This window comes from Haliotis rubra, unplaced genomic scaffold, assembly GCF_003918875.1.
Source record: "Haliotis rubra isolate DU_JTF1 unplaced genomic scaffold, ASM391887v1 Scf47, whole genome shotgun sequence".
Taxonomy (NCBI): Eukaryota; Metazoa; Mollusca; class Gastropoda; order Lepetellida; family Haliotidae; genus Haliotis; species Haliotis rubra.
In genome coordinates this window covers 2,586,921-2,698,042 of record NW_025767157.1, presented here as the reverse complement: position 1 = coordinate 2,698,042, position 111,122 = coordinate 2,586,921, and the positions used below count along the sequence as shown (strand labels likewise).

At 39.0% G+C, this 111,122-nt stretch overlaps 3 protein-coding genes across 12 annotated transcripts; 1 reads left to right on the top strand and 2 right to left on the bottom strand.

Moving 5' to 3' along the window:
* Nucleotides 1-2,329: 2,329 nt before the first annotated feature.
* On the bottom strand, nt 2,330-31,280 carry LOC124290544 (coiled-coil domain-containing protein 81-like). Its single transcript, XM_046727292.1, is given in 17 exon segments — nt 2,330-3,527; nt 4,270-4,316; nt 4,318-4,491; nt 5,064-5,255; nt 6,616-6,694; nt 7,118-7,203; nt 7,950-8,033; nt 8,452-8,559; nt 8,967-9,258; nt 9,739-9,910; nt 21,078-21,457; nt 22,156-22,173; nt 22,822-22,901; nt 28,821-29,077; nt 30,441-30,597; nt 30,885-30,946; nt 31,079-31,280. Coding segments are annotated over 17 exon segments (2,535 nt in total). The 5' UTR covers nt 31,161-31,280; the 3' UTR covers nt 2,330-3,262.
* LOC124290545 (probable C-mannosyltransferase DPY19L3) lies at nt 13,923-70,666 on the top strand. Of its 5 annotated transcripts, none has more exons than XM_046727296.1 (18): nt 13,923-14,042; nt 52,013-52,249; nt 53,875-53,965; nt 54,245-54,366; nt 56,116-56,255; nt 56,682-56,808; nt 57,013-57,147; nt 57,895-58,026; nt 58,589-58,693; nt 62,771-62,844; nt 64,902-65,060; nt 65,760-65,896; nt 66,174-66,325; nt 66,735-66,791; nt 67,062-67,144; nt 68,605-68,737; nt 69,447-69,599; nt 70,270-70,666. In XM_046727296.1, exons 2-18 carry the CDS (start codon nt 52,019-52,021, stop codon nt 70,417-70,419), a joined length of 2,181 nt encoding a protein of 726 aa, XP_046583252.1. In that variant the 5' UTR covers nt 13,923-14,042; nt 52,013-52,018; the 3' UTR covers nt 70,420-70,666. The 5 variants fall into 5 exon arrangements, with proteins under 5 accessions (XP_046583252.1, XP_046583249.1, XP_046583250.1 ...); XM_046727293.1 differs by lacking the exon at nt 13,923-14,042 and adding an exon at nt 33,034-33,140; XM_046727294.1 differs by lacking the exon at nt 13,923-14,042 and adding an exon at nt 48,886-48,963.
* Nucleotides 70,667-75,408: 4,742 nt separating this feature from the next.
* On the bottom strand, nt 75,409-104,135 carry LOC124290662. 6 transcript variants are annotated; one of them, XM_046727448.1, is made up of 10 exons: nt 104,052-104,135; nt 96,472-96,699; nt 93,086-93,149; nt 91,567-91,728; nt 89,849-89,958; nt 88,784-89,118; nt 86,815-86,892; nt 84,295-84,503; nt 77,965-83,174; nt 75,409-77,873 (listed from the first exon to the last, which is right to left on the bottom strand). In XM_046727448.1, exons 1-9 carry the CDS (start codon nt 104,084-104,086, stop codon nt 82,695-82,697), a joined length of 1,701 nt encoding a protein of 566 aa, XP_046583404.1. In that variant the 5' UTR covers nt 104,087-104,135; the 3' UTR covers nt 75,409-77,873; nt 77,965-82,694. The 6 variants fall into 6 exon arrangements, with proteins under 6 accessions (XP_046583404.1, XP_046583407.1, XP_046583410.1 ...); XM_046727451.1 differs by lacking the exon at nt 104,052-104,135 and adding an exon at nt 101,308-101,423; XM_046727454.1 differs by lacking the exon at nt 104,052-104,135 and adding an exon at nt 101,404-101,421.
* Nucleotides 104,136-111,122: the final 6,987 nt, after the last annotated feature.

Genomic DNA, 111,122 nt, shown 5'->3' with positions numbered 1-111,122 from the left:
AATGTGCGTTTCATTTAGGCTGACTAATGCTTAGTCTCTGAATATATATAAGTTCAATAGTAACAAACAAGCCCATTTAAATTGAAAAGGAGCCCCGGGGAGACCAGAGATTCAGAGACTAAGAACATCTGCATTCAGGCTACACGTGCTGGGGTCATTATCAGTTCCAAGTCACATCATACAACCATCAGATAACGGTATAAGTGACAGGCATATTTATTGGCCCTGGTGTTAAGCCCTGTCCTATCTCCATGATGTCATCAACTCATGTGGGGCCCATCAAGATCCCCTACTGCCTAACAGTTTACAGTTGGGAAACTTGCAGCCCACAATGTCACTTGGAGAATAGATGACCAAGGTGCAAGATCTATCAGGAACACCCAACAAAATTATTTTTGAATTTGAACTTATCTCCAAATTCAAATGTTTCCATTTGTATAATATGCGAAGAGGATATAGACAAACCCCTTTTTTATCCCCCCGGCATGTAATGCGGGGGATTTAGTCGACGCCTAGTCCGTCCGCCCGTCCGTCCGTCATCATTTTGTTTCCAGAGCATAACTCAAAAACCGTTCACTATTTTTCAACAAAAATTGGTAGATATATCAAACAGAACCAAGGTGGTGCCTTTTGCTATTTACAGCGGTGGGGTAGCCTAGTGGTTAAAGTCAGTCAGTATATTTACGGGGCAGTGGGGTAGCCTAGTGGTTAAAGTCAGTCAGTATATTTACAGGGCGGTGGGGTAGCCTAGTGGTTAAAGTCAGTCAGTATATTTACAGGGCGGTGGGGTAGCCTAGTGGTTAAAGTCAGTCAGGGTGTATATTTAAAGTCAGTCAGGCGGTGGGGTAGCCTAGTGGTTAAAGTCAGTCAGTATATTTACAGGGCGGTGGGGTAGCCTAGTGGTTAAAGTCAGTCAGTATATTTACAGGGCGGTGGGGTAGCCTAGTGGTTAAAGTCAGTCAGTATATTTACAGGGCGGTGGGGTAGCCTAGTGGTTAACGTCAGTCAGTATATTTATAGGGTGGGTAGCCTAGGGTTAAAGTCCTAGTGGTTAAAGTCAGTCAGTATATTTACAGGGTGGTGGGGTAGCCTAGTGGTTAAAGTCAGTCAGTATATTTACAGGGTGGTGGGGTAGCCTAGTGGTTAAAGTCAGTCAGTATATTTACAGGGCGGGGTAGCCCAGTGGGGTAGCCTAGTGGTTAAAGTCAGTCAGTATATTTACAGGGCGGTGGGGTAGCCTAGTGGTTAAAGTCAGTCAGTATATTTATAGGGCGGTGGGGTAGCCTAGTGGTTAAAGTCAGTCAGTATATTTACAGGGCGGTGGGGTAGCCTAGTGGTTAAAGTCAGTCAGTATATTTACAGGGTGGTGGGGTAGCCTAGTGGTTAAAGTCAGTCAGTATATTTACAGGGCGGTGGGGTAGCCTAGTGGTTAAAGTCAGTCAGTATATTTACAGGGTGGTGGGGTAGCCTAGTGGTTAAAGTCAGTCAGTATATTTACAGGGCGTGGGCAGGGGTAGCCTAGTGGTTAAAGGGCGGTGGGTAGCCTAGTCAGTCAGTATATTTACAGGGCGGTGGGGTAGCCTAGTGGTTAACGTCAGTCAGTATATTTACAGGGTGGTGGGGTAGCCTAGTGGTTAACGTCAGTCAGTATATTTATAGGGCGGTGGGGTAGCCTAGTGGTTAAAGTCAGTCAGTATATTTATAGGGCGATGGGGTAGCCTAGTGGTTAAAGTCAGTCAGTATATTTACAGGGCAGTGGGGTAGCCTAGTGGTTAAAGTCAGTCAGTATATTTACAGGGCATTGGGGTAGCCTAGTGGTTAAAGTCAGTCAGTATATTTACAGGGCGGTGGGGTAGCCTAGTGGTTAAAGTCAGTCAGTATATTTATACAGGGCGGTGGGGTAGCCTAGTGGTTAAAGTCAGTCAGTATATTTACAGGGCGGTGGGGTAGCCTAGTGGTTAAAGTCAGTCAGTATATTTATAGGCCACTGTCAAACAGCTGGAATACCGACTAGTGCCTCATGTTCAATCTAAGCACCACAGATTCCCTGGCTCCACCCTCCTGCCCATGTTAACACACAGTAATATGAAATGCCCTTTGTACATAAGCAGGCAGTTCTCTGATTCAATCTGAAGGTGAAATTACTGTGTTTTCTATTTGAAAACTCCTCTTTCATCTCAGGAGGCTGGAACACAAACACTCCATTTGTGCCAATTTTACAATTTAACATTAACCACGAAAGATAACCAGCTTGCAATATCATAGTTTACTTGTTTCAACAGTAGATTAGAGTTTGAAGTCTTTTTGAACAGAAAACCCACACATATTCAAGTACATATACATGATTTATTGTTGGCAGCAATGTTTAATGAAGAAACCCTCCAACAATACAGAAATCATGCCAGACATTGACAATCTGATTAACCATGATGTTAACTCAAGCCTTCACAGGTAACACAGTGAGAAATTCACATACCGAAACAAGTGTTTATGGTCAACAAACTAAAAGGGCATGAAAGATGCATACCAAGATCAGCAGTATCATGATTGGAGTACCAATGTTTGTCTCAGCCTCTTTTATGAGGGGTTATTAAGGACAATTAAGCTTGGACTGGACAAGAATCCATCCATCACTTAAAAACTTATAAAAAAATGAAAATACATCATACAAACCAATAGATATCCAGTGTACTTAGAAGTGTAACTGATCATGTATGTACATAAAATGTATCACAGCAAATAAATGTAGAAGTATTACAACATGTACAAAATGTTAAAACGTTATCTAAAATAGCTACATAGAACACAGGACAGGTTCATGAATGCAATATGATTATAAATAATACTGTTATCACAGATGGTTTGTTTTATAGCAGGCAGGTAAAATGGTTTCTGCCCTTTTACAAACAACAACATCAAGGCATCACAAACTAGTATATGTATCACAACCTGTTGACAGGCCTTGAACAATGAAAACATCTAACAATTAACACCACTGGACAAGGCATCAAAAATAATTATCCATACCAAATGATCAAATATATCAAACATCATTGCAGCAAATTGTATACCATTCCATGTCATTTACAAATCACTTCTTGTAAATACCAGTATAAAATTTTTTTCGTTCAGACCTAAAACAAAGCCGATGGATATAAGACAAAATATTCTTAAGACCTTCAGAAGTGGTGTAATCGCTAGATGGTACGAAACTTATCAAGACCTAGGCAAAGACTAGGGATAATCATTCCATCGGCCATGTTTAAACCATGAGTCTTGATCCAGGAATGTATCGTGACTCGCTCCAGATGTTTGACTCGCCACAGTTGCGAAGTTGGCGCAGACACTGACGACAGCGGTGGTACTTGTCACACTGCTCGTGCACCAGTATCCCAGGACTGAGAGATCGAAGCCGATCCTCCAACTCCCTTCCTCGTTTCATGTCAGCAGATTTAGACCAATCGTCTTCCAGTCGGCGACGAGACAAAAAGCGCATGTGGTGACGGTTGGCCCTGTCATCGAGCAATCTGGTAAAAGGGGGAAAAGAGAATTATACCTGTAGCTACAATACAACTGCAGGAAAAGTTTTCAACACATAGGGAATCTTGGGGACAATGAAAAAGATTTATGATGATTTTTCATGACAAAGGTTTTGCTAATAATTGACACCAGACAGTTAAGAAGGATGTTTTTCAGGACCATGAAGTAACATCATCTTAGGGACCAACCATTTGACATTCTTGGGGGATTGGGTTTTGTATGGAGATTTTATAGATTTTCAGCTCTACATACAAAACCACACATTGTGGACCAGACAATCCAGTGATCAACAGCATGAGCATCAATCTCCGCAACTGGGATACAATTGTAGTCAGCCACCCTGATGACCCAATCCCGCTAATCCCTTCTTACAACAAGCATCGGTTACTGAAGATCAATTCTAACCCAGATCTTCACTGGTCTTATGTCCTTTGAATGGCTGGCAGTTATTTCTTAATCAACAGTACAAAGCATGATTATTTTATTCAAGCATTTTCTGAAACAGTTTATAATTTCACCCACCCCCCACCCCTCTTTAGAACATCACATGGCCAGTCTCTAAAATGATATACTGTATTGAGAACAGGAACAATGGTAGTAAAACAATCAATAGTTCAGTCCAAAGGGGAAATGATTATTTTGCAGGTAAGCTTATATTTTTTCCTAGGATTACAAACACCAAGCCAGGACAAGCTAAATTTGTTTCACATAATAATATGAATCACTCACTCCTTCCTGGTCCGACTGAGAGTCTCCTCCTCTTCCTTCTGCTCTCGACAGACGTTTCAAGATGATGTCTCGCTTCTTCTGTGACACAAAATCCTGCTGTTCTCGGAACAGGTTATGTGCCCGTTGTCGTCTCTCTGCCATCTTCTCATTGTTCATGTCATTCTTGCCGAACACCTCCGAGTCTGGCTCACAGCTGGGCATTGGGACAGGCTTGAAACGAAGCTGCAATATGAAGCCATGTTGGTATGTGAAACACACAGAGGTACTTCAGGTGCAATATTTTTGACAACAAGCAAAAAGCAATGGTTGAGAAACAGATCAGAGTAGAGATAGGTTGACTAGAAAGATTATATCACAAAGAAAAGGCAAGAAACAGTACAAGAAAATGACGTTGAAGTTAGAAGTTAAATGCACATAGAACATCCAAAGATTAGAATTAGTGTTAAAGAGAAACTGCTTCAGGGCTAGTATACTTAACTTCAAACACCTTAATGTTATCAAAACCAGCCAAATTTGAACTAAACAAAACTCTTTCTTATGTTTGAAACAAATTAGCCAACTAACTTTAAATCTCATACCTCAGTTTTGATATCAAGGAAAATTCACTTACATATAAAGATGTAAGACACAAAAAGTTCTGTTGAAGAATGAGCTAGAATAAGGAATACTGAGAGAAAATCATTAATTAAGAATACCAGGTATGTGACAGCCATAAGATACTGGGAAGATAACAAGTGATGGTTGAAGTTAAGTATACGCAAGTAGGATTAACATCCTGTTCCCAGTGAGAGTACCCTAGGCAGTGTGAATGGAGAGGCACAATCAATGGCTGTATTTTTCTCTGCAAATGGGCGCAGCACATAAGGCCGGGGAACAGTGAGGTGAGAGTAAGTGAGATCAGGAGTGAAGAGTGGACAGCGTGATGTAGGATACTCTGGTGAGCGGAGAAGACCATCAGGTTTGCGGAATCTGTCCCGAAGGTGTATCTAGCAGCACACAAACAGGCAAATAGATATAAGCAAAGCACAACAACAATCAGGCCATCTTCCCCAGACAAGGAAAGGAAGTGACAATAAAAGCTCAGTTTCTACACTTGCTAAACTAGGCTGGAACGTCTGAGTGATGTTTTGGCCTAATGAGCCTCAGCATAGTCCAATGAAAAATCACAATAAAACTGACATTCGGTTGGTTACCAAACCTGCCGTACAGATTTTGGTAGATTACAGGATTTGCAAAGCAAAGTTTTTAACCAAGGGGATCTGATGCACTTCATGAAGTAAAACCTGTTTTATTACAATATAGTTCTTGATTACTGATCAGATCTTGACAGGGTGCCACAATATTGTTTCAAGCAAATGCAAGTTATGTGAGAGCGGGAATCCGATGTCCGTAGGAGGGACATAGAAGCTACACAACTTGTAATAACAACTGGTGTCGCTATAATAGAGCCTTGAAATTCTAGCTTAGTTCCTAAAGTTTAATCAGGCTGAAGCAACAGGAAGGTTAAGGTATGTGACAGTTGCAAAGCTATCCTGGTATTAATACAGTTGGAGTCTCGAGGCAATGAATGATATGTTTATGTGATGATATAGGCCAAAGCATCCATCACTTCTATTGACACATCAAGGTCAAAATTAATTGGTGGTCCAATATTTCACAAAGTGACCATAGTGCAATAACAATATGTTAAAGTATTGGAGCACTGCGACAGTTTTGTGTAACAAACCCTTGGACATACATCAATAGAGGTGGTAAACTAGAGATGACACTGCTACATTGATGCCTGCATTGTGTTCAACATATTGGATGGTACTTGTTATACTGTCAATATTCCAGCTGTATGGGGGCAGCTTGGAGCACTAGAGAGGACAATATACATTGATGCCTGCAAACATATTGGATGGTACCGTGATTATAGCTAATATTGCTAAAAGCACGTAAAACTAAAACTCACTCACTCACTCAACATATTGTCAGTATTCCAGCTGTATGGGGGCAGCTTGGAAATAATCAAACCTGAACAATACAAACCAATGATATTCTGATAAACATCTTCAACTAGCGATGACATATCAATAAGATCCATGACTATAACAGATCGATGACATCCTTAAAACCAAACTCTCCAATTTACAATGTTAATATGTCATCAAGTGATCCGATCCAGACAATGGTTTTAAACAGATGAAAGCTTGGGGTCTCACACAAATCTGGTTTACAATCATCACACGATATTTTGTCATGGATTCCCCACAAGTGCAAAGTAGACATTTTGGACAACAGATGCCATTTGTCAGGAGACTGACATATAGAATGATGGTGAACAGATGTGACATGTCATGGTACCTGTGACTCAAGAGCCTTCTTGTAGACATCGGTCTGATCATATTTGTCTTTCAAGTACTGCTCCCTTTGTGCTGCCAGACTGCAACATAGAAGGTATACATGAAAACTTTATACACTTCACCTTGCACACTACAACATAGCAGTGTTATAAACATAAACACTGCATTGACTTCTACCTTCACATTACAACACAGCATGTACACTGTACACACTGTACACAATTCTAAATACACATTACAATGGTCTTACAGGCAGACCAAGGATTATTTTCACGTTCTTCAAGACATTGTATCCAGGAAATCCTGTAGTGTTAACTACATATATGTGCTCTTGAATGAGGCCTTGAAAACCTTTCATGTTTTGGTATTTAATATATATCAGTATGGCCATAATGTCTCTATCTCCGCACCCAAATATATTGTTGAAATGGTGGCAGTAACTTTGAATTGTGGAAGTACTGTTAAAATGATTGAAGCATTACTGAAAAATTCATGGTACTCACTCCTCCGCCAGCTGCACCTGTTCCAGTCTCTCAAAGAAGGCCTCATCTGCATTACGCTTCTGTTTGGTCTGTTCCTTCATATCAACCTGGAAAAAGTTGGTTCCCTTGTCACTTTGATTCTTATGACAGCATACTATTGAATCTAGAATCTATCAGAACAGCTCAACCTCCCTTACTATGATGGGCTGATCTAATAGAATATTTCCACAGTACAACACAGGCAACCACAGTACATCTGTAAGGGGGGCATTATTTACACAAGGGCAACCCAACAACAGAATGGCACTTAAAAGAATCAACCACAGAACAGTGACCTATGGTATTAGTGTTTCTTTACCTACACAATGACTTCTCCATAGGCCTCTATCCAAGATGGTAATGATCTACCATTGATGCTTATCCTTGTACATGCATGCTTACTCCTCTGTTCTGTTTCATAACAAAATGTACGTGGATACTTGTAAATATGTATCCCTTCTACCTCGATGTACAATCATGCCAAAATTTCAGCCGTTTAGCAACTTCATCCCAGGAATACAAGACTGTAGCAGACTGTATCAACATTTGACCATTCCTACTGCCTTTTGTGATTGCAAATCAAAAATATAATTTGTTAATTACTCATTGACCGTGTGTCATCATTCACTCATTTCACAAGTTACTTCTACAAAAAGCCATTTCTGTGTTAACCTTTGCATTTCAACATGGAAAACATCCTCTAACATCACAGAAACCTAGGTAGAACTCAGCTGAACCTGTGCAGAAAACCAGTAGTTGACTCCTTTTGAATGTAGTACTGGCCATGAGGCCTGTGAACAATAAGTGTTGTTACCTGCGAGGCCAAATCTTTGAAGTACCCCTGCTGCTTGGGGAACCGTGGTGGCGTCAGAGGTCTTCGTTGGAATATGTAGGATCTCTGTGGAGGGAATTAATTGTTTAACTGACAGGAAAATAACACACAGGTAACATAAGTTTTGTTCTGTTTTTCTTTTTTGTTTTAATGCTGTACTCAGCATTACTCCAGCTTAGTGACTCTAAATAATCAAGTCAGTCTGTACATTTTCGATGACGATGAGCAAAAATTAATCCAGTCAGGGTACAATTACACACAGTGAACCACATTGCTAAGCCTGACCACCTGATATGTTCAGTTCCTTCTTACAATCAGTTCTAATGTGGAATACTGACAGTAGAACACTGACATTACCTTGTGGTGCATATAACACTGTGTCTGACCTTACTCACACCAGACACGCTTTCTGGAAGAGGTTTTCTCGAAGTTTCATTTCAATCATTTCTTTTGTTCCACACACTAGCAGATGAGGGACACTCACCTGGAAATCTGTGTCTCTGGCCTTCTTCTTTTGAATAGTAGCATCTGCTACTCCAAGATTGAAGGCGGCCATTTTCTGAAGGTCCTGTCTCTTAGACAAGTTGTTCTCCTGGAATAGGATTCCAAACATGAAAAGAAACAGTTTCAGTGCACTCAGCAGCCATTATGCATCTGAGCCAGAAAATGTACAAAGAGAATAGAAGCCAAAACTGGCCCAAAACATCCCTAGATTTTTTATTTTTAACATTGGGTTATGACAAAGATGCCTTGACCTCTTTTCTTATCTTGTTTGTTTTGGGGAGTTTTAATGCCTGAACCAGACAATCTAGTGACTGATACCTATGAGGAATGATCCCTAACTGTCGTGGTGTGATGACGCACGATCAACTAAATCACAGAGCCCGACCACCCAATCCACACAGTCGCCATTTATGACCAACATAGGTAAGTGGGAACCAGTTCTATAACCCTGGATTCCTACTGGGGGTCCTAGCACTGAACTTTAGTTATACTGACATGTTCTGTGATGGTTTGTTCTGCATCCTTCATGGCCTGGTACTGCTGCAGCAATCTGTCCTCCTCCACCTCCCGACGCCGACGCTCCTCCACAAACGACACAGGGACGTTGCGTCGAGCCCGCTGATGACACAAATAACACAGCTCCTGGCCAGCATGCGGATGGCCACAACTTGCACTGTGTTGGCGTGCACGGTCCATGGCGGTCTGGTCAAAAGTGACCCCTCTCTCCAGGGGAGCTAAGTGACCAGCAGACATTGGCTTGTCCATCACTGGAGGCTGAGGTGAAAACCTGCAGTGTTGGGGAAAGAATGAGTGAGTGAATTCACTTTCAGTGCACTTTGAACAGTATTTCAACTTAATGTCCAATGTAACAGACATCAGATCAGGATATTGCAATGCTAGTGATATACATCATGCAAAATTCATTTGTGGGGAATTCTTTAAAACAATTAAGATGTCATAATCAAAATTAACACTGCACCTCTTCTTTAGACAAATGTGGTCTCCAAACTGGAAAACAATCCAACCAAAGGTTTTCAAGTAATTGGTTAAACCAAAATGTCCTCGGATGGACAAACAGAATTCCTTGGTACAACTATATACCCCCGATATTTACCTGCTAGGTTTAAGATGAGAAACATTTCTTTTTCTTTCTGTTTTTTTCACTACTCGAAAACCATTTTTCTTGATCACCACAATGTAACAGAAGAGATCTACAGAGATCTTATTACTAAGATATTGTGTCATGGATTGTTCAAGTTCTACTTACACATCCTGTAGTGGAGCAGGCGAGAACTTGGTGAGGTTTGGTGGTGTTGGCGGTTGAGAGGGCCTAGCTGACCCTATTTGTAGATCATCCAGTAGACACACTCCACTAGCCTTGGGCAGCGGCATTGTCATCCGTGACATCGATCGTACAGGACCTATAGGCTTCTGGGGTGCTAGATTAAAACAGAGTGTTAAAGATGATACTTTAGCACTCCATGCATTTTAAACACAATATCATGACAAGTTGAAATTGTGATTATAACTAACATGGAAAGTCTGGCTGAGCAATATTGCATAAAGTTCCAATGAGGCACACACCGTGATTAAGAGATAATTTAATTCATTCGAACGTGCTGATCCACATCAGACAGTGAAGGGTGGGTTATGTTCTCTTTTCATTGTTCATAAAACATTTGCATATTCAATTTTCTACCTAAACAGTTGCATTTCAACCACACAAAGGAGTACACTTGTTGTAGAAATCCATATCCTAAACACAATGGGTTCCTGGTCCATTGAGAAGATACAGCCTAATGACAAACTCAAAATGATTTTCCATTTCCAAATCAAGACAAGTTTTTGCATACAAGTTTTGAATCGGAAATGGATTTCATCTAGCATTCATATGGAAAACTGGAAGTCGTCCATTGTCACGCAATCACAATTCATAATGACATCATATTGATGTATTTCCAAACTCCGTAACAGTTAAAGGTGCAAGCTCAGTTAAACGGAGATAAATATCTTACATGGTTCTTGGTCAGTTTAGTGTATTCTGATAATGAAAGAGTTTGAACACACCCATCATCACCCACCTAAACACTTATACAACAGAATAGCACATTTACCCGGTGTTCTTTTTTCTCTTTGTAGTGAAACTTTGACAGTTCTTTCCTGAGAAGCTATTTTTAGCTAACCACTGTGTTTAGAGTGCCCTTGAGAATAAAATCCAATATTTTTACACTACTTGTGCAGGAAAACTTGTTATATACTGACATTTCTTTCCTACATAAAATTATCATTGTAAAACAATATATATCTAAACTTGCCAAACAATTTGAGGTCTTTAATGATTGCAAGTACAGTGTACATACTGATTACTTATGTATGTCCTGACTCTCAAAGAAGAATATGAAGCATCACATATTCAGGATATTTCAACAATGTGTATATGACAACTGTGTCCCAGTACACAGACTGGGCCATTGAAGGCACCATTGATTTGTTGCCATCAGGTTCTGGCACCCAAGAGAGATGTGAAGAGAGTTGACGAAGCATGTCATGCCAGGCCATTATGTCAACACTCCCACACGGCAGGTAACTGTCTTCAGTTACAACTAACATCAGCTAGGTTGCCAGGGAAAGCTGCATGATAAGATCAAAGCAGCAACAAGCTATAGCCGTGGTTGTTTACCAATATCCATCAAATGGGGAAAATCAATTACTGTGTTTTAACAATAAACAACTTAAATAGATGGCATTTTCAAATCAGCTCTGAAATGTAGTTAATACAAGAAGTTGTCATCCATAAATACTTGTCATACATTTATGTCCTTCAAACTGTTAACTTCCTATCAAAGACTTTAATAACAATATATTTTGATTCCTAGGTATTGATATTTAATAATATTCCAGGAGCACAAGAAGATTTGTAGTTATTCAACTTTTGTAAGTAGCTAATAGGACTAATATAATACAAAACACAGGTTGTCCCTGAGATTTACTCAAACAAAACATGGTGCATTAATTAATTAGAATTTCCTCATTTTCCAAAGCATTTATTTACCACACAAATATGTTGCCAGTATAGGCCCTTAATTTCTGTTCCACCCTTTTCCACCTACCAATCTGGCTACCCAGCTTTAAAAACATCTCTGTCTCTTCATGATCCTTTACTGCAAGGACACAGCTTTCAGAACAATACACTAGCAAAATCTTATTGAACTAAAAATTAATAGACTGTATGGAACCAGTATCTGTAATGAGTCCAGTTTTTATTGTAGCTACATCAAAATCAATATAAACTCAACATTGCTTAGAAACAGCACATGCAACACATTGATCCTGCCAAGCCTTACCTACATGTCAATGATACTGGAATATCGAAGATGAGCAAATGTTGGATCTTGTTATCTCAACCCTGACCCAACTGGGTTACCAGGGTGTTCACAAACACTTAACAGTTCTCGGGGTGTCCACCAACACTTAACTATTACACTGAGTTCTCAGGGTCTGGGTTTAGAATGTACCTTCAGTAACCCATACTTGTCGTAAAAGGCGACTTAACGGGATCGGGTGGTCATGATCGATGCTCATGCTGTTGATCACTGGATTGTGTGGTCCAGACTCGATTATTTACAGACTGCCGCTGGAATATTGCTGAGTGCGGCTTAAATCTAAACTCACTCACTCACTCTCAGGGTGTCCACCAACACTTAAATTGTTAATCATGGTTTTCAGGGTGTCCACCAACACTTTACTTTTACATTGGGTTCTCAGGGTGTCCAACAACACTTAACTGTTAATCTAAATTCTGTTATCAGGGTGTCCAACAACACTTAACTGTTACACTGGCTTCTCAGGGTGTTCACCAACACTTAACTGTTTATCTTGGTTCTCAGGGTGTCCACCAACACTTAACTGTTACATTGGGTTCTCAGGGTGTCCACCAACACTTAACTGTTAAACTGGGTTCTCAGGGTGTCCACCAACACTTAACTGTTTATCTTGGTTCTCAGGGTGTCCACCAACACTTAACTGTTACACTGGGTTCTCAGGGTGTCCACCAACACTTAACTGTTACATTGGGTTCTCAGGGTGTCCACCAACACTTAACTGTTACATTGGGTTCTCAGGGTGTCCAACAACACTTAACTGTTACATTGGCTTCTCAGGGTGTCCACCAACACTTAACTGTTTATCTTGGTTCTCAGGGTGTCCACCAACACTTAACTGTTACATTGGGTTCTCAGGGTGTCAACCAACACTTAACTGTTACATTGGGTTCTCAGGGTGTCCACCAACACTTAACTGTTACACTGGCTTCTCAAGGTGTCCACCAACACTTAACTGTTTATCTTGGTTCTCAGAGCGTCCACCAACACTTAACTGTTTATCTTGGTTCTAAGGGTGTCCACCAACACTTAAACTGTCAATCTTAGTTCTCAGGGTGTCCAACTAAACTTAAAACTTAGGGTCAGCTCCTTTCCTCTTGGAAAGAGAAAACAATTTGTGGGTCAAATTCATAACAGAACTTGCAGTTTGTTATTATTAATTCAAAAACATTTCACTATGTGAAAGGACATATGGACTTAAGTGACTCTGGTATTAGTAACCGAATAAAGTCAGTAAACATTGTCAGTAATCAGTAACAAAATGTCAAGAGTGTATCCATGGTTTTAGTGGGCTTTATGGCATGAAGGTTTGTAACACCAAACTATGACCTTGATAAAAGGTGGCATCATGAAAACAGTTCAACACTAAGCATGAATACCAAAAGATCTTTGTCAAACCTGTCATGTGAAAAATAGAGACTGTGTGGATCCTAAGATTCAGAAGCTGTAGAATCAAACAAATGATCCCTGGTAAATCATATTTTGGAACTCTGTACAGTCACTAACCTATCAATCTGGAATAGGGGTAAAACATTACCCAAAATAGATAAAAGTTAAATCATCTCGTTTTAAAATCAGCTCATAACAGACATCATTCATGACTGTCATCTACAAAATGTTGAATGACACTCTTTATTTACCTGTTTCAATAATGTGTGGCTCTCTTAATGTAAAACCATAACACTAAGAACATTTGACACAAGTCATAAATCATCGCTTCATATCCAAAAAATAATGGAAGGAATTTAAACATTCTAACATGACATTAGACCCTCTCATCTTACACACAACAGACATCTAACTGGTACTTACTTGTTATATTGAAAGCCATAGTTATCTAACATTAACAAGACAGAAAGTTACTGGTCGCTTCCTTTCCCTCAGCTAGCTATCATCAGTCACCCACGATGCCAACAAACATAGCAGATACTATGACAACAGCAGTAATCTCGTTATGTTCTCGTACAAAATTCATTAATATTTAATTAGCAGTATGTTCTCATTGAATCCCGAGGAAGACATGCATGAATCATTGATCACAAAAAAACACCAATACCTGAACTGGTTAGTGATGGCTGATGCTCTACTTCACTGTTTCCTACTGTCCTGCGAGTCTGAGACAGGTAGTGCCACAGTCGTTAATCGATCGATGTAAAGTGGCAGTCGTGTAGTGATGGAGGATAACATATAGGTAACAGGCTTCTATTGTATTTATTATGTCATATTTTCTTAACAATATGTTCTCATTCTGAATACAGCAATCAGTTATTCATGAGATGGTAACAACAGCATGACGCAATACAGTCTCCTCATTACTGTTGTCCATTACGTAATGTATAGAACTCTGATCGGGTGGAAATACCTGCTGTTGCTGTATCTGAGGTGTGAATATATGGACTGATTTACATAATACTAATAATCATGTTATCAGATCAATGAAATCGTGTGAAAAAATATCAGAGAGATAATGTACAAGTAACCAAGGTTATATTTGTGAATACACTTTCTATGTAAAGTACAAATTCTAGTACTTTCTTTTTGTTGAGCCCCATCCCATGTTCGAACCCACACTTTCAGAGTAAGGAAAAATTCCCCTGCACAAATTCAGTGATTGACCCATTCAACCAACAAGGTTTTCACAAATATGGAAGTCTGACAACTGTAACTTGGTAGTCTAAATCATGTTCTTTGTTTGCCCCACTGACAAGAGTAATTTGTGAAAGTTCCCATGGCTGAAAGGCATTGTGTATTGCATATTGATACATGCATTTGCAGCTAGGGTGGCATTTCCAGCATATTGTATTGATCAGAGAGATGGGTAATGGCTGATGTGTCTTGTGATCTAAACATTATCAACAAGCCTCCTGCCACTGACAACACAAGAACAAAATGCAGCACTATCAGTTCTTTGTAATCTCACAGGGCTGTTTTGTTATATACCTTGGAAGTCAAACATCATTTGTTCAGAACATGCTTAGTACCAGTTTTGCAAAAACATTTAGTACTTCAAAATATATTTCAAGATTATTTTTCAAATAAATCTGATCAACCTCATCCTAAAAGATTTGGACCACTAGAAATGTAATTTTTATGATAAAATTATTATTTTTATACTTATGCTGACTCATGATTATTGCTTATCTCCCTTCTCCTTCAATGGTCAAGTGGAAACCTTGAATCCTATTCAAATTCACTGAAGCATCTGTACAATCACTCACCCCGAGTTACCTCCCTTATTCCCGCCCAAAACCAGTCCCACGTGACCTAAGCCTAGCTCTTATCACTCTCTCCGTAATATGCCCGCATTGCAACTTACAGTGAAGAACCGTAATGCTGAGAGTGGGGACAGTCGGGAGGGTTTACCTCATGAGTCAGGATAAGTATAAAAATAATAATTTTATCATAAAAATTACATATTTTTCCTAATCCTGACTCATGATTATTGCTTATCAAATCCGACGGAATAGGTGGTGGGTCAGCCACCTAACAGGATTCACTGTGGCTGTCTATATATAGTCCGAACGCTACCCTGTAACATCCTGTTGCCTGTTGCCTTCCCTTGTGAATTTATCATATTGGGGGACCACCTACTCTTAATTGATTAAGAGAAGTAAATCTTATAGATTTCCGATGAAATTGACGATCTGGTTGACCAGGAAGTTGATTCTTTGCTATGAAATCCCATCTCAATCCTAAATGGACTGCTGCATGTTCTCCTGTGTCGAACCTCGTTCGTGCGAAGTCAAGAGCATGTATTTCCAAGATTCTAGCTGCTGTAGCTAAGGCAAGGAGAAATATCGTTTTTTGAGTAAGTAACTCAAAAGTTGCGTCTTGTAAAGGCTCATAATCCTCACTTGTGAGATGTTGTAGCACTATATTGAGGTCCCATGCTGGAGCTCTAAATTTCCAGTGTTGATCCTCTAGTTTAAACAATCTCAATAATGCTACTAGTTCGGGAACTTTGGTGAGTTTAACTCCCGAGTTCATGGTAATCACCGAACTGATTGCTGCTGAAGTATGTTGAAAGTGTTGATCCTTTCAAATGTTTGGTTGATCTGAGATGGCAAAGATATTCTGCTACTTGCGGATGTGTTGCTTCCGCTGCCGTGAATCGTTTGCTTGTAGCAATTGCAAATTGATCAAAATTCCTCCATTTATCATCATACAGATTACATGTTGAACGTCTTAAGGCCATTGTAACTGCCTTAGCAGCTCTCATGGAATAACCTCTTTTCTTCAAACAGTGCGATACACTCCATACGTGTAGTCTGAGATTTGTTGGATTGCTGTGCAGTTGTTTTGTGTGAGGATGAATCAGTAGGTTTGGCCAATCTGGAAGTTTTAGTATTGGCTCCCCATAAGCTTTTTAGGTCTGGAAACCATGTTCTCGCTGGCCAGTAAGGCTCGACCAAAATCATTTGTAGGATTTTGGTCTGAGCAATCTTGTGTAGAACTTGTGGTAGTAGTATCGGTGGAGGAAATGCGTATGCATTTAGACCTTCCCATGATATGGCGAGGGCTGTCGCCCATGCTTGTGGATCTGGTACTGGCGAGACAAACGTTACAATCTGATGATTGAATTGTGTTGCAAAGAGGTCTATGAAAGGGCAACCATGTTCTCTCGTTATCAGTAGAAATGCTTCCGGGTGTAATTTCCATTCCGTAGGTGATGGTCTCATCGGTCTGGATAGGCGTCTGCTAGGACGTTTTTCGCTCCCGAATGTGACAAACTCTTATCCACAGATTGAGGTTGTCTACTACCTTGAATAGTTGAAATGTTAGTCTTAGTAGAGGCGCTGACTTTGTTGATCCTTGTAGGTTTATATAAAACGCTACTGTTAAGTTGTCTGTGTGTATCATGAGAACTTGATCCCTGAGTACATGCGCTCAATGTTGACTCGCCTCTATAACTGCCTTGAGTTCTAGTTGATTTATGTGTTATTTCTTTTCGATTGGTGACCAAACTCCTGAGGAGACTTTGTAGTTGAAGTTGGCTCCCCATCCTTGTAGGGATGCGTCTACATACAGATGTAGTCTGTATACCGGTTCTTTCAAATAAGTTAATTGCAAACATTCAACTTGTTTGTCCACCACATTAGGTATTCCTTCAAGTGTTGAGGAATGCTTATGGGTTGTAGATTTTCCAGATGTGGTATTAAGAACCGCTGAATTGGACGTAGTTGTAACCTTCCTCTGCGAGTTAGGATTGAGCTGACATTAGGAGGCCCAATAATCTCTGCCACTCTCTTATCAGAAGAGGTTCGTTCAAGGCAGTGTGTAGACATTTCTGTATGTTCTCCCATCGTACCTGTGGGAGTACAATTCGAGTTTCACTGGTGAGAAACTTGATTCCCAGGAATTGTAATTCCTCTGACGGACATAGTTCTGATTTCCTCCTGTTGACTAACCATCCTAGTTGAGTTAGTAGTTGAATTGTCAATTCTAACTGATGTTTGAGTTGATTTGCTGACTGATGTGCCTGAATGCCGTCGTCCAGATAAAAGGTATTGCGAACCTCTCTCTGATGTAGAAATGCCACAATTGGTTTGGTGACACGTGTAAATAGCCACGGCCGACGAAATTCCAAAGAGGAGTACTTTCCATTGATAGTGCTTCCCTTGATATAGGAATCGTAGATATTTCCTTGATTCTGGATGTATGGGGATGTGTAGGTACGCATCCTGTAAATCTATGCTGGCTAGATACTCATTGGGTCTTATTAAGTGTCTCAGTTGAGGTAGATGAAGCATCTTGAACTTCTGTGGTTTCAGTAGAAAGTCTAGGTTGAATCGTTTCATATTGTATATGAGACGGAACTTCTCTATGGAGTTCTTTTTGGGTACTAGAAATATCGGGGAATAAAATCCTGGTGTGAGACTGTTTTCTTCTATAATCTCTACTGCATTCTTTGTCAGTAGTGAGTTGATGGCGTCTGATAGCTTGATTCATTGTTGGTCTGAATAATGATGTATTTGTGGAATAATGGTAAGAGGTGGTCTCGCCTTGAGTTGATGGTGTATGTTGACCATGATGTCTGGTAGCATTCGCGAATGCTAACTTGAGGTTCGATGAAACCTGTGAGATAGGTTTAATAGGTGGTATAGTTAATGTCTCAAGATCCTCATCTATAATACGATAAGTCTCCGATGAATTCTCCTTGTGTGTTGGTGAAGCAATTGGTAACCCATCTGTTATCCAAGATAATATTTCTGCATCATATTGTAGATTCCTCCGATTCTTGTAAACTCGTTTCTGAAGTGGGTGTCTCCTCCTGAGTACTTTCATTTGTAGCCTGTGTAATCGTCTGTTGATTATCTGATGATGAACGTTGTTGCATAGCCAAAACTACTTGGCATGTAATACTGGCTACAAAATCCTGATCTACCGGTGTATTCGTTGAACCAGTCGGGTTCGCGAAAGGTTGATTTATATCTCTCTGCTGATGCGTTGAAACTCTCTGTTGTTGAGGGTTCGCGACACACACACACACACACACACACACACACACACACACCCATCAGGTGAAAAATCTCTTTCTGTTTGTAGTGCAACAGTTGTCTGATTTGACGTAGTTTTCATGGTTAAATGATCAGTAGACGTAGTCTGTGATGTTTGAGATGATCTATTCTGATTGTCTGTAGAAGGGTTTCCGAACCCTGATGTCGTAGAAGGGTTTGTAACCCCTGATGATGTGCTGGGAGGGTTCGCAAACCCTGTAGTATTCGATGATCTACGCTGGGATGAATGTTTCTCCCTCGACGACGATGATGATTTTGACGTATGTTGTTGCGAACCTGAGTTCGCTAACTCTCTTGGAGTACTAGTAGATGTAGTCTGAGATGAAGTCAAGATGATCTGCAGTTCTGAAACTGGTGGTGATCTGTCGAGTCGAGATATGGCATTCTCAAATGTCATAGGTGTATCTGATGATCTAGTAGATATAGACGATGTAGATCTCGTAGTTGTAGATTTTGCAGACAATCTAGACGATCGTTTCTTCCTCGCTAGGCATTGTAGTTCAGTCTCCTCTGTCGGAGGTGATTTTCTCTTGGAAGTAGACTGCGCGACAGAAACGGAAGAAATCCCTGGGAAATTCTCCTTATTGTGTTGTGACATTTTAGTACCAGTTGTAAGAGAACTACCCCTTCCCGCTGATTTGTTTACACGATGTTGTTTATCTATAGTCCTGCATAAGCAGGCTGATAAATATTTAGTAAATGGTTGTGTTGATAAATTAATGCAATATTGGCACCGTGAATCAAAAAAACAAGTCTGAAGGCAACAAGAGGAGCAAACAGGATGGCCTCAATCTGCATTGCTGACATGCCACCATTGAACAATACCTCACCTGCAACGAAGTGAAAATACCTCACTTTAGTAGAATTTTACATAATAATATACATATGGATACAACTAATATGGATCTAAATACAATCTGCGGACAAAATTTAAGTTATAAGGTCGAAATGAAAGGATATCTGCCGCAAATAGGACCCGTAAGGACCGCCTGACCGTCGGCGAGGGCGATGAAGGAGAGAGTGATAAGAGCTAGTCTCGGGTCACGTGGGACCGGTTTTGGCGGGAATAAGGGAGTAGGTAACTTCGATTGTATGGAGTGATTTGAACAGGATTCAAGGTTTCCACTTGACCGTCGAAGGAGAAGGGAGATAAGAATTTGAATAAGGGTTCAAACTTGAATGGAACTTGGGCGTGTGACAATCTGCTCCACCTTGCCCTTTTATGCTTAACACTGTTCCCACGGCAAAACATAGTGTGCCGTGGGATATTTGCAATTTTTTTGTAAGGTCCTACTAATTTTTCTCATGGTCTATCACGGTATCCGCGATGGGCGGAAAACGGGCTGCTGAGTCCTGGCAGCTCAAAGGTGCACTACAGTTCAGCCCGCAGTCCACTACAGATGCCATTACGATTCCTCCTGGCCTGTCGCGTTCTGATGGGTTCCCCCCACGTTTTGAACAAGGTTTTGACACGTTTTGCACCTTCTGTCAAGACTTTCTATGGATAAAACGTGGACGCTGGCCAGCTTTGGAGCACATTTGTGCCCACTGTATAAAAATAAAGCCTCCCAAGCAACAGCAGCCATTGTATCCTGAGGGGGCAAGAACACCATGAACCCCAAAGATAAAGAAGGTTTGCTGGGGCAATACATCAAGTCCTGCCTGGCCTGCTGTTTGTACTCTCTCCCAGATCAGTTGCACCAAATCAGACCGTAGCTGAACGCAAGGTGCTGTATCTTGTTGGCCCTGTAAACTGTCACACACCTGGATGTGTCGTGACAGAACAGGAAGAATCAGCTACCATACACCCTAGCTTGCTGTGAGAACTGGGACAAAACGGGCAGCAAGGATGAAACAACCATGACAAAATGACAAACAAATGTGGCCGAATGTGTCAAAAGGACCATGAGATGCCGGGGAATACACATGCCTCCCGTCCCACTACGGGCCGTCTACAGGTGCTGTCACATTTGGTTGTGTTACTCCCATTTTACTACGGCCTACTAGGTTTCTCATTAGTACTGTGACTGCCATGGCAAATATTTTAAAAGCTTAAAACAGTGGCACAGCATCCACGGCAATCACGGACTGTCACGTTTGCTCATTCAGTCCCCCCACGTTGTCTCATGTCCATCCCGTTTTGTCCCCTTTTCACTACGTTTTGGCGAAACGGGGCTGCCATGGCCATCGGGGATAGTGTAACCCTAGCATTAGACAAGCAAAGCCAACTTCTTTCTCTAACTACCCATAATACAGTTTTACGCAAAATTAAGACTTCAGATTATTTCACTTACACAAGAGATGTAGTACCACATATAATGCCAAAAACTTTAATTTATGGGTATAGACAAAATCTTACAAAGATCGGAGTGATTGAGTTTGGTCTTCTGCAGCCTAGGCCTTTTTCCAGTTACATTAAGGGCATGTCAGCTTAAGATGTGGGAGACAAACCTGAGGTCATAAAATCCTTAGTCCAGTAGCATTTGGAGAAACACATCAGCATGGTGCAGACAAATCAAGAATCCTGATTAGGGGAACTGGGATTCAAACATTCAAACCTACATAGGATTCTGGCATGGGTAAGGGACCAAACTCTGCACATCAAATTACAGCATCATAGACAACCCTGCCAACCCATCCCCCAACTAAGTCTGAAAGACAATAAGGTCTGATGTCTATGAAACATCTGACAGTGTCACAACACTCACCATCAGAAGTCTCTGGTCCTAGTTCAGCAAGAGTCATTGTGTTGACAGCAGGTTGTTCATCACCCTCGTTAAGGATGTTGTCGATGGCGGCAGCAGTGTGGATGTCTCCAACAGTGGGTTCTTCCATGGCTACAGGGTGAAACAAGGCCTGGTTCTCTGCAGCTTGGATCTCCATGGCCTGGTCCTCTGCTACAGCTGCTGCCAAGACATCAGCAGGAATATCCCCACCCTCCACAGCAGAAAATGGGTCAGGGGCCTGGTCTAGAGGGTCCCCAATCAGTCCAGGGCCATCTCCAAGAGTATCTGCCCCACCCTCTTCGGTCTCCGCTACTGGTTCAAGACATCCTGCTATCAAGGCATTGCTGTTCGATGCTGTGATTCTATAGAAAATGTTTTAGAAATACCTTATTGCGTTATTCACCATATCACATTGTTTCTCATGGTTTTCACATTTATGCACTTATGTCCTTATGAATTGACAGTACAGAATTTTGCAATTTCCCGAAAAATATCACCTATATAATGTCAATGGGTTGTGGAATAAAAAAACAGAAATGAAGCAAACATCACTGTTTCATGAAAAATACACATCTAACAAAACATGAAAAAAAGATAAAATTACATCACACAAAATAGAGAGATAGGAATAGAATAAAATCTTTAATAAAAAATACCATTGCCTCAGTCTCAAAAACATATGATAAATTATTCAGATTTTAACTGAAATAAACTAAAATAACATGTTACAATCAGTTTAATTCATATACATATATTCAAACACCATATGGCCCATATATAGAAACAATAGCAAGAGTTGAGAAATGGTGTATATATGTGCTGTAATGTAAGATGCACAGGAACATGTAGCTGTACAAATATTTTAAAAATACATTCAAAAATGTATCCCAGACTTATATGATACATGGGAGAAAAAAGATCATTTTGTTTTAGTGTACAGCTATGTATTCTTGTGGTTAGAAGTGTGACCACCACGCCCACAGTGGGACAGACAGACAGAGAGACAGCACACTGAAGCCAGGCTAGTAGTGAAGGCAGTGCATGCCACATTCAATAGTACCTGTGATTACCAGCTCCACTGAAACCAGAGGATCACACATTCACCACACGGTGCTTGCATACATATACAGTATAAGCATATATACAATAGCCCAGTATATACTGCCAGTGTCAGCCTGTATATGTTTGTCACAAGGGTTATTATAGGGAATCCAGTATTATACTCCATTCCTGTCAGTATTAGACATTCCACACACAGTCAGACATATTTTCAGGTATCTTGTACCCCAAAACTGATGAGAAACTTAAAAATTCCATTGTTACCCTAAGCCAGATAAGACATGCAGTTAAATACTAAGGCCTGTGTACCTAATGCAATCACTGCTGAATGTATCCTTTGGACATTGGACAACAGATTATTAATTTGTTATAATTTTTTATCATGAAGAAAAAATACTTTTAGCCCAAAGTTGTTATTTTTACACAGGCATTTCCTTAGAAACATTTATCATTTCCCTGGATGAAATAGTTATTCTTTAATTTATTTAAAACATTAAGATTCAAATTTGAAAAGTATTCAGTCAATTCAAAGTATAACATTATTTTCGGCAAAAGTTTTGGAATTTCTTTTCAGTTTGCTATGTCCAGTGTTGACTTTGTTGGGAATATCATGTTGATTAGTGTCAAAAGTCCACCGCAAACTCATCACCATGGTTACACAACTTACTTTGGAAGGACAAGGGTGTTGCTGGTGGGTGGTCGGGAGAAACACCGTTCTGATATGACTGAATCCACAGTGCCTGGCCGCTGTAACATACAACAGTACATTTCATTACCAGCTGTTTCACAAGCAAACAATTTGTTTATTTCTATTAGTCAAGAAGGGATAACCCATTTATATTTGAATTTTGAGATGTTACTTAATTAACCATGTAACATATTTCTGTATACGGTCAGGGTGACTTCTTTCTAATGCTGCCTCTTCTTGGGTCAATTTCCATAACTCTGCTTTTAAATTCACTTTATAGAGGATTTCAGATCATTTTATACATGTTTTCGAATCAAGAAAGTGTAAACTTACCTTATGAAAAAAATAGAAATTATATGTATTCATGATGATTGTATTGGAACATAAAAGATTAAAACATACACAAATGTTCCAAAAACTATACATGAAGAAGCATCTCTTCATCAGCTACCTGTAGACCTCAAGTGTTTTTTATAAAACTTACATCACTTAGATTCTTCAAAGCTAACCCTAAAGCAGGGGAAACAAGTCGGAATGAAGTGAAGCAGTGTATATGTTTAGAGAGGTAACTATGTGAGACTTAATTACCTCCATCTATGAAGAGGATAAAGGGGAAGTATATTATATATCACTACAGATATTGTACAGCAACGTGTTGGCTGACCAACACAAATAATAAGGATAACTAGGCTAATTGTTTTGGGGAACTTGCATGGTGACATGGGTCTCATCAGTGGTGTTGATGAAGGTTTAATAAGCCATTTGCTGACCATTCTGTAATTCTCATTTTCACAATATCGACTTGCAACACAAACTTAAATATATATTAATAACTAATTACAAACAGGACACAACATGTGTGTATAAACAGGGAAGGTTTTCCTCACATAACCTACATATAACAATATAAGAAATACAAATACAAACATCTATGTGTGTGAATCACTGTGCTTCAATATGGCCTCCAACCATTATGTAGAGTCTACAGTTAGATTTTAAAAAATGTCTAGAAACTAAAATCTGCGACAGAATATTCTGGAAAGCCAACATAATGGTTCAAAGATGAAACAGAGACCATGTGTTCTTGTTTCTGGATGAAATTAATTCTTCAGCTTTGACAAACTACTGAAGGATAAAGGATAACCATTTATCATGTCAATACTATATTAAATTCCCAATAAGATCCTGATGTAAAGAGGCAATTAAAAAACTAAAATTACCCTTCTGTTTTATCCAAAATTATATTACATAACTACGTGTGAGGTAAACAGAAGTGTAGGTCAGTTTGACCCAAATTAAGATTAACACTAAGCAGCCATTGTGTGTTGATATTTGTTTTTCACATATCAATTACAATATGTTAACTAGCCTTGGAAAAGTTTGTTTTTCATTTCCAGGTCATATTTCATATTAAACAAAGGCATATTTGAAGTATTAGTTTCTCCTGAAACATTCCAATTTGGTTTTCACAAAATCACCTGTATTATAACCAATATGGGGTGCGGTGGGCAAGCTGGCTAAGGCATGTGACAATAGTAATCCAGCGAAGCTTGAGGTGCCGGGCCCCATTTGGACCCCATCGGGGTATCCTCCCAAAAACTTCCCACATCCCAAAACTTCTTAAACATTCTGAAATATCTGACTGACAAATTTCAATGACTTATCTTTTAAAGTAAACATGTAAAACTGGCTATTATTCAAAATGTCATTACCGTTATTGTGTCACTACCATAATAATTAATGCCAATGTCCATACCATAACAATATAATTTTCCTTATTTAAATGAAACTGATAATACTTTATATTTGCCAATCAGAATTAAAAGGAACGTTTGGCTTGTTGTCCCCTTTTAAGCAATAAATATAACATTCCAAAACTCATTAGCCATGTTATATTGTAAAACTACATATTTTAATATAAATATACATTAAATGTACGTTAAACTTGCATAATTTATGTTTTGTATATTCAGAATACTATTTATGTAATCAACAACATTTCAAGGTATAAAAAATTACAATTTGTGCCTACATGAAATATGCAAGAAGTTTCATTATATACAGATATAATATATCAGATTTATATACAGATATAATATATCAGATTTATTAACTAACTGCTCTCTTCTCTACTAAAATCTCTACTCAGCTAAGCCAGGTGATATATCATTATCTGTTGTTTCAGTTCAGTGCACTTCCTGGGCTATCCTATTACCTAAAAAGGGGTGATGAGCAGTTGTTGTTTTAACACTGTATGGTAGTATTGGGATGTGGAAGTTTTGGGATATAACCGTGACCGGGTGTAAAAACCTTGGAGTCAACTTTGTGCGCAGACTCTTTCAATGTTGTCACAACCCCTAGTCACGCAGAACCCACGAATCCGTTGGTATATGACCAGATGGTTGCCACATGAATACATGCAAACACCTAGTTGCAGGTACAGCAACGTGTAGTAAACATGGACAAAGTACTGTGACTATGTGTCCCAGTCCACCCAGCTGTGAATGGGTACCTCGTAAGGATGGGAACGCCACATTTACTCAATGCGCCTAGTGGCTGCAAGAGTTGTATGATCCCCGGGGAGTTGAGATTGATAATACGAAGTGCCGTTGAGACTGACATCCTATGATCAAGGGAAAAACAAAGCGCCTGTGAGCAGCCTAGTTGGAACTCAGCGCTATATAAATAGATTATATTATATATATAGGTGACTCTGCTCTGTTAAAATCAGACTGGTTTAAGATAGCAGTCTTATGAAAAAACACCCAATAACAATATAAATTCAAATTGACAAAGAAAATCATTTAGCTGGGGAACAAGTATTCCATGTCATGTCAGTCATCACATATTTGTATGGGGAGCATGTAAATGTACTCTCAATTTTTTCCTTTAAAACAACTGATGATTACAGAAATACAATACGAAGTGGTACCAAGTGATGGTAATAGGTGGATAAGAAACTAGATGGATGAGGTGTAACATGACAATCAACAGAAGATGTAGGTAGTGTAATGGTGTATATGCAGGGAAGCAAACAAGAGAGACGATACCAATGTGCAGTCAAAATTGGAAGATTTGAGATGACTTGGTCAATAATCCGCCATGTATCGTTTGCTCAAACATTTGTGTAAAACAATGTCCAAATGACAGTTTTAGAGGGTATCATCTACTCCTCTTGCACTGCCTGGCCCATCTCAGGTAGCACAGCAGATGGCCTTTGATATTGAGGTACATATCTTCTGATCATGTCCCAGTCATGCCCTATGAGAGAAAGGACAGAACTTATGGCTAGCCATTGCTAGTCTTACTGTTGGAGTCAGTTATGATACATGCATAGTGGGCATGAGTGTTATCATAACAGACAAAAACACAATTGGCACCTTGTTAGATTGTGTTGATTTGTTAATGGTGGCACAACACAACGTCGCCAACAATTTCTAACCGTCTTGTCAGTAACTCAGGGCCTGGGGCAAGTGAACAGTGAACTGTTGGTTTGGGTTTGATTTCTTAAGCCTGGTTTCTCATCAATCAGTCCTGGGTTTGTGTTGTTGACTCTAAGCACCATGTGCAGGACCAGTCATTTATCTTTTGTGTCTGTAAAACATGTTCCAAAGTCTGCAAATTGCAGACTGAGACACATTTGTGTCTACCAGGATCACAAATACTGCATTTGAAACAAGAGTAGAGTGCTAACACATTACTGTGGATAATGAAAAACAACTCAGAGCAAAGTGACAGAATCAAGATTGAATCCTGACACACAAGCATGGAGGAATTGTATGGTCCATGTGCAATGTTCTAGGGGTGTTATAGCTAAAATTCTTGCTTTCAAATGTTATCTTCCTTCTGACAACCACCCAAAACATCTAAATTATTCCCATATTTGTTTTTTAGAGTATATAAACAGTTACCAGCTCGTCTTTTCAAAATTGCCCAGTTATCCTTTATATTAATGGACATCAATGGGGTCTTTCTAATAAGCATAATTGTTGTATTTTTATTTCAAATCCACAATCAAACACCCAACTTTAAACAGAATTATCGCACATGTGTGAGTTAAACTACTCACATTTCAATAAAACAGAATAAGTACACAACTTCACTAGCAGTTCGATTGTTTGCTAAACTTAAAGTATGCATTTTTTCAGATGCAATCTGAAAGCGGTAACAAATAACTGCCTACTTTCTGCCTACTAAAAGAAAGTAAATTGTGACTTGATAGCAGGACACATCACATTCATCTACCGTAAAATTACCATGCCTACCTAGGTTTTCAAAAATAAAATAACTATAAACTTTAATGTTGATCATGCATAAATCAAGCAATAGAAAAAAATTACTTCTGAGACAAACAAGAAGAAGAAATACAAGTGCCAGGGCCTGTAGCTCACCTTCTCCATTCTGAATGAACAGAAACTTCTATACCATGTATACAATGACATTTTAGTCATCATGTACAGACAGTGGGCATGAGGTTTCTAAATGCTTTACTTACTAATGACATAAACTGGGTATGTGATCTTGTTGTGCAACTCCAATCTGGTACGGTAAATGTGTCCAATAGCTCCTTACTTTTAACATATAACAAAGTAACCTGAAGCAAATAATCAACACATTTCACTTGCCATGTGTCACAGATCTAGGGTAGCAACATATACAGTAAATACTATTGCAGCTACTTATTGTTTTAAGATATGAGACATTTTAGGGATAATATCTTTTCTATAAAGAATGTGTGTTTGTTAATAGATGTAGACATCTGTTTCCTTCCTCTATTAGAAGGGTATGGATGAAGTGTTTTGTGTTTGACCTGTAAAACCTCTTCTTGGACATAACACCATAACATTATATCACTGCTTTAAATAACTTCCATGTTATATGTGCATATTTTACTCTACTTATTTTTATATTCTTCTGTTTTAAAAGGACTTGTATCAGGTAAGTTATTATTGATGTGGTACTATGTAAACATGGATTACAACAAACTATAATGAACAAACTGAACTTGAACCATATACAGTGTATTAGCTGCTTCAGAAATATTTACTCTTGTTTTAAATCTGGTCCAGAGGACTAGTGTAAGCCATATTTCACTAGTTCTCAAAGTTTGTAGTATGTACTGCATATATGAACAAGGTGTGCATTTCCTAGCATGACAAATGAGACAAATACCAATTGAGTGGACAGAGGACGAACTGCATCCAATCAAATGCCCTCCACCTTCGTGGCGAGGGACAATGTCTACAGCATCATCAGCATATACATCATATAACTTTAAGGACCTTCTAGCAACTAATGTAAGCTGAGTATTTTTTCTCCCTAACTACAGTAGGTCTACAGTTATGAAATATAAAGTTAAGGTACGACTTACCCACTCTGCCTGTGCTAGTGACTGAAATGTATATACTAGTATGGGAAGCCTGTCAAAATGTTGGGCTCTCTTCATATCCATTGGAATCAATCATTTTCATATAACTTCTTTGATTGGCATTCTAGAAGTTGGGTAAATGAGGACTATTTTTATGGATATACAACTTCTGAAGTTGTATATCCATAAAAATAGTCCTCCTTCTTCACTTTCATGTAGTCTTTCAGCCAACACACTGAATGCTTGCCAGCCAAGGCATAGTCAAACCTATCAAAAGCATCTTTTTCAATAACTATATAATTATCTTGCATTCAGTTAATTGTAACTGATGTGTTATTTCCGTTGTTATACTACAATAAATGTATGCTTTATGTACCAGCTAATACTAATACTAACTTGAGCCCAACTTACCAAGTAACACTTAGCCTAAGAATTTGTATGTAAATGTCAATGGCAAAATACCTGATTGATTTGCAAACAATGTAGAGACACCATGAAAACCTTTTTTGCTGCAAGTGAAAGAAAATACATAACCTGAAACATATAGGTATTTTCTTTGGAAAATACATCTTAAAGAAAACTGAATAACAATGAGGAAACCATATCTTACATTTTGCAGAGCATCGACAAGCTTTCCTGATCCATCCATGTGCCGAACGAACTCCTTGAAAAATTTCATCTTCACTCTGTTTTCACGAATAGACAATCTTCCTATTCCAGTAAATGTAAGTTCAACATTTCTTCTGGCACCAACAGCTCGGGACACAGCATTAAGGATTTCCCTAACACAACTTTCCACAGTGTCACGATCGAATGGACTTTCAAATGATAGAGCAGCAAAATTGAGAGGCACAACTGGTATCTGACCTGTTAGGAGATGAAACAGATTCAATCAGCAAATATTGTAAAGAGTTTCAAGGTCAAGGCAGTTATTTAGAGGATGAATTCCCAAATTGGAATTAAGCATTTTCCAGTTCATGCTGTTAGATCAAATATTTAAATGCCGTTAAGAAGTGATGCACAAAAATGAGTGAATGTTTGGACATCAACTTTATCTTTACAATAAAGATGTTCACATCCATAAACTCATTCCCTCAAGCTTTTGCAGTTAAAAGTAATGCTAGGGCTTGGTAGAGGTGACTTGTATTTCACTGATAACAACACAAATACAAAAGAAGAGGCTTTAACTTTATGGCATTGAATGCAATATAGTACTGAAAGTTAAAATACCTCTTGATTTAAGAAACTTAAAAATATTCCCAATTATTAAAAACAAATACAAAATTCCCAATTCATGTGAAGGGAAAGTTAGATTATATTTCCAGATAAATCCCTGAGATCATAGCTATAAAGCCAATCTATGAAAAACAATGGAATAATAAAGGGGTGCTAGTTATATGGACAAGAGCTAACCAGGGAAGTCAATTCTGTAAAATTATGAGACTTTTTACTTCTCAAAAGAATTTGGCATCATGAAAACAGAGAAGAGAATTAAATATTGATTTATCATAATCATGCTGAACCAATCTATGTTATGGATATTCATGGACAATAGGACCAAGAAGCAGGATGCAAAATACAATTAAACAGGATAAATGGTTGTGGCCCTTTTACAGGTATTATTCATAGATGCTATAGCTTATTCAAATATCAGTTTGTTTTTATCCACTTTTTCATCATAATATATAAGAGAGCTACGAATGAATGAGTGAATACACCATTGTTACACAACAGATACATGTCCTCTTTATCGCAGTCATAGCTGTCCCTCACAAATATCTGTCAATATTTTAGAACCAATCAACAAATAATTGACAATTAATAAGCTATACAGAGAGTATGGGGAAGAGAATTCACTTAACAAAACCTGTCCACATGTAGTATCATGATAATGTTGAATCAAGAGCTATTAACTTGCATAAAGAAATATTAATATGCTCATCATTATTTCAGTGCATTCATTTTGTCTTTGCATACATATTCCACTGTTCTTTTCAATTCCTCTCTTGAGCCATCCAACAAATTGCATTAGAAAAGGCATTACTTTTAAAAAATATGTCTAGAATATAATTGCTGCTGACCTTTCATTAGCAATACTTTTGTTTTGCTAATTAATCTGAAACTTATTAAGTATTTATTCATAAAACACTGAAGATCAACGTATGTTAAAGTTTGCATCTAAAACCACTCAGCGAAAAATATCACTATGGCATTCAGTTGAAATACGTACCTGGTACATGATACTTTGTGAACTGTAGTCCATGAGTTTGGGCAAATTTCTCAGAGATGTTGAATACTGGTCGTTGAATCAGAACAAACTTGTTATTTCCGATGTCTAATTTCTTCTGAGAAAATGTGAATGTCCCCAGAACAGGTATCTGTACACCCTGAAAAATAACATAGCACAGAAACCAAGTGTTAAATAGATGTTGTGTTACTTATGACATCCATAGACCTAATGCCCATTATTTCTCTTTATAACATTATTACAAATTTACAAATTTAAATATCACATTATAGTTTGATTGTAATCTTAGCATATATCCTTAAAATGAACTTGTACATGTTATTCAACCATCGGAATTATAAATCACAACACCAGTGTGTTACACGACCATATAACATCACTTGGGCCCCATCATGTATTTGTTTTTCACAATAATATTTGGCCTACCTTTTGTTGTGACATCTGCTTATCAAGGAATGTTGATACATTTTCCCAAACACTGGCAACATCTGAAATTAATGCAAACAGAAATGGTACTATGTCCATTCAGTGAACCATATGTACAACAAGAAAAAAGTTATTGTAATTTGACCTTAGCAAGTGCTCCATTTACAGTGTTGAATAAAATAATGTAGACTCACCATCTTCAGACAAACTGTCACGAATGCTGGAATATCTGCCTTTTTTGGCATCCGCCAGTAATCCCTGCATTGCTTCTGTCATGTTGAAAGTCTCAGAAAGTTTCCGTTACTTTCTATGGCATGTTTAATTATTTACAAAGCGAGAAGCTGAGAACATTATGGTGGTACGCCTTGGATCCAGTTACTATCAACGTTGCCAGGGGAGAGCGTGCCTGATTGGTCTTCCGGTGTGACGTCACATGAAAAGCTACCCAACAAAGTCGTAGTTCCGTACCTAAGCTCATGCGCTCCATCGATATCGAACGTATGAAAAATCCGAAAAATGATATTTTGTTTACAAATACAGTCATAGATAGTTCAGGTCCACTCTGATTCACTGAAACAATTATGTTATTAACCGTTTAATCATGGGTTTTACCTGATTTTTTATATTTGGTGAATGTTATCTTTTTTTCCAGCAGCCGTGTGTTCTTCATCTATTTAACTCTCTCTCACAGCCAACTTCTAAAAAAAAAAACGAATGTCTAAAATGAATGTCTAAATAAGTGGAACTAACTTGTATGTTCGTTGCTTCAGACTGCCGGGAGACCTGGTATTTTTCAAAGTTGAAGAAAACTATAATCCAGTATAACACTGTTAACACAGAATATAAACGTTTAAAATGTTTTAAAGTACGTGCATGCATGGTTGTCTGGAACCACAGGCCTACGGACGTTAATCTGCGAATGAACCTAAACGTATCATCACAGACAGTCTTTCTTTGAAGACGATAATATTGCCACCCGCATAACTTAAACCTGGAAGTGACATAGCTTGACTAATTTCATTTGAATATATATTTTTGTACTTGACAGCAGAGACCATATAATAGATTATTATATGGTCTCTGTTGACAGGGATAAACCAGTTGTTGTTGTTGTGTGTGTGTGCGTGCGTGCGTGCGTGCGTGCGTGTGTGTGTGTTATGCCACGCAGAGTGTAGGTCTGCTACGCACAAATGTGGAGCACGGAGACAGAAAATATACCTTGCGCCCTGAACGACATTCACTGTTCCAAATCCTCGACAAGAAATATACAGTAACCGTAATCAACATAAATACTACAACTTACACTGACTCATGACATAAGTTTACAGGACCCTGATATTTTCTGAAAAAGTAATTGGTAGTTTTGTAGGGCGAGGTAAAACCCTGTATACCCGACGTATAAATAGTTTCTAACCCATGTACAAAAGCAGTATCTGCTTAATGCTGTATCATAAAGTTGTCGAAAACGGAGGAGCAGTTTTCACTTAGTTATGTTAATTTGCATAATTTAGTTATGTTTCAGACCATGTATTTTCCCACACAACAATATAACCGATATCGATAGTTAATGCATACGAGATTCAATATATACAGCCTATTTGTATTGCAAACTGAGTAAATGTGTGAGACATACACACACAAAATACAAAGATGAACTGAAAATTAAATATGTCATGGGGTTTCTGCCACCCTGGGCGGGGATCTGCTTTATCCATCAAGTACCCCTTCTTGGTAAAAGGGACGGTTGGGTAGTTTGCCTTGGTTCGATTCCCCACAACTGAACAATGTGTGAAGCCCATTTCTTGTGCCCCCCGTGCTCCGTGATATTGCTGGAATATTGCTGAAAGCGGCGTAAATCTTAACTCATTCACTCACTCACTCTTGGTATAAACAATGAAGTTAAAGAAAAACAGTCTCCTCTGAGATATCAGTATGGAACAGTTCGATTTGTTATTCAAAAAGAGTTTGAGAAACAAATGGCTTGGCTTTGATAACATTTCAAGGAACGAGCATGTTTCACTGTCAATATTTTGTTATATAATGCGAAAAATAGCTCGGCAAGCGAAACGAACTGGTGTTTTCCGAGTTATACCGAACTGTCCCGATTGTTGCCGCAAAGGGAAATAACTCATTATGCTCCGTCGCGGATGATTTGAGTCTGGGTTTGCTGATGATGTGGACGGCGCTGAGAAGCTAAAGATCAACGCTGTAACACCTAAGAGTCATTTTTCATTACTGACAACTGTGTACACGTATGTAAGTACACTATAGTGTAGCTGTACTCATAATCATTTTGCATCAAACTATTGTATTTGTATCCAGTGACCGAACACTAAAAGTTTGAAGGTTCTTGCTTATTTAGGATAATCAGTCTTACGTCAATATTGGGTGAGTAATTTTAAAATCTTAAAGTTATGCATCTAAACCCCAAAAATGCACCACCTTGGCCTTTATGTCAAACACCCGGGGTCTTTATCCATGGATCAGATTGTCTCACAATAATTGATTGTTTATTGAGATTTTTCAAATTGTTTGGTAGATCTACCCTAAGTGTTTGGTTATCGATTAGGCCATCATCAGGTGCAATATGTAAATATTGACCAGTTGCTAATTTATTTTGCCAGATAAGTTTGTGAGAGCACCCCAACTTTCTATCCAGAATAAACAAGGCATTGCCAAACTGGCATAATGAATTGCTAGGAAGTAAGAAAATAATAATTAGGGACCACCGCTATTCTTTGACATGCTTGAGTTTTAATGCTTCAAACACTTATGGTTGGTTTTTCATATATTTACACAAATGCAGTCTGTTACCTACATTGCTTCACACAGAAACACATTCATATGCATTCTCATGCTATTTTCACACATTACACAAATTACACTTATCACACAGAGACCCACATGAAATTTGGGCATGGCACATTGTGTGAAGCCCATGTTTGGTGTCGTTTGTCAGGTGATATTGCTTGAATGTGGCTAAAACAACATAAAACCAGACTCACTCACTCACTCACTCATGCAGATTACATGTAAGCACAATTTGGTGTTCTTGGCTATAAGCCCAGAGTTTTAGCTGTCTATGAACATCCAAGTTTGATTGATCATCAGCAACCCATGCATGTCTCTTTAGGCACACTATCAGAACTGTAAGGACTGCTGCCTTGGTTGATGTATGTCATCATTGCCTATTGTGTCGATGCTGTTGTCAGTCACTGAATTACCTGGTCAAGACATGATTATTTACAGATCATTTTGACACAGGTGGAATGTTGCTGGCTGCAGCAATAAACAACAAGCAAGGCAGCATGGACCAGTTGAAAAGAATCTTTTTGAATCTGATATGCAATCTAGGCCTCTTCTTTGGCCACAAAAATGCCATAAACTGAATCATTTGAATTAATTAGCAAGCACCACACATCTTGCTATTGTCAATGAAGAATTAATTGAGTAGTTTTCAAAGAACAATATCCACTAGTGAATGTTGAGAGCTGATAGGATCAACCAGGAGGTGCCAATGATCATTAACAGTAATGAGTTTATTGGGTAGTGTTAGTTCTGCTTGTCCAGTGGGCAGTTAACCCCTGCCTCCCTGTTATCTTTAAAATGGATCAGTCTGACTAAGTTCCACAAGTTAGATGAAGGCAAGAGTAAATTAATATATAGTCAGAATGCATAGTATTTGTGATATGCATATCCTATTAAATATTCGTGTGACATTATTCCTCAAGACCGTGTATAGCCATATGTTTGTTACCATCTCATCACCATCAGAAACGTCATGTTGACTCAGGTAATAAATGAATGGCTTTCATTTTCATGAAACTGAAGGGATGTGAGTAGTGGTTTGCTCACTGTAAGTAATTTGCAGAAAGTCATGTGACCATACACTGACCCTCAAGAACATACTGTGTGTCAACGCAGAACTAGTGAATATCACGAAGTAGATACAGTGTACTCTGTCAATACCGGCATCACTCGGGACCAAATAAAAATGCCGGTTTTGACAGAGTGCCGGTTAAGGCAGGTTGCAAGTTTTCACGCCCTCACGATCCAGTACACTGCATCTAACACCGTGATTGCTTTGCAAAGTTCATCACAAGCGATCTCAAAAGGTATCGATGGTAAATGCACGGTTTATACCTTGATCTAGGGGTTGAAGAACTGACGTCGTGTTTGCAGGAAGGTAGCAAAGTTTCACATTACTCAGACTAAGGCCATGGTTGTGGGAAGGGGCGTTGTCCATGAAAAATAAAATATTTCTTCTTTGTCTTCGCATTTGCCGATTAAGCTGCTCCAACCAATCACGATACAGGGCTGATGTCATCCAAGACTTGTGATTGGCTTGCCAAAAAACAGGCAATCTGTCAAGCCATCAGTCAAATCTGGAAGGCGGGACTTAAATGTTGCTACATCATCGGCATTCACACTGCCACCACTGACTTTGAATTGCTTTATGCTGTATCATGTTTTCCATGATGTTAACCAGCCATCTGATGCACTTTTTGTTGAAGGGTCAACTCACATCTTGCACATTTTGCCTTATACGATTTTACCTTAAATACCCTCGAATCAACTAAACTCTTGCTCGTTTTTACAGTCAAACTGCCCACTACATGTATTAATTACTCTATGTAAGTGACACATACCACTCACTAATTAACAAGAAACTGATTGAAATTCCCGTTTCTGAATAATCTCGGGAGTAACAGCAAATTGTGTTGTTACATCATTTGGACCTAATTGCATCAAAGGGTTGCGCTTCCATCATGTGCCGGTGTTTACAGATTCGTTTTCATAACAACTTGTTTGTTGGGACTGAAAAACAATGCCGATATCCTGAGTAGACAGATGCCGATGTTTACAGATGTTTCTAAATGATAATTAAGTGCATTTCTGCCGGGACTGAAACTTTGTGCCGATGTAGACAGAGTGCCAGGTGTTTACAGAGGCCGATATTGCCAGAGTTCACTGTATTACTGTGTGTGATGGTAACCTCTCAATAGTCCGACATCCCAGTTGTCAGACTGTTTATTCCAGGATTAGTCAACATTGGTAAATTGCTACCTGTTTACCGTTCACTAAAGTTTGATCATCAGCTCATGGAAATGTATCCATGAATGATGTATTTCACTCGTCATTTGGGGAAAAATTTAATTTCAATGTCATAGAGCAACTGTCATATTCTATATGAAGAAGAACAGTTAAAACTATGAACATATGCACATCTTTTGACCACATGACATGATTGCCCTAAGTGTTATGTGATTGGATGCCATCATAAGAAACTAGGGCCCCAAAGATTGCTAGTGTCAGCCAATGACTAGCGTCTGTCACAGAGTAGATATTTCTATTGTGCTGTTGTGAAATGTAGAGGTTTACTTTAGTTTGACAGTACTTTTCTATCATAATGATGACATAAACACCAATTTCACTCAATATTAGAAATCCTCCATTTATCAAATACCTTATGATGAGTCTGATGGTCTGTAGTGTAGCCTAATCGTTAAAGCGTTCGCTGTTCACACCTATGACCCAGGTTCGATTCCCCACAGGGGTAAAATGTGTAAAGCCCATTTCAGATGTCCCCGTGTGATAATGCTGGAATATTGCTAAAAGCTATGTAAAACCAAACTCGTTCACCAACCACCCACCCCAAAAACCAACCAACCAACCAACCACCCAGAAATAATCCCCAACCTGATGACCAAATACCAATAACTTTGGTAGAAGAAATTTCATATGAAGAAACACTTGTTTACAACCTCAAAAAATTGAAATATATACTCTTTTTAGAGTTTGTTTGGACGCAGTGCCCATTACACTTACATTTTGCCAATAGATATGGACACTCTCAGATCCACAAATAGCAAGGGCTAAATAACTTGTTTACAAGAAGTAACAAGCAAAAAATGCATGTGCAAAATTGGCATCCAATCTCACCATTGAAAACTTATTACAAATTAACTTCTGCATTTATTGCAAGATGAAAGAAGCTTAAAAAATGTTCCACAACTAAGCACTTTTTGTAACATTCATGTATATTGTTTGTCCAAACCAGCTTTCGTGGTCGAAGAATATGCATGAAAGTCCAATAACTGAACACCTGTGTAAGTAATTCAATTTTAACGTGATCAAATTCCTAGTTCATCCATGTAATTAAGATCAGGGAGATCAACAGCCAACAGCTGTGTGTCATCTGTCAACATTTAAGAATTGATCACCTAAGGTGAGATTGACTTCTCAAAACAAATGATGTATAATATGATAAATCAATTTTTCGCTCAGTTGAGTCCAGGCATGTTATATGTTATTGTGACTACCCACACCCACTATCGGTTGATTACCTCACTTCTGTCTCAGTGACCTTATTACCTCACACCTATGTTCATTGTTGACTATCTCAACTCTGTGTGTGTGACCTTATTCCCTCACACCTATGTTCATTGTTGACTATCTCAACTGTGTGTGTGACCTTATTCCCTCACACCTATGTTCATTGTTGACTATCTCAACTGTGTGTGTGTGTGTGACCTTATTCCCTGATACCAATATCCATTGTTGACTATCTCAACTGTGTGTGTGACCTTATTCCCGCATACCAATATCCATTGTTGACTATCTCAACTGTGTGTGTGACCTTATTCCCGCATACCAATATCCATTGTTGACTATCTCAACTGTGTGTGTGTGACCTTATTCCATACCAATATCAACTGTTGACTATCTAACCTGTGTGTGAGACCTTATTCCCGCATACCAATATCCATTGTTGACTATCTCAACTGTGTGTGAGACCTTATTCCCGCATACCAATATCCATTGTTGACTATCTCAACTGTGTGTGTGACCTTATTCCCGCATACCAATATCCATTGTTGACTATCTCAACTGTGTGTGAGACCTTATTCCCGCATACCAATATCCATTGTTGACTATCTCAACTGTGTGTGTGTACCAATATCCATTGTTGACTATCTCAACTGTGTGTGTGACCTTATTCCCGCATACCAATATCCATTGTTGACTATCTCAACTGTGTGTGTGACCTTATTCCCGCATACCAATATCCATTGTTGACTATCTCAACTGTGTGTGTGACCTTATTCCCGCATACCAATATCCATTGTTGACTATCTCAACTGTGTGTGTGACCTTATTCCCGCATACCAATATCCATTGTTGACTATCTCAACTGTGTGTGTGTGAGCTTATTTTTTTCACACCTATGTTCATTGTTGACTACCCAGCCTTTGTGTGAGACCTTATTCCCGCATACCAATATCAACTGTTGACTATCTCAACTGTGTGTGTGACCTTATTCCCGCATACCAATATCCATTGTTGACTATCTCAACTGTGTGTGTGACCTTATTCCCGCATGCCAATATCCATTGTTGACTATCTCAACTGTGTGTGTGACCTTATTTCCTCACACCTATGTTCATTGTTGACTACCCAGCCTTTGTGTGAGACCTTATTCCTGCATACCAATATCAACTGTTGACTATCTCGACTGTGTGTGTGTGTGAGAAAGAGAGAAAGAGAAAGTGTGTGTGTATGTGAGCGTGCATACTCTCAAGTAAGTACCGGTACTAATAGAAATTTCACATGGAGAACTACAGCGACAGCTAGGGCTGTGTTACATTAATTCTTAATACATAAGTCATAATTCAACTGGGAGTACTGTAATGTATCTCCAAGAACCCCATGAAAGATTTAAAGGCACAGTTTGTATTTTGGTGTTGGTTTTTAAAGAGCTTAAAATACTGGACTCTCTTGTTGCTTGGGGAAATCATTCCATGTTTTGTAGTGTACAGAAAAATGAGGGGTGGTGGGGTAGCCTAGTGGTTAAAGCGTTCGCTCGTCACGCCCACGTGGGTACAATATGTGAAGCCCATTTCTGACACCAGAAATGGGCTTAACAATATGTGAAGCCCATTTCTGATGTTCCCTGATGTGATATTGCTGGAACATTGCTAAAAACCCAACTCACTCACTCACTCACTCACTCACTCACTACAGAAAAACTGACTGACTGACTGAGTTTAGTTTTACGCCACTTTTAGCAATATTCTAGCAATATCACGGTGGGGGACACCAGAAATGGGCTTCACACATTGTACCTATGTGGGGAATCGAACCGGGTCTTCGGCATGACTAGCTAACGCTTTAACCACTAAGCTACCCCACCGCCCCCACTACAGAAAAATGACTGACTAAATAATGGTATGATATTCTGATGGACAGTAGTCCCTCATGCAGACCCTGACGCATATATATCCAAGACAGCCCATGCAACATATGTTAATGCCTGCAGAATTTAAAATACCATGTTAACCATGGACAATGTTTGCTCAAGCCAGCCTGAAAACTGTGTTGTATTTGTTTTTAAGACACTGAATTGTTTCTTTCTGTCAATTCATGTATTCATAATATCATCATTAGTTTGGACAATAATCAAGTGGTTCAGAAAAGTTCTTTTAGAAAATACCCAGTAATTATTCCATTTTTAAATTAATGTTTTGATCAAGGAGACTCAAGTATTAGCCATGGAATAGCATATGTTATCTAGGCAATGTTTGTGTAGCATGCTTGCACAATAAGAAGCCATTTTGTCCCCCAGACAGCATTTGAGAAAGATGGAATTAAGTCAAGTCTAGAATGATTTGACAAGTCTAGATTTAATTTTTAGTTTGTAGATATATTTTTAATATATAGAATAACTTTTTTATCTTGGTCTAAATGTAACTCTAAGGCCTTACTTGTGACTGGTTTAACAGAGGATATTGTTCCTGGCTTACAAACAGAGTATTCAGATTATTTATGTGTGGATTTGTTTGTGTAATCCATCCAAGAAAGGATATGTTAATGATATGAGGTTCCTTCAGTATCTGTCAGCTGTTATGGATAGGTCTCAGCAGCTGTCATAAAGTGTGCATTTTCGTGTTGTCAGGAAAATTATAATCTGACCCTGGTCATTTCAGACACTATATGACTGTGCTGCATAAAATGACTCAAGTGAACAAATCAGTGTAGGGGGATTTATATGGAACTGACCAGATTTCAATGTGCAGGCCCAAATCTGCAGCAAATGCAGTAAGTATTAGCAAATGGAAATTAAAAAGTTCATAGTTAAATATTTCATATAAATTTTGTTGTAACTTATATGATGACTTGGTCAAAGTGCCTTATATCCCATTGATAACAGAATCGGCAAAAAGAGGAAGATTTTTAGTTTTACATTATCTTGTCAAATGCCATATTAAAATACATCTGACAATAACAGAGACAATTTTGGACAAAATGTTGTTTTCCCAATTTGCAAGGGCACATTGTTTTTAATCCTATATAAATCCCAGGTGTTCATATAGTTTTTGAGTGTCTTTTTTGATGACTTATTGCCACAAGCTTCGAGTCATCAATGCACAGTAAATTTTGGTCAAAGAACGAATGTTTTAATCCTATATAAATCCCAGGTTTCAATTTTTACATGATACGGTTGTTTCCATGGTGTTGGAGGATGGATGTGATGGATGTGGTTGTCACACACTCTCCCCTGGTAACCTGGCGTGGGATGAGGTAGTGCATGTTTTTTGTGTCACCATAAGGGCTGCTTTCACTTAGTTGAGGCATTTACCTCCAGTGCTAAATCAATATCAAATCAATGACATGATTACCTGATTGATCCAACAACAGGTGAAAGATTGGAGCGTGTGTGTGCACTACTTGATTTGGGCCTTAATTGGCTGGCAACTTTTTGATGGCTGGGGCTTTATCTGTGAGTACATGGTATCAGTGAATAGTTTCTATTGACAGTTGGTGTGCTTGCGTAGTTTGTGGACCCAAGATAAAGACTTGGAGGAAATTGTGCCCATGTTAACTGAGTTACTTGTCGGTCATTGTTGACAAGTCACTTTATTTTCCAGTGAAATTGAAAAAGAGACCAATTTACAGATTAATTTTTTTTGTTCTTGTCACTTCCATTGATTTATATTTATCAGGATTTACTCCACAAACTCATTGTCACTTTGAACTACAATTCTTCAAAGTGATCGTAAGTCTATGATACAGAATGGGAGTTACAATCACCTTAGCACTAAGATCTTTTGTGGTATGGGCACAGGGCACTGTGTCATGTGGCTGATTGCCTGTCATTTTTAGAGTTTTGGCTTAAATTTACTTTTTGGATATTAATTGATAATTGATTGATATTTAGTTAACAATTATCAATTTGTATTACCTATCTCATTTGCCGGCCCAAACAGACGTCATCAAAATGATTGCCAAAACACTACAAACTTACAGTACAAAACAACAGTGATACTCGTAACAAATACATAACCATTGGATGACCATTTTATGTTTGTTTCTCTTTCAGCCAGAATCAAACATGAGTACAAGTGTACATATTTTTACCCTGCAGTTTAATATTTTGTCATCAGTCACCATGTGGAAGGGTCTGGTGTTTTGTTTTGGCTGGAAGAGACAATACCCCTAATGCTATCTCATCTATAATCAGCAGTCAAGTCAGAATTGCCCATTGGGGATCAGCTCAAGTTACTGGGATAATTGTTAGTGTTATCAAAATATCTATATACTGAAACCCTGTGGTTAACAGAGCGTAACAGAGGCCTTTCACAAGTGTAGACAAGTGTTCAGCATGATTAGTTCTAAAACCTGCACCTTTTGACCTCTGTGGTTTGGGGTCTTTCCCCATATGTGAAATAACTAGATCTGGCTGTAATAAGTCTGAAATTGTATGTGTATGTGTGGGATATCTAACTGCATTTCATAACATATTTGGAAAGGATACTCTAAATCTTCATGGCATATTACAACAAGAGTTACTTCCCTTTCATGAAGGGCGATTCATAAAGCAGGCAAATCAATGGATTGTTTGTTGTCAAAGGCCACACCAGAATAGTTCTTTTTGTGATTTGAGAAGTTACCTTGACAAAGTATGTGTTGGCAAGTGTCATTTAGCCATTTTGGCCACAAATATGTTTTTGTAGGAACAGTGTTGACTGTAGGTGCTGTCTGACTGACAAACACAGACCTTATGACTTCGTATATTAATATTACCCGGTATTAATATGCACTTTCCAGCAAAACTGTTTATAGGAGATGAGAATACCTTTTTCTACAACAGAATTTGAATATAAATATGTTAAAGAGGTTTTCATGCATTTCAGTAAGCTTCATTGCTATCAATTCTGATTGGTCAGTGGAAACCATATGACATCACAGTGCTTCTTAAAACGATATGACATTATTCATTGTTCATCTGAACAGTAGGCTCTCTCTGTAGGGTTGATACTTTTACATTTTTCTTCCTTTTCTCTCTTAAAATGTAATTGAATAACCTACCTGAAACTTAGAATTACAGATTATGTGTCACTGGTAAATACTTGGTGTAAGTCCCTCACCAAAAGCTGAGGATTAATACCACTCCTTAACTAAGAACAGATAATCTATAATTTCTTGCAGCTGGCTGGTTATCCTCTAAGTATTTGGCTTGCCAAGGAATGCAAACACAGTAAAGTTCTTAATACGGGATATTTACCTTCCCAAAACACATTCATGCTGTAACATCCATATATATTATTCTTGTGAATTGCAATTAGAAAACTATATGTCAGAAACACAGGATATTTATGATCTCCAAACACACCTATGCTGTAATATCCATATATGTTATAGTTCTTGGGACAAGTGTACTATTGCAATTTAACTACTATTTATCAAATTGTATGGTCAAGCTCACTAAGTTGACATGTTATATTCCAAATGCATGGACATCATATCCCAAATGCATAGACCAATGCTCATGATATCAATCACTGGATTGTCTGGTCCAGGCTGAAATATCTACAGTCATTGTGTAGATGGAATATTGCAGTGTTTGGTGAAACAACAAACGATATATTGCCTTGTGTACTTCTAAACTTATGTTAAGGACAGTTATTCTTTCATGCTACTAGAATTATTTTGAGATGACTAAAATCCAGGAAAACAGAACTGGGGTCATATTTGGACAGCGTGTCAAAGTCCATGAAAGTTTTTGACTATTGGTCCAGGTCCTACTGATGATGTCACATGGCCAATGGCAGCCATCTTGACCATGTTTGACTGTGATTGAAGTGATTGAAGTTATTTCATATATTCATGTATATCACCTTTATTGAACACCTACCAGTAGATACAGGTAAGTGTTTGATGTGTTTAACGTGGAAGATATTGTAGATATTACATGCCCAACAGTGACATGCTGCATCCAGCTAGGCTGTAGTCCAGGTCTTGTTGAAGAGAGGGTTATATAGCTTTTAAAACGTACATTGTAGGCTTAGGACCTTGTGCCATTAATACACATGTTTTGTATGATGCATTGAATGCCCTAATAGAATTTTAACTGCTTTTCATTGAAGTTAGTGAATTTAGTTTTACGCCACACTCAGCAATATTCCAGCTATAGACTACGGTCTGTTAATAATCGAATCTGGACCAGACAATCCAGTGATCAACAGCATGAGCATCGTTCTACACAACTGGGATACAATGACATGTTTCAACCAAGTCAGCGAGCCTGACCACCCGATTACTTGCCTCTTATGACAGGTATGAGTTACTGAAGAACAATTCTATCCCGGATCTTCACGGGTACTTTACAGGGGCTTTCATTGAAGAAACGTAGGGTCTTTTTCAAATTCAGCATAGAAATCAGATAAATGTGAAAGAGCTGTCATGGCATATGATGTTGGTAACCACTTGATAATCCAACTCACACTAACTGGCCTTCACTAGCTGGCCTTCACACTTTACATCGAGTATCGTGTGGAGTCAACAAGCCATGTCACTTTCAGCCCTGATTGATTACCTTCTCAGCCTCGATAACGCCACATTTCTATACAAGTGGCCCAGTCTATAGATATGTCAGTTTAATAGCCTGACATTATTACCGATATTTGTGTTGGCACTAAAACCTCCAGCTCTCTGCAGCCTATCCTTATAGTCATTACATAAGCAGTACTTATCTCTCTATTAATCTGTGCACAGTCCTGAACTTGGGTCATTACTTACACATTCAGACTCCATGTTTTGGAGACGCCAAGCATTCCTTGTTATGGTAAATTCATGGCTGATTTCATGTGAAATCTCCTTGTATGTGTCTGCATGAATGTGATTGCTACATGAAGCGTTATATCTTCTGTAAGAACAATAAAAGGCTCTAGGTGTTTGGGGTGTTTATGTTAATCGTGTTGAGGACACCTGTTATTTAGAGTAAACACCAGCTTAGCAGATTATCTAAGGACAACTGAAAAGAATTTTGAAAGTGGTGATTGTTATGTCTGTATGAATGGTTTTTATGACAAATAGATCATGTAAGTCATCTATAGGGTAAGGCTTAAAGTGTTGCTAACAATACCATAAATAAACTTTCTTGAAGTCACCTAATAGAGTTCTGTTGTTACAGTAAAGACAAATGAAATATTAGATTGTCATGATCTTCATAAAACAAATAGGACATTCATGTAAAGATTCTGATTCTTCCTTATCTTTAAGAATATTTGTTTCGTTTAGTTCTATTCTGATCATTTCTGGTATATTTTTTCTGGTGTTTTCTATATTTTCAGAGTCATTAGCTTGACAATGTGCACTGACTATCTAACTGCTATAGAACCACTTGTTAAGTGACTTTCACTGATCTGTAAACACTTAAACCTACCTTGTCAGGTGAACACAGTCATCCATGGTTATTTATTGGCTCTTATAATGGCCACTTGTACCTCCAGAACTATTGACAAGGACAGATACTTCACACCACTTTTTATCTTACATGAAGAAATACACAATTTTGAAATTACTGGATATCAATTTTTATGCCCCCGCCATATATGGCTAGGGGCATATAGGGTTACCCTCCGTGTCCGTCCGTCCATCCGTCTGTACGAAACAGGGAATGTACTCTATCGACTTCTCCACAAAAAACACTCTGTGGAATTCAATGAACTTATACATGCGCTTTCTTGGGACTCTAATGGTGTGCATCTCATATTTTGTTTTTGTATTTTATTGTTTTTTTTGTAAGTTTAGAGACATTTGAACTGAGGTACATTTTGCTGAATTTCTCTATGATGATAGTGTAATAGGGGATGAAGTCTATCAACTTCTCCATCAAACTTCTCCAATGTTGATCAATCTTTGTTTTATGACTAAAACTCTCAGTTGAACAGTTAACTTTAACCTGCCATATTGAATATGTTCCAGAATATGCCAAAACTTACCACTTTAGCTTCTACAGCAATCTATTGCTTTCACTAGCCTCCACAGTGATATTGCTATTGCTAGTTTATTGTCCCCAGCCGCAACCCGGAACGGGGGACTATGTATTCAGCGGCATCCGTCCGTATGTCCCGATTCTTGTTAACGCGATATCTGATGAACTGTTGTACCCAATGTCTTCAAATTATGCAGACACCAGTCGATTTGGGTGACATTGACCTTATTTTCAAGGTCAGCACGACACTTTGACCACTTTTCTAACTCTTGTTAACGCGATATCTCATGAAATGTTGTACCCAATGTCTTCAAATTTGGTGACAGCCTACATTGGGAGATTATGCAGACACCAGTGGATTTGGGTGACCTTGACCTTATCTTCAAGGTCACCACGACACTTTGACCACTTTTCAACTTTTCTTAGCGCGATATTTCATGGACTGTTGTACCCAATGTCTTCAAATTTGGTGACAGCCTACATTAGGGGATTACACAGACACCAATGTATTTCGGTGACCTTGACCTATTTTCAACACCACGACACTTTGAACACTTTTCCAACTCTTCTTAACACGGCATCTCATTGATGTTGTACCAATGTCTTCAAATTTGGTGACAGCATACATTGGGGAAACACCAGTTGATTTTGGGTGACCTTGACCTTATCTTCAAGGTCACCACGACACTTTTCACACTCTTAACTTTGTTAACGCTTATTTCATGGACTGTTGTATGTCCAAATATGGTGACAGTTTACATTGGGGTATTACCCATACAACAGGGGTGTACTTTATCCACTTCTCCTCAAAACCCATAGCGCAAAACTCATTTAGCTTACATATGTCTTTTATAGAGACTCTAAAGGTGTGCATCTAATATTTTGTTTTCGTATATTATAATTTTTTGTATGTTTAGAGAATTTTGAACTTAGATAAATTTTCCTGAATTTCTCTCTGATGATAGTGAAATAGGGGATTAAGTCTATCCACTTCTCCACAAAAACTGCTCAACAGAATTGATTAAGCTTATACATGTGTTTCATTGAGACCTGAAAGGTGTGCATGTCATAGTTGCATAGATGTTTATTGAACTTGTTCGTGAATTTTGTTCAGTTATTGTTCTTTATATGTCTTATGAATGTCAGCAGGGGCATCCGTGACCCTGGACACAATTTTTTCTTGTTTTAATATACGATAATGTTTGGTCACATTGACAGCAGGAAGCTCAAAATATGCATGGAAAGTCAGTCTTTCGTTTCAGACCAAAACATGAGTTGCCCCCTTAGATTATAACATAATTGGTGCCAATTTAAACTGGTTCCCTGTCTTGTACCAATACAAAAGATATCAATAGTGAAATTAATTGGGTGAAACAAAATAATGATGATTTTCCAAACATTCAAAGAGATTCTAGGGTTATCAGCAATGTTTGAAAATGATAATTGGTGATTTCATCAAAGACAACTATCCATGATCACAAATATGTTTTTTTAAATTTAATTCTCCAAGTAAATATTTGATATTTATAATATTTTTATCTGTTCCAAAATATACTCTGAATAATGCAATGAATGGTGATTTAGTAATGCTTAAAAAGTGGCCTACTTTTCAGCCACTTTGCTCTCCATGCAATGATAGTGGATGATTTCACAAAACATGGAATTTTCCACAGAATACCAAACTGTGAAGTTTGTTTGTGTGCATGATGTACCTATATTTTGAATTGTATTTGACGTCAAAGTGAGGGTTAAAGAGGAGGGACATTATTAGTCCCTGTAGCAACCTGTTGAGGGTTGATCTTTTACTTGTTCTTTCATTTTACTTGAAATAACATGTTTCAGGACATTATCTGGGTTTAAAGTCAGTGCCCACAGAAAACATTTGAAGTGAAGCATCGTATCGTAATCAGTCTGTTATCTCCCACTCAGGAGATTTCAGGACCTCCCTGCCTTTCCTCAGGCACAGCTTGTGTTGTTGTTTTATATGAAATGCAGGTATGCCACTCATACAATCTAATATAGATGGATGGATGGATGGATAATGGGTGGGTGATGGATGGATGGATGGGTGGGTAGATGGGTGGGTGGGTGAGTGGGTAGATGGATGGATAATGGGTGGGTGGGTAGATGGATGGATGGATGGATGGATAATGAATGGGTGGGTGGATGGATGAATAGATGGATAGAATAGAATATAGCATACCGGTATATAGCATGCACATGGACACACTCAGAGATTATTGATCATATAGACACACAATACAAAGTTTCACTGATCAACAGCTGCAACATATACCGGTAATCTTAAATGGTGTAAATATTGAGTTTGTCCTCATGCAGGGACCATTTTGAATGGCAATTAATCAGATTCTGGCAGCTTTGTATGAAAATCCATGTTTTGATTTCATCTGAACAGATGCCTGCTATCAGAGCAACACCTGACAATGGTGGACACACTGTACAGGCTGTTATGTAGAGGTAAGGACAAACTTTATGGATGAACATAAACAGGTGATGCAACGTTTCAGATTCTTCATACCTGCTTGACAACGATGCAAGAATCTGTAAAGAAACGTCGCATCACCTGAATAAAGATGTTGTTCATCCATAAAGTTTGTCTTTATCAGACTCTCCAACATCTAAAACTGCCACTCAAAGACTGTTATGTGGAGATCAACCTGCAGCTTGTGGTGTATTAGTTAATACTGTGTATCAGATATAGGAGTAGATCAGTTTTAGTATTGAGTTTAGTAATTTTTAAGTTTTTAGTTTTGAAATATGGTGACAGTTTCTATTATATTGACATAACTTATGCACCAGGCAGATATGCCCAAGGTTTTTTGCCACAATAGTTTGACAAAGCAAGCACAACAATCCTTCTTCTGTGACCTGTTATGACCAGTACACCACGACTTTATGTCTTTATTTTCAATAGAGTCTTGTTTGAAGCTATAAACCATAAGATAGATGTTCCCAGGAGGTACAGCCATCCAAGCCTACACACACAGGTTCAATTCTTGACCAAATAGAAATTCCCTAGAGCCTTGATGTTGAGACATTGTTAAAAATGCATCAAATACTACATCAATGGCATAACATCAATATTTATTGGCAACACATGGTCTGTTTTATGGTATGAAGTAAATTAAATAAGCAAAGACTATGTAGTTTCATACTGTAGATTCAGAAGACAAGTAGCAAATATGGTTACAGGGAATCTTCAGCTAGTGCAGTGAACGATGCAATATATATGTTACGACAGGTAAACCTGGAGACTGTCCACATCAGAAGTGTATGTCTGTGTGTGTGAATGGTTGTAGGGTTTGTTTAAGCACAAGGTAGGAGAGCAGTGGGACTTGCCCACAGTGGTGAACCAGGGAGACCAGGCTGTATTGACACAATTCACGTATGAATAGAATTGTTGAAGCTGGCAAACCTGTATGGTAGTGTGCAGTCAGACATGACAAGCTGATCCTTGTAGGGAGTTACAAGGGGGACCCTGTCAAACATCTTCATGTCAGTTTTCCGACTTGAATATATACTGTCCAAACCATTACCACAGCATGGTATTTGTATCTAATACTTGACTTTAAAACTTGAAATTCACTTTATTTACAATGTTTTAGCATTTACAAAGAATTCATTTATGCCTTTTTGAAAAATATATATAAAATGGAGAAATATGTTTCTGTCAGTCCCCTCAATAGTAAGACCTAGCGACGCCTTCCTGTGTGACGTTGATGTCCAGCCACATGGAGCATCTTCCTGGGTGGTTATAACAAGCAACACCTCCACAACAAAGTAATGATGTATTTACATGCTGTTCTGACAGTAGAGTAGGTTGCAGGTGCCAGTGGTTATCAAGGTGTAGGTGATAGTGATATAGCTGTAGATAGGCTATAGATGGTGGTAGTGGTGTGCTAGGGCATGTCATGATGGTGTCTCGGGTGTAGTGCATGTTTTGGATCTAGACTGAGCTTATCACATCAGCTCTGTAACATCTTCAAGGATGTTTCATGTGTAACTAGTATGTATATCCACTTGTTGACAGACTATTTATAAATACACCCAAACATACCTTATAATAATGTTTCAAGAAATTACCTTATCTTGTTTATATTTAAGTAAGTAAATAAATTATATTTAACAATTACCTTTAAATTTAACTGTTATGAGATTTGGCTTCTTCAATACATAATCTCAATTTGAAGTAGTCTGATTAGGTGGATACAAATGTGTAATATTCACATTTCAGAATGTAGTGTTGGCAAGTAGACAAGTTTGATGACAAACTTGATCAGATTTAGCTGCTGGAACATGTTTGTTTTCTCACTGTAAACAAGAAAAAACGGAAAGCATTTTGGTAATAATGACACCATTATGTATACATGATGTACACTGCTTGAAATTAAGTGCGGAAATAATGTACTCCACATCATACCCCAAATGTTAAAAGGTGAAAATATAGGGTGTCCCTGAATTTCAATACTTAAGGGAGCATGTCTTGAAGACCCCAAGTCCCCTTAATTTCAATAGTGATAGTGATATGTGTCTACTTCTCACTTATTTTGGGGCGTTGGGGTAGCCTAATGGTTAAAGCGTTGGCTCGTCACGCCGAAGGCCGGGTTCGAATCCCCACATGGGTACAATGTGTGAAGCCCATTTCTGGTTTCCCCCGCCATGATGTTGCTGGAATATTGCTAAAAGCGGCATAAAACCAAAACTCAGTCAGTCAGTCTCATTTATTTTGATGGAGGTCGAGGCAAACAGCTATTGGTAATTTTCATGAGTTTGTCAACTTTTGACATGATGTTCTTCAGTATCATTACCAAGTTTAGAAAACTTCTTCAGGACATTTGGACTGACAGAGAAAAAGAACCAGATTATCATGTCCAGACTTGATTATTTACAAACCACTGGAATATGACATTAAACAACAAACCACAATCTGAAATCACGCTCCTGATTATGTCAATACATAAAATATATCATGTGTTCATGAAATACTTCGAATGTCCAGACACCAATATGTTCTGCTATCATGTATTCCAACTAATACAGATCCTACAGACTGGGCTAGACTGTCTACCCAGTAATGTGGGAGGTAACAAGACTTCAGTACATAGTGTGGTTTCAACAAGCCGCTCATGTTACCAACTGCTGATTACAGAGGGCAGATATGACCTTGCATGACACTGTACCCATGTGTGAGTCTGAAGCTCCACCACAGGGTTCATTGATTCTGTGAGAACCCTGTTATGTCATTTGAACCTGTTTCTGTCTTGTTAAACTGGTTCTGTCAGTGACTATCAGCAGACTAGTTGGCCACCTGGCTAGATTACTGCATTAGATGGGAGCTGATCCAATGTTAAGTAAGTGTGAAGCCAGACAGGTAAATCAGATCATGCCATGTTTGTGTGCATAGTATTAGCTCGATTACTCAGCAGTTATGATACAATGATATATTGACATATATCAATGATATAAGAACTGGGATATAAGTCATATATCATATATGAGTATTTGAATCTAGCTTTTATCTATGTCATATCAAGTGATCTCTTAAACTTGATCCTGGAGTGCTAAATATGTGGAGTGAGCTGGTATCTTACCCCCAGCAATCGCATACACATCATTGTTGGTAGTGCTAGGATTTTCATGCAGTGCCTGAAGAATATACTGTATAAGGGAAACTTACTAAACATCTGGTATATAACACTGCTATTATATTAGAGGACAGCTCTTTTTATCAACAGAACAGCCCTTAACTTTTTATGTTTTATCAGTTTTGACAAGCGCTGATTTTCCAATTTGATGGAAATTGTTTAATTGTGTTGTCCTGCTAAATGTTTGATTGTCTAACTGGCCCTATTTGTCTATATAAGTTGATATAAAATCACTCTGCTGTCAGTCCATTAGAGACATTCCTAATGCTGCTATTCTAGAGGGAGGTGGATTGATTGGTGGAACAGTCAACACATTATAATTGTCCAGGCTCTGAAGGCAATACACTCAAGTCAAGTTAAACTGTCAATATCAAACACTGACGCCTTTCATCTATGTGGATCAACAGATGTGACTGCTTGAAAAAAATGTTCTTTTGTTCAGGATATTTTCCTATCATTAAGATCCTGAATACAGAGGTACAGATAAGCTGCGTATCTACGTAAATTACGCAAATATTTATGTGAAAACTCAATTCCTATTAAGTCTATTGCGTACAAGTACGCTTGAATTTTTGTAAATACCCAGTAAATGTGATCTTGCATGCGTACACAAAAAAATGTCAAATCTTAGCTTCGGAAATGTGTATAGATAAAATAACTGAGGTATATTGAGAGGTTCTATTTCAGGACATGAACGTGGCAACTTGCAGTCTTTCTGATCATTTCTCATATTACAGATCAAATATAAATAAGAAACACTAACATTTAAACTTTATTATATTTTTACAATTAATGGAAAATGGCAAAATACCCAATTGAGTTTGAGTGAGGTGAGTACAATTTGTTTGGTTACTCAAAGGAAAATTAGGATACCCAATTGAGATGAACACAAGAGAGTACATAACTCAATGACCCAAAAAGTTATCTGTAGCTCTGTGAATACATCCAGATACAACTTCAGTAGTAAAGTGTCCGTTAAAAGTCATCATAGTTTACACTAGTTGACAACAAACTAAAATATTGAGTCAAGTAACTTATATGTGTATGTAATGTTTGAACAAGACAAATGCTTCATGGAATGAAAAATATGGTTTGCTACAAGAATATGGAACCTTCAGAAACAGAAATTTTGACAGTTTTGCAGTGTTGTTGTTTGAACTGTGATGATCATTTCTGTTTTGCAGTTAAACATGTCTGACACAAGAAGACGAAAGGGTAAAGGTGGAGGTCGTAATGCAGACCCAAGGTCAAGATCAAAGACACCGACACAGAACGGAAGTGATGAGGAAGCATCTGACATGGTTACGACCATCTTCAAGAATGTGGTGCTGGGGGTGATCGCGATGTGTGTGTGCGGCTACGCCCATGCATGGCTGATGTACACACTGCATGAAAACAGACTGTGGTTCACAAACATCAAGGTATTCTACACTGCTCAATACAAAAATTTGGATTCTTTCATATTACTATAGTTCATCCTATCATGCCATGCCATGCCAGGTTACTATAGTTCATCTATCATGCCATGCCATGACAGGTTACCATAGTTCATCTATCATGCCATGCCATGACAGGTTACTATAGTTCATCTATCATGCCATGCCATGACAGGTTACTATAGTTCATCTATCATGCCATGCCATGCCAGGTTACTATAGTTCATCTATCATGCCATGCCATGACAGGTTACTATCATAGTTCATCATATCATGCCATGCCATGACAGGTTACCATAGTTCATCTATCATGCCATGCCATGCCAGGTTACTATAGTTCATCTATCATGCCATGCCATGCCAGGTTACCATAGTTCATCTATCATGCCATGCCATGCCAGGTTACATCTATCATGCCATGCCATGACAGGTTACCATAGTTCATCTATCATGCCATGCCATGACAGGTTACCATAGTTCATCTATCATGCCATGCCATGACAGGTTACCATAGTTCATCTATCATGCCATGCCATGACAGGTTACTATAGTTCATCTATCATGCCATGCCATGCCAGGTTACTATAGTTCATCTATCATGCCATGCCATGCCAGGTTACTATAGTTCATCTATCATGCCATGCCATGACAGGTTACCATAGTTCATCTATCATGCCATGCCATGACAGGTTACTATAGTTCATCTATCATGCCATGCCATGCCAGGTTACTATAGTTCATCTCTATCATGCCATGCCATGACAGGTTACCATAGTTCATCTATCATGCCATGCCATGACAGGTTACTATAGTTCATCTATCATGCCATGCCATGACAGGTTACTATAGTTCATCTATCATGCCATGCCATGCCAGGTTACTATAGTTCATCTATCATGCCATGCCATGACAGGTTACTATAGTTCATCTATCATGCCATGCCATGACAGGTTATTATAGTTCATCTATCATGCCATGCCATGCCAGGTTACTATAGTTCATCTATCATGCCATGCCATGACAGGTTATTATAGTTCATCTATCATGCCATGCCATGCCAGGTTACTATAGTTCATCTATCATGCCATGCCATGCCAGGTTACTATAGTTCATCTATCATGCCATAGTTCATCTTTCATGCCATACAGGTTACTATAGTTCATCTATCATGCCATGCCATGACAGGTTACCATAGTTCATCTATCATGCCATGCCATGACAGGTTATTATAGTTCATCTATCATGCCATGCCATGCCAGGTTACTATAGTTCATCTATCATGCCATGCCATGACAGGTTACTAATATGAAAGCATTGGCAAGCCCTTAAGTTGTCTTAACCTTTTTGAGTAGCATATATGAATTATAATATACCAACATAACAACAACATACATAATCATCTAACACGCTATCATCTAAGGATGACAGAACACAAGTATGGCTATGATATGTTAATGTGTAGTTTTGTTGTTGCTTTGTTTTGTTTGTTTGGTGTTTAACGCTGCAGTCCACAATGTTTCAGCTATATGGCTGTGGTCTGTAAATAATTGAATCTGGACCAGACAATCCAGTGATGAGCAGCGATCTACACAATTGGTTTGTTATTGCAGGAGGTGGAGAGAGAAATATCATTCCGTACAGAGTCTGGCTTGTACTACTCCTACTACAAACAGATGGTCAAGGCTCCATCTATAGCACAAGGTGGGTGCCCAGACAGTGAGTGACACTCACTGACATTGCAAGTTTATTTTGGCCAGACTTGATCTGTTCCCCTCTCTCCTTACAGCAATACAGTGTAGGGATCACTTTATGTTTTACTGACTTTGCTCAATTACAATAAATCATATTTCTTTATCACCCAGTAGAGTAACATGAAATATTTTCAACGTCCCTGCAGTTGGCTATGAATTATCTTTGCTTGGTATGCAACAGAATTTGATTAAAGTCGGAATGTGTGTACATGGTTGCTTCTGTGTGAAGGTATCTATGACCTGATGAATGACAAGGTGACGGAACACCCAAGTGTTATCAACATCCTGGAAAGAATGAACATCTACCAGGAGGTGGTCCTGGCTATCATGTACAGAGTACTGGGTGTCAAGGTGAGTACAGGGTGTCTTGTACAGAGTATAATGGGTCATGGTGAGTACTGGGTGTCGTGTACAGGGTTGCGGGGTCAAGGTGAGTACAGGATGCCATGTACAGATGTACAGAGTTGTCGGGGTCAAAGTGAGTACCGGGTGTCGTGTACTCAGGGGTCAAGGTGAGTACTGGGTGTCGTGTACAGAGTAGTCGGGGTCAAGGTGAGTACTGGGTGTTGTGTACAGAGTAGTCGGGGTCAAGGTGAGTACTGGGTGTTGTGTACAGAGTAGTCGGGGTCAAAGTGAGTACAGGGTGTCATGTACAGAGTATAATGGGTCATGGTGAGTACTGGGTGTCGTGTACAGAGTAGTCGGGGTCAAAGTGAGTACAGGGTGTCATGTACAGTGTATAATGGGTCATGGTGAGTACTGGGTGTCGTGTACAGAGTAGTCGGGGTCAAAGTGAGTACAGGATGTCATGTACAGAGTATAATGGGTCATGGTGAGTACTGGGTGTCATGTACAGAGTAGTCGGGGTCAAAGTGAGTACCGGGTGTCGTGTACAGAGTAGACGGGGTCAAGGTGAGTACTGGGTGTCGTGTACAGAGTAGTCGGGGTCAAGGTGAGTACTGGGTGTCTTGTACAGAGTAGTCGGGGTCAAAGTGAGTACAGGGTGTCATGTACAGAGTAGTTGGGGTCAAAGTGAGTACAGGGTGTCTTGTACAGAGTAGTCGGGGTCAAAGTGAGTACAGGATGCCATGTACAGATGTACAGAGTTGTCGGGGTCAAAGTGAGTACTGGGTGTTGTGTACAGAGTAGTCGGGGTCAAGGTGAGTACTGGGTGTTGTGTACAGAGTAGTCGGGGTCAAGGTGAGTACTGGGTGTCGTGTACAGAGTAGTCGGGGTCAAAGTGAGTACAGGGTGTCATGTACAGAGTAGTCGGGGTCAAAGTGAGTACTGGGTGTCATGTACAGAGTAGTCGGGGTCAAAGTGAGTACTGGGTGTCGTGTACAGAGTAGTCGGGGTCAAGGTGAGTACAGGGTGTCGTGTACAGAGTAGTCGGGGTCAAAGTGAGTACTGGGTGTCTTGTACAGAGTAGTCGGGGTCAAGGTGAGTACTGGGTGTTGTGTACAGAGTAAAATGGGTCAAGGTGAGTACAGGGTGTCATGTACAGAGTAGTCGGGGTCAAGGTGAGTACTGGGTGTTGTGTACAGAGTAGAATGGGTCAAGGTGAGTACTGGGTGTCTTGTACAGAGTAGTCGGGGTCAAGGTGAGTACAGGGTGTCTTGTACAGAGTAGTCGGGGTCAAGGTGAGTACTGGGTGTTGTGTACAGAGTAGAATGGGTCAAGGTGAGTACTGGGTGTCTTGTACAGAGTAGTGGGTCAAGGTGAGTACTGGGTGTCTTGTACAGAGTAGAATGGGTCAAGGTGAGTACTGGGTGTCTTGTACAGAGTAGAATGGGTCAAGGTGAGTACTGGGTGTCATGTACAGAGTAGTGGGGGTCAAGGTGAGTACTGAGGGTGTCTTGTACTAGAGTTTTGGGTATATTGTGTAGAGTATTGTGGGTTAAGGTGAGCACTGGGTAATACGCTAAGAACTGGGTATTTGATATAAAGTACAAGAGGTCAAGGTGATGACAAGCTTTGTCTACAGTTGTTCTCATGGTAAATCTACAGGTGGCATTGAAGTACGTTTGTCTCCAAAGTTGACTTTTCTGTGACTATCGCACAGAGCGATAAGTTTCTATAATATGATTTGTCTGTCTACAGATGCTGCCGATTCTCTTCTACATCATCTGTACCTTTGCACTCCATGCCCTGTTGGTGGCAGCCCTCTTCACATCTGCATGGGTTGTCAGTGGGACCTGGCTAGCTGGCGTCCTCACATCAGGGTTCTATGTTGCCAACAGGTGCGTTACAGAAGTCATGGTTTACAGTTACAATCTAAACCAGGGGCGGTGGGGTAGCCTAGTAGTTAAAGCGTTCACTCGTCACGCTGAAGACCTGGTTCAATTCTCCACATGGGTACAATGTGTGAAGCCCATTTCTTGTGTCCCCTGCCATGATATTGCTGGAATATTGCTAAAAGCGGTATAAAACTAAACTCACTCACTACAATCTAAACCACAGAAATGTGCAGAGTTGCCTCTCTTTCCCCAGCCAGGATACGTTGGTTGTGGTTTTGAGACCTAGATTACCCAGCTTGTGATGTTTAGTCTGTAAACACCTACCAATATTTATAGGTTAGGAAAGCGTGTAGAGTCTAGGGGTGATGGAAAGTTCTACACTACTGTTCAACCCAAGTCAGTCTGATTTGTAATGGTGGCATGTTCCAGGATTGACACAACTCGTGTGGGTTACACCATTCCCCTGAGGGAGAGCTTCTCCCTACCATTCCTCTGGGTCCAGGTGACTGCCATTACAATCTACTTCCAGGCTGGAGCCATTTCAAAACTCAAAGAAGTAAGTCTGGTGACCTAACTGACCTAACTTGTTCATTATTTATGCTGGATGTCCTGAAATGTTTGTGTTATCATCTTTGAGAGAAAAAATACATGTAGATCTTTATCTGGTGAGCAAATACATATCCTGTCTAGAAAGAAAACATCGATGATCATTTGAGATGAGATTTATACTGTGCTTTACCATCTGTTCTTGTGATTACAGAAAGTGCTACTGTCTGTCATCTTGACTTCCACATTCCTCTTCGCACTGTGCTGGCAGTTCAACCAGTTTGTCTTCCTGCTGCAAGTGTCCACATTGTTCGGTGTCTGGATCCTTGGAATCATCCCAGCATACAAGGTAACAACTGAGTCTGGGCACTGTTCACTCACTCACCCTGTGTCTTGGTGGGAGGTAGCCCTGACCAATTATATCAAAACTCCGTAGAGATTCTTGGTTAGAATAGGTCTCCACAACTGATCCGGTGGTAAGAGGTGATAACATGGATCAGTTGGCTAGGGTTGGTGACTTGTTCACCTTGAAGAAGACTGACTGACTGACTGACTGACTGACTGCGTTTGGTTTTACGCCGCTTTTAGCAATATTCCAGCAACATCACGGTGGGGGACACCAGAAATGGGCTTCACACATTGTACCCATGTAGGGATTCGAACCCGGGGTCTTCGGCGTGACGAGCCAACGCTTTAACCATTAGGCTACCCCACCGCCCCACCTTGTGAAGAATATTGAAAGATCAGTTTCTGACACCAGTTATTTACAGGTGGCCATTATCTTGAATACAATTTGCTGCAGTGTGAAACAAAACACTTTTGATGCAGATTGTGATCATCCAGGAAGTTGTGGGGTTTTTTTTCAAGAAACTAGTGTTGCTTTACTGGCCAGACTAAAGTCATAGAATTAATGGGAGGGTCATGTAATAAATACACATAAGATCAAATCTGTGAAAACAACTATTATTTTTTTATCAACATGTCAATAATGTTTGCGTGATATTCAAAATATCTAAGTATTATTGAAGTTGAGCACCCTTGAATATGGCCAAGCATTTGTGAGGATGGTTGAAGTAATTATGTACGTGTTTGACAGGTACGCAACATGCTGCATGTGATGCTGGCGACCATGCTGCTGGTATGCCTCTTCCAGTTCATCAACAAAATGATCCTCGTGTCCCTCGGGATGAGTCTAGTCCTAGCTTCCTACGCTGTCATGTACATCAAGGTGGGTAGTCTCAACAAGGCCTGGCAGAAGTGTCAGCTTGGCTAGGAGAAGAATACATTGTGTTGTTTTGTTAATGAAAAGTATACTGTGTGTTGTGTTGTTAATGAAAAGTATACTTTGTGTTGTGTCATGAAAAGTATACTTTGTGTTGTGTTAATGAAAAGTATACTTTGTGTTGTGTTAATGAAAAGTATACTTTGTGTTGTGTCATGAAAAGTATACTTTGTGTTGTGTTAATGAAAAGTATACTTTGTGTTGTGAAAAGTATACTTTGTGAAAAAAGTATACTTTGTGTGTTTGAAAAGTATACTTTGTGTTAATGAAAAGTATACTTTGTGAAAAGTATACTTTGTGTTGTGTTAATGAAAAGTATACTTTGTGTTGTGTTAATGAAAAGTATACTTTGTGTTGTGTCATGAAAAGTATACTTTGTGTTGTGTTAATGAAAAGTATACTTTGTGTTGTGTTAATGAAAAGTATACTTTGTGTTGTGTTCTTAATGAAAAGTATACTTTGTGTTGTGTTGTTAATGAAAAGTATACTTTGTGTTGTGTTGTTATAGGGGGATGTGGAGAGAGCTGGCGGCGTTATAAAGGGAATCGTGACGACAGTCGTCTACAGTGTGCTAGTGCTGGTGTTGGCGGGAGTCATCACAACGCTACTCAAGGTAGGCCACATACAGCGGGTAGTCTTGCACAGTTCTCCCTCGGCCTGAACACATGGATGTTAGTCATTATCTGATTGATGATTTACCTCTTCAGTTGTATTCACTTTGTGTGCTAGACTTCATATGATATGCAGGGATTAAGATTTCCATGTGTATTCATCTCATAAACTAAGCTGGAAATAGCAATCAGCGATGCGCATGTTTCACCCATCAAGTGGTAATTCCGTTTCAACAAACCCATACAGATAAAATATGGGTCCCTTGTAGTCATTAACGGAAGAATATGCACGCCTGCACTACCTTCAGTGTTTACAAACAAAACATGGCTGTATCATTATCCATCAGAGATCAAGTCAGAATGCAAGGTAATAAGCCTACAACGGAATGTCGGTTATTCCTTTCGTTGAGATTAATTACCAGGGCCATTTCGTTCTCCACTGTATATGCTTATATGTTGTGCAATGGTGGTTATATCCATTACAGAATGTAACTCTATTACTTGTTTGTGACTGATACAAATCATTGAGAAACTATGCTGTATACAAAATGAGATATAGCTGTGAAAACTACAAACACCACATGCTTTTCTATTTATAGATGTAATTTACAACTATTCAGACTTCCGTAGCTTACGCGGTTGTGAGTTTACAACCGTGAACGGAACATTATCCTTTCTGTAGAGATTAACTGTTTGAGTATATGCTGACAGTATATTATGTAGTAGTGGATATTTTCATTTATTTATAAAACGTAATTTGTAAGTGCAGAGTCAAAGTGCACATTTATACTTTTAGACACTGCAAGGAGTTTGTATATTTTTGCGCAGTGAGGAATTTTTAATGGGATGTTTTCATGTTCATAGAAACGTGGGAACATATGGATGAAGGTCAAAAACTATTTGATTTATATTCGCTATGTATTACTATTTCTCTCCCTTTCAGCTAAAATCCCTATAGAATTCTGATTTCTTAGCGATACTGACACTACAATATTTATTGTATTATATCTATGGTAAACGTATTCTTCTACTTCTAGTTGCATAGTGTTTTGGATTTTACATTGGATGGTAACATACTGTTTTAGTCGAATAACAGTATCGATAATACAATATCTGAGACAATAGAGCTATGCTGAAGATACCATTGCAGTTGCACTATAATTAAGTACCACATGTCAATTTTCCTATTAAAAAAGGAGAGTGTATAAAAAAAACATAAATTCATCTTGGTTTTACGATGCTGGAAGTATTTTGTACATCTATATTGTTGAAATGTTTGAATTTTTGTTTCCATATACAGTATAAGGAAACATCCACAAAATATGTTAGTGACATATACATTTTCACAAATCCCATTGTATACTATTCTTATGACTACATAGCATTTATGAATTCAGATATAATCAGCAGCATCGAAAATGATTGAAAAGGAAAACATTAAGATTATGTCTCTAAACTGTAGGGGTTTAAATAATGTGTTTAAAAGAAAAAGTTGTTCCGCTTCTTACTGTTTACAAGATGTTCATTTTACTAAAGATCAAGAACAGATCATTAAGGGGCAATGGGGCTACAATCAATGCTGTATGACATTGTTTAAAAGTAATGCTAGAGGAACAGCTGTTCTATTTAATCATAGCTTTGAATTCAAAGTTGAAGATGTGGTTGCCGATGATGATTCAGGAAATTACATAATATTAAATATAAAAATATATGAAAAAGTTTACACAATATCAAGCATATATGGCCCAAACCAAGACACACCAGAATTTTACGATACAATTAAAGAACACATGGAACGCTTAGGAGGGGCACAAATTATTTTATGCGGAGATTGGAATGTAGTACAAGACCCTACGAAAGACACTTTCAATTATAAAAATATCAACAATCCAAAAGCTAGAATCTTTTTTACAGATTTGATACATGTACTAGATTTAAAAGATCCATGGAGGGAAACAAACCCCTTCGAGAAAAGATTTACCAAACAAGCTCGACTTGATTATTTTTTTACCTCTCATAATTTACTACAAAATGTTATCAAGTGCGACATATGTCCAAGTATAGATTCGGACCATTCACTTATTTCTATGACATTATCTCTATCTGAAACACAAAGAGGAAAAGGTTTTTGGAAATTCAATAACTCTTTATTACAAGATCCAAAATATGTACGATTAGTCAAGGAAACTATTAAAAACACTCTGAACAAATATAACTTCGAAACAGAAGACCAAAATTCAAAATACCAAATTAATGATCAACTTCTGTGGGAAATGATTCTTATGGAAATTAGAGACCTAACAATTTACTATACATCAACAAAGAAAACAAAAGATAAGAGTAGAATCAGAGACCTGGAAACATTATTACATGATTTAGAGATAGAACTGGATAACAGAGGTAGTTTACAGAACAAAGAAATTTTAGTAAGAATAAATGATACAAAAACTGAACTTAATGATTTTGAAACAAATAAAACAAAGGGATCCTTTATTAGATCTAAAGCAAAATGGGCAGAACAGGGAGAAAAACCAAGTAGATACTTTTTAAATTTGGAATTTAGAAATTTCCTGAACAAGTCTATATCAGAAATTCAAACAAACGATAGATCAACCATTAAAGATCAGGAAGAAATACTAAAGGAAACACAAACCTTTTATAAAAAAAACTTTATAAAAATGAAAACTGCACACAAGTTAATCTTGATTCTTTGTTAAATAAATATGATATACAAAAACTAGGTGAAGACAGTGCCGCAACTTTAGAGGGCGAACTAACATATGAGGAAACTCTAGAAGCATTGAACAAAATGAAAAACAGAAAAAGACCTGGACCAGACGGTTTTACAACAGAATTTTTAAAATTCTTTTGGATAGACTTAAATAAATTCTTGATAAATTCTTTAAATTATGCATATCGAAACGAAAATCTATCAGTTACTCAGAAACAAGGATTAATTACATGCCTACCAAAAGAAAACAAACCAAAACTATTTTTTAAAACTTGGCGGCCAATTTCTCTCCTTAACACATCATATAAAATTGCATCAGCTGTTATAGCCAATAGAATGAAAAAGATACTCCCTTTAATAATAAATGATGATCAAAGAGGTTCTGTACCAGGAAGATATATTGGTGAGGTCACAAGGCTGATATACGATCTAATGGAGTATACAGAATCTTATCAAATACCAGGACTATTAGTTCTAATTGATTTTTAAAAGGCTTTTAATTTAGTTGACAGAAATTTTATACTAAATGTGTTAAGATTCTTTAATTTCGGACCTAGTTTTCAGAAGTGGATTAGAACTTTCTTTAAGTTTATGAAATCAAGTGTACTTGTAAATGGATTTGCGAGCACCTTTTGTTCCTATAGCCAGAGGTTGTCGTCAAGGAGATCCGGTATCACCATATATTTTTATCTTATGTGCAGAAATTTTGGCTATACTTATAAGAAATAATAAAAATATAAAAGGCATTAAAAAAAGGAAGTATTGAATATGTTCTTGCACAATTTGCTTATGATACTTCCTTACCTTTAGATGGCACTGAGAGGAGTCTATATGCCTTGCTGAATACTTTATCAGTCTTTGCAAGGTTTTCTGTTATTATTATTTGAAACACAGAGATAAAGTATGCAAAACATATTTAAAGATGTTTATTCATTGTATGAGGGGATTGTGAAAGTGTATTAATTATACTCATGTGAATGTATTCTACATGTACTATGTAAACTGTGGAAATAAAGATGGTAAATAAAAAAATAAATTAAAAAAAGTCAGAATGGATGTGGGCGCCATACACTCAGCAGTGTTAGTGCTAGGACAGTTATATGTGAGTTTAATCATCACAGGGCTGGACATGTTACTGGGATAACTGTCATCATATCCAAGTTATTGCCTTAGGTAATGTGAAACAGTCCAAGTAGGGCCATAACTAAAGTATTTACAAGTGGAGGATTGTGTTGGGATATACATATGAGATGTATTTAGTAGCATTATGGAGGACTCAAAACTAGAATGACATCTCATAGACTAGAGTAGTTTACCTTTGATATGTTTGTTTGTTTTTCCTCCTCAGCTCTTGCTGCAAGTTGACGCTGATGACCACATATTCAAATTCCTGAGTTCAAAGTTTGGTTATGGGAACCAGAGGTGAGTTGGGCTGGTCTAGTATTTCAGTGACAATTGATGACTTTCACAATATGCAATAGTTATACCAATATATGAAACAGCCATTGGCCAGTATTAAGGATCAGAATGTTGCAGATGATGTCGTGCCGGGAAGGCTAAAACTTATTTTTCAGATGTCCTGGGAAGGCTAAAATGTATATTTCGGATTTCCCAGGAGAGCTAATTTCCAAGGGAGTAGGGGAGTACCGCCAAAGCTAAAGATACGGTGCCGGGAAGCATAATCCATGTCGGGAGTAGATTTGGGGGGGTATAAAAAGGATATAATGCCGTATACGGGACTCCAGTGCTCGCCCAACCATCCACTTGCGCGAAAAGGGAGAGAGTGACAAGTAAGGCTGGTCACATGACTGTTTACGTGGGAAAAGGGAGGTAACTCGTGGGTGAGTGTATTTTTATGTCCGCTTCGGGAACTTCAAGGGATTCAAGTGTTCCATTACCATTCACAAGGAAAAGGGAGATAAGCAAAAGATCATGAGTCAGGATAAGTATAAAAATATTAATTTTACTTGAAAAATTACATAATTATAAAAACATTAGAATAATAGTCACTAGGCATAATCCATGAGTAGATAGATTTCTTTTCAAGTCATTGTTATAACCTTCGCTTGTTTACGGTTCGGGTTTCAGAAAGGGGTACTCTACTTTGGATAAGATTTTTGTTTTTAATGGATTAATTGATATACTAAGCTTAAATCTAAGAAGAAAAAGTTATATAGTGTTTTTATAGACTTTCAAAAAGCCTTTGATAATGTCTGGCGTGTGAGACTTTGGCAAAAAATTGTTAAACAAGGAATTACTGGGTAAGTTTAAAAGGTTATTTATAATATGTATGATAATACCAAGCATTTCAACAGGTGAAAATGACTCTACCTATTTTGACTGTATTAAAGGCGTACGCCAGTGAGAAAATTTATCACCTCTCCTTTTTTCACTGTTTATTAATGGCGTTGAATTATATCTAGCAACTAATGCCTGTGATGATGTAGAAATTGATGATATATTTGGATTTGTTAAGATTTTTGTAATGATGCATGCTGATGACATGGTCTCATTTGAGTCCGGATGAGTTACAGCATAGTATTAATATTGTGTAAAGTGGAAGTTAAAATTAAATATCGAAAAGACTAAAGTAGTCGTATTTGGCTCTGGAACTGCAAGAGTTAATTTTCAAAATAATTATCTTGGTGATGTACCTTTGAGCATGTCTGATACTTATACCTACCTTGGAATACATTTTCATAAGAATTTCTTTTCAAAACATTGCTATAATGGTATATTTAAGTTGCAGTTAGACATGAAAATGGGTAAATAACTGTATTTATATTTGTATGTGTGCCCAAATGAAAGAGCGTCCGCGGTAATCCTGTTTTCTTTGTAATTTGTCAGAGCCTCCGAGTGAGGAGCACCGTGTTCATTCAGCCATAACAGTGCATTGCAAGTACCGCGAAGGCTACGCTGATTGAACCGAGAAGGGTCGCGATTTTAGCCTTCCCGGCCATGAACCTTGCAGACTAACAGAAGTGATTATGTCATATGTAGAGTTGTGACCATTGCTGAATAGATGTATATTGAGTTTCTTCCAATAAGGTCCAGTTCAGATGATGATGAATGGTAAATTACGACCATGGTAATGCTATTAGGTTTTTTTGTGCTAGGAAAGGCCAGAGTGGAATAGTGTCAATGATCAGTGTTGTAACTTGTCTGCAAGATTGGACCATTTTGGTTAACATACATACTTTATTCTCAGTGTTCGAAATTACATGATAAAGTCAGGATGCCCTCATTATTACCCTAAAGTCAAAGATTTACAGGCAATTCAACAACCATATGTGCAAACCTCATGGACACCAGAACTCCGAACACTTTTAAAATAATGATATGAAATTAAAGGGCCTTGGGTTAATGACAGTTCACAGTACTGAGAAGCTTTGTTTGTCATATTGATGGTGTTGATGTCTCAGATGTGTGATGCTGCTGCTGTGATGTATGCTTGTACAGCTACTGCTCCTCTGTTGCAGAGACTTTGACTCACGACTATACCTGTGTCTCGGGGCGTTCGACTTCCTCACAGTAGACACTTATCAGCGCCTGACGTCTGGGCTCGTGTTCCCGCCATATGTCCTGTGTCATGCTGCCATGTTCATTGCACTGTTCATCGCTATCATTCAGAACTTCAGGTTGGTGGTCCTTTCTTAAAATTGAAGTTAGCAATGTATGGCCTCTGCCAGTAGGCACTCTTCTCCATTATGGCTACTGCTGGTGCAGACTTGTTGCCTTAATGTTGTTGAACAGTTTTCAGACAAAATCTGAGAGAAGATGTCATTAGAATTAAGTGGCCACTGTATGAATGGTGTAGGTATTGGTGTGCAAATCTCGAGCAGTGTCTGTCATTTTACAGATGTATGTTGTATTGAGTTGAGATTAGATTTTGTGTCCAAGGTTATAGATCTTACATTAATGTTGTTGAACTGTCTTCTGTTACTGATTCTCAGATAAAGTCTCAGAGAAGATGTGATTAGAATGAGGATTAAGTGGCCAGGGTGGTGTTGTATGTGTATGAATGGTGTTTGTATTGGTGTGCAAGTCTCAGTAATGTCTGTCATTGTCTGAGGTGAGACGGGTTTAACATCGTATTGCTCTTACTTTGTGACAGGCATGCATGCGTGTGTGTCTGAGTGGCTGTGCCTGTGCCTGTGTTAGTCGTAAAGTCACTCAACTGTTCTTCTCACAATTTACTGACAGTGTCATCTCACAAAACAACTTGTACCACTATTCACTCACTCACTGCTTGACGATATTTCCCACACAGTGTGACAGAGACAAATCTGAAAGTGTATTTGAAAGGACATGACACATACATATACCTTTCCATGCAGGAAATCATCTGAAGTTAAGATGGCTGCCGAACCAGCAACAAATGGCAAGAAGCAGTCTGCAGGTGACAAGGTCATGGTCACAGAGACACCACACACACACCTTCTCAGCAAACGACCAGAAGTGGCCTATATAGCAAGTAGGTCACCTGTATATTATCTCCAGAAATACAATGACATGTATGTCAATCCCAATGGAGACATAACATCAGGACCAAGGTATGAACACAGGCAATATATGCTATGACCGACCAGTCTCTAGTTTGACATATTTGTTTTCTTATCATCATATCAGGTCCATTATCAAGAAAATTGTGTCATTTCTGTCAACTTTAGCTTTAAAACACGCATGTTTTCTATATTTTGGAAGAACCTACATTTAAAGTCCAGAGATTGACCCCAGTGTTTCTACTTCAGTCCAGACGTTGTTGTTTGGTCTGCTGGCCATGTCCACACTGAGGATGAAGTACCTGTGGACGCCGTACATGTGTGTGCTGGGAAGCGTGGCCTTTGTGGACAAGGACATGTGGAAGGCTATCATGCAGAAGTTCAACCTGAAGGAATTTTCCGTAAGTCTTTCTTTCTGAAGTGAGAACGTGTGGAAACAAGGAAATGGCGTAGTGATGTTATGAGTGCTCTAAGAAAGCTGGAATATTTCTAAGTGTAGTAATAAACAACACACAAGCAAACAACAAATTATTGCAACACTGATTGTTTATCCTTAGCGTGAAGAAAGGTGGTGGGGTAGCCTAGTGGTTAAAGTGTTCGCTCATCATGCTGAAGACCCGGGTTCAATTACCCACATGGGTACAATGTGTGAAACCTATTTCTGTTGTCCACTGCCTTGATATTGCTAAAAGCGGTATAAAACTGAAACTTGCTCACTTAGCGTGAAGGTGATACTAAGTCACGATGAAGAGGTTGAGTGAGATTGAGTGGTGTATATACATCTGTGGTAACTTATGTCCCTTGTTGCAGGTCCAGATGCTGAGAAACTCAGCTCTCATCGTCGTCATGGCAGCCTTGTTTGCCAGGGTAGGTATACCTGTCATATGACGGGAGCTTCGGTTTTACTTAATTGTATATACTTACTTTGAACAGTTAAAGTCTTACTGAAACTCATTAATTGTTTTTATGGTTTACAGCATGACCTTTAGCAATGTTATTACAACAGTAGGTTGAATTACCTATCTTGTGTGTATCATATCAGATCTTCCTTGAACAATGTCATGGGCTAATTCACTTAAAAGTGGTAATGAGATATTCGTTGTGGTTGGTAAGTTTTTCTTGAACATTATTTTACAGGAATGGCCAACAGTGAAAGTTGAGCTTAATGACCTGCGGGAATTCTACGACCCAGACACAGTGGATCTGATGGAGTGGATCAAGTAAGTGTAGCACCTCACAGTACTTGTCACCCAGACACAGTGGATCTGATGGAGTGGATCAAGTAAGTGTAGCACCTCACAGTACTTGTCACCCAGACACAGTGGATCTGATGGAGTGGATCAAGTAAGTGTAGCACCTCACAGTACTTGTCACCCCAGACACAGTGGATCTGATGGAGTGGATCAAGTAAGTGTAGCACCTCACAGTACTTGTCACCCAGACACAGTGGATCTGATGGAGTGGATCAAGTAAGTGTAGCACCTCACAGTACTTGTCACCCAGACACAGTGGATCTGATGGAGTGGATCAAGTAAGTGTAGCACCTCACAGTACTTGTCACCCAGACACAGTGGATCTGATGGAGTGGATCAAGTAAGTGTAGCACCTCACAGTACTTGTCACCCAGACACAGTGGATCTGATGGAGTGGATCAAGTCAAGTGTGTAGCACCTCACAGTACTTGTCACCCAGACACAGTGGATCTGATGGAGTGGATCAAGTCAAGTGTAGCACCTCACAGTACTTGTCACCCAGACACAGTGGATCTGATGGATCAAGTAAGTGTAGCACCTCACAGTACTTGTCACCCAGACACAGTGGATCTGATGGAGTGGATCAAGTGTGTAGCACCTACTTGTCACCCAGACACAGTGGATCTGATGGAGTGGATCACAGACACAGACACAGTGGATCTGATGGAGTGGATCAAGTAAGTGTAGCACCTCACAGTACTTGTCACCCAGACACAGTGGATCTGATGGAGTGGATCAAGTAAGTGTAGCACCTCACAGTACTTGTCACCCAGACACAGTGGATCTGATGGAGTGGATCAAGTAAGTGTAGCACCTCACAGTACTTGTCACCCAGACACAGTGGATCTGATGGAGTGGATCAACTCAGTGTAGCACCTAAGAGTACTTGTCACCCAGATACAGTGGATCTGATGGAGTGGATCAAGTAAGTGTAGCACCTCACAGTACTTGTCATGCATCACACTGGGGATACATGTCCTTGAGTTGGCGATGTGAGATAGAACTGGAATATGTTCAAAACAGCTACCTACTCTCTCCAATATGTATACCATACTCAAGAGAAGTGAAGAACACACGATTTTGATGATACAGGATTACTACAGGTCATGAGAGGATAACTATAGGTCATGAGAGGATAACTATAGGTCATGAGAGGATAACTATAGGTCATGACAGGATAACTACAGGTCATGACAGGATAACTATAGGTCATAACAGAATAACAGTTAATGAAAACTTCAAGTATTCTTTGACATGTCATGACAGATGAACTATAGTAATGTTACAAATCAGGTGTTCTCTAACTTCCTGGTAACCGTGGAGATCAGGGTGAGAATTGCTGACTGCGGCATTAAACAACAACCAACCAACCAACTTCATAGTAGTATATGTGAACTTATCTGACATTTTGACAATTCGTCTGCCAGCAAGGATGTTCCCACGACCTCCTCCTTCACCGGCAGCATGCAGCTCCTGGCTGGGGTAAAGCTGTGTACAGAGAGACCCATCACCAACCACCCTCACTACGAGCACAAGGGACTCAGGATAAAGACCAAAGAGGTCAGTACACATCCTGCAGGAAACATCACTGCATTATTCTGAGGCACATTAGGCATTTCACTGGGTGACCAGGTTTGTGTTTTTGTGGTTTTGTTTTCATAAACCGAGAAAGAACTAGGCCATAACTATTAATGTCGTACTTTTTCCTGATTGGCAGATGAATGAATGAGCAGCACAAACATATACAGCACATGCTCCGTAGTATATGTCATTGTTGACTGACAAGATGTGCTACTCATCTGATCTAGTTCATTTTGAAGGTTTATGATTTCTTTCAAAGTGAAGCAGAAAGAGGAAAACTTGGTGGCAACAAACAGACTATAAATCTGACCCATGACATTATTCCTGCGTGAATCCTTTGGTGCTGACTCTGTTTCCTGTCGACCTATGTAGTACGGCTGTACTTGTCCTGACATGCCATTAGAATCTAATCACGCTCTATTCCCTAACATCTTCATGACACCTACAGTCAGTTGCAATATTGTCAGGTTTAATAGGATTAAAGATTCTTGATCCCTCTGGCGACCTTAATAGAACAGTTGCTATTATTCAATATGTTTTTTTCCCCATTGGTAGAGGGTGTAAAATGTACAGACTAAGATATTGGCCTAGTCTTAGTCTTGCTGTATTGTTTGGTTGCACGGCATACCATGTTGGGTGTGCAGATGTTGTACTGGAATAAGACTAGAGATGGTGATGTCTGTTGCAGCTGTACCAGATATATGGCAAGCGTGAACCGGCAGACGTCCATGCTATCCTAAAGAAACACAAGAGTAACTACATCATCCTTGAGGATTCCATTTGCCGTGCGGCCTCCACCGGCTGCCGTGTGCCCGACCTCATAGACTTTGACAATGGACAGGTATGTGGAGAAGAACACCTGAATCCGGATCCACAGAGCTCTCTGGAGCATAGTTGATTCTTCTTGTACCACTCCCACAACAGTAGTACTGTAGCCTAGTGGTTAAAGTGTTACTCGTCAACGCCCGAAGACACGGGTTCGAATCCCCACATGGGTACACAAAGCCCATTTCTGTGTCCCTAGCTGGAATATTGCTAAAAGGCAGTCAGTCTCAGTCAGTAAGCGAGGCAGCTCTTTTGTGAATATTTGGGGTTATAGATAAGTCAACCATGGCATTACATGTGCTGCTGGGAAAATTATTATGTTTAAGTTTTTTTCAATATCTGACTGGTCCTTGATCCATGGGTAAAAAATGTGATACCCACTCACTCACTCACTCAAGTGTTAAAAACCTGTAATACTGGTGAAACCATGAAACAGAACAGCTTGCTAGAACAGCTTCCAATAAATGTGCTCCTTTTTCTTCCTGTGCCAAATAAATATCAGGAAAATCAAATTCTTTCCCTCCACTCTCATTTGTTAGAACAATTTTCACATAAAAGGGGGTCAACTGCAAAGTGAGTGTGTCACCTGGAAATAACGTTTGCGATGTATGCTTTCTTGGATGTATCTTTGTGGTACTGATCTTCTCCCATTCACCTGACATACCTGTGGCTAATGACTTTTTCAGGTGCCAGACAATGGAAACAAGGAAGATGGTCTGGAGTACAGCAACACCCCACGCTTCTGTGAAAACATACGACATGATCAACCAAATTATACCAAATATTTCAAGAAAGTATTCGAGAACAAAACGTTTCGAGTTCACCAAGTTCTCTGATACAGAAAACTGAAATGAATAAGTAGTCATACCACATACATTCATATTGTCATCAGAAATCCCAAAGGTTGTGATTGCATAATTCTATTTTTTGGTCTTCTTTTTTCACCTTGTTCCACAATCTCCATGTTTATTTTTAACCCATGACAATTTTTTCATGAACAAAAATGTAAACACTCCTTTTGAGTCTCACTAGCTGACTTATAACTCTGTTTACCCCTATGCTCAATGTTAACTATTATTGAAAGCACATCCAAGGAGGATTGAAAAACTTTTACTTCATTAGATAACCATACCCTATACTCAATGGCAAATCCCAGAATGGCAGAAATATAGTTGAAGCAGCAACAACCATTCGCAATCTTCAATGGCATTTGTTTTTATTATTAGTATCCAGATTGGCTGTAGTATTGAACAGCTGCAAGCCTTATGGATGAAGTTTTTGTTTTGCAAATGGCAGTACCCTGACTGACTGCATTATTTGACAAAAGAGATCTCCAACACTCCATGCTTACTCCTGCAATAAATAGAATGGAGACCCACGTACCCATCTGCCCCGGTCAGTCCTCAATGTGAAGTCTCCCTGTACATCCCAGCCCATACTGTGTATCTGTGTTGACTGTGTGGATCATCATCCACTCTAGTGCTACCTCTGCATGTTCAGTAGTTCCGTCTGTTGCACTGTGACGGTTGTGTACCAGTGTCGTCCAATGTATAGCCACACCCTCCATCTGCACTTCTGTTATATACATACAGCACGTAAAGGTTCACTTATCACTGATTCCATTTTCCGAAGTCATATTAAGAACTGAAATGGGTAAATATTAGTTCCAGGGAGCCTCCGTAAGACTTGTTTCTCATTGGTATTTCAGGCTTTCCTTCCACACTTAGCTGACACATGCTATTTCTGGAATACTGTTCAAAATGGTGTTACACCCAGCTCACTGACTTTATCTTATTGCGCTCTTATGCTTATGAATCTCAAAATTTCTTGTTATGATCACTTGGTTGACAGTTTCTACATGTTGCAGTACTTTTCCAGAAAGTAACTACCAAAGTGACCTACTTACCTCCCCTGCTGCATTATCGCTTTCAGCCTTGTGGCATCACTCCCTTGTTCCCTTCACTGACTGACAGTATGTGACAAATTAGGAGATAACAATACTGTGTTGGAAAATCAGAGGTAATAGCTCTAAATTTGATTTTAAACCGAACATTTAGAGCTATTATAATTTCGTTATATACCTCTGATTTTCCAACACAGTACATTTATCTCCATTCTACAATAACCGTGCTATTAAGATTTAAAGAAAATACATACTGTGTTGGAAATCAGAGGTATATAACGTGATTATAACCTCTGAATGACTTTGGTTAACCAATCACAATCCAGTATTGACTGAAGTCATGGTAGAATTCTTATTCAGTGGTTCCATATATTTTCTCATGTAAGTGTGTTTTAGTCAATTCTGTTACTGTGTCAATGTGATGTGTTTGCATTATCCATCTATACGAATCTCACAGGGTTGCTATTATCAGGGTGTTTATGGTGTTTTGTTCAGTAGTCAGTGTTTACTTCACAGTAACAACATGCAGCTTGAAGTCTGATGTTATAGACAGGTCGATCCAACACATCTAATTCCCGGGATGTTAAAGGGGAACTGTAAGGGTGCTTATTTCAATGATATAATGATACATCAGTGTTGTTTGTGACTAAAAGTGTAGGTATAGTAATGATTTCACTTAAGAGGGAGACAAGGCCAACCCAGTACTGTAGCCATATTAATCAGGGACACAGAAGTCAAGCATAGAGCTCAAACTACAACACTTTAATATTCCTCTCGTGTTTATATACTTACGTTCATCAGACTACTTAAAGCTGCGCAATGGGAATGCTAGAACGGGTTCCTGCAACCAATATTGTACATCCAATACTGGTGTTTAGAGACGACTACATGGATCAGGTGACCAGGTTTGTGACAAGTTTCAGGTACCATCATGACATGGAATGGTGGTCATAAAAATCAGTGGATTGTCTGGTCAACACTTTATCATTCACAATCTACAATCATATAACTGAATAGTGCCAAGTCTAACATATACAACAAACATACACACCTTGCGTAAAGTCGGGGAGTTATTTTTCAGTAATGTTTAGAAAATAGTTGTAAACTATTTTGCTGCAGACCATAGGACCTAACAGTGTAGCTGCTTCATAGCCTGTTGATGCTCACTCGCTTTTGACCCATTTGTAGAGTGTTATGGACTAGTTGATGTTGCATTTGACTAGTTAATGGTCCATTTGAAGAATGGTATGAATGTATTGACCAGCTGGTATTGTACTTACTAGTACATAGTCCTTTTTGTAGGATATCATGGACATATGGACTTGTATGATATTGTATTTACTAGTAGCTGTAAATCTGTAGGATATTATGGTCATAGGGACTAGTTGATGCAGTATTTACTAAGAGCTTGTCTGTTTGAAGGATGCTATGGACAAAAAGGTTAGGTGTGTACAAGCAGGCACTGATAACCAGGCTGGCTGACATGGAATGAGACATCTGTTTTATGCATATACTCATTAGTGGTGGTCCGATTAATTGAAATTATTGAAGATTGGTGGCAGTGACTAAACGACCAAGCAATCGATCATGTTTTCTCATAATCGAACGCAAACAATTCTGGAACACTTGTTTGCATTAACAATATTTTTCACAAGGTTGGTTTTGTCTGTTACATTTCATGACCACTACAAGCTCGTTCCAAGTCATGGTTGAATTTATCTTCAAGACTCCAAGAAATTAGTGTTCCTAACCTACTAGTCATCCTTTAAAGATGTGAAATTTGCCAATGCCTTCTGTGCAATTTGCAAAAACACCAAAGAACTACAGGGTTTTTTCTTTATTTTGTTTGTCCATTAACAAAAATAATCAGGAAAATGTAATAAATGACGCTAACCAATTATTTTCAATGATTGATCGGTTGTAATGAACCAATCATCAATTATGAGATTTTGACCAATTCCCAGCACTAATACTCATGTCTAGCTTTTGACCGTTTCAGAAACTACAGGTCGAAGTCGTAGACATGTAAAATATACTTAATCAAACAAATTGATTCTTTACTGATGGGCACTGAACAAAACACTCAAGTTCTCAAAGGGATTGTTTTGGAAAGATCTGCTTTTTTGATACCTGTCAATGATGTTGTGTTCAGCAGTGTGAACAGGGCCAGGTTGTTTTTCAAAGTTTTATATATACATAGAAATGAAATAAGAAAACCGCTTGTTGTATTTCACAAACTTAATAGAAAGTCAACATTGCTTATATCGTTCATTCAACTGGTGCAAATTTCATGTCTATGCAAATAAATTATTTTAGATGAAGAAAACTGGTTGCCTTGGTTTTTGCAGAACCTAGAAATGGCGTCTTTGATTCCTTTTACTTAATCATCTAAAAATGTCATTGTAATCATCTAATGGATTTACTCATGTCATTGTACTTTATTAATACTGGTATAATGCTTGCAACACTGGCATCTATTTCTATGGATTTACTCAGACTGCTGTGTGCATGAAAACCTGTATCTTTATCTCTTCGAGAAAACGCTTTGTTGGATGCACTGACCGGTTACTAATGCTGTGGTTTCCCGCTCACGGTTTTGAACGCCACACCGTGAAATATGGCCGTATTAGAACAGAGGTTACGTGGGAAAATATGACAGGAGTAACCTCTGTGGGAAGAGAATGCAACACTGGACACAGGTTCAGAAAATTGACCACTTTTCCTATCTACAGATCGCTTAAATTACTATCACATTAATAGGTAATTTCATCATTTTTGTTTGAATTTGACAGAGGCAACACTTTGTTGTTGAAACATACGTAGCACTTGGCGTAAGTTGTGTTAACACCACTTTTAACTGTATTGTAGTTATGCTACGGTATGTCGGGTTAATGTAGGCGTACAACCAGAAGTGAGCAGGTCCCAGGCTGTATACTATTGAGGTGAATCCTACTGACAACCTAGACACCCACCATCAAAGGCTTGGGGTATGCCCAAGGGACAGATCTCTGCACAGCATATTGCAATACCTTAGATGTTTGTGCTAACTGTAGCTCTTGGACATCAAGGATATCGATCGTGAACATTTCTTTTAATACAATACTAGGAACAGGGTTTCACACTTTAACCTGTCCTTTTAATGGTTAAAGTAATCCTCATTGCCTGATGAAATGTTTGTTGAAATGAAGCATTTACTGTATGTCGGTACACCTTGGTACATGTCAACCCTGGTGCCAGATGGCAACCTACAGGGACCTGACACCAGACCTGTGTGTAAGGTCAAAGTCAAAGTGAAGGAGATGCTGAAAGTATGATTACCATTTTGATTAAAATACCTATTGAGCAGATATGTTTTGAAACTTGTGCACATATAGTGGATCCATATATCATTTTAATGCTATGTATGAAAAGTGATGGTAATTTTACATCTGTTAGGCCACTGTGAGCTACTTTCAATGACTATCGCAAGCAAATTTTTTGTTTTGTTGTATTCCATCTAAAGACATCATATTGGTTTATTTGCTTGGTAGACCACTGAAAACACCTAAACCAATATTGAAGGTCAAATTCACTCTCAAGGTCATCCATTTCAGTTAGTGAAATAAAAGGTTTTTGGGACTTAAATTTACAAGCTACTGAGTGACCTTCACTGAAGTGTAAAGTCCTGAACCAACCCTCTGCATTTGTATGAAAAGTTTGTAAAAACATGCACCCAGTCATAAAACCTGAAGAAACATGAATGATTGGACGTTGGGTTCCCAATATTCTCTGGAGTCACGACTGGGAACAATCCTATATGCTGGGGTCTTTTATGACCTATAATCTCACTAGGCAGCTCCAGGCTGTATGTTTTCACTGCCAGTTGATGTGATCACACCTGTCAGTGTATATGGCTGTGCTCAAATTAACACAAAACAGTGTGTATTTGGTATAAGTTTATTCTAGAAAAGACCCAGCCTGGGAGAGAAGAAGCTGTGAAATAGAAAGTAGGAGGGAGGGAAGGGAGGAGGAGGAGGAGGAGGCATGGTCAGAGGAACACTGCTCAGCCAATCAGCAGCCAGGAGTAGGTCTGGCATAGATGGCGCTGTGACCGAAGCCAAGGCTGCTAATCTACAGTTCAGCATGAGCCTCAAATGTAACACACTTGCCAGTCTCACACACACAAACTTGCGCACACGCACACACATTAATACAACCAACACACAAGGCATTGTGCACAAACACTGACAGTGTGTAGAAATAAAACTCACTAAAAGAAACAAAAGCGTTGTATAACACATTATCTGTGTCAATATCCAATACTGGGCACACTATACAATACAGTAAGTTGTAACTGAACATGAGAAGTAAATTAATGCATCAACATTCTAGAATTAGATTCCATATTAAAGACAACACTGGGAAATATGTACAGGCAGTGGCTTGTTTACATCTTCTCTTCAGCCAAACAAACAATAACAAGACACAGTGATGTAATCCAAATCTTACAAACTATACAAACCATTTTTAGATAAATTAAAATCTACAACTTGTAAGTTAAGGAAAGACTTAATTCACTGGTTATCTTATGAGGATACCTTTTCCCTTCAAAGAAATGTTGATAAAAACGAACAGTGTTATGAACAGCCAGGCCTAAAACAAAAGTCAGTTTGGTTTCATCAGGTGGGTGATGCGTGGTGCAGCATTTAAACTTGAGCAAACAAAACCTGCTTCTATAAAACAAAGTATGATGTCGCACCACGTTGAGAAGGATGTCCACTTCTATTTTAGGCCTTCAATTGTACATGTAAACGGTAATATTGAATAGCTGCATAACTCACTGACAATATTGTGTAAGTGCCACTTAAAAACAAGAGGATGTCAAGTAGTTGGTCTACTCCATCGTGATGGTATGAAGGAATAGGAAAGTATACTACTCAAATGAAGTTAAGGAACACCTGATCTTTTCATGACAACAGTGTAAATGTAGCGATATGAAAAAGTGGGTGTTCCTTAACTTCTTGAGTACAGTATGGTATATTTCAAAAGCTTAAGTGTTCAAAAATATTAAAGTGAACATGACTGAGATATCAGGGATTTATCTAGACCTGTCTTTAAAACTTGCCCAATTTTTGTAATAAATTTCCCAGTAACTAATTTTAAGGCTGTGTAGAGTTAATTTTGATGTCGCTGATAAAAGGACAATAAAGAAGATTGAATACTATATTACTGCCTTGAATGCAATCTCAAACTACAATGTTAAATAACCTCTACAAACAGATAAACTTAAAGATCCCAATTCTGAAAAAAAATAATAATTATGTTTTTTTCCAAAATTGCCGGCAAAGGATTATTGGTTCAGAGTCCTAGATAAATCCCTGGATATAAGAGGACTCACATTTGTGGCATGTTTCTCATCTATGGTCAATCTAACTTCGCATGGCAATATGTAGAAAAAGAATTTTTTGTAATCGCCATTTAAAACCAAAACTCATAACTAGCTCTGTCAAAAAAAAAAAGTTTCAAAAGCTAAGACAAGAGAATGAATAACAATTAGAACGTGTATAATCACATCAATAAGACAATGGGATTATACATTAATAAACAGGTGAGAAAAATGCCACAGATCCTAGCCAAATCGAATCAAAATATAGGATGTCAAATTGTTTTCAGAACATGAGTTCACTAAATAATTCCATCAAACGTCTTTCATAAATCCACCACTGTAAGATGGTAAAAGAAAGTCACATTTTGTTTCACACCAGACACACAGGTCTCTATATGGTATGCATGGATGGACACAAATTAATGTCACCATGGAAACAGTATAGTGGAACCTCCAGCCTGCCAAAAGATAAACACAGCATTCAACGCCACTCAAAACACTTCAGATCTTGTTCTCCTAAAAGTCAAACAGCCATAAGAAACAAGAGGGCTGCAAGGCAACAACAAGATGGGTGTTATGGACAGACAAGGGGCCATCAAAGACAATGCCAACAAGGAAATTGGGGCATGAAAATGTACAAAGTAAGAAAATTGAGTGGGCAGCTTGATGGATGGTAGAGCTGCCATAGTCAAGTAGGTATTCAAAGTTTAATGTGGTGTTATGCAAAAGGTCCACTTCAAATTGCAAAAGTAATTCATTTCAAAATTCTATACACTACAATAAGTATGATTCAAATATGAAGGACAATGATGTTGTATAGTTTTATGTACAGTCACAGGTAACATGGCCGCCCAGCAACATATTGTACAGGTCACATGATCGGACGGCAAACCTCCATGCAGGACTGTGACAAGTAACCACAGGTCCAAACAGCTACCCAATGTGCAGGTCACATCACCTGATGGCTAACCATTGTGCAGGTCACATGACATGACAGCTAACCATTGTGCAGGTCACATGACCTGACAGCTAACCATTGTGCAGGTCACATGACATGACAGCTATCCATTGTGCAGGTCACATGACATGACAGCTAACCATTGTGAAGGTGACATGACAGCTAACCACTGCGCATGTCACACGACCTGATAACCAACAAGCATGTCACATGACCTGTCAGCTAACCATTCTGCTTGTCCTGACAGTCAACTACTGTGCATGTCACATGACCTGACAACCATGATGCAGGTCACATGATCTGACAACCATTGAAATGATACTTTAACTATAGTTTCAAATCTGTCAATTAACCATTGTGCATACCACAAGACCGAACAGGTAATGATTGCGTAGGTCCTGATAAATGAACATTGCACGGGTGATATGATCAGACAGGTGCAGGCAGGTCAAATGACCTGATAGATCACCAATTACTAACAAATGCGTAGGTCCTGACAGGTAACAAACGTCCGTACAATCCCGGATGCCATGTCTCACACGTGCACGTTGTTCAGGCACTGGCCAAGTGGCAGCTGGATACCGTACACACCTTCATCGCTTAACTCTGGAATGTTCAATTCCTAGAATCTGTAGAAAATGAGCATACTTGACTTGACCAAACTCACAGGGGTGACAAAATGTCAGTGACTAGGGGTGTCATGGTAGCTTAACACTTCACTTCCATCCTCCTTCACTGGAAACATCAATCATAACACAATAAAAGTTCATATATAACAGCCAAGGAGACTTTGTATCATCCCTATAGAAGGGTATAGATGTAAGTTCATGCAGTACATATTCTTGACGCGAAGTGTCCAGTAGGTACAAGGGTGAGGCCAATACTACATGCTATACAACTCACCCAGCCCTTCAACAAAGGTCTCATCAGCATACCAGCATTCAACTTTCTGCTGTCAGCAGTAATTATACTGCTCGGTGTTCAACAGTAGAATAAATTAATGAATGGATTTGACAGCCATGGAGAGGACTGTTAATGTACACTAATCACAGAAATCCTACATGTAACTACAGTCATATGAAGGTTTTCTTGACCTTCTTTGAGCAGTATACATGGATATTTTCCCATCACCCTTTCATCAGTGAATTGTCCCGTTTCCCTTCAACTGTGTTCTCAGAAGGAACACAGTTTGACTAAAATGCCCTGAACAGACTGCTACTCTGACAGGTTCCTCTAACCTTCTCTTTCAAGATAACGAATGACTTACAGAGGCTTTGAAGATATTCAACTCATGATCTAATCAACCAGCTGACACAATAGAACACCCGATCCACTGTGTGCTACATAGCCTATACTCTTACAGCATCTTCAACGAAACAGTCATGAAGAGTTCGAAAAATAAGAGTTCAGCATAATGAAGATAATGACATACCTCACACCAATGTCAACCAATCTGGAGGGCAAAATGGATAATATTATCACATATACAAACCCATCAGTGCCCATTCTGAAAGGCGATCTCAGCACTACAACTAATGTAAGCCCATGTTAAATTATAGGAACTAAAATCATGTTAGAGCTAAGATCATTGTGCAGAATTGGACCTTTGTGTACAGGTCGTTAGTTTGTTCTCAAGGAGTAGGATCTTCATTCAGTTCACAAAGGATGCTGATACGAAGAATCCACATCCATTTTTCACTGTGTCCTGAGATGATGTAAAACAACACAAGGGTTAATGAAAGACAAGAATAACCTTACAAATCTACTGCAATGTATCACAACTGAATATTTTGCTTTGATTTCAACCATTTCTTGCCACTACAACATGACTTGACTTGAGGTATCTCTAATATCTTGACAACGCCCCTGTTTGTCCTTGAACTTCCTAAATTCTCCATGGCTCTCTGAATCCATCATAAGCATGCTTGTTTCCCATACAATGGCAAACAAAAATATTTCCACATTTCAAACTTGCATGACTGTGAAACAAAATATTGACAGATGACATCTCCCACATGGCAAGGTCAATTTACAATTAGATTAGGAATTAGATTGTTTACATCTCAACTGCTGTACAATATTGTTTTGATACAAATGAAAATATACACGATTTACTTAATCATAAATAAGATACTTGCGTTTGATTAAAACTTCAAAGTATATAATAGAATGTCTTGGAATCACCTGTCATAAACTTGAAAACAAGCAAATATAAAAACTTCCTCAACATAACATAACAAAACTGGATTGTTGAAATCTCGAAACAAACATTGGATTCTATTCATCCAAAATAACTTTCCAGCATTATGACTGGTTATAATGGTTGAGAGTTCAACCAATCCCTGCTGGTAAATACAGTTTAAATATGGATTACTGAGCTTCTCTCTCCCTCCCGGTGGAATTCACAAGATCTCAACTTATATCAATTTGAGACAGCTGGCCCTATGGCGATAAAATTACATAAAATGTGAGTACAATCAGTGATCTCCGAACTGGTTAGTTTTCAAACACAAACATCCTTAAAAGGATCAAACAGACAAATCATTCAGCAACACATTAAACACATTTCAAATTACTTTGAATCAAAACAGTTTGACAAATGTTTAATCGTTTTTCCCAAACAGATGAAATTGAGAGCATGCTGCAGGCTCATCACCCAGCCTGTACATCTAGAGCATCTCAACATCACCGTTTTCAATACTGTCACTTAGGTTAAAACAGGAAAATATTTTCAAAAAGAGTTATATCATTAGTTTTAAAAAATGGAAAGGAAAGAAAATCATTCCACATCATCACAGAGAGTAATTACTTGTTTACTTTGATACAGCTGAACTCATCGTTGTAAGGGTGATGACAACTGATACGGCTTATGTATTGATACAGAGAGTTATTCATGTTTGGCCTGATCCCTAGAGGATTCAAAGAGTTATGTCAGCTAAAATTCTGGTCATGCTGCTGATGCTTCTAGGAATAGAGCCTAGTTGTCCTTACTGTTGGCTAGTGTCATTAAGTTGTTTTAGCTGTATTAATTCTGTCTGTAGCAACAGAGGTGTCAACTACGTTGCCGGCTGTACCAATACAAGCAGTGATTGGGAAAGGCAGGGGCCATGGGCCATTTCCACATTAGAATAAAAAATGGCCCATTAAAATTTCTAAGTTTACTATTGATACAAGGGCAGTGGCCCATTCTCAATTCAAAATGGCTAATAATCTTGAAAATGGCCCATTGTCAAAGTTCTCTATCCCAATCCCTGTACAAGAGTCCTGTAATACAGAGGAGCCACCAGATTCCCAGTACAATGAATCAAATCCAAGATGGCTGTAAGGCATTGCTGGTTTGCACACCAATCATTGCATATACACTTGAACTTATATTTCATGAAAGTTTGTATACAGGCTTGGAAGTATAAACAATTAAAGACAGTAATCTTAACATAATATATACTAATACAGATCAACTATTGTTTTATGAACAAATCATGTGATCAACCATAGTCTTATTACAAATCAAGTCTGTTGGAACTTCTTTGACTAGAATACATCTGCGTAGGTATGTTGTCTACGTACAACCACAAAACGTTTTGTTGAAATTCACACATATTCATGCACCATTCCACCTTTGAAGACAGAAGAGACATGGTCCATGAATATGCAAGTACTTCAGTGCCCTGTGATACAAGCCATTGCTTGTTGCACAGGGGTCCAGGAACAGGTAAGTACTCTCTGTGGCAACTGTGGAGGAGTTAGATTGCAATGCAAACAACAGTATCTGATCCAGCTCAGGCTGCAGACGACGTGTGAATACAGACACACATAATCCCCTGTCTACACACCTCACATGCACCTCCACCTACTTCCCCATCGATCTGGAGTCTCCTTCATTCTAAAAGTGACTGATCTCATAGAAATCATACATTAAAAACTTACAACACAAATCCCACAAGAAGCCCACATTCAAATTGCTTGCAAAACAATGAAAGGCAATAAAAGATAAAACAATCATATAAAACATTGAAGCTAAACTTGGAATCCATAAAAAGCCATACAGTACTAAGTGAGTGACACATCAAATATGGTTCAAACATTAATGAGATGGAGAAACTAACAGGTAAAATCGAACATAATTTCAGAAACTAAAAATGTGGACATCAAAAATGATGTGTGTAAAAGAAGACAGACATCAAGAAAATGCTCCTAAGATCACATGACTATCACATGACTATTTTAAGGCCTAACTGTAACGAGGTTACATGAAGCCACTCAAAAAAGCATATTGGATACAGTGACAAAAATACTTCAAGATCCATTGGTCTGGTTAGCAATGTTACCAAGCTTGAGGCTCCATAGAGTGGTTTGCATTTCTATCTGTGAGATACTGTATGGAACAAACGTTAAATCTCTCATGGTATAACACCACCTGGTGTCCAGACTACATAAATCCCAGCTGTAGTCATTGCTAGTAATATCTTGTCAATTTACAGATTCCTTGAGCAATGGAAAGAGCACTTGTATTGCTGTAAAACATTAAATATCTTCTATATCTACTATCTGAAGCAACATATACAGTTATTATATACACTTGACTATCATGAGATTCTAGTGCTACCCTAGTTACAGCATTCAATGGAGCCCCATGCTTCTAGCTGCAGTTGTCCCGAACTGACAACTGCATTGTAACCACTGATGTTCACTTCCTGTCTGTCATTGCTGAGATGTCTGATGGGATGAAATGTCAGCTGCTAGTTGTCATAGTGACAGAATAATAGAAAAATAAAGGATCATGCCCCTCGCCCCGAACTGACCGTTCAGTGACCTGTACATTGAATGGATGGTGCAGCCCGGGCAAGGTGACATCACGTGAACGAATGATGTGCTATCACAAGTGCTAGGAATCCTTTTTAGCATCTCCGAACTTGTGCTCCATCAGGAAACACTTGACCTCTGTCTGGGTCATGTCATCATCTCCTAATTCTGGGAAATCGAGACGTAGTTCTGGCACATTTAGGTCTGCTAGCGTGTCACTATGGATAAAGTCACGTCTGCCTTTCCCTGCATGGCACCTGACAGGCTCTGACGCAGGACTCTCACTCCGACTGGAGTTGTCTGTGAACACACTATCTACGTCTGACAGAACGTCCAACACAGCGCCCTCTGAGGATGCTTTGGTCACTGAGTCCTTCTTTGATAGGAGCTCCCTGTCCCCACACCCCACCTGCACCTCCTTCCCGTTCGGCCCAAGAAACCAGTCGGACCGCTGCCGAAGTCTTTCCAGCTGTTTACGCTTCACAGAGTTAAAACGGCTCAAGCTTCGACTATGGTAAAATGTTTTAACTTCATTCAAATTATCCTCTACTGACTTTGGTCGCTGGAAAGGAACAGAAAAAGAATGGATTAGAATAGTACAATAATCACAATGCCTGCAAGTAATTTCAGGCAAAATGTGTTGTTTTTTGACGGAATAAAATGAAAACAATGAGAACACCTTCTTTTGATGTGAATCAAATCCAAGCATAATGTAAATGTAGCCCGATAAAAGGAAAGTAACTTTTGGATTTTCTGTGAAAGCAGTTGATCTATGGTGATAGCATCATTTTAAGACAACTAATTTTTATTTTGAAAAATCACCATACTCATTTAAAATTCATGTCAAAATGTGTGATAATATCAGACTGTGACATCTGCAACGTCATAGATGAGACCTAGACTACCAGATGTTTGACAGCTGTGATGGCTGAGTAGGTTAAATTGCTGAATTTGTGTGCTGCCAGTTAGGTGCCTGACTCTGAGTGTGTGGGTTTGAATCCCTGATGGAACTCAACTTGACAGAAGTACTAGAATCTGTAATTTACTGAGAAAGTGAACCTACAAATATAACACGTTACATTTGACCACTTTTAATATTGCATTGTGTATTCAAAGAACAAAAACAACAGAGGTGTGTGGGCGGCGTCTCTCTTAACCTGATTGAGTACTTAGTTATGTCTAGTTTGAAGTGAGTGAGTAGCACTCTTCCTCACAGCATTGACAACTCACAGGAGGTCCATTATACGGTTTCTAATGTTTAAATGACATACTACTACTGGTATAGACTTGCTAAAACTACTGTGAAAATAATCACGTGGAATAGAGAGTTGCTTGTCTTAGTTTTAAGTTGGTGTTTCCACTATCCAAATTGATGTTAACAGTCATATTTGAAATATGATTGCAAACTTTAATTACTTCAATAAAAAATCACTTGCATTTTTCACATTTAATTCCCTCTCGCATTAATTTCAAGATGTACAGAATTTGATTGTGATGTCATGGAAACCAATGGCGTCACAATGATCAGCAAAGCACTGTGAGGCAATGTCATTGTAGGAATAGGTCCTGGGATATATAATTCAATATCACCTGAGCTACATCTCCTGTGGAAGTAAAATTTGACTTCGGTTTTTATGAATCGTCATATTCATTCAAATTGAAAGAGCTATGATGTCAGCTACCTTTGAAACTTCTGGTGATGGCATGAGCGAGACCTCGGGTGCAGAGACAGTGCTGACGGTGTTTCCAAGTGCGGACTCCTCCATGTCTGGGAATGGATGATGTGACGGGAACGGAGAGCTGGACTCTGGACTTTCACTGGGAGCGTGCTCGTGCTCACGCTGGGAGTCCCCTCCGGTGCTTGTCATCTCGATGATGTCATCAGAAACATCTATAGATTTACCACACCAAACTTGAATTTCACAGGAACATGATGAATGACACATGATGGCTACCAAGCGTTTACATCATCATGACACAAGAAAACTAATTTCTTAAATAATATTTGTGCGAACAAGTCTACAAATGTAAAACCAATGAAAATATTTATGTCAACTCATTGTGATAATCACTGACATATCAATAGGTGTTTTCTACAATTGTGAGGTTGACAAAGGAAACGTAAGAATGAATGAATTGAGTGTAGGCTGTTTTAACAATACATCACTTACATCACATGTGTCAGCTTAATGTGTAAGGAAAGCCAAACTTTATACAGCTCTCAGATGAGTACCACTCAGGTAGAACCTGGGAATGGTGCCGACAACCGAAGAAACATAATCAGGGCAAACGAGAATTTGAACCCACTATCATATGTTTCTGCTGTACCCAATGGATGCAACACTGCAAAGCGAATTGCGGCATCACAGATGGCTGGGCCCCCTTCCGGTACAATTTTGTCTTGCTAAGCATAGCTAATCTATGACCATGCATTCTCAGGGATATGTAGCTAGTATGAAGAGGTTCTAGCTGAATACAATGCTGTCCTACTTGACAAGTCTGTGCACAGAGATTCATGCTGGAATAGTGCTGACTCTATCCCTTCAGCAACACAGTACGGACATTACGGCAGTAGATGACTCGACTAGATGTGTGCTCTCAAGCTACTACTGAAATAGGTGCACATAACATTTGTAAATGATTGTGTGAGACGGTGGGGTATAAGGTAATGGGGTGGTGAGGTAGCCTAGTGGTCAAAGCGTTCGTTCATCATGCCAAAGAACCGGGTTCGATTCCCCATTATCAACTTCATTGTGGAAGTTCATATTCCTGCTCAATATTTTCCATACCTGACATGGGGAGTGGGGTAGCCTAGTGGTTAAAGCATTCACTCAGCACGTTGAACACCTGGGTTTGCGCACATGGGTACAATGTGTGAAGTCCATATTTTGTGCCCCCCCTTGATATTGCTGGAATATTGCTAAAAGTGGTGTAAAACCAAACTCACTCACTCAGCTTGATGTGGAAAATGGGATGCAGGATATGGTCTTTAAACTCTTTGTTGATACCCATGATCATGGAAATGGGGCAGACAAACCCATGAGCCGTCGATCCTGGTGAATAGGGGACACAACTCCACCAAGAGGGTTATAGCTCCGTATATCACTGGTTGAGTTAATGACTAACCAGCGATATTATTAGTGTGAGCAGTACACCATGGCATCAAGTTATGACAATTATCCGTAGAACAGATTGTACTTACTGATCACCATTACAAGTGAGGTGAGGTGAGGTGAGGTGAGGTGAGGTGAGGTGAGGTGAGGTGAGGTGAGGTGAGGTGAGGTGAGGTGAGGTGAGGTGGGGGGTAACATTGTATTCTAGATTTTTACTTTGTCCGGATCTGTGTGTTTGGCTCCTTGTACTAGTCCAGACTAATAAATACTAGCCCAAGACAAGATGTCGTTGTTTGACATGAATACCCCACATGGACAGAACATACTGACTCTAAGCTGACTGGCCTTAATCTCCTTATGCCAAGCGGCAGGCAGGGAACAACACATGTGGCAGAACACTGAATCATGCCATCAATCATTAGCTCTCTGAGCAGAATCTCAATTCACTGGACCATGGCACGAGTATAAGGAATAACTATACTCAACAGTACAGGTGACATCCTGATCATATTTCAGTCATTTCTTGCATTTGATATAGGTGAAAGGCATCTGTTGTGCATCCCAAAACATGTTAAGTAAGAAAATCTACATGGGTTAGACTACAGACGGCAGCAGAGAAGAGCCAGCGAGAAACAAGACAACATTCACATATCCTTTACATATTGTTTTGTTGTAATTTCAGAGCTAGGTACATGATGCTACTACCTTGTCAAAGCAAACTAAAGAAATTATATAGAAGAAATTAATTCACAGATTTTACCTAGTTATCTCCCTTTCATTGAGCAGGATCTTTCTATATATATATACTCAGTTCAAGGTGAAGATTTCATTAATAGGTATCAATATCAGCACATGTTTATGGATGTTCATAAGCAATAAAAGCAATCACAGTTAATCCCAGATTAATAATCTACTTGACAATGACACAAATACATTCTACTACACCAAGAAAAGAAAGACCACTGAACATAGCATTCTTGAATTTGGCAAACAGTCAGAAAAGCTTAAATCTGATGAAATGCTGATGCTACAGAGCCATCATTTCAGAATTATTTTGCCAGCGGATCAGCCAATGAAAAAACAGCTTACCATGTTTTTCAAGGTCAAAGCCAAACTTTTTAGCCTCCTTCTTAAGGTAGTTATTGAAGCATCTCATTGACTCCTGGCCTGATCATGCAGGAATAAACAAAACACATGCCGGGTGGGTGGTGGTGGTGATGGGAGGGTTGGCTCCACCCACAAGCACCAGCAGGTGCCCCCAGGTGGGCCAAGAAAACACAAATAAACGTTCATGTCATCAAACCAGGAACTGTTAGGTCACCAGTCAATACCGTGACATTTCTTTACATTTGCCGGGGTAATCTTGAGCTCATGAAGTTTCATATGGAAGTTCAGAACAGTTTATTATTGCATGTGCTTTTGTCTGGAACAGTTAAACTGCAAGAGTTCCAGGGAGAGAAAGGTTCCGGTACAATCCAAAATAATGAAGATTCAATGTTATAACAGTTTTTAAGGGATAATTCAAACTGTCATTTTTGAAAAGAATGCCTTAAACCTAACAACAAGAGGAGCCAATGTTTCCTAAGCTGATGACACGAAAGTGAAACAAAGAACCGGGAAATGTTGTACATTTATCACCAAAACAGAAAGAGGAAGTTACTGTCTGTGCCTACAGGATGGAGAAATCAGGTCAGGAATGTGAACCTTTGTTTATATATTAAACAGCATATGATTTAATGTGTCCTTCAGTTAGTGCAGTAAGAGGGTCTGTGTCATAGGGTTGAGGTCAGTTGGTAACAGTCCCAAGTCCTAATTTTGTAGGCAAATGCATCAACTATACATTGATGTCATACAAAAATATAAAAACTGTTTCAAAACAGCAGCATTAGCAGTTCAACAAATTTACACATCTCCCACTGTACAGACTAAAATATACAATGGAAAAGGTGTCCAAGAGTCTACTGCAAATTGCTACATATTGAATATGTTCGTAAGACCTAAAACATGGGGCTAAGAAGTGGCTTCATAATACAGACAATGTCAAGTTCTTTTTCTAGCTGTCCAGATCATAATAAAGTTGTCCCACAGCCAATGACAGCTATTATAACATTGTCCACATTTTGACGTATATATTAGAGTTCATCTGGGAGAACCATTGCCATTAGTATATAGTAGTACACGTAAGACAATGCATCGTTAAATTCATAAGAGGCCAATTTCATATGCAACAATACAGTAGAAGTATATCATTTCAAAGAATGTGATGAGTCTGAATCTAAAACAAACAGCCATGGCTGCCGGAGAATTATGGAAAAGGTGGGAAGACCCATACTAGGTGATTGTTCCAGTTCTGCGTAGTTCACCAACTGTCAATAATAATCTGTCATTACAATGAAAGTCATGGTTGAAACATACAGTGACAGCGTTGTATTGCCACTGTAGGGGCACATTATGATTGGTATTAGGACTGACTGACTGAGTTTAGTTTTACGCCGCTTTTAGCAATATTCCAGCAATATCACGGCGGGGGACACCAGAAATGGGCTTAACACATTGTGCCCATGTGGGGAATCGAACCCGGGTCTTCGGCGTGACGAGCCAACACTTTAACCACTAGGCTACCCCACAGCCCCTATTGGTATTAGGAATGCATTCCCCTACTCCATAAGTACAGTTTTTCCATTCCCTTCATGAAATAAAATACTTTATCTATAACACTTCATCCTTAATAGTAGTACAAATAATGTTATCATTTAACATTCTCTCTGTCATTGTTTCAGAACCCCTCTTTAATCTCACCTGCCTCCCCTCCTCTATAATGAAACAACAGTCCTTAATGTTTATTTAGATGTTTTCTAGTGGATTTGAAGGGGGCAAATGAACAGAATTCACATAATTAATTAATGACGCGTATTAAGCTAAATCTAAGGATGACAACTCACTGTAAGAAGGAAATGAACACACTAACATTTAAACACTAATCATCAATACAAAACAATGTTACAAAAGAGAAAAACAACAAAACAGCAAGTGCTTCACAAACAACTACAATACTTACGAGGTAGAATTTCATCCGATGGATATTGATACTGGTAGCAGAACTTCTCTCGCACTAATATACCGGTACTGGTTATTTCTGTGAAGTATTCAATATTATCCCGTCCAAACATTGCCGGACATCCGAAGTTATCTATGAGGAGTTGCATGATGCGGCTCGCCTGCTCCACCTTCCCAGGGTCCTCTGCACATGTATGAAACATGGAGCCGGCGCAGCTTCGTGCCAGGGCCTCAACCGTCATTGAATTGACCTCCGAGTTGCTGACAATACGGAACCAGGTTCCAAACAACAATGTCAGAATCTGCTGGTGAGCTTTGCTTAGTGTCTCAATGAAACTGAAAAACAAACATCATCAGTTCGATATAATATCCAATAACAAGGATACTACTCACAAGTAGCAGAACACCCAATTTGTTCATGTTTTTTTCCTGTAATTAGTATAAGAACATCAATGGAGATATTTCAGCCTATGTACCAGGATGACTTTACACATCTTTACTTACTGATGGAATGCAGGCATCATGTCAACACATGAACTCAACTGCACTTATAACTTATACATGTACAGGGATTGGGACAGAGAACTTTGACAATGGGCCATTTTCAGGATTATTAGCCATTTTCTGAACTTAGAATGGGCCACTGCCCTTGTATCAATAGTAAAATTTTAATGGGCCATTTTTTATTCTAATGTGCAAAATGGCCCATGGTCCCTGCCTTTCCCAATCCCTGCATGTAGTGCAGTTTTGAGGTTACTCAATATGGAATATTACACGTTCATTTGAAAATTTACCTGAGATGTATGTTTTAAGAAGGTTCACTGGTTGGTTAAAAAATACCTAGATAGACTAGATCCAAGGTACTAAACATATATTGAACACCCAGAATTCACGATCAATACATAGATATAACATTACAGTAAATACTCAATGGTCAGATGGAGCCCTGGTCCCTGTCATAACATTAATGGAAAAATCACAAACACAGCACTGAACTCATGTCACTCACTCACTCATTCCAACCACTAGAAACAATAACTGCATGGAAAGGTCTCTAAGAACTTACTTGTGTACAATTTGGAGCTGGTCTTTCTTGTGTCCAATTGTGAGCACCTGTAACAGTCGTTCCTCTCCCTCCGCTGTCAACACCCCGCCCGGCAACCGAAGCAGGAACCGCTGTTAGGACAAAGTTAGTAAGATTTTACCTCCCATATCTGTGCACCCAACTGATCAAGCTACAACATATGCATCAAGTCTCTCCCGTTCTTGGAAATGAGATCAAGCAGTTGGTTGGAAAGAAATGTTTGACAATTTGACATAAAAATAGTAAATTCATAGTAGGAATACTTGCAACAATGTTTATAAGCATGATAATTACAACAGCATGAACTAATCGTAAGTCATGGCATGACCTTCACTTTCCATAACACCATACAAAAATTTAATAAAGCTTCCTTTTGAAAGTGGGATACCATTCTGTTATCAAAGGAGTAGGTGAGGTGAAATGGGGTTTAATGTTGTACTTAAGAATATTTCGTGGCTGCTTGTAGTTGTACTAGCCCAGACTTAAGCTGGCTTTATAGTGCTACCTCACGTGAGATACCATGCCGCAGTGAAGCATGAATACCCCACTCAGACACATTATACTGACTCCGGACCGACCAGTCAAAGTTGTACCCATTAATTCCGAGCGCCAGGCAGTGAGTACCATATTTTAACTTCTTTTGGCATGTCGCGACTGGGGATCAAACCCGCAACCTTCCACTCTCCAGGCAGACACTCTAACCACTACACCACAGAGGCAGTATATCAAAGGAGTAACTAAACTCACATTAAGATACGCATATATAAAACATTCATTTGTTGTGTTTGTACTAATATACTGTTGTACATCTGAATGTAATCTCGACTAAGATTAAGAAAGTATGAGTGAGTGAGTGAGTGAGTTTAGTTTTACACCGCACTCAGCAATATTCCAGCTATATGGCGGCGGTCTGTAAATAATCGAGTCTGGACAAGACAATCCAGTGATCAACAGCATGAGCATCGATCTGCGCAATTGGGAAACGATGACATGTGTCAACCAAGTCAGCGAGCCTGACCACCTGATCCCGTTAGTCGCCTCTTACGACAAGCATAGTCGCCTTTTATGGCAAGCACATGGGTTGCTGAAGACCTATTCTACCCCGGATCTTCACGGGTCGGATTTAGAAAGAGAAACATGCAAATAATCATGCATTAAATTTACTGAGTTATGTTATTAAACTAACATAAATAGAATAGCAAATGCTTAAGGAACAGAATAATGCTGACATCTTCGAGTACTTTTGCTAAGTTTCCCGTGTGATGCAATGTTAAAGATCGAAAGAAGAAGAAATGTGTTGGAAATGGTAGGCATGCATTTAGCAGGCGTTAAAGGGAGGTAACTTGACCCCTTTCATAAATATACAACTCGGCTCAGGACATGTTTAGGCAACAGTAGATATATTCTATTTGTTTTGATTGTTTTAATAATTTTCTAGTTGGAAAGAATGGCTCAGATCCATTGAAAAAAATGCGGTAAGTGGTAATGTAAGCCAAGTCTGATAATTAATTGGTTTAACTATCTTATGGGAGAGGAAAGCAATCTCATGAGCCAACTTAAAACTTTTGGTGCAGGAGAGCTGAAATGCAGTCGAACTTTTCTTTGTCTCTAAGTTTTGTGGAATATGAAACAGTTTCCATGCTGACTACCACTGTAAAGTCACATCACCAGAACAAAGATATTTTTTACGAGCTACTTACTTTCACCACAGAAGCAAGTGTATAAAAGCTGTAATTCATGTAGATGACCTGCTTTCCCTTAGATAATCTATTGATAATATGCCGTATATCAGTTGGGTTTCCAGGGCGACGGAAGAGGTCCACAGTGCATACCCCCTCCTGGGCAATGTGCACTAGCATTTCCTGCAACAGAGAAAATACTGTCTGTACAACTTACTACATAAGTCTACACCACTGTGTCATGTAAATGATGTTGTTTGAAAACAACCAGCATCTACAAATAAAATACCATTACATACTGATTTTGCCCTTCCTACAAAGAGTGGATGATATCACAGAAGAGGGAATTTCCCACAGAATTCAAAAGTGCAAAGTGCATTTATGTCCGTGATGTATTTCGATATATATTTTCGACATCAAAGTGAGGGTTAATGAGAACAGACATATATTTTACAATTTATGTAGTAAAGTAGCAAACTTTGAATACCGCACTGTTAAAGTGCATGCAGAAATAAGAACACTGTAACACTTTACTAAAACGCTATCACTGGTACTGATAGGTACTTAAAGCCAGCTGATGGCCAGGCACTATGGAGTGGAAAACAGCAGGCCATCCATGAGGCACAAGAACCACACCTGTACCTACAGTCCTACACCACCTGAAATACCACCTGTACCTACAGTCCTACACCACCTGAAATACCACCTGTACCTACAGTCCTACACCACCTGAAATACCACCTGTACCTACAGTCCTACACCACCTGAAATAGGTCTAATAAGGCCTAATGACGTCATTCATTATCAATTGGTACCAGTCACGTCATATTGCATGGGACATAAGCCATGGTGAATAGGTTTATGTTGAAAAAGTGCAAGACAAAAAGGTTTATTTTCGTGTAAACCTGCCCTTAAACTTTTGAAAAATACTAAATACAGTTAAATGCTTTGCGATCTTCTAGATTGTAGATTAATTTCAGCTGGGGATGTTAATAACTGTTTTCAAGTAATGCAGTATTCGAAAACATGTTTACCTGCCTCACTTGTTTTAGAGTAGTGTATTAACTTTTTCACAATACGGTTCTTCAGAATTTGTAATACATGCCACTTTGTACAGCATGAATGTAATGTATCATTACAGCCCTTAAAAAAAACATGTCTCTGATGAACAATAGCAAATGTTCCTCGATCACCAGGAAAGGGGTCCCAAAATGCAGAATGAAAGGTGTCCTCGTTGAACAAAACATGTCTCCCCAAATTCAGCATGCTTGTGTCTCAATATGCTACAAATAACCCAACTCAGACAACATCTTCCTAATGTTCTCCAAATGGAACAGATCATCAGCATTCACCTGTGACTAGAGCTGCCAGAAGCAGGAGGACCAGTTCTACCACTGATTCCCCTAGACGGAGGGACAGGGAGGGTCTATTGTGTAAAATGTAACCATATATCAAAACAACAGTCACAGCAATTTCCAACAGATTAACCACTGTTTTCATTCTCTCACTTTGGTAAGGGTATGACAAAGGTACAACTTACAACAAAAGGCAGAGGAAGATATCCATTCTTCAAAGCTTTGTGTAAAGGCAGATCAAAAGGAAGTCTGAAAAATATGTTAAGAAGAACATGCCAGTCTCATCATTAGCATACAGGTGATCATAAACAAATACACATTGAATAAAAGTATGTATTGGTTGATCTGCTATATGAAACCGATGTATCAAAACACCACATAATAGATTTAAAAGAATGTAACTGGTTCATAAAATAAAGTAAGCCAATGTTAACATGTTAAGAATATTGTATGTTGTGAGATGAGTTTCAGTGTGGACTTAAAGGTGAACACTGTGCCTTAGATAAACATAAGATGCACAGCTGATAAGTATAGCAGAATGATCTAGGCCCACTTGCATGCAGCTATCTTAGATACAATCATGTACAGTTACAATCATTGTATAACTTAAATTGCTTTGTGCAAGGGAAATCGTGTATTATAAACAAATGTTTTCACTCAGGTCATGTCATCTAGTGTGTAATCGTCATGAGACCTATCCCCTCAATACAAATTTGAAAATATTTCCTGATACTTAAAAATAGATCTGCCTCAAAATGAACCAGCAATGAAAGTAAACATATGAAAATGTTGGACTGTGATCTATACAAGTCTATCATCCCTCTACATTTTATTTTCGTACTATTAACATATGAAAATTACTTTAGCAGTGATTTGTCAGCATTTGTCTGAAATAATTTAAGTAGTTCCTTTGTTACAACTAGTCAGTTCGAGGTTCAACAGACCCCTAGTCTAGTACATGTTTTGTTTCTTTTTAGTTGAAGGCAGCACTCACACAATGCTCAGCAATATTCCAGCTATATGACGGTGGTCTGTAATAATCGAGTCTGGACTAGACAATCCAGTGATCAACAGCATGAGCATCGATCTAGTCCAGTACAGTTGTATACAGTATTATACAGCTTTATCAAACACATGGCATGTTGATCACCGCTTATCAGTTTAATTGGTAAATACTAGGGCTGTGACCACTCACACACGTATTTGTACCACCGAACTGTATCCATTCATGAATTCAATTTATTCGCCATAACTAGGGCTGCAACGATTCGGTTCAATTTACCTTAGTTTCGATTTTCTATAACCATTATCATTATTTTGATTCGATATTTGAATATCTATTTAAATTATTTCTGCACAGCGAGAACGTAATTTTGACTCCAACTCGAGCAGTTTCGAGCGCTGAAATACGGCAAAACGTGATTGGCTGACGCCAAGCTAATTATCCAATAGGAAGTGTTGTTAGTAGACATCGCCAAGTTGACGATGGATTTCACGCTAAAAATGCTGACTCTGAGAGTTAAATGAAATCTGATGTTTTTACATGTATGAAGAATCGAATCGAGGGTCCAATATGGAAAATTGAATCATGGTCTGGGTGAATCGTTGCAGCTCTAGCCATAACCAGAAGTGACTATTCATGAATTTTATAAAAAGGTGTGTCTACTGCTGACTTGTTACTGTATTTGTTACATGATATGTAGAACATATGTCTCATAGTTCATTTGTTGCAGCCCTATATTCCAACGCCCCAGAATCCTGAGAGTTGATTATATCACCTGTGATATGTATAACATATGTCTCATAGTTCATTTGTTGCAGCCCTATATTCCAACGCCCCAGAATCCTGAGAGTTGATTATATCACCTGTGATATGTAGAACATATGTCTCATAGTTCATTTGTTGTAGCCCTATATTCCAACGCCCCAGAATCCTGAGAGTTGATTATATCACCTGTGATAAGTTGCCATATGTGTGTAATCCAATGATCAGTCTACAAAACTGATATATTTTTAATAAGCTTAGCCTCTGACAACCCACATGTAATAAGTAACGACAATTTTGGCTTACAGTGAGTTTAGTTTTACTCAGCTTTAAGAAATATTCTAGCAATATCATGGCAGGGGACACCTGTGATATGTAGAAGCTTGGCTTCACACATTGTACCCATGTGTGGAATCAAACCTGGGTCTTCAGCGTGACCGAATGAGCGCTTTAACCACTATTACCCTTTACACTTTCAGTAACACTGATATAATGATTCAACGTAGTCAGTACAGGTGGCTGACCGTGATAACCTGGCATTCAACATTCACTGGAGATGTGTACTATACAAAGATCTGTGCTCATACAAAATCACTACCCATATCCTCTAAAATAAGTGAGATGATTGAGCCAAACATGACACTGCTTTAAAGGTATCACATGAGCAACAGTGACCTGATGTCTGATCAGTGAAGTTCAGCCCTTACAGCAGATGTAGGAGTGGAAGGTTAGCCAAGTGGTAGAGCAGTTCCCCATCCAGCCACTAGCAGGTCTAATTCCCCTCATGGGTACAGTGGAATATTGCGGAAATGGTGCCAACTATAAAACTTGTTCAAGTTCATTCCTGCTTGACAAAGGTACAAGAATCTGTATCGAAACGTCGCACTCATGAATAAAAAGAAGTTATCCATAAACTCTGTTCTATATTGTACTTCCCAACTTCTAAAATGCCACTCAAAGAAGTTATCCGTCGCCTTAAGGGACCGCTCATAATTTATGGCTGGTGTGTGCGTGTATGCGCACACGCTCGTGTGCTCGTGTGTGATGAGGCCTAAAAAAAAAAGCTTGTGGTTCCGATTTCCCGACCGACCCTAAATATTCCCGCCGAGCCTAACAATTTTACTCACCACATAATAAATTAAATTTATTTTCTGACACATGTGTAGTGTAAAAATATTTTGCAAAAAAAAAAAAACCCCTACCTACCTACCCTAGTTCTGAAATGTAGGAAATCGGAACCACAACATTTATTTTTTTGGCCTGATGATGATTTTTATGGAGAAGCATGTACAATGTGAATGACACCTCCCCCCCCACAAATTTATGGACAAATTAAATGAACACCCCCTGCATGTCATGTACAAAATCAATGACCCCCCCTCCACTTCCCATAATTTCTAAGCATAATTTTTAATATATTTTATGTACAAAATTGCTGACCCCCTAGTACATGTGTACAAAATTGCTGACCCCACTAGCTCCCCAGAACAAAATGGGTGACCCCCTCTAAAATCATCATCACCCCCACCCCCATAAATTATTAACACACCCTAAGTTACTGTTATATAACTAGGTTTTGACAAACTGCGCTGACTGATGGACAAATGGTTTGAGTGAGTGAGTATGGTTTTACGCCGCTTTTAGCAATGTTCCAGCAATATCACGGCAGGGGACACCAGAAATTGGCTTCACACATTGGAGAATCGAACCCAGGTCTTAAGCGTGACGAGCAGATACTTTAACCACTAGGCTACCCCACCACCTCACAAATGGTTTGACAATACAGTGAGTATATATAGTACTTACACATGAGCACGCCTGCTCTCTGCTCGTGAGCTTCTGTCTGAGACACAGCCTCCCAACACGCGGAGCATGGCCATGTGTGAACGTATCACAATGATGTCACAAGACACACACCAGGACAAGAGTCCGGGTCCAGCTATGGCACCAACCAGTCCATTGTCTGCAGCGCTTCCACGCGGTATCCAATTCTCACTGTGTCTGGTCTCCTGTGTCACACGGTGGGATCCGTTCCTGAAACACCAAACAACCACCACTATAATTCTTCATTAATGTAAAGTCCTGTGTCCGTACTGGGATTAAAACCCCCAGATATTTTCACCTTAACTCGAGTTCTTGTCCACAAGACCACAAGAGATGCCCTGAAAGTTTGGTAACATGTTGGAAGTAGCCTGTGAGAATAATCATTGCCTTTCACTACTCCACTAGACAGTAACACAAGACAGTGTAGACACAGCTCACATAGCCAGCAAAGATAACACACACCTATAGTGATGAACAGCAACAGTTATACTAAGAAGTCTAAGAACCCAGTTCACAAGAGACGTTACTTTCAGTTCTCATGTCAACAGCCTTCAGACATAAACATGACACACAATATAAATGTGATCATGAGTTTGTGCCCTTCACTACCCTGGGTGAAGGTCCATTCTTTGTGACAGGGTTTCAGCAGTAAAATATCATTTAAAAAAGCAAAAAACATGCTCATGAGTTAAATTTCCATTTTTTAGTAAAACATAAAAAAGAATATATTCTTCACAACATGATTATGATGACAGCTCAATGACCTATTAAAATATTTATTCAATTAACAAAAACATTTGTCTCACTGAAAATAAATCAAAAGATGTTCTCACGTCCAACTGTGGACGACAGTTGTTAATCGTCCTTTGAGTAAAACTTGCCTAAGTCAGCCCAAATAAGAGAAGAGTAATATCTGCTAAAAATAAAGTTGAAACATTATTAATGTAGTAGAGCCTGACACAGGTTGAGCTGAAGCTCTTAGATGACACAGTTACACTTTCAGTGTTTGTACCAGCAAACAATACCAACATTACACGATGTAACACAATGTTGGCAGCCTACTGGTACAGGAGAGTCTGACTCAAGGCAGGGAATGATGAAGTCATTACATGACACACATACACTTTCACTGTTACGTGTTTGTACCAACTCACAATAACAATAATGTAAGACAAAGACTACAAATTCAAACATCATACAATAATTTCAAAACCACCGATACAATGCCTGGAATCCTCAAGACACACCATCCCACACCATCATCTGCTTGTTGTCTACTTTGAGAGCAGGAGGTGCACTTGGTACAGCAGTCAAGAGGTCAAAGTCTCAATATGCTCATATCATCTAACTTCCTACAGAAAAAATCTGTAGCCACTAAACAATGGCCAGGGTTACGACTGAGGTCTGCGTCAGTTGAACATCCATCCTGCACTTGACACCTGATTCCTGTCGCACATTAATGGTCATTTCCTATGACTACCATGCCTGGCAGTAATGGCTACGTCAAGAATGTGAAAATTGGGGGACGCAAGATCATTTCCTGCTGGACTCCATGTTCCACAACATTCTGCCATGATGAAATGACGACATCAGTTCAATTTGTCCTCATAAATAGGACTCGCTGAACTATCAGAGGATACTTATACCTTGCGACAGATTTACGTATCATACCACAAAGTTATGTATCAAAATTACAGATGTATCGGTGTGTGGGTAACACTCTGGATACTACTGGCCTAAACATGGCTCTAACCATCATTTTCCTTCGATCTTAGTGTTATGACTCTCATTAACTGACTTTCCAGACCAAACTTACTTTTACTAGACTTTACTAGACACTAGACTAGTCTTTGGACTAGTGGTTACAGTCACAAAACTGATGTATTAATTAATATAAGACAAAAGAAGACACATTACCATGGTTACAGGTATATACATAAAAATCATTCTCTAACATCCTCATGGCTGCATATACACTCTGTAGCCACTGAGTATTTACTCTCATGATATTGTTTAAATTTGATACTGACAGTCTATTGGGTTTTGTAAATTAAAAGTGTAGATTTTTCTAAAAATAATTTTACTTCTACACTGTTTCAGCTAATATCTAATTAGCATAACTTTAGTGCTATCCCAATGAGTCACGTTTCATGTAATCTCATAGCAAGTGACACATGTATAAATGACAGTTGTTGAACATCAGTGCATTATTCTATCCTGTAGAGATTCATCTGTAAATATGTATGTGTTTTCAGTGAATCAACTATATCCCTTGTGTTTTATAAAATGGGTATGTTTTTTCTTGAATTTGGGTGCTACTCATCCAAACGTGCAAAATGGAAAAGTCCAAGCCTATGAAGATAATAACCATCACTCTCCTATGTTTATTTTGACAGTAATGTTATTACTGGTCATTATCATGTTAAATAAACACTTTCAACATGTCAAATAATTATTTTGTCATTGTTTCACTAAACATATTAGATACTACATCAACTGCTGACTTGATATTCTACCAATATTCATGACATGTATCATATTTGCCTCACAGTGGATTTGTTGCAGTCCTAGTATGCAAGCTGTAAAAGTCACATTGAGTAATTATGCAGAGTGCAGTTACTCTATTCCATAGTTAAATTTCTCAATGTGTATTTGTATGCAAGTAACTCAAAAATAATTACAATATGGTTATTTTGTTTGCATATTTAATACGCATCTTATCTTGAGCTCTGCAACCTATAATAAAGTATAGTTTCTGTTCATCGGTCATTATTTTCATCAAAACAATCCACTACCACGACATGTGAGAATCCTTCACTGTGATTGGATCATTAGAAGTATCCATCTATGTGAAACTATCACTTTGTTGATTTCCACAACACTGCAAAATAAAATATACCTTTGTCAGAATTTCTTAGACAAGTCTGACTGGTATAATACTCATTTTACTTTAACACATGCTTGAAAAAACTGTTGATCTTAGTTTTATAACCTATCCACAAGCATTAGTAATTCTGCAAGACTAGCCATCAATACTTGGCTGTACCATCATTTCTGCTGTGCAAAATAAATGTTTGGGAACACAAAAAGGGAGACTTTCCAACATTCTGCAACACTCAAATTAGACCATCTATCAAACATGGAAAAACTAGTTCTGGTCTGTCCCATGAAATATTTCAAAAGCATTTCAAAATAGTTAGCTATGCAAAATAATACCTTTAACAATTGCTTTCTGGTACTGAACTGAAACTTTCCTACAAAATCACTACACAGTCAGAGTGATGGGATGGATTACATTGTTCATATTTCATGACAGTAACATTATAGTCTATTGTTTGGTGAACATTAGGACAAAATTATCAATCATGGGTAAACATATTAAGATGTCACATTAATACTGAAGCAAATTATACATCCACCCATCATGACACTTGCTCCATAACTGTATTGCTGCAATATTACCAATGCGATGTAACATTTAACTCACTAATATCTGCATACATTTATCAGTTTCTAGTTGTTCCTTCACACAATGCCTTCAAATTTGATTCTTATTCACAATCTAGAGGTACAGATAAGCTGCGTATCTGCGTAAATTACGCACATTTTTATGTGAAAAGTCAATTCCTATTAAGTCTATTGCGTACAAGTACGCTTGGACTTTTTGTAAATACTCAATAAATGTGATCTTACATGCGTACACACAAAAATGTCCAAATTTAGCTTGCGTACCTGTGGATAGATAGAATAACTGAGTGAGGTATATTGAGAAGTTTTATTTCAGGACATAAAAGTACTTCTTATAGTTTCTCATATTGCATATCAAACATAAATAACAAACACTAACATTCAAAGTTTATTATATTTATAAAATTAATGGAAAATGGCAAAATACCCAATTGACTTTGAGTGAGGTGAGTACAATTTATTTGGTTACTCAAAGGAAAATAAGGATACCCAATTGAGATGAACACAAGCGAATACATAACTCAATGACCCAAAAAGTTATCTGTAGCTCTGACAATCCATTCTTATATTTGGACCATCTATTCTACATACAATGAAAAATGTGAGTAAGGTATTACAATACATGTTCTCGATACCGATATTTCCTGATTATATACAAACTTCCTTCGAACAATGGATGACAGATTGTACACAACAAAATAACTTGTTGATTATAAAGATCATAACCTGGTCAGCAATAAAGTATTTAGATATATACACACCCCAACAACAGCACAATATTAATTCCATGAGGAAGTGTGCATGCTTATTTTGGTGACATCAGTCCTAAACAAGAAGACCTGTAAGATTAATGACAGGAAGAGAGGAATGCTTGCTACACAAATCACTACTGACCAGGAGGAAGCCCTTGATACATTTTCATATTTCCAACCTTCACAAATATGACAAGTATTACCAATACATTTTTACTAACTTTATCTTATGCTGACAGATGTGTTAATATACTCGTGCAAACGTAATTTAAAACAGTAGAAGCTTAAAATTTGAGCAAACAGTGTATTGAAGAACCTGTCCACATTTTGGTATGTTGTGATCTCCTGTATCAGAGTTGGCTTCATTCATGATTTACAACAAAACTAACTGCGCCTTACGTATTAATTTGGGTGTCATTAACGGTTTGCTGAAACTATTACCTTTCAATCATGAAGATCTTGCATGAAATTCACAAAAATGCACCTGAGGAATGGGATCCCAAACGACATATAGACGTGATTGTAATAAATATGCTCGATTTACTCAAATGGTGGTTTGATATGGTTAAATCACGTTCATTATAATACAAATACTTACACCCTTGAGGTATATGTTCGTCAAATGGCTACATGTTTGCCTAAAAGTGTCCAAAAACGTCCAGAAATTGAGAGTAACGGTCAGATAGCTACCTACGTGACCCGGAAGTAGACAATCAGGGAGACTTCATTGTAGGTCAAACGTGCAGCAGGTGCCCGGTTTGAGCTTGTGGCCACAATAAGCCCAACCAACCTGTTTATGCAGGAAATATAAACGAAAAACACGAATTTCTGAAAGTGTTGAACTTCACGTAATAATCCACGGTTATTAACACATCACGCATGCGTCAGACCGATATGCAAAATTGAAAACCAGAGTAAAATCAATTATTCATTTTTAAAAACTTTTCTATCAATTAATTTTTCAAAATGATTGACGAGTGAAATAAACTATGATATATAGTATGACCAGAAATTATTGAGAATTTTAGGAATATGTTTTAATTGGATTTCTAGTATAAACAACCTTGACCAGCTAGCAAGTGCTTGGTTTAATTCAAGAGAGACAACTCCGTTAATCCTTTTCATTAGTTTGTGAAGAGTTATCCCCCTTTGTTTACTTGCTAGCAGACGACATTTTCAGTGATCCTCAGTATGGATGATTTAGAGAAGGTTGATTTAAGAGTATTATAACAAGGACATCAGATCAGCTAAAGTGATTTCAAGTAGAACAGGCATCCTTTTGTCCACTGTTTATCGTGTTTTGAAAAATATTGCAAATGAATATGGCATTGAGCACCAGGGAGGCGCAGTAAGGCCCAGAAAATTGACTGACCTAAGTCCAATAGAAAATGTTTGGGGACTTATGAAGGAAAGTGTCAATAAAAGAAATCTGACAAATATTGCTGAAATGAAAGAAGAGGTGGTCCGATATTGGTACAGCATGGACCGCGACTTTCTAACTTCTTTGATCAGTAGTACTAACTGTTCAACTGTCTTTGAATCTGGAGTTATGTTCTGCTAATATTCACATTAATACGTGAGTAATGAGTGCAAAAAGTAAAAACATTACAATCTTTAAATTCTCAATAATTTCTGGTTGTACTGTATTCAACTTGAGTAACCCATTAGAAAGTCGAACAATTTCTTTCAATGTTTTACGAACCAATTAGAACAAATCAACTTGTCCAGTTAATGAGGGACAAATTCATGATTCCATAATTAACCATTTACGCGGAATCCACTTTTGGACAAAAGGGAGTACAACGCACGCGCGCATACGCACAACTACGCACCAGGTGTATAACCTGTTCCAACAAACTTCTGCATTCAAATTCTATACTTTATATTACTTCTACAAGCAATGCTTACTGTGTATTTGGAGGTGCAATTATCAGTTCTACTGAAAATACTGTTTCAAATTTGACCGCCATTCTGTCGTCCTGTGTGTTATTGTACGTGTGGGCCACGTGGGTTCTGTTTGTTTTGTTGTCTGCAGGAAGTAAATGATCAGATGATCAGACGCCCTGTTTCACTTTCCGTCCGACGTCAACAGTTTGATAATCACGAGGTGTCACAAAAATAATACGTCCTCGTGTTTTTCTCACGTGCTTATGTCTGATTGTACAAACTTTGTCTTTACGTTATTGAACCAATAACAACAACAGAGCAAACCAACCCAGAAAAGGGCAGCATGCAGTACGAGGAAGAGTTCAAACCGCAGAGATATCACGTCAGATTTATCTGCCTCGGTTTTACCAGAGATTCTATCTGCCTCGGTTTTACCAGCGATTCTATTTAGTCTTATACTCTCTCTCTCTCTCTCTCTCTCTCTCTCTCTCTCTCTCTCTCTCTCTCTCTCTCTCTCTCTCTCTCTCTCTCTCTCTCTCTCTCTCTCTCTCTCTCTCTCTCTCTCTCTCTCTCTCCAACATTTTCAGATATTGCCATGGAAATGGTTGGGCATGTAAATGCTTTAAAGGAGTATTGTTCTCCTTTCTCTTGCGAATACGGGGCAATTGAATTCAGAAATGTTGGTATCAACATGAAGCGAACTCCTGTACATTTCAAAGGTAGATTATGATCCTTTTAGTACTTAGTAAATTGTTCAGTACTACAGTAAGCACTATAATCCATGTTTTAGCACTATCAAAACATATGTCGGAATCGTTGAAATCAACACCTTCCTGTTATCATATGTGGTGACTATATTCATATCTTTGTTAAACTATTAGGAAGTTACATTACGAAGAAATATATGTAGCTATTATACATACGCCCAACGACTATCTATCCAATGGATTATACCTCTGGTTTAGTTACAGCCTGTTCGATTCCCAACATGGATACAACGTGTGACGCTAAGTGGCTCCCCAAGCAAGCATTTGGCTAGAATGTTGCTAAAAGCGGCGTAAAATCATGTTTGGATACTCACTGTTCGTCTTTGTCAAAATAAAGAAATAAAACCATTTCCTTGACCCTAACTTTGCATATTGAGAACAGTCTAATGTTTCATAATTACCAAGAAGAAACATGCTAACATAACTTAATGAAACAACATAATAACTACATTGTATGATGGTGCAAACTGCAGTGCAAGTGCTCGCTCTTCAATATGGTATTTGACAATGGCCATGTACATGACCAACAGATGACGTCAGCCTCTGCAACAGGTGCTTGCATGTCGATATCATTATGAATGTACCAGGGAACCCCGACACTTACACCCACGTGCTACCTTCGCGACACATACATGTACACCACACACAGGTATTCAGGTACTTGAAATAACTGTAGAGTTATAAATACCTGCTTGTATTTCGTGACGACCGAGGGTTCTCCATACGTCTGACTCACGCGCAGTGCATGGGACACGACGTCGCTAATCATGCTGCAGCGGGGGGAAATCCGGACGAGTTTCCTTTACGAAAGTTAATTCAAATAATGTTTGTATTCCTCGGCTGTGAACAATCCATCATTTATAAAAAATATTTTATTAGACACCGCTCCTATGTGTGTACATTTGTGAGTGGTGTCTACCCTGTGATCAAGTAGGACAGTGGGAAAACCTCGTACTGAAAGCGTTCCCTCGTCACACCAAACACCCATATTCGATTACCCCCATGCGTACAATGTTTGAAACCCATTTGAGATACAGTGTTATCCCGTTTCCCGGAAATATGGCCTGGGTTAATGAATGATCTGTAGTTGTAATGAGCTCTCCGGATTTACAGTCCCTGATTAACGTAGAGCAGGCGTCACGTCTAAACATTTATCATAAACTCTGTTTCTTTTGTTTGATTTTGTTGCTAGGTAGTGATCTCTTTAACTAGCAACTGTCCTCCCCTCACACAATCATGCTTGGACCAATGTATCTGGAAAATGTAGTGGGCAAGCGGATATTCCGTGCGTGGGTTACATTTAATTTACTGCTGAATCCTTTAAATAACATTGAAAAAGAGCAATTTCCAGAATTCAATTTTTAACAGAGCCAATCGTTTATTATTTTATACAGAAAAAAGTTGATAATTTCCTTTGTTTAAAATCAATACGTCACGTTGAATGTAGATGCATGTAAAAAGTCTATTCTGTTGTAAAAGTGGGATGATTCTTAAGGCTGATTTAATAACTGTGTATCTCATTTTGACACAGCATTGTAGGATGACCGTGGTAAAAAATGAACCCATGCAAGTACAGTGTGAACCGACACTGATCCTTCTGGCCAATGAAGGGTTTAAAACCCCAAACCAGACGTACGTTGTAGCTGCGGGTGCGCCAGTGTCGGTAGTGTTTGTCACGATTAGAGCCCAACTCGATTCCACCATTACATACAGAGGAGTAGGGTAGCCTGGTGGTTAAAGTGTCCTCTCGCCACACATTAGGTTCGATTCCCCACAAGAATATAATGATATCACACATATATCATAGAGCGCTATCGGCAATATCACCTGTAGAGTGATAGCAGTAATATCACGATTTTTTCACGATGAACTCTGGAGCGATACAATTCACATCACAGATACATTACGCTGAGCTGTAGAGTGCTACCAACAATATCACAGATATATCGCAATGCACTCTGGAGCGCTATACAAGCCGTGATGTTACAGAACTATTATGATGGGCGCTAACAGCGTTATTCCTACATAAACTGGATTCCAGAAAGTTGCCATAGTTTTAAATCAATCGAGCTTAAAAATCACAAAAGAGAGAAGCATGAAAAATGCATTGAAGAGATCTAAAGGATCTAAAGGATAAAGCAGCCCATTTTGGCGCGGCATTTGCCCAAATTGAGGCGGGATGGCAAAAACAAACTTTCAACGTTATGGACACACACACACACACACACACACACACACACAGAGAGAGACTGTGAACAGACAGAAGAGGCATACACCAGGGAAGACTATCTTCTGCCAGTCACGTGGCTGCCAACGACGGAATATCTCAGACGACCAATAACTGTCTCCTGTTTCAGTAAGCCCTGGGGTCCGTTTCACAAAGCTATCGTAACGCTACGTCTGCCGTAAGTCGATGTTACGGTATAGGAGGTACGACAGTCGTAGTGCTACGATAGCTTTCTGAAACAGGGCCCTGAATCCTTGAGCACTGAGTCGCCTGGCCACTGTCTGTCGACTTGCAGGAATCGATTCCGGAGATGCAGAGTACGCAAGTAGAGTTCTTCACTGGGCAGGGGCGGTGAGGTAGCTTAATGGTTAAAGCGTCCGCTCGTCAAGCTGAATACCGTGGTTTGATGCCCTACAAGGAATATTGCTAAAAGCGGCATAAAACCATACTCACCCACTCACACATTGGGCACTCACACATGCAGTCTGCCCTTTTGCATAGCCTGTCTGGTCTGTATGTAACGTTGCATCAATTGGATAGTGCAAGCAAAGGTTCCAGCAATGAGGGCTTTGTGGCTAGCATCTGTATTGTACCCAGAACCTGCCTGAGCTGTTCGGGTGTCAGTCGTGGCATTACAGTGGCGTGGGGTTCTCTTTGTCATTATGAGTATCCCAAATTCCGTCCGTTTCATTACATACACCCTGACTGCGGGCGTTGTTTCTCCTGCCCAAGTTGTTTTCTTCGTATTTTCACGTTTTCTACAAAAGAAATGTTCGCTGGTAGTGTATAACTCTCTACATTGAGCAGTGCTGTGTTTAGACGATGTGTTTTGCATTGATTTAGTTTGAACTTGAGATTTTATTTTTTGGCAACTTGTTTTACAGTGGTAAAGCTTCATTTGGCCGTCAATTTATATCACAATGATCGAAGAGTGTTACAAGGGTATCATTAGATGTGTTTAAACATTAAGTTGGCCGTGTTTTTTTAACGACTGTTTTCAGCCGAGTGTCATTTTAACAACGTTTGAAATGTTGTGGTCAAATCGAGTGTCAAAATGTATAATTTCATTTGACGGGCCGTTTAGTTTGGATTCAGAGCTGACCTGGCCATGCCGAGGCCAGTGCGGACACACCGTCATGCTTTGAAGAGTTTCCTCCCCTGAATCGCTAACCTTGCGTCTCGTGTATACTGACTGCATAATCTGTCTCACAGTCCCTGAACCACATTATTTTCACTACTGCCTTGCCCTCTCTGCAATGCTAAAGCCCTAAATGAAGCAAGTCTTGATTTCCTCAGATTCAGGTTCTGAATCTTGGTCTCCCTGGGTTCCCTTTTCAATTTAAATGGGTTTGTTTGTTACTATCAAAATTATATATATTTAGAGACCAAGCGTTAGTCAGTCAAGTATATGTATACATGGATGCTGTTATATCCCGTCTCCAACGTACATACATAATGTACTGGGATGATACCATGGTCTTTTACTGATATAGTCTAGCATATGTCAAGACAAACTGTCATTATTGTATAATGCCGCAATGGCATCGAACATATCTAAACCAAGCTGAAAGACCTTTAGGATCGAGGCTGTTGCTTTCGATCTCAATCTGCTAAAGTAACTAGTCTGTTCCTGGTATTGACTCCGTTGTTTTTACAGGTTTAAAATATTTCAGAATATGTTGCAAATTCTGCGAGTGAGTTTAGTTTTACGCCGCTTTTAGCAATATTCCAGCAATATCACGGGACACCAGAAATGGGCTTCACGCATTGTACCCATGTGGGGAATCGAACCCGGGTCTTTGGCGTTAGGAGGAACTGCTTTAACCACTAGGCTATCCCACTGCAACAACTTAAGTTGTTTAGGCCAGCAGTAGTACGATTCCTTGTTGAGGGCAGGTATGCCTGTATACGTAATTGCTGTTATCAACCATCATCATTCACAGGGCCATGCACAGGATAGGTCCACAGACCAAGCCGACTATAAATAGCTTAGAAATTTTACATGGGTGTGAGTGAATGTTATGACAATTGTAAATGATCGCGTTTGAACCGGACGAACCGGTGACTGAAAGAATGAGCATGGAGAAGGTCAATCTGTACGTTCAGTTCAGTTTATTGTTTTCAAGGCCATATGCCACATATTACATACATTTATATGATACTGCATGTGCATCATGTTATTAGATTACATTACATTTCCGTTCTAATTTTAAACGGACTTTCAATTTAATTTAAAATATGTTCTAAAGTGTTTCATAATTAATCATATCGTGGGCTTGGCTGTTTGTTAAAACTTTACAATGCTCGGTATATATAGAGGATATACAAACTAAATTAATGTGCTTTTCATCTTCTAGACATTTCCCGTGCGTACATACAGTCATCACCTATTTTTGTATGTTACATTTACATTTGAACGCAAAACGTATCACATCAATTTCCAAGATTTAACAGGCCTTCTGTAGTTAGTTAGGTTAATATTTTGGACAACCTGTTTTGATTTTAGATTTAAATGAAAGTGATCATTTATTGACGAGAAGTCAATTAACTATAGGTAGATTCAAGACAGAGATAAATAGTCGTCGGGGCCAGATCCTGGGATATCCAAACATGCCCGAAACTGTAATTAAACAGAAAATGTCTAATGCGTGATACCCTGTTTAAGTAAATTATTTCATATCACAGGTATATATGTATATCATATGACATTAAACTGCACTGATGCGGATGCCGCAGTTGTTGTTGTTTTTTCATTAATTGTCTGACATTATAAAAATGAAAATCACTTGGTGAAAGTTTTTTTTATATAAATGTAGATGAAGAAATATTAATCTGGCCAGTGTTTTTTTATGAGTGTGCAAAGGCAACAGTATATTCTCATCACATCACGCCATACATTTTCACGGCGGCGAGAAATATACTCTCCCAAAAAGAAACGCATCATGAAAATAGCAATTTCATGTAGCAATGAATTAAAACGTGATTCATTTTACAAATGGTTTTGCTCTCTTTATGAGTCCTATGGTGTTTATGTTTTGAAACAAAACGCACCATCCGTAAAATACCCGTATTTAACAGCATGATTTACAATTTCGGCGTGTAGTGTCACAGAATACACAATTCACATGCAATGCACGTGAAAGTTGGGGATCAGATAGTCTCAATGATGGGTATAAAAGGTTAATCGCTGTCTGTCGATTATTCACTGTATTTGGAATATTGTTGACGAACGCAAAATGCCACGTCTAAGTGAAGCCAACCGTCATATCGCCATTGGTTTGCTTGAAGCTGGCCAGTCTCAACGTGCAGTTGCCCGACGCATGAATGTTCACCAAAGCACCTTTTCACGGCTCTGGGAGAGATATCGCCGGCAGAATGCGGTAGCAGATGCCCCTCGTAGTGGGCGACCTCGAGCGACCACTGCGGCCCAGGATCGCTACATCCGGGTACCTCACCTGCCTCAGGCCCCATACAGCACGTCACACTAGAGACTTCCTCCAGAACCACAACATCAATGTGCTCCCCTGGCCCTCAAGATCACCGGACTTAAACCCGATCGAACATCTGTGGGATGCCCTGGACAGACGGGTGCGACGCCGTAACCCTCAGCCCCATACACTTCAGCAACTCGCACAGGCACTACAGGCGAGTGGGCTGCGATTGGGCAACACGAGATTCTGAGACTTATTCGTTCGATGCCGAGGCGATGCCGTGCAGTTCTGGATGCCCACGGTGGTCACACGAGGTATGGACTTCAGCGCCACCACTCGTCTCCGTGTGACACTCAAACTGACTTTCCTCGAGTTGGTGCCAAAGACGGAGAGGTCTGCATTCCCAGTGTGCAATTTCGCTATATTTCATTGACTCATAAAGCCTGCAAGATGTTTCAAAATAAACATAAAAATACAGTTGAAATTCCTATATGCGTTTCTTTTTGGGGAGAGTATATTACAATAAGAAAGCTTATAATATTTCACGTCGAACTGAACATTCATGGCCGGCGCTGGACGGTAAACACAGAATAACACAGAACAGGTTGTCAGTAGAGCCGAGTGTATCAGGTGGTCAGGCTCTGTGAGGCGGTTGACCGTATGTCATTGCACCACGATGGCGGGGCCCGCTGTAAACAATCTAACTGGATCATCTGGTCAAGACTCAAATATTTATACCCGACGTGGTACTGCTTCAATAATGGGGCCGAGTGCGGCGTAAAACAACATTCCAGAAGGAGAGTACATCTACCTACAGCGTGACAGTGTGTGACTGTAATATCTATATATAGTAACACTGTCACATAACGGTTTATTGACATCTGCAATGTGCTTGTAATGCCCACAGTTAGAAATAGTATTACATAAATTGGATAATTAGATTATGAAAGAGGGAGAGATGCAACACAACACGAATGAAGAATCAACATTATATTTGAGATTCTGAATCAGTGCGCGCGCACACTACTATTTCGGGCCTTTTGTGTATAGTCTAATTAGAGGACCAAATTCGATTCGAAACATATATGCATGATTTATTACTGATATGCTTATATAGGTCAGAGTTGCCCCTTGTATAATCTGTCAATGATATATGAGATCATATCAGTTATGCGATATCAGGGGCGTGTGTGATATCTGTACTGGGTCGTGTGGATGTAAATAAGATAACGCGATCCTGTAGACCCGACAATGATAACGGGTGAGGTCGAACAAACACTATGTAACCACTGCGTTCACTTGTTCGCGTGTTCAAGGACATGACGTAAAGGTTCACGACCGGGAATAAGGTCACCGTGGGAATAGTCAAACCTGGGTGGGAATAAGTAAAATCTAAGTAATACCTGGTAATGAAAGTCCCGAGTTCTAAATGTTCGCAATTTCCCACTGCGATGTTAACGACAACACCCAACCAACCAGCCGAGCCGACTATACGCTTTGTGGTAAGCCCTCATTTGCCGGGCGTCGTGCAGGGTAACAACAAGTACCACCTTTCACGTGGTTTGGTATGACGTGATCAATGAATCGAAACACCCACGTTATGGCAGGAAGGGGCGTGGTGGCAAGCTGGCTAAGGCGCCAGGCTAGTGATCCAGCGGGCATGAGGTGCCGGGATCGAGCCCACCTGTGACAGGGTGTAAAAAGCGTGGGGTCAACTTTGTGTGCAGACTCTTTCAGTGTTGTCACAACCCCTATTGTACAGTACACTACCCTGTGCGCTTAAAAGAACCCACGAATCCGTTGGTACATGACTAGATGGTGGCCACATGAATACGTGCAAACACCTAGTTGCGGGTACAGCAACGTGTAGTAAACTTGGACAAAGTACTGTGACTATGTGTCCCAGTCCACCCAGCTGTGAATGGGTACCTGGTAAGGATGGGAACGCCGCAATAACACAGTGCGCCTTGTGGCATCAAGAGTTGTATGATCCCCAGGGAGTTGAGATTGATACTAAGATGTGCCGTTGAGATTGACATCCAATGATCGAGGGAAAAAGTACCCGCGCCGTCAGCATGCACTAGTGCGTGGATATGTGCGC

Coding starts and splice junctions, on each gene's coding strand:
- LOC124290545 (XM_046727296.1), top strand. CDS start 52,019: ATGTCTGACACAAGAAGACGAAAGGGTAAAGGTGGAGGTCGTAATGCA. Junction 57,148..57,894: donor GAATCATCCCAGCATACAAG/GTAACAACTGAG, acceptor CGTGTTTGACAG/GTACGCAACATGCTGCATGT. Junction 65,061..65,759: donor GCTATCATTCAGAACTTCAG/GTTGGTGGTCCT, acceptor CTTTCCATGCAG/GAAATCATCTGAAGTTAAGA.
- LOC124290662 (XM_046727448.1), bottom strand. CDS start 104,086: ATGGAGAACCCTCGGTCGTCACGAAATACAAGCAG. Junction 96,700..104,051: donor TCGTCACGAAATACAAGCAG/GTATTTATAACT, acceptor TTGGTGTTTCAG/GAACGGATCCCACCGTGTGA. Junction 91,729..93,085: donor ATCTTCCTCTGCCTTTTGTT/GTAAGTTGTACC, acceptor TCTCTGTTGCAG/GAAATGCTAGTGCACATTGC.